The sequence below is a fragment of the Magallana gigas genome, chromosome 6 (assembly GCF_963853765.1).
Source record: "Magallana gigas chromosome 6, xbMagGiga1.1, whole genome shotgun sequence".
Taxonomy (NCBI): domain Eukaryota; kingdom Metazoa; phylum Mollusca; class Bivalvia; order Ostreida; family Ostreidae; genus Magallana; species Magallana gigas.
Window position 1 is genome coordinate 52420477 of NC_088858.1, and position 144179 is coordinate 52564655.

Genomic DNA, 144179 nt, shown 5'->3' on the forward strand with positions numbered 1-144179 from the left:
AATAAAAAGAGAAAGATTTTTATTATACACGTGTTTAGATTTTTCATAAATCATTTTGTCGTTAAATCCTAATTCTAAACGTGCACGTTCCGTCTTCTTTCGCCAGGCAATGTAATGATGTGCAATTTGAACGGCAGAACTCTAGCATATTTGAGGTGAAAATTTTGACATCTTCACATGTGAATTATTTAACATCCTTGACTGAGAAATATCAATAATGGTCATATTTACAATGTTTTGTATGTTCAACCGTTAAAACAAAAGACTGTTGATTATGCCGTTAAATTGTTTCAAAACAACTCTTTTCAAAATAAATGATCAATTTTTTGACAATGTTCCTTTGGTATATCTTTAACGTGGAATAGTAAAAAATAAACTCATAACTATTCTAATCCTTCTGCTCTCTTCTGATAAAGGCTATGAAACATAAAACTTTAGAGTTTGGAAGCAGGTCAATAAAATAATCTGCATCGATGATTTCTTTTCAATGTAGAAATTAAAAGTGCCATATTATATCAGAAATAATAAATTACTGTTCTATTTGGAAAAAGGATTAAAAAAAAGAATTTGATTATATATTGCTGAGGTGCATAGGTCATCATTGACTTAGTTAAAAAAGGAAAACAGCAGTCTTTTTTTTAATGAAAAACACCATACCTCATATTACGGGTGCTTCGTTGATTATTTTTATTTAACTATCAATTCATAGTTTTATTAACAAGACAGGATGACAGCTTAAAATATCCAAAAAATTCTTCAATATCAATACTTTATAAAAAAAAATAATTGCTAAATATTAAACGTTTTTTCCTAAACAAACGTGCTTGGGGTAGAATTGGACACCTACATGTTGTGACACATATTTATGAATATCAACAAAAATTATCAGGTATAATTTTATAGATAGTGTATCTCCCAAAATTGGAAATGAATAGTGCAATGGTTGAGAGGGTTCACTACGGATCTGTAAGCCATGAATTCAAACCCCGCTAAGATTTTAAAGATTTTACATTTCCTAAATTTTTTAAAAACATCTTTTTCGTTATATATTGCAAAAAAGGAAAATTCGAGACCGGTGAGAGTATCTTTATTGTATAATTCCTTAATCCACATTAATACTGACAGATGTTTCATCACCACCATAAACAAACTTAAAATAAAAGATTAATTAATCTAAGACCAACTAACAGAAAAAATTGCTTATTGTAAACTGTAACTCGGCGTTTCTAACAAGCATTTATTGTATTACGCCATGTTTTAAGTGTTTTAAAAATTGAATGTCTGCTTTTAACATTTGTCGTCAATGCTGTTGACTGATCGTTGTTTTCAAAAATTGAAATTCCCAATCCTGGGCAAATATTTTTGACAAGTCCTTTCTTGAGTTGTTATGAGTAATCAAACACTTTTGATCTTCATTTTGTCAACTAGAAAATGTTTGTGGTAAAAAATTGCAGTTCATTGCAGACATTAACGACCACTTTCAAAATTATACAGATTCTCTCTCTCTCTCTCTCTCTCTCTCTCTCTCTCTCTCTCTCTCTCTCTCTCTCTCTCTCTCTCTCTCTCTCTCTCTCTCCGCATTTAATTTGATTGCAGTAATGTTTTTACTCTGAACGAAATAAATTCATCAAGATTTGTAATTGATTAAAGAAAACCAAAATTGACGAAACTGAAAATGACTTTTGTTTAATGTTTATTTACATTTCATTATTATTTTATTAAAACAACATGAACGTGCTTCTAACAAGTAGTATTACAAACGAAATAAGGTTGTTTTCACAGTCCTTTACCCAACCAGTGTAACGATTCATTGTTCAATTAATCCCTTTTATCTAAAGCATTTGCTTAGAAGAAAACAACAGTGTTTCTTCAAACAAAAAGTCTGCAAACCTGAATATTGTAAAATTTCAAACCGATGAAAGTACTTTAGTTATAATGTACTTTAATCTACATTAATATGGACAGATGTCCCACACCACCTTAAGGTACCCAACTTTTGTTACAACTGATATTTCTTTATCTTGTTTTTTATGTTTAAAAAGATTTGGGTGGGGTATTCTGTGTTGAATAAAGTATCGTTCGCACACTACAATGCTTTATATCCTTACGTATTTAAATCTTTGTCCTATTTATCCCCATTATTTCGGATTAAGATACCTAGAATTTCAGCAGATAGTATGAATAGATATTAAGACATGGTATTCCCTTTTCTACATCCTTTCTCTGGATGAACATGTTAAGATAATATTTGTGTAAAGCATAAAATGTATTATCGTATCAAAAATGTTTACCTGATTTCCCCCCCCCCCCAAAAAAAAATTCTTAAGTTTCAAAAATGAATTTCCAGTTAACAGAATCGATTTCTTTTATCAAAATTGATTAGCATAATAAGACATAGATTTAGGTTTTAGAGTACTGTTGTTATTGATAAGAAAACCAAAATAAAGCATCGCAAAATCAATGTTATCAGAATGTCATTTACATTTACAGACACATAATTATCTTACCCTAACACCCACATCCACCACACCTCGTTACAAACTTGGTAACAAATAAGATCAATGGATTGCTCAAAAGGATTCTGGTATACATTTTGTCGAATTGTTTCTTTCCTTACGGTTAGCAATAAAAATTATCATTATCAATAATTTGTACCATTGCGTTTTGATCTCATTTCCCAATAATAGTAGACAAATCAAGCGAAGGTATCAAACTTTATAACTTTTTAGTGGTGCAAATTTTTATTGAAACTATTTAGCGTCTAGATGTGAATGAAAAAGATATTTCATAATACTTACAGTATTGTAAATGTAATGCCATTTTTTCTGAAATGCTGGTGAAATTTCGTAAAATAAAGAAGTATGTGACCGGTCAATGGAGGATGCTCACTCCTCCTAGACAACTGATTCTACCTCTATCTATTTGGAAATCCGTGTTGCTCTGCTTTGAATTTGTATTTCGTTTTATGGGTTTTTGAGATGGTTCACGGTTTGGTATTGTCATTTTTTCATATAGTCTTAAGTACCAGTCCATATAAAAACCAGACAAACTTTAAAAAATGTGATACATGGTATATCATGAAATCAACTTTTACAGTGTAATTTGGATTGGACTTTATTAAAAAATGATATGTTTAATATTTCAAGGAATTTGCTTAAGTGGTTTAGTAAAGAGAGCATTTTAAAGTATGCTGACTTTTTTCTGCAATGCCTATTATTTCTATAGTATACATAGTAGCTTTGGGTTTAATTTTTTACAAAGACCAGATACATGCTAACAAGATATGTGTGTAATATATTCATTTAAATGATAAACTATCTATTTCATATTAAAATTCATTGGGCTATATTACTAAAAGATTTTTACAACTGTCTAAACAATAGGAGTTTAATCCTTAAGATTATCTCCTTTTGTGGAACTCTTCTGAATTAGAAACAAGATTCCGTCCATTAAAAATGGCAGACGACTGTCATCCAAATTATGCATTTAAAAACAAATGCAGTTTTTCTGCATTTTCGAACATCACATGCGGATTATCAGCGTTTTTCCCATCTGAAAGGGAATTTGTTCAAATTTCTGACTGTTCAAAAGATGTAAGGGGGCATCTTAGGTCTTTAAAACTTGGACAGGACAGCATTCCATCTGAGGGACATTTACTTCTGCTCAGAATTGGATTATTTTCACCTGTTCTGAATAATTTTAATACCGAGCGCAGCGAGAGGCGGGCGAAGCCCGCCTCGCGAAGCGAGGATTAATGGTAACACGTATATATAAGAAAATCAGTGAAAAATGAAAGTTGAATCAGGGGTACTAAGGCCTAAAAAAAATTCTTCCAGCCATGGGCGCCGCCATATTGGCAGCCATTTTGTTTTTTAAAAGTTAGTTCGATCATTGATTGACCGGCACTTATCGATGTTTATTGTCCCTAAATTCGATTAAAATGTTCCAGTGTTTCAAAAGAAGGTAATTTGAATTACAAGAAATAAAAGAGGACGCCAGATAAGTTTCAATAGTGCTTCAGTCAAGAAACACGACTAGATCTATGTATGTCTTATCAAATTATCAGATGGAAAATAAAAACATTAACATCAAGGAACTGATCTTTTGGGTACTGAATAAAGTATTCGATTTTATTACCGGGGTATTTATCTGAATAAAAGTGATAAACAATGAAAGAAGAAATTAAAAAAAAATCGGAATTACATAACTCTCTTCGGCTATTTCCGAAGACAAAACGTGTACGTTTTACGTCTGAAACATGACGTCATAATTAGACTGAGCACGCGACGTTTCGTTTAATTTTAGCTAATGATTTGAGTAGGCAACCAGACGAATCCTACTATGTGCGTTTCAAATAAATTTTATTCTACAAAAATCAAACTGTTAAATCTGCGCTCGGTCCAACGGTCACACCGTTTACATATTATATGCCCTAATCATCGTGCAAAACTCGGTGTAAAATGGAAAAGACACAGTGTGAAGTGTTCATATCCAGACCATTCTCACAATGGAAAGATGGAACGGCCAGTGACACCACAAATGTCTAGATTCATCCTTGAGCACAAAGGAGAGTTAGTGCCTGTTGGATCAGGTTAGTTTCAGGATAATTCACTCTCAATTTTAAAAAAAAAAGTGATGTTCTTTTAATATTACCAGGATCAAATCCCCCAGGGGGTCTATTTTTTTAAACTCTCAATTTTAAAAATTGTTTTCACTAAATTAAATGAAGGGCTTTCAAGATTAATTTGTGCAGATTGTGTTAAGATTAATTATAGATGTATAGTGTTATGTAAATATTGTTGTTATTTCAGAAAATGCTGTAATATGCTCTCAATATATATTTACATTGACTTATATCTTTTTAAATTTTTTTTTAACCTTAAATTTAATAAGCAAATCTTGCGATTAAATTAACTTCAAAGTCTTCTTTTACTGTCCAGGCATTTGTCGGAGATGTAGATTTGAATTGTACAAGGAGATGGAAAATTCGAACAAAATTGAGAATGAAGTAAGATATGAAAAGTTGACACAGTAATATAAGAGGAATGGATATATATATATATATATATATATATATGCAATTATTTCATTTATAGTTTGAATGTGGTTAAATTAGATTAAATTGCTTTGGATACATTAAGTTTTACATGTAGTTGTTAATTATTATATTTTACAGTTACCATCAAAGTGTACACATCCAGATGTATTGACACCAATAAAGATTGAGGACACTAAGGAAAGTAATGTAGATATGGTACACATTGATATTTTTATTTTAAAATCATCAATGATGATTTATTTTATCCTATATCACTGTATGTGTAATTTGGTTAAATCACTGACAATAAATAATATGCATATAAAGATAATCAGCTTTCCTTATTTTTGAATAAGTATTTCATTATTTTAATTAGAACCTGATTGATAAAATAATTGTGCATTTTAATTGAAAGTTTTATTTTTATACAGGAAGAAAAAAGATGAAATTTGGAAAACTGATGATCACCTGGAGATATTTTCTGATGAAGATTCAGTGGGTGTAAGTATCTGTGATGACTATACTTGAACTGATTACAACTTTGGTTGTGGTGTACTTATAAAGCATTGCAAAATCAACTCATCATTTAATTAACTTTTACTATCAAAACACTGATAATTTATTATATGAATAAAATGTATGACATAAATTACTTGTTTAATTTTTATCGGGCAATATTCACTTGACATGTACTAACAACATATTTATGATAAACCCTACCAGGTAAATGGATGTTAGTTTAAATCAAGTTAATATATATATATGCAACTGTTTAAAATTTGTTAACAATGTTGACTAAATTACACTTATTCAGTAAATAAGTTGTAGTAAAAATATAGCTCTAGTTATAGATTTTTGGTTGGAAAACTGATTTTCTTAATTTTGACAGCTTCTTGGTTCTCAACCATCATCACAATCCTCATCTTGGAGTGAAGAAAATAACAACACTCTAGATATTTTCAATAAGGCTGTAACTTTGCTTGGACATGGGAAGATGACGCCCACTTAAATTCAAAGTACATCAGAGGCTGGACAGCTTTAAGCCCTCCACTACAAGATTGCTTAAAAGAAAAGCCACAGAAGCAGTCAATTTAGTTCTTGAGAGTATGTTTTATTTCTTTTTTGTAACACAGTTAATTATATCATGCTCTATGAAGACTCTCTCTCTCTCCCCCTCCCTCTCTCTATCTCTCTCTCGTAGACTCTCTAATAGGACTATCTCTCTCTCTCTCTGAAATAGTAGTAGTATCTCTCTATCTTATGGTGACTTTAGATCTGTCTTTCTTTGTCTCTTTTTCTTTCTCTCAAAATTTTTATTCATTTATATATAAAATCCATACTAGTAGTAGTACATGTATATCTCTATCTTACAATGACCCGATATTTGTCTCTCTGTTTCTCTTTGTCTCTCGTATATTATATTTGTGCTCCATATTTACAGTTTTTTATTTATTTTAGGTATAGCTCCAGGACAGGGAAATGAATTGTTAAAGCTCATTCACGAGCCAGAGCAGCAGCAAGAAACAAGCTCTAGCAAACTTGATCAACTTGTTGTTAAACTGTACTGTGAAAGCACAGACAAGGCTGTTAAGAAACGACTGTTGTCCATGATTGCTTGCTCTCATACAAAAAAACAGCTTCAGCAGATCATTCCCTCAGTCACCATGCATGCTATAAATGAGGCAAGGAAACATGCTGTTGAACATTCTGAAGGTATAGTAATTCACTGTCATCACTTTATGACTTGCACATGTATTGAATGTGTGTGTTATATTCATGGCAATGTGTGCTTTAAGAACATTATAAGTGTAATTCATTATTAGCTAGAATAATGATAAATATTTCTAGATTTTTTAATTCCTTAATTTGATTGCTTCATTTTGTGCCCAAATAACTTTTGAGTAAAAACATGTTGAGAATTAGCTTTGTTAATTACATTTAATCCATTTATTACAGGTGCTGAGGTTCCTAAACAGAAACCAGTATTTCATAAGAAAATTGATCTCATGAAATTGGACCATGCACTGGATTTTATCTTCAATCCAGCATTTCATCAGGTATCTATTAATTGTTTTGTATGTATCATGCAGTTCTTTGCAATTATGTACCTCAATGTAATGATAAATCTGTATCAGGTCATGCAAATTAAGGTTTCACTCATGATTTCACTTTGTGTATGGCAGCTCTCTGTGTCTGCAAAAATAACCATGATTCTCTCTAACCAAAACCATTGGCAAAATGATTAATTAATATATTCATTTCAATTGAACTCCTTAAGTGCTATTCAATAAAATATGAAAATATAATTATAACATGTATTTCATGTATTTCATGTATTTCATGTATTTCAATTAAAATAATTCAGATCATGAACGATGATCAAATAAATGTACTATAAACCAAGTATTATATCCTTGTGTGATAAATATTCCTGAGTTCCAATGATTGCATAAAGTGGTATGTTACCATTTAAACAAGTTTAAACTTTTATTAATATATACTTATTAGAATACAGTTACCGGCCAAACATGCCTGTGAAAAAAATGTGACTACTTGTTTGCGGGGATTAAAGAGGTCATTCCCCCCCCCCCTCAAAAAAAATTTATTGGAATAATAATTGGTTTACAGTAATTAAACAATAAAACATGTGCAGTTGTATTTTTGCAATTTCATTTATGCATGAACTCATAATACTTTAAATTGTGTAATTAAATATTGATATTACATGTGTAGCAGAGCAAAAAAGTGCAAGACCTAACTAGTATATATAACTTATATTAAACAGGTTTCCTCTGTTGGTACTAAAGAGATGAGACTAGAGGATGGCAGCATTGTGTCCATTCCAGAGGTGGTCAGAACAGTCTGGCACTCAACTCTGATCAAACTCTATCTGGCATATTGTGAGGAGACAGAGTTTATTCCTCTGTCTAGGTCTACATTGTTCCATATTCTTCGAGTTTGTCCCGCTTCAAGGCGCACAAATCTGAAGGGTCTGGACAATATAACAGCAGATGGAGAGAGCTCATATGATGTGCTTCTATCAGTAGTTGCAGGTTTGTAAAGTTTATTTTTCATGAAAGACAATATGTGTATATTGATTAAATTGCTAAATTCTCCTCAGCTCCCTGTAGAATTTATACCATAGTTCTTTGATATTGACTTTTTACACTTACGGTATGTGATGGAAATGTCACCAATCAAGGGAATGCTAAATGCACATGTATCTGTAACAAATTCTCATAACCAAAAGTGTGTTTCAAACAGTAAAGACATTCATATCCTCTACTCTTACGGTGATTATCGGTAATATAATTACATTACAACATGTATTATGACTTCATTATGTACTGTATTGTAGATGTGGAAAAGTACATAACAGATGGATTATTGCTAATGGAACTGAAGGAATGCAAAGAATCCTTGGCATCCAGTAGAATTTATATTAAAACAGATTTTAGAATGCATTTGAAACAGGTATTTAATTGCAATGTATTAAAATAAATGTTTTATTGCTGTCATATTCAATATGACTGTTACACTTTATCAATGTAAAATTAAGTGGCAAGTTTAATTGGACTTTTTTAAATAAAATATAATATCAGATTTGATCCATTTTTGTTATTCATAATGGACTTGCTTTACTGAGGTAATTTAATTTAAATCAATTATTTTTTCTCTTTCAATGCAGACTGACCACTGCAGTGATCATTGCATTAACCATGCTCTAAGTGATCCGCTTGACATTAAGTTCCAGCAAGCATGTACTGACCACCAACATGATGTTGGTTGCGACCGCTGCCAATTACTTCCAAAAGCAGTTTTAAATTTGAAGGAAATCCTGATCAATCTCGCAGGTAATTTGCTATTAATGAATAATTCTTATCAATTTGATAAGATTTGAAAGTGAAACATGGCACTGAGTGTATACTAAAAATATTGAATTTTTTTCGATTGAGTTTGATTTTAAAATAATGATTTATTTGACAGATCTTTCCCCCAACACCAGAGAAGAATTGTTTATGGATATTGATGCAGCGGTAACAAAGGTTCTTCAATGGAAAAGCCACATAATTAGAACTATCAATCAGGATACTGCTAGGACACACACACTGAAAGATCTCCAGCCTGGTGATATTCTTATTATTATGGACTGGGCCATGAAATTCTTACCAATTACATTTAGAGAAAAACAGAGCGACTGGTATGGCCAGAAGGGCATAAATTGGCACGTGTCTGTGTGCATTTACAAGGATGAAAACTCAAATATAAAGGTGAGATTAGTAAGAACAATTTAATGTGGTAATTCTATGGCTATAGGATCTCTCATAATTTGTGATGGATTAAATGATATTGTTTGACAACAAGTTGTATTTTTACTTTCCAAGCAGCCTTGCCAATGGGTTAATAAGCATGCACACACAATCAGTTCAATCTGAATAAAAGTCATGTACAATGTACATTTGCAAATCAATATAAAATGACTTACAATGTAGTGATGCATTATGAAATCATGCATGCAGCATAAAAATACACATTGTTATATAAAGAATTTTAGGTCTACTTAATCTTTTAATGCATTACAAACTCATGTTAAGTTTTTTTGTTTTTTAGCATAGAACATTCGATCACATGTTGGATGGAGTGCGTCAAGACTGGTTAGCGATTGCCTGTCTTTTGGAAGACACACTTCATCATGTGAAACTGCAACTTCCCAGTACAACAAGGGCATTTATTCGGAGTGATAATGCCGGGTGCTACCATTGCGGCAATCCATTGGCTTGCCATACCAGGCATCAGTAAGCGCACTGGTAAATAATTTTTATTTATCCTCCAAGTCATATATTAAAAATATATATGCATTTGTAACCTAATAACTGACACAGCAAATGGATTAAGTATAGTAAATGCTTTGTAGATGAATTAATTTTATGAGTAAGACAGGCAGAGAGAGAGAGAGAGAGAGAGAGAGAGAGAGAGAGAGAGAGAGAGAGAGAGAGAGAGAGAGAGAGAGAGAGAGAGAGAGACCTTTATTGAAGCAAGGCATCATGCAGTCAAAAGTTTACTTTCTTTACCATGAATACTATATATATATATATATTTATATTTATATATATAATTCATTTCAGGAGTGTTCATAGACCGCTACGATTACAGTGAGGCCCAAAGTGGGAAGTCCTACTGTTATGCTAAAATAGCCCACATGAGAGGGAAGTTTAGCAAAGTTGTTGCATCAGGATATAAGATCCTTACAGCAGCCAACATGAAGTCTGCCATAGACCTTTATGAAGGAACAACTGGATGTCAAGCAGCACATGTTAAGCTTCAGGGATTTCCTCCTTCTACAGCTAAGTGCCCAATAAAGGGCGTAACCAAGATTTCAAATGTCAAGTTTGAACCAAAGCATCTAACAACTTGGAGGGCCTTCAATATTGGCATAGGCAAGCAGTTGCCTATTGAACATGAAAACAATGTAAGTGTAACAATGTATGTGCAGCACTAAGCACACAGATTGTTTTATTACAGTACACTGAAATGTTTATAATGACATCAAGCTTTAGAAGTCAAACCAGTTCAACTACTCTTACAGTTTTAATTAATGCAATTCAAACATTAAGGAAATCTTTCAAATACATGACTAACCACTGCATGTTTTAATTATAGGACCTGGCAGAATTAGAAATTATATCTGATTTTGTTTTGAAATCTGGATCAGTTGGGCACATTCAAAACCCCAAAGAGAGCAATGATGTTGTTGATTCTTCAGATGATCATGCTTTTAATTGTCCTGAAGCAGGATGTACCCAGATCTTCACAAGATACAGTGAGATGCAAAACCATTGCTTAATCGGCAATCACACTTACCAGCTCCAAGCAAGGTCATCTTATGATGATATAAAAATGAGATGGATGGATGCATGTTGTACACTATCAGAAGATACTCTGAAATACTCTAAAACCGGAGAAGGGGTCACTGAGCAAGTGTGTGTGCAGTCTGATATGGGTTGGGCTTTGAAAAAAGAGAGGAAAAGTGCTAGATTCTCAGATTACTTGAAATCATATCTTAGTGATATATTCTTGCAAGGAGAGAGTTGTTGAGCAAAGGTACATCCATCAGTTGTCGCTAAAAACATGAGAGTTGCTAAAAATGAAAATGGAGAAAAAAGATTCAGTGCAAACCAATATTTGGCTGTTGGTCAAATCTCATCTTTTTTTACAAGACTTTCTGCATTGAAAAAAACATCCTCCACAGATATCAGTGATGATGATTTGGATGCAGTTCTTTTGAACATTGCTAAGGCCGAAACAGCTGCAGAATTTCAGTAGGATGAACATAATTGACTGAGATAGAAACATTACTCATTTTGTGACAAGGACTGAAATTGTTTGATACATACATGTATATAACTTATGCAAAGTGTTTTTATTGTGACATTATCTGTAGATTTTAAAAGAAAGCTGGGTGGTTAACACATTACTCATCAGCTCTTAGTAACCTTTAATTTCTAGATATGACGTGCTAAGCTAAAGAAGATCATTAAATTTCAGCTGGTGAACGTCAGTATTTTTTTTATATCTTTATAAAGAGCTCTGCCCTTTAAGAATACCAGTGAATACTATCTTACAATGACCTCAACCATCCAGCCCTGTTAATTCATTCTTGTTTTATGATAACATGGTATCATTGTAATTGAATTGATGTACAAGATTGTGTGTAATGGGATGAGGGGTGAGCAAAACTCCATTTTTAACGAATAATCTACATGAACAGTCTCTTCAGATATTATGTACGATAATAAGTACAATTATTGTCTGATAATGATTGCATCGGTTGACCAATACACCACTGGGTAGTAATTTAAATACAATGGACATGTAAAATTAATACATAATTGATACTTTGACCAAAAACCATGCTGATATGTTGAACCCCATGTATTTTCATATGAATATCATCCTCATAGTTCCTACTTGCTGAAATTCTCCTGAAGAACAATTAAATATGGAAGCTCAATTTAATATGTTTTTCATATTTTCTTTAATAGGATTAAATAGCTCAATCACAGGTATAATAATATAATTAGATTCATGTCAAACAAAAAATGTACATAGGTTATTAAAAAAAATACAGTGCCTAATGGATTAGATAAGGTTTTCTCCTTAATTGCAAATTATTTCAAGAAATATATAAAAATGAACTGAAAATCTTGTAAGACAATTGCTCTGCATGATTTAGTGATCGATGTGTTCAAAATTTTAATATTTGGCTCATGATTGAAAGCGCCCAAATGTAAGGTATTGAACAGATATCACATTCTTACCATCACCTGCATATCAATTACCTATTGGTCTATTCAGGTGTGCTAAGTTAAACAAATTGTTCAAATGTCAAAAAACAGACAGTAAATGGTCTGACAAACCACTGGTAGTTAAAGAAAATGAAAAAAAGGGCAATTTAGCAAAATTCACATTTTCGCGATTCTATTATATCATGATATTAGAGGTATTGTGACATAGTATTGATACATTTCCCTAAGAAAATATTATGCATAGTTTAAAACAAATGACCTTGAACTTGCCTAAATGACCCTGGGTCAAGATGATGACACACATTCAGATCTTTTGCAATCTTTGACAAATTGTATGAAGTGAAAACTCCCCCAGTTTCTATTCACTGGGCACTAATAATGCACGTTTTCTTCAAGTGACCTTGAACTTATCTAAATGACCTTGAGTCAAGGTCTTGTCACACCTCGGCCCATCAACAGTTTTTGTGTGATATAGAAATTCCTAATCATCATGTTACTCCAAAAGAAATATATGGATCAGACACTTTTTATTTAAGTGACCTTGAACTTGTCCACATGACCTTGGGTCAAGGACACAACACAACCTTGTTTCCTACAAATATTATAATTGGTGGAAAAAAAATCTTTTCATAACATTTATCTGATTTATGCAATAAAACTTCTAAAATTTGTGTTCTTAAAGGGATTTGTTTGTATTTTCAGTATAAAAACAACCATTTTTTGTTGCCTAGCAACGGGCATATAAAAGAAAGAGCCCATGGAAATAAAAGTAGATATAATTATTTCATCTCCTATATATTCATTTTGAATATACCTACCATGCATATTTATCTGACTTTTTTTGCTTTACTAAATTAAAATTGACTAAAAACTGCTTAAAACGCTGATTAAGCAAAATTTGAAAATGACCTATCTTTTGAGGATCGGTAGAAATAAATTCCTTTATCTATTTAATCTATTTTGGTGATGATTATAGTATATAATATAATGTCTTTAAGATATCAGATTTTGTTTAATCAAATTGATTCTTAAAGATTAAATTTTAACATCTGAAATGGTGATAGTATACCAAAACCATAGAGCAAATTCAGCTCCGTTGCTAAGGGAACTATCTTTAACTGATTTCCATAGTAACGTTTCATGAATTTAATTTTTATTTTACATACACTATATTTGGACCATAAAAAACCAGTATGTGAAATATCATCATAATCTGAGAACCTTCATGTATCACCTTTTGTCTGAATTTAATATGGACTGGTACTTAATTATTCGTTATTTACCAGTATATGATCTGCATTTTTATGACTGGACTCTTAGGAGAGAAGGCAAATCGTTAATAAAGTAGAGCTGTATTTCATTCTACAATTCGGGTGTATATTAGTCTTTGTCAATTAATATATCAGTTTTAGAGCAATATATTTAAGGTTAAATTATTATAGTACTTTCTGTGAAAATCAATTTAATCATTTCCTGGTACTATTATTATTTACAACATTGTAGATACATGTAAGAGCAAGCTATTTAAGAAACGAAATCATATTTGTAAAATATATTTATTGAATGTAGATTACCAATAAATATAACAAAAATGATGATAAATACACATTTTCACCGACATAAGAGAAACATGCATATCACAGACCGAAAAAAAATATATCTCCAAACTTTTCACGAACGAATGAAATGTTAATTCATATTAATATTTCTTTCCTGGTACAAATCTTGAACCAATGACACCGGTTGATCCTCCAATAATTCCACCATTAAATCCATTGGCAGAAGCTGAAGCGGCGGCGGCAGCAGCTGCATTGTTAGAGGCAGCGACAGCAGCAGCAGCGGCGGCAGATCCAGAGTTTTGTCCGACAACATTGGGGTAGTAGGGAGATGGTTGAACAAATTGACCACCAATCTGACCAGCAAACTGGGAACCTCTAATTCCTAAATGAGATCCGAAGTTAGCACCAGATGCAGAGGCAGCAGCAGCAGCGACAGCATTTTGTCCAGCTGCAGCGGCGGCAGCTGCGGCGGCGTTTCTACCAGCAGCGGCGGCAGCAGCAGCGGCAGCATTTTGACCAGCAGCGGCGGAAGCAGCAGCGGCTGCACTTTGCTGACCAGCAGCGGCGGCGGCAGCAGCAGCAGCAGCGGAACTTCCCAGACCTGGAAATTGTTGAACAGCTTGGAATTGTACGGGTTGAACCTGATGAACGAATGGTCCGTAGTTAGAGCCAATTAAATGCTGTTCTGAGTGCCCTTGGAGTCCATTGAATGATGTCCTTTGTGCAGATGATGCAGCAGCAGCGGCAGCAGCAGCAGCAGCTGAGTTTCCTCCAAACAATCCAAATTCAGCATCAAATCCATTGTTAAAACCTGTTGAAGCTGCATTGGAGGCTGCAGCGGCGGCGGCAGCGGAGTTCAAGCCGCTTGCGGCAGCAGCAGCAGCAGCAGCAGAATTTCCACCGTTAAGCCCCAAGATGCTGCTTTCAAATCCGTTGTTGTTGATGCCGATGAAACCGCCATTAATTTTACGTCCTCCATATCCTTGAGATTTAGGATAGTAGTCAGTGTTGACTGGCAGAGCGATAGCGCCAGCAACGAGGCAAAGGAGGACAACAGCAGGGATCATCTGGAGGAATGAAGAGGATATACTTCTTAAAGCCTTAAAGCAATTTTCATCATTTGTACATCAAATGTGTGATTACAGTGTAATTATTTTATTGAAGAGCTGCGAGACGAGATATTTATTACTAACCAATTTCAAATTTTTTTGACCAAACAGTTATCAACAATAAACCAAAGTTTTTTTATTTAGATAGATGGTTTTGAAATTTTTGGCATTATAAAATGAAGTGATTTATTTGAAATAAAGCTTATATTTATTTAAATCAAAAAGTATTTATATTAGAAAGAAAAGTTTAATTTTTCAAATTGGTGATTTTTTAACAAGCACAAGTTTGTAGTAAACTTTAAAATAATTGATTTGATCAATAATCGACGTGTTTTTTTGTTTTTTTTTTAAAAGTACTTTATTTTCAAAAAGAAAAATAATTTATGCTGTACCAAAATGTAAATTCTTAATATAAATCATGTACATGTACTATTTTTGTTTAGTAATGTGATTTTCATACTTTATCATTAGACGATTTTAAAGATATTATAAGTGTTTTTTGATTATACGATGAATTAAAATTATCACTGTTCTTACCTTGAAGTGTCTTTTGGTGAACGAACCTGGACGATTAGTGACAATTACTACACTTTGCAGCCTATATATACACACCAGATCGTTGACGTAATCAGGAAAGAATATGCATGAGGTTTTACTGATAAAAGCTAAACTGAATGTGATTGGCTACCTAAAATAAGAAGAAATTTGCAATTGACTTGGATGGTACAATTTTCACGGTAAAACGCTGATTACATAATTGTTAGTTTAGATCTTTACCATGGGAGATTTTTGATGATTCATGTTTTCTTTACATAGGCATGCTTTGTCTTTCAGTCAGGGTATTTCCTCATGCAAAAAGTTATGCTACTTGAATTCATTATAAAAAATATTTTGTTAGAGTATGGTCGGTTATTATCAATTAGTATGATGATGTTTAACTAAATAATACGTTTAAGGAATCCACTTTTGCGTATGTGATGTAGTTGGTTTAAAAACGCAAAAGTTCGTAACTTTTTAATTCTTAGAAATATTTCGTCGTGTTATATCTCTTTTGGTTAATTTACCACAGTCTTTTCCCCTAAAATTTTGTTTTATATTATTGAACAATTTCCTAACTCAACTTTACTGTTAACTTGAACTGGAATATGTTTTGCTTTCTTTATCTTTTTTCTCTCTTTCTCTCTCATTTTAATGTTGTCATTTATTGGTTTGCTTTAATAAATGTTCATTGACTAAATAAGCTAGAATATTACGCATGTATTATTGCGAAATATATACTATTGAAATTTCTTTAAACCGACAGGCTTCCGGGCCGGACAAAAGGGCCGGTTTATAGGGGGTGCTGGTTTACTGAGGTTAAGTTAGAATTAACCATTGTCAAGGAAATTATGTCTCTGTTTGAACCATTTATCTAAACTCAATACATGTATAAATATACAGGTATAATTCTTTTTGTAACTTATAGACAATAATAAAATTTGAATTTTCAAAAATATTTATTGTGAAAATAAACTATGCATATTGATATAATTACAATTACAGTTGAATTGTAAAAGCATTGCGCAAACATGATCACAAAGATAGAACACCATTTTTGTACATGTACGTGTGTACAATGTCATATGTTAAATTTCCTTTGAAAGGCCGCTTATATCAACTTGCGTTTACATTGAAACTCTGATAATATTTTACGTTTGGAAACATCTGAAATGAGATTAAAATATTTTTTGTGTGAATGTGGAATATAAAATCACAGTAGATAAAAGATTTTAAAAAATCTTATCAAGAATTTGTTATTTAAACAGTTTTGCAGCTTGTATCATTGACTCGATTGATCGCCGAGTTCTAATCTTTAGTCATAATATTTTTTCGTCATGTTGTCACCCTATATCTTTTCCAAGAACTATTTGATCCTTTATATGATTTAGGATTCATAATAGGTTGCTACTCACCAGAATCTTAATCCTTAGTGTTAAATGTTTTAGCTATCTTATTTAAGATATTCTACTTTTTCATCACTGATTTTACTTGATTTTGAATCGTTTTTACTGATATCAACACTATTATTAAACAAATTAAATTATCATTTGCTAATATTAATTCATATGTAATGCATTATTGAAACTAAAGGCTCATCATTCAGTATAATATGCGGTCATTTTAACTTTTCAAAGGTATTTTTAGTGATAAAGTTATTTTTGTTCTGCTTCATTTAAGAAATGAACTCAATGTCTACCCAAGTTATACTCGTATAACCTGGGTTGGGGCAATTTATGCTTTATAATCCGCTAAGCGGATTATAAAAAAGCGTAAATTGCTCCAACCCAGGTTATACGAGTGTAACTTATTGAGTTCATTCCTTATAATTTAATTTTCTGGAATTTGCTGTACAAATTGAGTCCGTTTTACTTTTAAAAATGATATAAATTTGTTCAAAATTCAAACGTAACGTCAAGTGAATTAGTACGTTGGTGCATTGTGACGTGTCTTGTGACGTGCAAACCAGGTTATACAAATTTAACTAAATTTTTCTATCCAATCAAATGCCGCGTTACAACCAGAATTAAATTATATGAAAATGATTTAATAAGGTAGCAGGTCTGCGTTTTCAAACAAAATTAGTATATAGGAAGATGAATCGCATAAAAAAACTTCAGATTATATGTTCACATTTCTCTAATAGTGTTAAAGCAAAAACCATATATCAATTTCATATTTTAAATAGTTTGTTGTAAGTTTAAGGGTTTAATTCAAATGGACATTATAAAGTAATTTATCACAGCTTTACGATCTATCTGCATGTAATTAAAAAAATGTTCTTGTAAAAATGAGTTTGGTTTGTAATATTAGTAAAACGTGTATCGTAAGATTCTTTGAATGTTTTACTTGACTTTAATGTAATATGAAGTACTTGTTCGAAATAATTTCTTCTTGAAATTATTGAAATTAAATGCGACTCGTAAGATTCTATAAACGTTTACAAAATGTTCCGTAATATGAAGTATTTGTTCGAATTATTTTTTTTCGAAGTCATTGAAAACGATACAGTTCATGTATTTTCTTTAGGAAAGCTACATATATGCTTTCATACTAAGTCTATGGGTTGTTTTTTTTAATGATAAAAGAAATTTGAAAACTTCAGAGAGATTTGAAAGGATAAAACGAGCACTTAATAATAAATGTCATTAATAAATTTGACTTGCTAAATTAGTTATTACTTTTGTATCATAGAGAATAAATATTCCAGTTCAAACAACAGTTTTTCATGGATAAATTTGAAAGCTTTTATTTAAACGCTGCAATAAAAAGCTAGAACATGGAAATGTATCGTTTTAATTTGTCGGTCCTGAAACGAAATTTTTGTGTAGCATTTTAAGAGCATTCAATTTCAAAACAGACACATAAAATGTATGTGTTTTCTTGTTTAATTCAGTTATGTTGCTAAGTATGCATAAACATTCTAAGACTTTTCTAAAGTTTATGCTTTTTTCTAAGGAATAATTTTATCTTAATTTTCATTGGATGAAAATTCTAAGCTATAAGCTTACTAATTCTAAGCTTAGCATATCGCTATTATTTAGGTAAACAAAGTCACTTCAGTTTTCACTATCATGTAAATATCGATTGATCATGGTTTTAAAAAGATCATGCTTTATTGAAACACAAACGTGATATGTGTCACAAATCAGTCTCTATTGTTACTTTTTTACGCACTAATATTCTATAAGGAACCTCTCAAATGTTCAAATGTAACTCGTTTTTTATACTCGTAGTGTACCTAGGACACGGTATCAGCTATAGTATTGGTCAGTTCTTTTTCTATTGTTAAATTACCTTAATTAAACTGCCACATTGCAGACCTGGTAGACACTGGAAAAGATTTTTTATGACAGGTATAAGCAGCTAATGTTTGAGTAACCCGTTCTCCTACTAGGGGTAAGTTGTACTATTTTATACTTTGTAATTTATTTATGGATTAGCCTTAATACATAACTTTGGAGTTTATATTTAATATTTTTAGTTACTTTTTGATATACTGGTTGGACGAGGTAAAACTGTTGAACAGAGATGTTTGCTCTCGCGTGTTCCTGTGTGGTCACGTGTCGAGTGTGTTCTCCATCTTAGGATATAAGTGCATGGAACACTTGTATCTTTTGTTGAGATGTACCGTGTATTTTGCCCATCGTTTAGACGTGTTTATTATAAGTTAAGTAGTTTGATACTCTAAACGTTATACATTGTTCATATTCGCTGTGAATTCGTGCTATTGTATGGTGTGTTGTTGTTGCTTTAAGGTTATATTGAATTCAGATTCACGCCATGCCACTCCTACATATCTCCAGTCCGTTTCCTCAGGATTGCCAATTCTACGTGCCCGTGGTGGAGACTTGTGACGAAGGAAAACTTTAATTTTTGCTGTTTTTGATATGTATATATTAAATGTATTTGTGTGTTTTTATCTTACATAAAACATGTAAATAGATATCAAATCTTGCTCTGTTTGACATAACACTAACGACGGCTGTCGTAACAATATGTATGTGAAAAAAAGTTAAAATTCCTCACACTTTAAAGGGACTTGAACACGATTTGTTTTAAAATTTTCAAATTTTATTTTCCCATTTTCAACATTTATACTCATAAATATAGAAACTTACAATGCTATGTCAAAATTTGAAAGTCAAATATCAATTTATAAGCAAGATACAGAGTTTATAATTCTTTGTTTTGTAAACAAAGCTCGAAAATGTCATTTTTTACAAATGTGTTGTATTGGTGTAAGTTTCATTCAAATGTATCTTTCTTTTGTTGGAAATAGTATTCATGAAGATATTGAATGAGTTTAAATTGTTTTTTGCATGTCATTTTGTCTACGAAATGGTAATTCTCTACATTACATTTTTGTAAACAACTATAAGACTCGAGCTTTGTTTACATAACAACCAATTCTCACCTATGTATCTCGCTTGTAACTTGACTTTAACATTCAATATTTTGGTCAATCATTTAAAATGCACAAGTTAACCATTTTATTCATAAAAAATAAAAATACATTTTTTGATCTCAAATCGTGTCCATGTCCCTTTAACATACTAGTATTTTGTTTATAATCAACATATAAATTATAAAAACTGGAGATTTATTATTCTATGTGAGTTCTTAATTCCGTCATTAATGAGAAATGACAAGAACAAACAGCCATCCATCTCAAAAATCCATACAACGAAATACAAATTCAAAGCAGAGAAACACGGACCTCTAGAAAGATAGAGGTAGGATCATGTGCAAAGGAGGAGTAAACATCCTCTGCTGACCGGTCACACCCACCGTGTGCTCTTTGTCATAATCGGGAAAAACGGAAAGGTCCGTAGACAATCTATTTCTTATCAAATCACGAGGGTATAAAATCGCTAAGTTTTTATCATAGTTTCATTTAACTTCCATTTGTTCCAAGAAAGGGATTATAGAAAAAAAAACCGCACGGACTGACAAAATGTACATGACATAAAATTATTTTATGACGTTAAGATTGTCGTTAGAAAACAATGCATTTGAGATTATTTCGAAATACACATTTCTAAACTGTCTGCAAAGATGCATACTGAAAGTTTAGGGGCATTAACTTTCCGATATTTTCACAATTTGTAAACAGTTTTCTTATTTCATACACTTAAGCAACATGCTTAAATACTTAAGACATGCAAGATTCATGCTTGGATTTTAGCATATGCTAAGTATATGCTTGAGAGTTGAAAACTTTCATGTAACATACTATGCCATATGTTAAGTCAAATTTCAATCTGCTAAGTAAAATTTCTGAATATGCTTAAGTACTTAAGAATTTTAATGCACATCACCCCAGATGTCTCATAACATGCGTTATAAGAAAATAATAAAAAGAGAAAGATTTTTATTATACACATGTTTAGATTTTTAATAAATCATTTTGTCGTTAAATCCTAATTCTAAACGTGCACGTTCCGTCTTCTTTCGTCAGGCAATGTAATGATGTGCAATTTGAACGGCAGAACTCTAGCATATTTGAGGTGAAAATTTTGACATCTTCACATGTGAATTATTTAACATCCTTGACTGAGAAATATCAATAATGGTCATATTTAATGTTTTGTATGTTCAACCGTTAAAACAAAAGACTGTTGATTATGCCGTTAAATTGTTTCAAAACAACTCTGTTCAAAATAAGTGATCAATTTTTTGACAGTGTTCCTTTGGTATATCTTTAACGTGGAATGGTAAAAAATAAACTCATAACTTTTCTAATCCTTCTGCTCTCTTCTGATAAAGGCTATGAAACATTAAACTTTAGAGTTTGGAAGCAGGTCAATAAAATAATCTGCATCGATGATTTCTTTTCAATGTAGAAATTAAAAGTGCCATATTATATCAGAAATAATAAATTACTGTTCTATTTGGAAATAGGATTAAAAAAGAATTTGATTATATATTGCTGAGGTGCATAGGTCATCATTGACTTAGTTAAAAAAAGAAAAAAAGCAGTCTTTTTTTAATGAAAAACACCATACCTTATATTACGGGTGCTTCGTTGATTATTTTTATTCAACTATCAATTCATAGTTTTATTTACAAGACAGGATGACAGCTTAAAATATCCAAAAAATTCTTCAATATCAATAATTTATCAAAAAAAATTGCTAAATATGTAACAGTTTTTCCTAAACAAACGTGCTTGGGGTAGAATTGGACACCTACATGTTGTGACACATATTTATTAATAACAACAAAAATTATCAGGTATAATTCTATAGATAGTGTCTCTCCCAAAATTGGAAATGAGTAGTGCAGTGGTTAAGAGGGTTCACTACGGATCTGTAAGCCATGAATTCAAACCCCGCTAAGATTTTAAAGATTTTACATTTCCTAAATTTTGTTTAAAACATCTTTTTCGTTATATATTGGAAAAAAGGAAAATTCGAGACCGGTGAGAGAATCTTTATTGTATAATTCCTTAATCCACATTAATACTAACAGATGTTCCATCACCACCATAAACAAACTTAAAATAAAAGATTAATTTATCTAAGACCAATTAACAGAAAAAAATTGCTTGTTGTAAACTGTAACTCGACGTTTTTAACAAGCATTTATTGTATTACGCAATGTTTTAAGTGTTTTAAAAATTGAATGTCTGCTTTTATCAATTGTCCTCAATGCTGTTGACTGATCGTTGTTTTCAAAAATTGAAAATCCCAATCCTGGGCAAAAAATTTCGACAAGTCCTTTCTTGAGTTGTTATGAGTAATCAAACACTTTTGATCTTCATTTTGTCAACTAGAAAATATTTGTGGTAAAAAATTGCAGTTCATTGCAGACATTAACGACCACTTTCAAAATTATACAGATTTTCTCTCTCTCTCTCTCTCTCTCTCTCTCTCTCTCTCTCTCTCTCTCTCTCTCTCTCTCTCTCTCTCTCTCTCTCCGCATTTAAATTGGATTGCAGTAATGTTTTTACTCTGAACGAAATAAATTCATCAAGATTTGTAATTGATTAAAAAAAAACAAAAATGACGAACTGAAAATGACTTTTGTTTAATGTTTATTTACATTTCATTATTATTTTATAAAAAACAACATGAACGTGCTCCTAACAAGTAGTATTACAAACGAAATAAGGTTGTTTTCACAGTCCTTTACTTGTCATTTCACCCAACCAGTGTAACGATTCATTGTTCAATTAATCCCTTTTATCTAAAGCATTTGCTTAGAAGAAAACAACAGTGTTTCTTCAAACAAAAAGTTTGCAAACCTGAATATTGTAAAATTTCAAACCAATGAAAGTACTTTAGTTATAATGTACTTTAATCTACATTAATATGGACAGATGTCCCACGCCACCTTAAGGTATCCAACTTTTGTTACAACTGATATTTCTTTATCTTGCTTTTTATGTTTAAAAAGATTTGGGTGGGGTATTCTGTGTTGAATAAAGTATCGTTTGCACACAACAATGCTTTATATCCTTACGTATTTAAATCTATGTCCTATTTATCCTCATTTTTTCGGATTAAGATACCGAGAATTTCAGCACAGAGTATGAATAGATATTGAGACATGGTATTCCCTTTTCTACATCCTTTCTCTGGATGAACATGTTAAGATAATATTTGTGTAAAGCATAAAATGTATTATCGTATTAAAAATGTTTACCTGATTTCCCAAAACAAAAAATTCTAAAGTTTCAAAAATGAATTTCCAGTTAACAGAATCGATTTCTTTTATCAAAATTGATTAGCATAATAAGACATAGATTTAGGTTTTAGAGTACTGTTGTTATTGATAAGAAAACCAAAATAAAGCATCGCAAAATCAATGTTATCAGAATTTACATTTAGAGACACATTATTATCTTCCCCTAACACCCACATCCACCACACCTCGTTACAAACTTGGTAACAAATAAGATCAATGGATTGCTCAAAAGGATTCTGGTATACATTTTGTCGAATTGTTTTTTTCCTTACGGTTAAAACACCCTAGCAATAAAAATTATTATTATCAATAATTTGTACCATTGCGTTTTGATCTCATTTCTCAATAATAGTAGACAAATCAATCGAAGGTATCAAACTTTATAACTTTTTAGTGGTGCAAATTTTTATTGAAACTATTTAGCGTCTAGATGTGAATGAAAAAGATGTTTCATAATACTTACAGTATTGTAAATGTAATGCCATTTTTTCTGAAATGCTTGTGAAACAAGTATAACTGTATTTCATTCTACAATTCGGATGTATATAAATCTTTGTCAATCAAAATATCAGTTTTAGAACAATATATTAAAGGTTAAATTATTATAATACTTTCTGTGAAAATCATTTTCATCATTTCCTGGTACTATTCCTATTTACAACATTGTAGATAAGAGCAAGCTATTTAAGAAATGAAATCATATTTGTAATATATTTATTGAATGTAGATTACCAATAAATATAACAAAAATGATAACAAATACACATTTTCACCAACATAAGAGAAACATGCATATCACAGACCGAATAAAAAAATATCTCCAAACTTTTCACGAACGAATGAAATGTTAATTCATATTAATATTTCTTTCCTGGTACAAATCTTGAACCAATGACACCGGTTGATCCTCCAATAATTCCACCATTAAATCCATTGGCAGAAGCTGAAGCGGCGGCGGCAGCAGCTGCATTGTTAGAGGCAGCGGCAGCAGCAGCAGCGGCGGCAGATCCAGAGTTTTGTCCGACAACATTGGGGTAGTAGGGAGATGGTTGAACAAATTGACCACCAATCTGACCAGCAAACTGGGAACCTCTAATTCCTGAATGAGATCCGAAGTTAGCACCAGATGCAGAGGCAGCAGCAGCAGCAGCGGCAGCATTTTGTCCAGCTGCAGCGGCGGCAGCTGCGGCGGCGTTTCTACCAGCAGCGGCGGCAGCAGCAGCGGCAGCATTTTGACCAGCAGCGGCGGCAGCAGCAGCGGCAGCACTTTGCTGACCAGCAGCGGCGGCGGCAGCAGCAGCAGCGGAACCTCCCAGACCTGCAAATTGTTGAACAACTGGGAATTGTACGGGTTGAACCTGATGAACGAATGGTCCGTAGTTAGAGCCAATTAAATGATGTTCTGAGTGCCCTTGGAGTCCATTGAATGATGTCCTTTGTGCAGATGATGCAGCAGCAGCGGCAGCAGCAGTGGCAGCTGAGTTTCCTCCAAACAATCCAAATTCAGCATCAAATCCATTGTTAAAACCTGTTGAAGCTGCATTGGCGGCTGCAGCGGCGGCGGCAGCGGAGTTCAAGCCGCTTGCGGCAGCAGCAGCAGCAGCAGCAGAGTTTCCACCGTTAAGCCCCAAGATGCTGCTTTCAAATCCGTTGTTGTTGATGCCGATGAAACCGCCATTAATTTTACGTCCTCCATATCCTTGAGATTTAGGATAGTAGTCAGTGTTGACTGGCAGAGCAATAGCGCCAGCAACGAGGCAAAGGAGGACAGCAGGGATCATCTGGAGGAATGAAGAGGATATACTTCTTAAAGCTTTAAAGCAATTTTCATCATTTGTACATCAAATGTGTGATTACAGTGTAATTATTTTATTGAAGAGCTACGAAACGAGATATTTATTACTATGTCCAATGTAAATACCCAAACATCTAACAGCATCGTTGGTTACATCAATGCCGATAATATTATTATATTTGTCTTTTAAACTACCAAGTAGTATACACTGCGTTTTGTTTATATTAACTTTTGATCCAGCTTGTTTACAGAATTCTTCTACAGTCCTTATTGCAACATTTAAAGAAGAAATATTTTTCAAGGCTAAAGTGACATCATCCGCATGTTGTATAATTTTTAAATCGTCTACCATGTTTGATATATTTATTCCTTGACTTTCTGAATTGTGTTTTAATTTATAAGCCAATATTTCCGCGACAAACAGATATAGAAGTGCTGAGATAGGACACCCTTGTCTTATGCCTCTTTTCATTTTGCAAGTTTTAGAAATCCATCCACTGTTCTTAACTCTAAAAATTGGATTTGTGTAAAGAATTTTGACCCATGAAATAAAATGTTCCCCAAAATTAAATTGTTTTAAAACTCGAAAAAGGAAATTCCACTCGACTGAATCGAATGCTTTTTCAAAATCTAAAAATAGCAATAAACCCTCATTATTGTTTTCCATGCAGTATTCATAGATTTCTAAGATTAATCTTGCATTTATGCCTATAAAGCGGCCTTTTATATATGCTGATTGTTCCTTGCTAATCAGTTTATCAATAACTGTTTGTAATTTTTTGGCAAGGACAAAAGCTAAAATTTTATAGTCGGTATTTGTTAAACTTAATGGTCTGTAATTTTTAAGGCTATTTTTGTCCCCTTTCTTAAATAAAAGAGTGATAAGAGCTAACCGCTGTGAAAAGGGTAGTTCCTGTTTATCGAAAATACTTAGTAAAACTTCATAAAAGAGTGGTCCAATTGTTTTCCAAAAACATTTATAAAATTCAGCCGGTATACCGTCTAAACCCGGGGATTTGTTATTTTTCAAATTATTGACTGCATCTGCGCATTCATCAATTGTAGGTAATGAGTCGCAAAATTCTTTTTCACTATTGCTAAGTTTTGGACATTCCACGTCATTTAAATAAGCATTCATATCATCATTTTTAATAGATTTACTTGTATATAAGTTTTCATAAAAGTGACACATTTCTTCTATAATTTCGCCATTACTTGCTACAGTTTTGTTATCGGTTTTTATTTCTAATATTGTATTGTTAGCTTGATGTTTCTTTTCCAAACCTAAAAAGAATTTTGTATTTCGTTCACCTTCGTTAATCCATTTTGTTTTAGATCTAATCTTCGCTCCTTTAGCTATTTCATTGTACATGTAATCTAATTCCTTTTCAAGTTTTCTTTTTTCATTCATATCAATATCTCCGCTAGGTAAATTTTCTATATCATCTATCCTTTTCTCAATCAATTTTATTCTATATTTTACATTGTTTCTGGACTGTCTTGCGTAATTAATGGAATAATCACGAACCTTTATTTTAAAAGATTCCCATTTTGATATTGGATCTAATGAGTCATCTATGTTTTTGAATAATTCTAAGATTCCGCGTTTGTAGTCTTCGTTTTCTAGATGCGAGATATTTAATTTCCAGTATCCTTTACCTCTCTCCAAATTACTAAAATTTAAATTACATTTTATTAACCTGTGGTCACTTAACCGCTTGTTTTTTTTATGAGTACCTGGTAATTTTCGAACAACAATATTTTTTACATAATCAATTGTATCATTGCACACAAAAATGTAATCTATTCTACTCTTCGGGGAATTTTCTGCATTGGTTATTACTAACCAATTTCAAATTTTTTTGACCAAACAGTTATCAACAATAAACCAAAGTATTTTTATTTAGATAGATGGTCTTGAAATTTTTGGCATTAGAAAATGAAGTGATTTATGTGAAATGTAGCTTATATTTATTTAAATCAAAAAGTATTTATATTAGAAAGAAAAGTTTAATTTTTCAAATTGGTGATTTTTTAACAAGCAAAAGTCTGTAGTAAACTTTAATATAATTGATTTGATCAATAATCGACGTGTTTTTTTGTTTTTTTAAAAGTACTTTATTTTCAAAAAGAAAAATAATTTATACTGTACCAAAATGTAAATTCTTAATATAAATCATGTTTATGTACTTTTTTTGTTTAGTAATGTGATTTTCATACTTTATCAATAGACGATTTTAAAGATATTATAAGTGTTTTTTGATTATACGATGAATCAAAATTATCACTGTTCTTACCTTGAAGTGTCTTTTGGTGAACGAACCTGGACGATTAGTGACAATTACTACACTTTGCAGCCTATATATACACACCAGATCGTTGACGTAATCAGGAAAGAATATGCATGAGGTTTTACTGATAAAAGCTAAACTGAATGTGATTGGCTACCTAAAATAAGAAGAATTTTGCAATTGACTTGGATGGTACAATTTTCACGGTAAAACGCTGATTACATAATTGTTAGTTTAGATCTTTACCATGGGAGATTTTTGATGATTCATGTTTTCTTTACATAGGCATGTTTTTGTTTTTTGGTCAGGGTATTTCCTCATGCAAAAGGTTATGCTACTTGAATTCATTATAAAATATATTTTGTTAGAGTATGGTCGGTTATTATCAATTAGTATGATGATGTTTAACTAAATAATACGTTTAAGGAATCCACTTTTGCGTATGCGATGTAGTTGGTTTAAAAACGCAAAAGTTCGTAACTTTTTAGTTCTTAGAAATATTTCGTCATGTTATATCTCTTTTGGTTCATTTACCACAGTCTTTTTCCCTATAATTTTGTTTTATATTATTGAACAATTTTCTTACGCATGTATTATTGCGAAATATATACTAGTGAAATTTCTTTAAACCGACAGGCTTCTGGGCCGGACAAAAGGGCCGGTTTATAGGGGGTGCTGGTTTACTGAGGTTAAGTTAAAACTAACCATTGTCAAGGAAATTATGTCTCTGTTTGAACCATTTATCTAAGCTCACTACATGTATAAATATACAGGTATAATTCTTTTTGTAACTTATAGACAATAATAAAATTTGAATTTTCAAAAATATTTATTGTGAAAATGAACTATGCATATTGATATAATTACAATTATAGTTGAATTGTTATTTAACATTGCGCAAACATGATCACAGAGATAGAACACCATTTTTGTACATGTACGTGTGTACAATGTCATATGTTAATCAACTTGCGTTTACATTGAAACTCTGATAATATTTTAGTTTTGGAAACATCAGAAATGAGATTAAATATTTTTTGTGTGAATGTGGAATATAAAATCACAGTAGATAAAAGATTTTAAAAAATCTTATTAAGAATTTGTTATTTTAACAGTTTTGCAGCTTGTATCATTGACTCGATTGATCGCCGAGTTCTAATCTTTAGTCATTATATTTTTTCGTCATGTTGTCACCCTATATCTGTTACCAAGAACTATTTGATCCTTTATATGATTTAGGATTCATAATAGGTTGCTACTCACCAGAATCTTAATCCTCAGTGTTAAATGTTTTAGCTATCTTATTTAAGATATTCTACTTTTTCATCACTGATTTTACTTGATTTTGAATCTTTTTTACTGATATCAACACTATTATTAAACAAATTAAATTTTCATTTGCTTATATTAAATCATATGTAATGCATTATTGAAACTAAAGGCTCATCATTCAGTATAATACGCGGTCATTTTAATTTTTCAAAGGTATTTTTAGTGATAAAGTTATTTTAGTTCTGCTTTATATGAAAATGATTTAATAAGGTAGCAGGTCTGCCTTTTCAAACAAAATTAGTATATAAGAAGATGAATCGCATAAAAAAACTTCAGATTATATGTTCACATTTCTCCAATAGTGTTTAAGCAAAAACCATATATCAATTTCATATTTTTAATAGTTTGTTGTATGTTTAAGGATTCAATTCAAATGGACATTATAAAGTAATTTATCACAGCTTTACAATATATCTGTATGTAATTAAAAAATGTTCTTGTAAAAATGAGTTTGGTTTGTAATATTAGTAAAACGTGTATCGTAAGATTCTTTGAATGTTTTACTTGACTTTAATGTAATATGAAGTACTTGTTCGAAATAATTTCTTCTTGAAATTATTGAAATTAAATGCGACTCGTAAGACTCTATAAACGTTTACAAAATGTTCCGTAATATGAAGTATTTATTCGAATTATTTTTTTTCGAAGTCATTGAGAACGATACAGTTCATGTATTTCCTTTAGGAAAGCTACATATATGCTTTCATGCTAAGTCTATGGGTTGTTTTTTTTTTAATGATAAAAGAAATTTGAAAACTTCAGAGAGATTTGAAAGGATAAAACGAGCACTTAATTATAAATGTCATTAATAAATTTGACTTGCTAAATTAGTTATTACTTTTGTATCATAGAGAATAAATATTCCAGTTCAAGCAACATTGTTTCATGGATAAATTTGAAAGCTTTTATTTAAACGCTTCAATAAAAAGCTATAGAAAGGATATGTATCGTTTTAATTTGTCGGTCCTGATTTTTGTATAGCATTTTAAGAGCATTCAATTTCAAAACAAACACATAAAATGTATGTGTTTTCTTGTTTAATTCATTTAAGTTAAGCATGATTGTAAAATGATTTGTTTTGTTAATAAGAATATTAAGCGTGATGTTTTCCTTGCATAATGAAAAGCAACTTAATGATTAACATTTATAGATAAAATACTTTTTAAATACAAGCACGTTCATAATCAAAACAGTTTTCCAAATAATTAAACTTTGACCCAATATACGTATAGGAAACTGAGGATCGTATGCATAAACATTTTAAGACTTTTCTTAAGTTTATGCTTTTTTCTAAGGAATAATTTTATCTTAATTTTCAATGCATGAAAATTTTAAGCTACATGCTTAGTAATTCTAAACTTAGCATATTGCAATTATTTAAGTTAATAAAGTCTCTTCAGTTTTCACTATCATGTAAATATTGATTGATTATGGTTTTAAAAAGATTATGCTTTCTTGAAACACAAACGTGATATGTGTCACAAATCAGTCTCTATTGTTACATTTTTTTACGCACTAATATTCTATAAGGAACCTCTCAAATGTTCAAATGTAACTCGTTTTTTATACTCGTAGTGTACCTAGGACACGGTATCAGCTATAGTATTGGTCAGTTCTTTTTCTATTGTTAAATTACCTTAATTAAACTGCCGCATTGCAGACATGGCAGACAGTGGACACGATTTCTTCATGACAGATATAAAGAGCTAATGTTTGAGTAACCCGTTCTCCTATTAGGGGTAAGTTTTACTATTTTATACTTTGTAATTTAATTACGGATTAGCCTGTATACATTGCTTTGGAGTTTATATTAAATATTTTTAGTTACTTTTTGATATACTGGTTTGACGAGGTAAAACTGTTAAACAGAGATTTATTTTTTGCTGTGATGTACCGTGTAATTTGCCAATCGTTTAGACGTGTTTATTATTTGTTAAGTAGTTTGATACTCTAAACGTTATGCATTGTTCGTATTCGCTGTGAATTCGTGCTATTGTATGGCGTGCTGTTGTTGCTCAAAGGTTATATTGAACTCAGTTTCACGCCATGCCACTCCTACTCATCTCCAGTTCGTTTACTCAGGATGGCCCATTCTACGTGCCCGTGGTGGAGACTTGTGACGAAGGAAAACTTGAATTTCTGTTGTTTTTGATATGTATATATTAAATGCATTTGTGTGTTTTTATCTTATATAAAACATGTAAATAGATATCAAATCCTGTTCTGTTTGACAGAACACTAACGACGGCTGTCGAAACAATATCTATGTGAAAAAAATTAAAATTTCTGACACTTTAACATACTAGTATTTTTTTTATAATCTACATATAAATGATTAAAACTGGAGATTTTTTATTCTATGTGAATTCTTGATTCCGTCATTGATGAGAAATGACAAGAACAAAGTGTCATCCATCTCAAAAATCCATAAAACGAAATACAAATTCAAAGCAGAGCAACACGGACCTCTAGAATGATATAGGTAGGATCAGGTGCAAAGGAGGAGTAAACATCCTCTGCCGACCGGTCACACCCGCCGTGTGCTCTTTGTCATAATCGGGAAAAACGGAAAGGTCCGTAGACAATCTATTTTTCATCAAATCACAAGGGTATAAAATCGCAAAGTTTTTATCATAGTTTCATTTAACTTCCATCTGTTCCAAGAAAGGGATTAGATTAAAAAAAAATCTTTCACGCACCGACTGACAAAATGTACATGACATAAAATTATTTTAAGACGTTAAGAATGTCGTTGGAAACATTGCAATTGAGATTATTTCGAAATACACATTTCTTAACTGTCTGCAAAGATGCATATTGACAGTTTAGCGGCATTAACTTTCCGATTTTTTTACAATTCGTAGACAGTTTTCTTATTATCATACACTTAAGCAACATGTTTAAATACTTAAGACATGCAAGATCCATGCTTTGATTTAAGCATATGCTAAGTATATGCTTGAGAGTTGAAAATTTTCATGTAACACACTATGCAATATGTTAAGTCAAATTTCAATCTGCTAAGTAAACGTTTTGATTATGCTTAAGCACTTAAGAATTTTAATGCTCATCACCCCAGATGTCTCATAACATGCGTTATGAGAAAATAATAAAAAGATAATTTTTTTTTATTATACACGTGTTTAGATTTTTCATAAATCATTTTGTTGTTTAAGCCTAATTCTAAACGTGCACGTTCCCTCTTCTTTGGACAGGCAATGTAATGATGTGCAATTTGAACGGCAGAAATCTAGCATATTTGAGGTGAAAAAATTGACATCTTCACAGGTGAATTATTTAACATCCTTAACTGAGAAATATCAATAATGTTCATATTTACAATGTTTTGTATGTTCATCCGTTAAAACAAAAGACCGTTGATAATGCCGTTGTTTCAACACAACTCTATTAAAAAAAAATCAATTTTTTGACAGTTTTCCTCTGGTATATCTTCAACAGTGGAATCGTGAAAAATAAACTCATAACTTTTCAAATCGGTCTGCTTTTTTTTATAAAGGCTATGAAACATAAAACCTAAAAGTTTAGATGCAGGTCAAAAAATAATCTGCAACGATGTTTTCTTTTCAATGTAGAAATTAAAAGTGCCATATTATATCAGAAATGAAAAATTACTGTTCTATTTGGAAATAAGATAAAAAGAAATAGAGAATCTGATTATAAATTGCTAAAATGCATAGGTCATCATTGACTAAGTTAAACAAAAAGAAAACAGCAGTCTTTTCAAACAGGAAACACCATACCTCATATATAAGGTGCTTCGTTGATTATTTTTATTTAACAATCAACTCATAGTATTTTCAATTAGAGAAGACAACGGCTTAAAAATCTAAAAATTCAACAATATCAACATTTTATATAAAAAAAATTGATAAATATTAAACCTTCTTCCTAAACAAACGTGCCTGAGGTAATATTGGACACCTCCATGTTGTGACAAATTTTTATGAATATCAAAAAAAAAAATCAGGTATAATTTTATAAATAGTGTATCTCCCAAAATTGAAAATGAGTAGTGCAGTGGTTAAGAGGGTTCACTACGGAACTGTTAGCCATGAATTCAAACCCCGCTAAGATTTTAAATTCGTAAATTTTTGAAAAACATATTATTCGTTATATATTGAAAAAAAAAAGAAAATTCAAGACCGTTGAAAATATCTTTATTATTTAATTCTTTATTCCACATTAATATTGACATATGCTCCATCACCACCTTAAACACACTTAAAATAAAAGATTAATTTGTCTAAGACCAATAAGTAGCAGAAAAAAAATTGCTTGTTGTAAACTGTAACTCGACGTTTCTAACAAGCATTTATTGTATTACGCCATGTTTTAAGTGTTAAATTGAATGCCTGCTTTTGACATTTGTCTTCAATGCTGTTGAATGGTTGTTGTTTTCGAAAATTGAAAATCCAAATCCTGGTCCTTACTTGAGTTGTTATGAGTAATCAAACACTGTTGATCTTCATTATGTCAACTAGAAAATGTTTGTGGTAAAAATTGTTGTTCATCGCAGACATTAACAACCACTTTCAAAATTGAACAGATTTCTCTGTATTTGCATAAAAGAAAACAACCGAGTTTCTTTAAACATTAAACAAGTCTGCAAAACCTGAAATGTATGAAGGTAAATATTAAATACATTGATTGTGTCCTACCCAAAAGAAAATGATATTTATTTGCGAAATATCCGTGTCGTAAATAAAAGCACCTTCGTTAGTTATTCCTATGAATTTTTTTGGGAAATGGTACATTGTCAAATAAGTTTTTTTTGTTTTTGTTTTGTTTTTGTTTGTTTTGTTTTTTACACTTTTAACAATGTTAAAATCCAACTCGAATGAAGCATCATTGAATTTGCATTGTTTGTTTGCAGATCAAAACTTAACATTTCGATCATATAAGGAATAACAGATAAAACGAATACGAACTTTCACATCAAGATTTTCTGCCTTTTTTCAACTCTAAGATCACCGAAAGGTAACAAACATAAAACTGAATGGCATAGTTCTAACATATGCATTAAATGAGTTTTTCAGATGACTAACATAATCCATAAAATTTATGTGCTAAATTTGTTCGTATATCTAGAAGAAAAAAGAAGAAAACCAAAACAACCAGTTTGATTACTTAACGAATTAAACATTCTATTCTTCTCTTAGAATGCCTATGAAAATGAAATTTTTGTTTGAATATTGTAAAATTTTAAATCGATGAAAGTACTTTAGTTATAATGTACTTTAATCTACATTAATATGGACAGATGTCCCACGCCACCTTAAGGTATCCAACTTTGGTTACAACTGATATTTTTTTATCTTGCTTTCTATGTTTGAACGGATTAAGATACCAAGAATTTCAGCAGATAGTATGAATAAATATTGAGACATGATATTCCCCTGTCTGCATCCTCTCTCTGTTTAGACATGTTAAGATAATATTTTGTGCAATGCATAAAATGTATTATCGTATTAAGAATTAATCTTTTTTACTTGATTTCCCAAAACAAAAAAGTCTTAAGTTTCAAAAATGAATTTCCAGTAACAGAATCAATTTAGATTTCGGTTTTAGAGTACTAAAGTTGGTAAGAAAACCAAAATAAAGCATCGCAAAATCAATATTATCAGAATGTCATTTACATTTACAGACACATTATTATCTTACTCTAACACCCACTACCACCCCACCTCCTTACAAACTTGGGAATAAATAAAATCAATGGATTGCTCAAAGGGATTCTAGTATACATTTTGTCTAATTGTTTTTTCCTTACAGTTGAAACACCCTAGCAAAAAAAAATTATTATTATCAATAATTTGCACCATTGCGTTTTGATCTCATTACCATTTAATAGTAGGCAATCAACCAGAGGTATTAAATTTCGTAACTTTTTTAGTGGTGCAGATTTATTGAAACTATTTAGCGTCTAGATGTGCACGAACAAGATGTTTCATAATACTTTCTGTATTGTAAATGTAATGCCTTTTTTGCTGAAAAGCTGGTGAAATTTCGTGAAATTTTGTGAAATAAAGAAATATGTGACCGGTCCGCGGAGGATGCTCACTCCTCCTAGACAACTAATTCTACCTCTATCTGTTTGGAGGTCCGCGTTGCTCTGCTTTGAATTTGTATTTCGTTTTATGGATTTTTGATATGGTTCACGGTTTGTTCTTGTCATTTTTTCATGTTGTCTTAAGTATTCGTTATACACCGGTATATGATCTGCATTTTTATGATTGAACTCTTACGAGAGAAGACAAATCGTCAATAAAGTAGTGCTATATTATATTCTACAATTCGGGTGTATATAAATCTTTGTCAATCAATATATCAGTTTAAGAAGAATATCTCAAAGGTAAAATTAAAACTTTCTGTGAAAATCACTTTCATCATTTCCTAGTACTATTATAATTTACAACATTGTAGAGCAATCTATTTAAGAAACGAAATCATATTTGTAAAATATATTTATTGAATGTAGATTATCAATAAATATAACAAAAATGATAATAAAAACACATTTTCACCGACATAAGAGAAACATGCATATCACAGCCCAAAAAAATATCTTCAAACTTTTCACCAACGAATGAAATGTTAATTCATATCAGTATTTTTTTCCTGATACAAATCTAGAACAAATGATACCGGTTGATCCTCCAATTATTCCACCATTAAATCCATTAGTGCTGGCAGCAGAAGCAGAAGCAGCGGCAGCAGCTGCTGCATTGTTAGAGGCAGCGGCAGCAGCAGCAGCGGCGGCAGATCCAGAGTTTTGTCCGACAACATTGGGGTAGTAGGCAGCTGGTTGTACAAATTGACCACCAATCTGACCGGCAAACTGGGAACCTCTTATTCCTATATGAGATCCGAAGTTAGCACCAGATGCAGAGGAAGCAGCAGCGGCGGCAGCATTTTGTCCAGCTGTAGCGGCGGCAGCTGCAGCGGCGTTTCTACCAGCAGCGGCGGCAGCAGCAGCAGCAGCTCAACCTTCCAGACCTGCAAATTGTTGAACAGCTGGCAACTGAACGGATTGTACCTGATGAACGAATGGTCCGTAGCTAGAGCCAGTTAAATGATGTTCTGATTGCCCTTGAAGTCCATTAAATGATGTCCTTTGTGCAGCAGCAGCGGTATTCATACCACTAGCAGCAGCGGCCTCAGCAGTGGCCGCTGAGTTACCTCCTAACAATCCAAATTCAGCATCAAATCCATTGTTAAAACCTCTTGAAGCTGCATTGGCTGCCGCGGCGGCCGCCGCAGCGGATTCAATCCACTGGTGGCAGAATCCAGCGTTTCCACCGTTAAGCCCCAAGATGCTGCTTTCAAATCCGTTGCTGTTGATTCCGATGAAACCGCCATTAATTCTACGTCCTCCATATTTTTGAGATTTAGGAAAGTAGTCAGTGTTGACTGGCAGAGCGATAGCGCCAGCAACGAGGCAAAGGAGGGCAACAGCAGGGATCATCTGGAGGAATGAAAAGGATATGCACTGTATATTTATTTGAAATGTAGATAATTTCTTTTTAAAGCGCAAAGTGTTTTATTAGAAATATTATGATATTTATTAGAACGGAAACTTTTATTATTCAAAGATTAAATCTTATTAAATTGATTTTTTAACAAGCAAAAGTTTGTAGTAAACTTTAATATAATTGATTTGATCAATAACGTACGTGACAATTAAAAGTGAAAAGTGTTTTATTTTCAGAAAGAAAAACAATTCATACTGAAATTAAATAAAAAAAAATTCATATAAATTATGTACTATTTATGTTTAGTGATGTGATTTTCATATTTCATCAATAGCTCGTTTAAAGATATTGTATTTGTGTTTTAATTGTATGATGAATCAAAATTATCACTGTTCTTACCTTGAAGTATGTTTTGAGGAACGAACCTGGACGATTAGGGACGATTACTACTTTTTCCCGCCTAAATATTCACACCAGATTGTTGACGTTATCAGAAAATAATCTGCATGAGGATTTGCTGACAAAAACCAAACAGAATGTGATTGGCTACCTAAAGGACTATATATGATAAGGGCCTAAAATGGCCCCCTAAAATGAACATCATCATTTTACTATCATTCTTTGTTTTCTTAGTACATATATGTATGTGATGTGTTTACATAATATTCATTTTGGTTCAAGTGCCCACAATTTAGAAATATGACATTGTAAAGACAACCTTTTCCCGTCATTTATGCATTTTTAGCGTAAAACAGATTGTTTTCAAGCAGTTTTTCCCTCCAAAAACATAGAGCGCATTCTTGAACAAATAAAATATTTTAATCAGAGATGTATCTAGCCAAGACTGATAAATGACAAAAAAATTTTCCTTGTTCAAGCATGCGCTCTATATTTCCCATTAGTGAATAAATAAGAAAAATGTCAGTTTTTGACTGATTTTGATTGAATTATAAAATCGGCGTCACTTCTGACGTCATATACTGCCAGTGAGTGCAAATAAATCAAATAAATAGATGAAAAATATATTTTATATCAACTTTTCTAAAAAATTAGTTAACATTTTATTGTACCCGAAACACTTAAAAAATGGCGAATTATGGGGGCCAAATTTAACTCTTATCATATATAGTTCTTTGTTTAAGTTTTTCAATTGATATTTTGGGGTACAATTTTCATGTTAAAACGCTAATAACAGAATTCAGTTTAGAATGTTACAATATGAGATTTTTGATGATTCATGTTTTCTTTACATAGGCATGTTTTTGTTTTTTAGGTAAAATATTTTCTCGTGCAAAAGGTTTCGCTTCTTGAACCCATTATCAAATTATTTTGTGTTACAATATGGTCGTGTGTTAAAAAGGGCAGTAGATGATGACTTTTCAATTCTTACAAATAATTTGTCTTGTTAGAATATCTTTTTTCAATAACAAGTGTGCGTCTATAGAGATTATATCAATTTCTGGTATATATTTTGTTTAGCACATTCTTTGTCTCCAAAATTTTTTTTATAAGCGAACAATTTTTTTACTGAATTTGGCAGTTAACCTTAATTGGAATGTTTTCCTTTCTCTCTCTCTCTCTCTGTCTCATTAATATTAGAATTTAATTGTCGTATTTTATTGGTTTGTTTTAATGAACGCTCATTGACTAAGTAAGCAAGAGTGTTATACATGTATTCCTGAGAAATATATACATTTATTAAGTGCCCGTTTTAGTCAAAGTCAAAGTATGAACAGAATGTTACCTTTAGTCTTGTGTAAGTTTTTTGATAACTGGGGATTACTTAAAACACACTTAGGATAAAAGTATGGATTGAAAGCTATAATAAAACACGCTTATTACGAAGTGACAGGGATGGGCAATTCTTGGGAGTTGATTTTTATCAACTCTCCTATGCAGTCACTCTGGCAAACCGAAAGTGAAACAGTGTTTAGACCAAATCACAAATCATCGCCGCTGACAGACTTAGTTCTTGAGAATTATTGATAAACTCGAAGTAATGTATGCTTAACCATTGTTTTTCAAGGAAACTTATTTATAAATACCTTGAAAATAGTCAGATTTTAAATGGAACGAACAATTTATAGATATTTTTTGCAGTTGTATGTATTCTTACGCCAGAGTTCAATATAGTCTCGTACTCTACGCTTGGTTGTCTCCGTAAATCTCCGACAAGCAGAGAGTCTCTCTTGCTGGTCGGAGATTAACGGCGACAGCCGAGCGTTTGGTTGAACGAGACGAGGGTTCAATTGCTTGGATCCATAAATTTTCCAGACATATTTCTATCACTGATACATAGTTTGATTGAATTTATTCTATCTTTAAATTCATATGGGGTTTTAACAACATTCTTGTTTCGAAAAAGTCCGAAAATTCGTATTATAAAAATGTGCGTAATTCAAATACAGATTAGAAACTACCTGTACTTGTCATGCAAAATAACTTATCATTGATTTTAAAATAAATAAACATCGATCAAAACAACTCCCGTCAGTTCTTCGGCACTTTGATTCTTCGTTATAACCGTACATCAATATATTTGTCAAGCTTACAACATGAAATAAAGTCATGGGGAATTAAAATCTGTTTGTCGTAAGCGTCAATTCATTATAACCGTGTTTCATTGTTATTAAATAATTTAACACTACGTGAAAGACAGTTTATCGTCATGCTGTTATCTTTTATCTGTTACCAAGAACCATTTTATCTTTAATATATTTTTTGGATTTCTCATATGTTACTTATCATCAGTATACCAAACTTTAGTGTTAGATGGTTTAGATATCTTATTTAAAATATGATTCTTTTCTTTACTGATATTATTTGTTATCGAATTGTTTTTACCGATACCAACACCATTACTCAACGAGTTAAATTTTTATTAGCTTATATTCAATCATATGTAATGCAGTATCGAAGCTACAAGCCCATCTTCATTATTTATTATAGAATGCGGTCATTTTAATTTTTTAAAGGTATTTTAGTGATAAAGTTGTGTTAGTTGTGTTCTATTTGAAAATGATTTAATAAAGTAGCATGTCTGCCTGTACAAAAAAAAGTATATAAGAAGATGGTTCGCATAAAAACTTCAAATTATGTGTGTCTCAGATAGTGTTTAAGCAAAAATCATAAATCAGTGGCATATTTTGGATAATTGTTTGTAAGCAAAAACAGCAGCAGCGAAGTATCCATCGATAAACCCCAAGTTGCTACTTTCAAATCCGTTGTCGACCATATTCGAGAAATTTAGGATAGTAGTCAGTGTGGACTGGCATGGCGATAGCATCAGCAACAAGGCAAATAAGTGATCATTTGAAGGAAATGAAATGAAATTTTCGTCATGCAATACGCGTAATTTGTACATTTAATGTTCGATTTTAAAAAAAAAATCTATGAGACTTGGTATTTATTATGAACATATTCCATATTTGGGACCAAAACATTATCAACTTTGAACAAAATTGTTTTTTTTTTCTAATCAAGACAATGATATTAGAATTTATTTGATCAGAAAATATGGTGACTGTTACATATTTTGTTGCCAAAAAACCCCAAAAATATAAAAATTGAAAAGTGTTTTTATTGAATAAAAACTTATTGTTTTCCAAAAAATTAAAATCAAAATCTCTGATCGATATAAAAAACGTATCTTGCGTTATTATGAGTTATCAAACAAGCTTGATCTTTAATTGGCAACTCTAAAGATTTTCGTGGTTAGAAAAAAAACGTAGACATTGTTACTAAAAACATTTAATGAAAAACTGCGGTTTTATTGCAAATTTTGTGTTTGACAAAGTGTTGAGCACAAGAATATTGTGGAGTTTTTATGGTTATGCTGACTATATTCGTTGCTCAATGAATTTAAACAAAAAATAATAAAATCAAAACATGATTTCATTCATTCTACTTATTAGTATTTATCTATAAAGTTGATGAAGGAGAAATGATGGTTGACAACAAAACATTGTTAATCGTGATAGGTACGTGTATATTTGCTTCATTTGCCATTTCTTTTGATATTTAAATTATAAGGTCTTTTATGATCATGATGTAAATTGAAAATTATCCAATTTTGATTTTCTCATTTAATGTTAAAAGTGATTGAATGTGTCTTTAATCGTCAACATTTAAAGGCGAGTTGTTTAGAGGCAGGGAAAAGCTTACTGATTTCTGAAACTAACTTGAATCAAAACACAGAGACAACATTGTACGTGATTATTGCTGATGAAACATTGCGTGGGCTTCCTGGTATCGCATTACACATATTTATAATCATTTCCCTGTCTATTATTTATCCAACTCCGATTTGAGATTGTTCATATGATGATCTAACGGTGCAGAAATTAAACTTTAAAGGACATGAAAGACATTTAAATTGAAAAACTTAAAATAAGCAACGACACAATTGGCGAAATGAAAAAATCAATATAGCAAAATGTGACGTGAAAACTTTTTTCAGATATTACAATGTACATTGTGACAATATATATGTGATTCAATTTATCGTAGTCAATATAACTTCTTTTATCATGTTTTTAGAACCAAATTAGAGATATTTATTTGATGATTGAAATCCAGTACGATGAACCTCTAACAACAACGTTGATTGATTTGTTGTTTTCTCTTTTATTATAATATGTACAGATCTTTAGATGAAACGGAAACAACTTGTGTATGCCTTTGCAGGTTATGACCTCATCATGGCATACAGCATCAAATATTCGAAGTGGTTGTCCAATTTTGATTTCGTGATATCTTATATCAACATGTGTTTAAGTACCGGTATATACACTGAACGAACTTTTCCCCTACGCATAAACGAATAATCTACCATTTGAATAAATGTTTTGTGCTTGCATGTTTTTTTTGTGAAATGCATATTATACTCAAATTATAAAATCAATATTTTGTTATCAATACGACATCACTCCTTCTTAACTTTTGACGGTTTACAACTTTTAGTAGGAAGAAACACTTGTCATGTAATTACTGAAATATCCACGTAAAAAACGAAGAATACGGATTTCATAATTTAAAAAAACCTTATAAATAAACTAAACTTACAACACACATAACATATATTTAAATCATTTGTATTTGTTAACTAACCTATCTTATATTCTTACATGTGCATGAAAAAAGGTATGAATAACTAAGAGTTTCCTTTTAGGGAAAGATATGTTGGATTCTTAATAAGAGAGAAATATAGTTCATATGGTCAAATACATGTATTCGCCCCCTTCCCATTATAATTTCAACTATCTTTCAACCTTTTTTTTAGCTCTTAATAGAACTTTGATTTGGGGGGCAAGAAATAAATAATTACCGAATATAGTCCTTTAAAGAATTTGGTCAAATGTTTTTAGTTAAATAAAAAAAATGATTAAAAAAATTTATATAGATAGATAGATAGATAGATAGATAGATAGATAGATAGATAGATAGATAGATAGATAGATAGATAGATAGATAGATAGATTGGTATAATGAATTTAACTATGAAAACTATGCATAACAATACAATTTTAATACGTTAAGAGAGAGCTGTTTTTTTATGAACGATATTAATGAAATTATGTGTGTTAGACAAAACGTTAGCGCAAAGAAGGAGAATATTTGACAGGTGTGATAGATGATTCAAAAAACGCTGAAAATTGAACGTGTCTGTCACCTTATGTCGAAACACAGTCTTAATTTCAGTAACACACTTTTATCTATGTTATCAGATTGAATAACCTTTGAGCACTTCAATTACATGATAACAATTCTATGGGGAATACCCCTAAACGTTTGAAAATATACCAGTTCGAAATAGGCAATATTAGCTTTGAAAATTAACTTTCAAATAAAGATCTTCAATATTTTAAATATATTATGTTCTAAATAAAAACATTCATATATCATTGATGCATGTTCTGATATGTAACGAAACAAAATATGAGACAAAAGACAAAATGTTTATTTAAATTTTTTATGAATTCATGTTGATTACCAAAAAAAAAAAGAACGCTGCTTTTCACATTTTCGTTCAAAGTTCTCTGGATAAACTTGATAAGCTTAAAAATATATCAATTTGAAACTAAAAGATGAAATAAAATAAAATCCACAGCTAAGTTACACTAATGTATAATTTTTATTTTCCACCTAACAGTTTCATTTATTAAGACATTGTAATCGTGGTTGAAATTTTGATAAAAGTTCCATTAAGAATGTTATATTGGTTATCATTGGATCAAGTATTTCCTTTATAATCAAACTTCTAAACTGATTAACTACGGACGTGACAAAATCTAATTGTTTTGTTTATCTAAATTACCGTTTTGATTACCTTTTAAAATATCAAGTAGTGTGTCTTTAATATCAAAAGGTGATGATAACGATTTCGGTTAATTTTGCTTTATTTCTAATGTTTACAGTGCTTTTGTGTGGTATTTTTAAAAAGTCAACTAAATTTCAGAGTTAAGAGATGAGTGATTAGCAAAATACAGAACTCATAATTCTTTGTTATGTAAGCAAAGCTCATGTCATGCTTTTGTTTACATTTTGAATGTTGTAAAGACATTTCAGGTTAAGATTTAAAATATATGCAACAAAAGGATCGAACCTTCCATTTATATTCAAAACAAAAAAGCATTTAGAAAAAACCAGCGTTGACGTTTTCACAGATATATTAAACCAATTTACAAAAACTAATCAAATTCAATAAAGTATTTTAAACTTTCTCAAATTACCAGGATACAAAAGAAATTATTTTTCTTTAAAGGTCTTGGTAATTAAAACTGCGGCATTGCAAATGAATAAACTAATTTTACAAAAGTATTATTGGTGGGTTTTGTGTTTCTCAAATTTATAATTATAGAAAATCCCAACATTAACATTAATACCCTGGTTGGTACGTTTTGATTTCAGGATGGATTTTGATTCACGTGCAAAAGATAAGATTTGTTTTATTATCGTATCATTTTGCTGCCATTCGGTGAAGCTAACACATTTAATATGTTTATGAATACAATGCACTTTGATTTTTTTGTACGTGTGTTCGTTGTTTATAGACAGTATTTAAGAAATGTTCCCTAAATGATGGGCGATTTGATGAAAATTAACTGATAATCATCAAAACAATGCATTGATTCATTTGAAGCGACATTCATATTTGGTTCCAGAATGATAAATTTATTATTATGTAATTGACACTTAGTTAAATTTATCAAAAGAAATAAGAAAAAGCTATGAGACAAAATTATTTTCTATGAACAAAAGTTCAATTTGATAAATCTTAAAATAATTCTAAAAGATTATGCAATCATGCATTTGTGGTGACATTCATAAATGAATGCTGCAATTCAAAATGCAAGCTACGTAATTTACTTTTTTTTAAAAGGAAGTTTAATATATGTATCATGGACGAGGAAAAGGAAATTGCTTGTTGTGCCTCCTGACAAATAGTTAATTGATTTGTTTTTGCATTAGTTATTTCAAAATCATAAGTGTTTTGTAAATGCAATCTATAAATTTCTTATTCCTGTCTTTGGAAATTTTTCCTTTGGGTTAATAATAGTTATTTGTATGCAAATTTATGGTTAAGTAGATGAAAAATATATTTAAGTATTTAAAGTACTGAAATTGAGTTCATTAAGGATTTGATAATACATCCTTATTGTTTTTTAATGTCATTTTCAAACAATTAGCATTGTAATTGGTAGAAATTTACGTCAGAATAAAAGCAGAGTAAATGCAAGAAATGTTGCATGCCAGGGTTCTTCATTTTGGGTGTGATCAAACTAATTGCAACGTTAAACAGCGTTTATGACAATGCAAGACAAATTATTGGTCATAACTAGAGACGAGCTCGTTGCAAGCAACGATTAGGTCTTCCGTCGTAGCTGCGTCATACTTGTGACGTAATACAAAAATTGATACCTGACCATGGTGCAATATTAGGTGTATAAACACTGTGTAAAAGAAACAAAGTACATGTATATAAGCAAATACAGATCTTTAAAAGTTGTCTGAAGTTTGATTCGTTTTTTTTGCATGTGCATTTTATTTTGAGAAACTTATCTAATCATCATAATTGACTCAATATACACAGAATATGGACAACGATTATAATCACACAGTGGGTATGCCCGGTATGAACGTAAAAAGACCAAACATTTTACTCGCATTTTTTATCGAAAGCAAGGGCCAATGAATCTCTTAGAATGTATGCGGAGATCCTGGAAATTTTACAGGGGGTTCTGAAGAATAATTTTGTTTTTTGAGGGGGTGGGGGGGAAGGGGGCATGCGCGGATAAGAAAAATTTTCCTGGGGTGGGGGTTGAGTGTCTGACGGTTATTTGAGTTTGCCTGGGGATGTCCGAAGCATATTTTTGAAATTTTATATTGTACATGTAATGGAAAGAAATTTTGCGGGGGTTGGGGTGGGGTCTGGAACCCTCACCCTACTTTTCTAGATTCGTGCATGGGGAAGACCGATGCCGGTAATTTAACGGTAATTTTAACCATTTTTATTTAATCAATCATTTTCAAAATTATCGGAATTCCAATATTACCTTTAAACGCAGTTAAAACTTAAAATACGAACCATTTAGTCTCGGTGAGTATTCGGCCAACATGTGTCCGCGTACGAAAGAAATGGCAACATTCAAGAAGTTTGGATGGAAGATCTGGGTCCTAGGTCGTCCATCCGACTCTTTTTCAGACTAAGAGCTACAGAACTGCACTTAGAGAATGTCAAACTGATTATGTCAATTTATTTTGTCTCAAAGAATCAGTTTTTTTTAATCAATAAAGTTTTACCTTAAAAAAAAAAGAAATCGGGCACAAATTTCAATGTTAGCATTTTACAATTTAAAGGTCTAATAAAATTTTGAATAAAGTTTCAAGATACTACTCTTCGTTGTTTTATACGAAATATTGCATGGAAAAAAGATTTACATCGCATATATATTATAGAACTAATTTCTTCTCTTTTTTATTTACATCAAAATAAATCCAAGAAAAAATCTAAAAAAAAAATTTCCTTTATATGTGTTAATGAAAACGTGGTCAGCAAGGGCCGGTTCTATGTCGTGCAAGCACCTACTTAATACATTGTTACACGGATCTACCACGATGACAAATATGGAAAAGGCAATATTGTGGGTGAAGGATGAATGTGTAGTTTGTTTTTTAGGTTTATTTTTGATAATTACATGTATATTCATCTGGATCAATTTGGTCTGTTGGTTTGTTTTGTTTATTGAAAAGGGAAATACAGAAAATGAGTAATATCCGATATGAAGTCAAGCATATATTTTCATATTATTATTGACTTAAAACATGTTGGAAAAAAGAAATATTGTATCAAGCAGTTAGTTATTATGCGCAGATCATGCATTCCTCTATGGTTTTCACAATTGCATGTATCAGTTACTATACGCAGGGCTCGACATTAACGCTTGTCCGCTTGTCCGGTACCAGTTAAAAAAATATACGGACAAGTGAATATTGCTGGCCACTTGTCCGACTGGACAAGTGCATTTTTGATTTTAAAAAGTCTGCAACATTTAAAAAAGAAAAGAAAGTTTGGTGATGATTAAGTTTATTCATAGTCTCGTTATAAGTTTATCGATTAGTTACTTTGAATTTTGATCCCGACATCAAATTGCAATGCAATTGAGTAACACTTGATCGGGATTGAAATTCACTAATTTCAAACAACTTTGATCAATATTGATCTCACAAAGTATCAAACACACATGTTAAGGTGTGGCTCACTACACCTTGAATATTTTCTCAAACCAGCAGAAAATTACTTGATTATGATATATATCATAATGGATATGAATTAGTATATAAGTCAAACAGGCAAAAAATGTGCAATTTTGGATGAAAAATTGCATTTTCAAAAATTTAATTCAGTAAACATGAACAAAAGCTCCAGGCGGATTCGAACTCATGATCTGTAGTTCAGAAGTCCATTACTTTAGCCACTGAGCTACGACGATATACAACCGAATCGAACGATAAAAACTGTTTAACAAAATACTTAGATTGCCATCTTGTGACATAGTGTCTTAAAGTAGTCCGAGTATCGCACTACGTCATAATACGGATTTTACAATATTGGTTCGACTTTTACAAAGCGTTTTTGATACCCGGTATTGATTTTGCTCTACATCGCTGTTGTAAACAATGGCAATAATAAGCAATTAGAACGGTAATATATGTATTCTTTAAGAGATAAAAATGATTTATGTTGAGAAACTCGATTCTGTTAAAGTAAAATGAAAAACGAAGTTTTTGATTTACCAGGATCTCAGGTATGCGTATATCTTCTTTGTTTTGACCCCCCCCCCAAATTTTTCTTTTTCTTTTACTAAAACCGGTTTAAATTTAGAGACAGAAGCTATTGTGTATTTAATCAATCGTCAATTAATTAATGTTTAAATGATATCTAACATTGTTGACAGATCTAGGCAGAAAACTGTAGCAAAATGTGATTTTTACGGATTTTTTCGTCAGGGTCTACTTGGTTTAGAGCTTATAGCGTGAAAAGTAATCCGTCAACATATAATTTATTTTACCAAATCTTTTTTCTAAGATGTCAATCTATAGAATAAACACCATGAATTTAAGTTTGAGTCCATAAAATAGTAAAAAAATTACCAAACGCGATACTAGCATTGCATTTTTTGTATTCTATTTTGATACATCAGGTCCATAAAGCGTACTTACTTACAAAAATTTGCGCAAAATTATTGATGAGATATGGCTTAAATAATTATTTATACTCTATTTTGTATGTTCAGTTCTAATTTTCCCAAAATTGATAATTATTTTAGGAAAAACGGACGTCTGACAAATTTCATTATTGTCAATAATTTTCGCAAGGGGGTACACCCGTCTGAGAGGTGATAAGAAACAAACTAGCATGTAAACATACATATTTTCTTTCGTATATGTATTGCTAAAATGTATATTTATCATTTAAAGCTAAGCTTTTAATGATTGAGCCCATTTAGTGCCGAGTATAGGACTACCTTAAAAAGTATAAGTCTGGGTGTAGTGAGGTACCTTAAGGAAGAAAATGTGGCAAAGACAAAGGATTATGGAAAGAAATGTAATTTATTCTAGGTTTCATTCATCATTAATAGACTATGATGACTTTCCATGTTTAGCTGAGAAATCAATATAACAGTTACATGTATTTTTAAACCTGATGATAAATTTAAATTTTCTTGTAATTTGCCATAACAAAGCTACAGCTGACAAATCATGTTTAATGTTACATTTAGGAATGACACTTTGGGTTTCCCTTTAAAAAGTCAGGTTATTAATTATAGCTAGGATAATCAATTGATGACTTTATTTTAGTAAAACAGAACTGTAGTTTTCAAGTTGACAATATTTCATCTTGAATATTGAAAAATTTCGGGCAGGTGAAATTGAAGTTCGGACAAGTAAATGTCTCGGTCACTTGTCCGAATGGACAAGTAGGAAAAAAAGTTAATGTAGAGCCCTGATACGTATTTGCTTACGGAGAAATTAATTTCCAAAGAGATGATATAGTTATCAGTTAAGTTCCAGGTTGTCTTCTGCACATGCAAGCACGTGTGTAATCCTGCTTTAAAAATAGGTATAATGGCCGGGGGGGGGGGGGGGTCATCGCAACAAAATTGTGTATTAGCGTTCTAGAGTGTACATTGTTAATTAATAATTGATGTTGAATTGTTATTAACAAACAAAATCATAAATTTATATTAACATACACTAAAATGCCAGGGAGTTCTGCTGGACGCGATTTCATTTGTCTTCAATTAATAGGGTGTAAGGATGCCCGCCTACTTAATACATATGCCCACGCGTCAACCGATTAAAAATGACTGTATTTTGGATTTATAAATCGTTCTAAAACATTCGATCTGATATATCGTTGTTAACAATTCAAAACTTTGAACGATTAAATTTGTTTTTATACCTACCCCGACCCTCACGGAAAAATCCATTCAGATCAATGGAAATTTCATTTACAAGACTCCGCGCCAGAATCAGAATGTCTCATTCATTAATTTTTTCGTAGTTATAGTGGACGAGTCCAAAATAGGAATAGAATTGGAATAGGAATACCATGTGAACATATGCCGTGAATGCAGTTTACTTTGCGTCTATTTTCTTATTTTGAGAGTCCTTTTTATCATGCTTATCATGGCTTGAAAATGACGGAAGGCCCTTGAATGTTGTTATCTTTATGCAGGCACGAAGCATCCTTGAAAGTGGGGGGGGGGGGGGGGCAGACTCATTCAAAAAATCTTGACAAGCAAAAAAAAAAAAAAAAAAAAAAAGACTTTCCCAAAATCTTCAATATCCTAATCCGGAAAAATTAGTTGCTGTGAGAAAAAGTGTGGGGGGGGGGGGGCACCCACAAGCTTGAATTAATAATTGCCTAACGATTCATCTTTATAATTTATGATCCGCAGCGAAAATTAAATTTCATTTCTTATAAGATAGCCTAATTGATACATGCATGCTTCCATTGAATAAATTTGGGTAGTCAGGCAAGCTTTTTGGAAAGCTATTGCTTGTATAATATTAAGGTCAGACGCGACCTTCATGTATCTTCCATTTTTTCCTATCTCCACAATGTGAATTAAGATTTCCACTTTGTTATTTCATAATTAAATTTTTATGTAATATGATTTTTTTGGTTTGAGTATAAAGTGTTCAAATTAAAATATATAGTATGACTTTACTTATAAGCATTCAAATGCATTTTGCGTGCTATTTTAAGGAAAGTTCGAAATATTCTAGCTCCAAAACGAGCCTGGTAATGTACTCTAAATTTTTTGGAATTAACAGGTTTAAATGTTAATAAATAAGGAATGAAATATCAAGGAAAATTATATAAAATTGAGGAACGTCTCATCTGTCCTTAATTAAAATAATATAAATAGACATCATAAATCCCATATCAAACGACATATAACCACTTGAATCTGCACGTCTTTTAATGAATTTATGAACAGCGGCAAATTCTAAGGTAATGTTAGCTGCAAGTCTGTATAGCCCTTGTATGAAAAATTTCGGATGGTACTCAATTTTTCCAGACAGAGAGCTACATATATGCAGCTAAGGTAACTAATTATGCTTCCGATGAAATACTTTGTTTAGTAATGCAAGGTTTTAAGAGAGCAATACTTATTTGTTTAAAAAATAACACCCTAATACTTCGCATTTCATTCGCTGTTTGTAGAACAAGCAGAACCAGTATCAGTTCGATCCCTACCGTATGTACATTGTTCGAATTTAATAGCCCTTGCATTGCATTGCTTTGCATGTACAAAATATCTTTTAAAAATTCAACACTGAAAGTGTTTATCTATATGGCTATTAATCTATATGTACATGTACACATAGCGTACACATGTGATTCAAAATACCCCAAACGGAAAAATTCACTTATTGAGTCTACATTTTATAGAATTTGCAAAAAATACATTGCGGGTCTGAATGTTTGTTAATGTGTCAGTCTATCAATATACAGTTTGTTAATTATTTTCGATTGCTAAGGCTACATCGTTTTTGATGAACATTGAACAACATTTTTTCCATGCCATTATTTCCACGGCAGATAGCGAGTACAATTATAAAGCACAATTTATCTAATTATCTCTTTAATATTGTGTACTAGTATGTAATAAATAATTTATAAATTGCTGCCGAAGGTTGTTTGGTATTTTCGTTTGTAGATGCATTGCAAGTAAAAAACGTGAAACGCGGGGCAAGTCATAATATATATCCCTAATAACCGTTACTTAAAAATAGCGGCTTTGGATTCAAATATTATCGTATACGAATATTAAGTTCACTTTTTAATATCATCTCCACGATGATAATATTATATCCATCGGAAATCAGTATTTCGTTTTGCTTTAAAAGAAATGTTCTATCGGGAGCAATCCCGCGTTCGTTTAAATTGCCGGCGTACATTTGTCATGTCAGTAATACACATTGTGCTTTATATGACGGCCGTGTATACGTACTGTAGAAAAGTTGAGTTTAATTACCATGCATTCGAACCATTTTATTAACACATCTCCCAGTACTGAAACAATTCAAAATGTCTCTGTTACAGTAACACAGTGGGGCGTTAAACATGTGTACGTCCAGCTCTACAAGCATATGCACTGTCGTCAAGGCGACGGCCTGAATACAGCTAGCGACTCTTCTATCGATCGGTTACCTGAGTCTCGTAATGCATCTAAATATAGAAAGGGGCACAGTTATGAAACAAACAACAAAAATAAGGTCAAAGACGTTCATCTTTATGAAATGAATATGTACATATGAATAAAAACATTTGGGAATTTTATGTAGAATTATTTTTGCGCGCTGCATGTATCAGTTAGTGCATTACAAAAAGCCCTTTCATAACCTCCTAAACGTGCGCACCCCCACAAAAATGGACCGAACTGACAACAATTGTTTCTGCAAATACTGGCTATGAGTTACGAAAACATTAAATTGAACTAGAGACGAGCTCGTTGCAAGCAACGATTAGGTCTTCCGTCGTAGCTGCGTCATACTTGTGACGTAATACAAAAATTGATACCTGACCATGGTGCAATATTAGATGTGTAAACACTGTGTAAAAGAAACAAATTACATGTATATAAGCAAATACAGATTTTTAAAAGTTGTCTGAAGTTTGATTGGCCGCATGTTGTTTTTTTGCATGTGCATTTTATTTTGAGAAACTTATCTAATCATCATAATTGACTCAATATACACAGAATATGGACGACGATTATAATCACACAGTGGGTATGCCCGGTATGAACGTAAAAAGACCAAACATTTTACTCGCATTTTTTATCGAAAGCAAGGGCCAATGAATCTTTTAGAATGTATGCGGAGATCCTCGAAATTTTACAGGGGGTTCTGAAGAATAATTTTGTTTTTGAGGGGTAGGGGGGGGAGGGGAGGGGGCATGCGCGGATAAGAAAAATTTTCCTGGGGTGGGGGTTGAGTGTCTGACGGTTATTTGAGTTTGCCTGGGGATGTCCGAGGCATATTTTTGTAATTTTATATTGTACATGTAATGGAAAGAAATTTTGCGGGGGTTGGGGTGGGGTCTGGAACCCTCACCCTACTCTTCTAGATTCGCGCATGGGGAAGACCGATGCCGGTAATTTAACGGTAATTTTAACCCTTTTTATTTAATTAATCATTTTCAAAATTATCGGAATTCCAATATTACCTTTAAACGCAGTTAAAACTTAAAATACGAACCATTTAGTCTCGGTGAGTATTCGGCCAACATGCGTCCGCGTACGAAAGAAATGGCAACATTCAAGAAATTTGGATGGACGATCTGGGTCCTAGGTCGTCCATCCGATTCTTTTTCAGACTAAGAGCTACAGAACTGCACTTAGAGAATGTCAAACTGATTATGTCAATTTATTTTGTCTCAAAGAATCAGTTTTTTTAATCAATAAAGATTTACCTTAAAAAAAAAGAAATCGGGCACAATTTTCAATGTTAGCATTTTACAATTTAAAGGTCTAATAAAATTTTGAATGAAGTTTCAAGATACTACTCTTCGTTGTTTTATACGAAATGTTGCATGGAAAAAAGATTTACATCGCATATATATTATAGAACTAATTTCTTCTCTTTTTTATTTACATCAAAATAAATCCAAGAAAAAATCTAAATATTTTTTTTCCTTTATATGTGTTAATGAAAACGTTGCATGGTCAGCAAGGGCCGGTTCTATGTCGTGCAAGCACCTACTTAATAGATTGTTACACGGATCTACCACGATGACAAATATCGAAAAGGCAATATTGTGGGTGAAGGATGAAAGTGTAGTTTGTTTTTTAGGTTTATTTTTGATAATTATATTTATCTGGATCAATTTCCGTTATGAAGTCAAGCATATATTTTCATATTATTATTGACTTAAAACATGTTGGAAAAAAGAAATATTGTATCAAGCAGTTAGTTATTATGCGCAGATCATGCATTCCTCTATGGTTTTCACAATTGCATGTATCAGTTACTACACGTTTTTGCTTACGGAGAAGTAAATTTCCAAAGAGATGATATAGTTATCAGTTAAGTTCCAGATTGTCTTCTGCACATGCAAGCACGTGTGTAATCCTGATTTAAAAATAAGTATAATGGCCGGGGGGGGGGGGGGGGTCATCGCAACAAAATTGTGTATTAGCGTACTAGAGTGTACATTGTTAATTAATGATTGATGTTGAATTGTTATTAACAAACAAAATCATAAATTTATAATAACATACACTAAAATGCCAGGGAGTTCTGCTGGACGCGATTTCATTTGTCTTCAATTAATAGGGTGTAAGGATGCCCGCCTACTTAATACATATGCTCACGCGTCAACCGATTAAAAATGACTGTATTTTGGATTTATAAATTAAATCGTTCTAAAACATTCGATCTGATATTTCGTTGTTAACAATTCAAAACTTTGAACGATTAAATTTGTTTTTATACCTACCCCGACCCTCACGGAAAAATCCATTCAGATCAATGGAAATTTCATTTACAAGACTCCACGCCAGAATCAGAATGTCTCATTCATTAATTTTTTCGTAGTTAAAGTGGACGAGTCCAAAATAGGAGGAATACCATGTGAACATATGCCGTGAATGCAGTTTACTTTGCGTCTATTTTTTTATTTTGAGAGTCCTTTTTATCATGTTTATCATGGCTTGAAAATGACGGAAGGCCCTTGAATGTTGTTATCTTTATGCAGGCACGTAGCATCCTTTTTGAAAGTGGGGGGGGGGGGGGGCAGACTCATCCAAAAAAATCTTGACAAGCAAAAAAAAAAAAAAAAAAAAAAAAAAAAAGACTTTCCCAAAATCTTCAAAATCCTAATCCGGAAAAATTAGTTGCTGTGAGAAAAAGTGTGGTGGGGGGGGGGGGGGGGGGCACCCACAAGCTTGAATTAATAATTGTCTGACGATGCATCTTTAATGTGTCAACATTTATATTCATAATTGATGAAAACGTTATATGGGATGTAATAAGCAACAATGAGCAAGAGTGTTCAATTAAAAGGGCTTTTCACATTGCACGTGTGTAATCCTGATTTAAAAATAGATTGCCATATTTGAAAGGTCAAAAAAAAGAGAGGGAGGTGTCATCGCAACAAGATGATACACATTGTCTAAGTAGTACAATGTAAGTAATAGTTGGTGTTGGATTATCATCATTAACAAAGAATCATCAGTTTGGATTAATTAAAACAAATAAAAATTCATATAATTGGAATATTTACTGGAGGGGCTACGTACAAGTAATTCGCCGAAGTGGGGTACGTGTGACCCGATTTTCGATCAATTGGGCGATTTCATTCATCTGGAAAAGGGTTTCACTCGCGTGTACAAATGTAAATGTACATCAAACAGTTGCTAGTCAATTAAGTGTGTATGTTAATTGGATAGATTTCTTCTAAAACATTCAATCCAAAGTATAATATATGTAGTTATTAGTTGACACCCTCCCAATGGATCTATGCCGATGGATCTATCTGAGATCTCAGCTGTTGCGTGAATGGTAAAGAAAGACTTCGCGCCATAATACGTCTCATTCATAATTTTGGCTCACCGATTAGTGGGCGAGTCCAAGTTAGGCAAGAGCACATGATGTGTAGATGGTCTTACCCACTCTATTTTCTTAACTGGTCATATAATAAATAGAGATATCATGGATCTTTCACTTTTGTCGGAGCATGTAATAAATGGAACCAAAAAATAAAGTAATTCTAATTGAATTAAATTGAAGTTAAAATGTAAATACCCCCTCCCACCTACGGATTAGGATTTTCAAAATTCCCCATTTTTTAAATTCCATATATGCAGCTAAGGTAACTAATAATGCTTCCGATGAAATACTTTGTTCAGTAATGCAAGGTTTTAAGAGAGCAATACTTATTTGTTTAAAAAATAACACCCTAATACTTCGCATTTCATTCACTGTTTGTAGAACAAGCAGAACCAGTATCAGTTCGATCCCTACCGTATGTACATTGTTCGAATTTAATAGCCCTTGCATTGCATTGCTTTGCATGTACAAAATATCTTTTAAAAATTCAACACTGAAAGTGTTTATCTATATGGCTATTAATCTATATGTACATGTACACATAGCGTACACATGTGATTCAAAATACCCCAAACGGAAAAATTCACTTACTGAGTCTACATTTTATAGAATTTGCAAAAAATACATTGCGGGTCTGAATGTTTGTTAATGTGTCAATCTATCAATATACAGTTTGTTAATTATTTTCGATTGCTAAGGCTACATCGTTTTTGATGAACATTGAACAACATTTTTTCCATGCCATTATTTCCACGGAAGATAGCGAGTACAATTATAAAGCACAATTTATTTAATTATCTCTTTAATATTGTGTACTAGTATGTAATAAATAATTTATAAATTGCTGCCGAAGGTTGTTTGGTATTTTCGTTTGTAGATGCATTGCAAGTAAAAAACGTGAAACGCGGGGCAAGTCATAATTAATATCCCTAATAACAGTTACTTAAAAATAGCGGCTTTGGATTCAAATATTATCGTATACGAATATTAAGTTCACTTTTTAAAATCATCTCCACGAGGATAATATTATATCCATTGGAAATCAGTATTTTGTTTTGCTTTAAAAGAAATGTTCTATCGGGAGCAATCCCGCGTTCGTTTAAATTGCCAGCGTACATTTGTCATGTCAGTAATACACATTGTGCTTTATATGACGGCCGTGTATACGTACTGTAGAAAAGTTGAGTTTAATTACCATGCATTCGAACCATTTTATTAACACATCTCCCAGTACTGAAACAATTCAAAATGTCTCTGTTACAGTAACACAGTGGGGCGTTAAACATGTGTACGTCCAGCTCTACAAGCATATGCACTGTCGTCAAGGCGACGGCCTGAATACAGCTAGCGACTCTTCTATCGATCGGTTACCTGAGTCTCGTAATGCATCTAAATATAGAAAGGGGCACAGTTATGAAACAAACAACAAAAATAAGGTCAAAGACGTTCATCTTTATGAAATGAATATGTACATATGAATAAAAACATTTGGGAATTTTATGTAGAATTATTTTTGCGCGCTGCATGTAGCAGTTAGTGCATTACAAAAAGCCCTTTCATAACCTCCTAAACGTGCGCACCCCCACAAAAATGGACCGAACTGACAACAATTGTTTCTGCAAATACTGGCTATAAATTACGAAAACATTAAATTGAATACCACGGAAGGATTTAAAATTAATTTCTTTACAACTTTGCTTCAATAATGCATTAAAATTTTTTATTCCTTTACAAGTTATTGACAAGAAACTTTTGACGCATCTAACTCCCTAATTATAGGGGCCAGCCCCTTTTTCTGTATACCGAATGAAAGGTCTTGGTAAGACCAAGATCTTTTAAATTACATGTTATAACAAATTTTTATCAGGTAGAAAACTAACATGGAAAATACGCGAATTTTTTTAAATTTTTTTCGTACCTTTGTTTCAACATCTATACCACCCCTTTTATTTGCATTTAAATAATAAATAAAATATATCTCGCACAAATTCAATGTATTAGCTTCCAAACCAGCCCATCTTTGAGACTCTGCCAGTCATCGTTATAGCTAAACCCCCCTGGACAAAAGAAGTCGTTAAATTTTACTAAAAGGGGAATAACTCAAAACTGGATGGGGATTTTCCTCAACTAAAATATGCAACGACAACATCACGCATGCTATCAGTTATCAGTCCTGAAAATTTCAAAACAAACGGTGAACAAACGAGCGAGATATTAAGGATCAAAGTTGGCGTCTAGAAGAAAAAAAAAATAATAAGAAATTTGAAAATTTTTCAGAATAATAGTAAGGTCTTCCGTTGGAAACGGAAGACCTTAATAACACGGAAGGATTTAAAATTAATTTCCTTACAACTTTGCTTCAATAATGCATTAGAAATTTTTATTCCTTTACAAGTTATTGACAAGAAACTTTTGACGCATCTAACTCCCTAATTATAGGGGCCAGCCCCTTTTTCTGTATACCGAATGAAAGGTCTTGGTAAGACCAAGATCTTTTAAAATACATGTTATAACAAATTTTTATCAGGTATAAAACTAACACGGAGAATACGCGAATTTTTTGGATTTTTTTTACCTTTGTTTCAACATCTATACCACCCCTTTTATTCGCATTTAAATAATAAATAAAATATATCTCGCACAAATTCAATGTATTAGCTTCCAAACCAGCCCATCTTTGAGACTCTGCCAGTCATCGTTATAGCTAAACCCCCCTGGACAAAAGAAGTCGTTAAATTTTACTAAAAGGGGAATAACTCAAAACCGGATGGGGATTTTCCTCAACTAAAATATGCAATGACAACATCACGCGGCATGTTATCAGTCCTGAAAATTTCAAAACAATCGGTGAACAAACGAGCGAGATATTAAGGATCAAAGTTGGCGTCTAGAAGAAAAAAAAAATAAGAAGAAATTTGAAAATTTTTCAGAATAATAGTAAGGTCTTCCTTGGAAACGGAAGACCTTAAAAATACGTAATCAAAAAAAGAGGGACACGTAAAACAGATGATCTAAACGACACCTCAAGTCCTTGTCTGCCATATATCAAATTGCAGCTTACATGCCTTTGTCACGTCTTTTTCTGTGTTAACAACCTTATTTATGTATGATCAAGCATTTCACGTCATCCTTGGAATTCTAATAATGATTCAATAGGGCACTAAGTAACTTCTTGAAATGAGTCAATTTAAAAAAAATCAATGTTTGATAAAATAACGAAACAATGTTTGAAAATTAAATGATATGATTTGACTTTGAATTTTTGACCAAAAATTAATATATTATGTACGTAAGACAAACAGTGTAATAATTAAGATAAATTAATGTTACCATTAACATTAACATTGACATTAATGTAACTAATGTATTATGAAAAATGCACTTACAAGTCTAGAAAATACGCCAATTGTTTTATTCTGATTATCTATATTCTTTTACAAGATTTAATACAAAATTTAAAAAAAACTGCTTCAGATATATATTTATCATTTGTCAAATCTTCAAAGCTATGTATTTGCATTTTTTCTGAATATTTCAACGCATGTTAGACCAATATGTATTTTAGGGAGTGCAGCTCTACCGGCAAGGCGTGGGCGAATAGAAACAATAATTCTATTGGGCTTTTTTTTGGCGTCAGCTAATCAGACCAACAGTTCCTTGTTTTAATCGGACCAGCAGTTCCCTGTAAACATGGCAATGACACCAGTTGACACTCTCGCGAAAAACAGAAAGACTCATAAAATTGATGACTATAGGCAGTTAACACGTGTATACTGCTGACACGATATGCGACCCGAGATCCGAGATGCAACAAACAAATAACTTAATCATCCTCATTAGTTACTAAAACCTCTTAATATTTCCTAGGAACTGCAGAGTAAAAATTATGAATAATGATTTAATGAAAAGTGAATTGTTTTTTATTTTGAATTCATTTTTTTTACCTTTTTGCATTCATTTTGATACCACGCTTATTTTTTGTGTTATTAATTCATCACAACAATACTTGTACCTATGTACAAAGGTGAATTTAATCATTTGCTGCGCCCGCCCCAAAGGTTGCACCGTAAAACATGTCACTTTGTTATCTACGATAGTTATCTTTGTGTCAAGGGTTATTTCAATTTGTATCACTTATAAAATCGAAGTTCGTAACTGTAGACATCAAAATAAAAGTAATCCAAGTATGAAGAATTTTTACAAAACCCCAATTGAATTTCGTAAACTTTTGGTTTAATTATACTTAAACGCTTTATACTTGGTAGACTGCAGGTCTCTGTGGCGCAGTCGGTTAGCGCGTTCGGCTGTTAACCGAAAGGTTGGTGGTTCGAGCCCACCCAGGGACGTTAATCCTTTTATTGGCCTTCTGAGTTCTTTACTTTCGAGGCGGAATGTAAATTTTCGAACGAGGTATTGTCAAAATGTATTCTATATTTTGCATTTTGTATAGCCTTTTTTTGGTAATGTAAAATCTTTTCTTCATATCACAATACCAATAAAAATAAACTTTGAAATCGATTGCTTTGAGAATTAAAAAGATAAAAACACACAGGCTAAAAAAAAAATTAAAATTGCCCGAAAAATGAAAATTTATTTTAAAAAAAAACTATGCATAAGGCATTTCAATATCCGACACAGTGCATTGAAATCATCTTGAACACCTCAAGTTTGATATAATGTATATTGCTTATAAGCAGAATTGAAAAACTGCTTAACCTTTCGTTAATCATTACCAAAAAGTCCTTAGTAATAGACTTATTACAACAAATTTGAGAGAAAAAGAAATCGACACTGCATAAAAAAATGACAATAACAAACAGTCAACCATCTCAAAAATCCATAAAACGAAATACAAATTTAAAGCAGAGCAACACAGACCTCCAAACAGATAGAGGTAGGATCATGCCTAGGAGGAGTGAGCATCCTCTACTGACCGGTCACTCCTGCATTGGTCTCTTTGTCGTAATCGGGAAAAAACTTGGAAAAGTCCGTAGACAATTAGGTGATTAGTAATGGTCTAACAATTAGTATGAAAAACGTCAGTCAGCATGCGACCAAGTGGAAGATTGTATTTGCTGTCAAGGTCGTTTTATCGACCATAGAACTTACAAAAATATGACTGCAAAGGAGATTGTTGATATAGTCCTGTTTTATCAATTTGTTTGTCAGTAGCTTGCCTCGCGTTAGAAACTGTTCATACGCAGACTATGCCCTTGCGTATCGAATCAAATGAGAGACAAAAACACCATATGCAGGTGATGAAGGTATATTGCCACATAATTAAGGAGAGTTGATTGTATTGAATATGTTTTTTAACAATAAGATTATATATAAATCATACAAGAACAAACAGTTCAATTAAAAGATAATATTATGAATCTTCAACATTTTTTAAAAACACAAGTCGATATCATTATATAGCTGTTTTTATCATGTGGTGATAACTTCCTACGGACGAATAATCTTTCCAGGTGTAACATTTAACTTAATATGTTATATCTTAGTATAAATATTATGGTGGCTTATTGTATACATCCATTTTTCTTTTACATTCATCAACTTCCTTCCTCAGAAATATGTTGGAGATTTTTTTCAAAATTTCTCATTCGATTATGAGAGCGTTTTCAGCTTTGATGTAATGTCGAGACAAAATAGAAAAAAACTTCCCTCAAAGACACATCAGCATATGTCCATTTGCACCAACAGCTGGACAGTTAAACATATATATTGGTAAATTATTACTGGAATTTGCAACAGGTAAGAATGGTCGGTAAACTTCGGCATGTAATGTAATCCAAGAAAGTAAATCAAAATAACAACATAGATTTTTTTCCTTCTAATTGTCAATAGACCAGTAATTTTACAACAAGATGATAAATCCATTTACTGTTTATACGTCATGCAAACTGAAGATTTTCTTCACGTTTAGTAAATCTGAAAAACAAATACATATTTTAGTGACGATATCAAATTACCATAAAATAGTTGGATTATCAAAGCGACTAAGTTAACTTACCTTTCTGCTAGGCATACTTTGAGTACCTATAATTTCAGATGGTCCTACATCAGTACTACTACCAGTGATCCAAAGTGGTCGAGAAGCATCAGTATCAGCAATAAATATCTGGTCTACAACAGGGTTATTTTGATTGTAACCATTTGTGAATAATCCTGCTAATGACCCACTGTTATGATTTGGAAAATGCACGAATCTTCCTGTTTCATCAATGTTAGCATTTAATTCACTGGTAGAAACACCCCCATGACTACTACCGCTAGATATCAAACCAACTATTCCGTTTTGATGTTGAATATTTGCTGATTGGATACTTGCTTCATTTGGAACAAATGGTTGAGAAACCTCTGCTGCAACACTTGGTTATCTTATATCCTGGGTAGCGCTAGTAATAGTTTTAGCATTAAAGCCAGTTGCAGTGGCAGGGTTAATAACAAAAGTAGGGTTTTCCAAACTAAATGTTAGTTTAGAGTCCAGTTCACTTTCCATACTCAAGCTTTGGCCACCTTTTTGAGTCCTAGAGCTCGCAGCAGCATCAAGAGCTGCAGTTAGCTTTTCTGGGTCAAATCCTACAAATCTACTTTCAATTCCATTACTAAGTAAGTCAAGTGCTTCAGTATTTGCATGTTGTCTTATAATAGAAGGTCCAGCCGATGCGGCACCAATGGCCGTTGATGCTTTAGATGCAGCATTGAAATGCCTTGCAGCAGCAGCAAAAGCAACAGCGTTTAAACCATTAAATGTACTATCTATTTTATTGCGATGAATACTGATATCGTTGCCGTGAACTCCCTGTTCTCTCTGACTTGGAATACATCCAAAATGTCCACACATCGTCTGGACTGGTAATGCAGTAGTACCAGATGCGATACATAGGAAGACAACAGTGAACATCATCTAAAAAGTAAGATTTTAAATCAATTTGATTTGTTAATATATTATTCTTAATTTACATGTGATGTAGTTTCACGTAAAAGGCTATTTGTGGTGTTTATAAGTCAAATGTAGCGAGAACCTCGAATAATAAATGCCCTTACTTTAAATTTTCTTTTAAAACACAATCATTTGTTTACTGACATTGAGATAACGTTCAATTTCTAATTATATAAATATACTAATCCTGAACAAATATTTTTTTTTTATTATTCAAGTTCTCTGTTTTAATTGATTTGAATCGATAGCAACAGTCTGTCACGGAAAATGACATTCTTTTCAACAATATAATTTTAAAATATTCTATTTTTGAACAATTTGACAATATTTGTTAATAGTTATCAAAGACATCAAAGCTTTAAGATTTGATACCAAAGTACTCTTCTTATCACTGTTAAACGTACTGTTTGTCAAGTAAAAGGTCAAATCTTATCATCTTTTTTTATGATTTGGATTAAGAAATAGATGTTTGTTAAATATACAAATATTATAAAATGCAAAGTTATTCCAAATGAAGCTTGTAAAGTAGTCATCATTACCTTGATCATCTTCAGTTTTCTTTTAAAAAGTAATTCACAAATCAAAAAAGAACTAAATTGAACTCGTGTGGATTGTAAACTAAATCAAATATAACTGGTTGCAAATAAAGTTGTCGTGTCAATATGCCTTTGTAATTAAGCGATTTGAACGAAGAAATCGATGGGTTTTTTTAAATTAAAGAATGTCAAGGCGTAGAAGTTTTAAACAACAAGAAATGAGATCACTGTTAGGTATTTGATGTGTCTCTTTTGTCAATCTTTAATGCAATCTGTGTTTAAAAAACATTAAGAAGATGCAACATCGTTTACGTGTAAGAATAATGTACAATATCAATATATCTTAATCTGACAAAAACTAAATGGCTCATCAAAGTTAATAAGCACATGTTATACCTTAAATAAATGTTATATATATATATATATATATATATATATATATATATATATATATATATATATATATATATATATATATGATTTTACTTCTGTTATTTTGAGCCAATATATTCATTAAAAAATTGTAATTAAGTTATGAGAAATTGCTTTAATTCATTAAGAATCATAAAAAAAAATCAATTTTTTCCTTATCGTGAAATTGCTTATTTTTTAAATTTATGTATAATACTGTCCGTTGCTAAAGAGAGCGAGAGAACAGTAACACGTCTAAGTTGTTGTTGTTTTACAAAATTTTATTACACATTATACATAGTGTTAAGTTAAAAATGTTAACTGCGAATAAAATGCATGTCCTTAACATAGTTAAATTTCATGTCATGTACATTATTTAATTATCTTTTCTTATTAAATCAGCTGTTTAGTATGTGTGCTTATATTAGTTTTGAAACTTTTGTTGTCTTCCTTGCGCTCCATTGATATGTGATACAGACGATCACAGCCATCATTACGTAAACGTGAGAACGTGACGTGACTACAACCCCGTTTCAGCTTATTTTAAGAAACATTCCTTAAGAGAACAAAAAGTAAGCAAAATATACCAGATGCTTACTCTGTCGGAATAATTTAAATTTTCTGTTGATTGTAGCTTCATTTATAAATCAATGATATTTTACATTTTGCTTGTGTGAATGGAGCTTTATTCGGAACAGTGCTGAAATCAGTTACTTAAAATACGACTTCAGAACGTTATTAAACGAGTGTTTTAGCATTCAAGGCGGCCTTACGATAATGCATTAAGTGGATAAGAGAATAAACCTGGATCTTAGCTAATATTGTTTTCAAGTTTATCTTGGTCAGGCTGAGCATAACTATAGTGCGCATTAGTTTCTCATGCAGTTTAAGTTGATGAAACTTAACGTTACATATTTCTTTTTTATTGTGTTTTTATATATAAAAAAACCAATGTGTTCTTATGACTTTTATCGACAAGATTGTTTTGCAGTAATATAAACTATACATGAAGTCACATAAACTCTGGCTCATCTTCGGGCCTTATTGGATTTGATCAGATACCAACGCGTATTTATGTCCCGATATACAACAACAAATAGTAACAACAATTGATATATTATTTCTTTTATTTACATTTGTTGCAAATTATAACAATTACATTGTTTTATAATCTCTTGTTTATGATGATTTAATAAGAAAGACGATTCGATTAACATGACGTTACGAATGTATGACAACAGCATTGCAAGTATTCGAATTACATCATAAAATAATGCAATACTACTTTTGACAAGACATACTGATAAAATTATAAAACGATTGGAGCTCTGCGAAATATAACTACTTCTGTTGAATCTAAAGTTACAGAGCGGTTCAAAAGTTGAAAACAAAAGGATGAAAACAGAGTTATAGGAATTTCCGAGGGAAATTGTAGCGCAGAAATAGATTCAAGAGTATATACTGATTTCCTCGAACACTTTAGAGAAACGTTTTTCAATTTGATTTTCGACAGAGAAGCAGAAGGAATTTAATATGACATTGTAAATAGTCTATACACGTAAGATTGCGCGGGGGTGTTAAGGAAGCATATGGGCAATTTAGCCTCTTATTTGACTGTTATATTGAAATTAAATGATTATTTTGAATAAGATCAAAAACTTAGTATTATCCTCTAAAATAGACGTCAGTGCAATGAAATCGGGTAGTACATTACTGCCACATTGGTGCATTATCACGCGACAACTATAAATAGCTTACGTATATTCCTTAACATAAAATGAGATAGAACAACACTACCCCGCGGTTTCCAAAATAAAATAAACACACCAAGTGAAAGCAAAACATCTCAGTTTAATCAAAACCGCTGCTAGAATCCTATGTTTTTCCTTAATAAAAAGTTATTCATCCTGTTCTTGTAAAACCTTCCCAACTTTTATATAGTTTGCACGGAAAACAGCAAATTGCACCAAAACAACACACAACATAAGATTCTAGCAGCACTTTTCAATTCAAGCATCGATCAAACTTACGATGCGTATAAAATTTCAATTTCAATATATAAGGGGTAGTGTTGTTCTAGTCGGATTTTTATATCGTAAACAACGACAGAGGAAAGCCTGGTCGAGAAATAAAAGCAAATTTACATACCTTTTAGCAAATGATTGATAAAACTATCATCTCTCCCATTATTCTTAATTATGTTCAATTCTCAATAAATCACACCACAATATTTTATTAGAGTTCTTAGATTAGTTATATTTTGAATATGTTTACAATGCTTTCCGATCAAATTCACACGACATTCAACTTTAGTCATGACGTCATCAATTTGTAAAACTATGTAATACAAACTAAATACAAACTTATTTCTGGAAAAAATTGTCTTCAGTATATTTTAATTGTTTTTGATCAACGTTTCGTTGCTTAGATATTTGAATATGTACATAATAACTAAGATTTGTGATTTCACGGAATTTCATGCAACACAGATTCCATATGCTCCCTTAACACCCCCGCGTGGTTATTTGTGTTTGCGGTTTTTTCGGGATTTATTGGAATAGTCAGACATTTAAAACTACATTAACCAAAACTGAGTTTTTAGCTACTTTCTAAAATTGCGAATGTAATATTCAGTGACGCTTTGTAACGATGTCGACCCATAAACATAATCTTACATAAATCTTAGTCATAATCATTTATCCTCGCAGGAAATTATATTTTTTGTATTACAAATAAATGAATATGTTGTAACAAAGCTTATTATTTATCCCTAAACCTATTTGTTTTTAATATACTAAGGTGCCTAAGGTGCTTTATCGTAAGGCGGCTAGTTAGTGTGGATAGAAACGTAGTGCCCAAGATTATCTATATGATAATAGAATCTTTTGGCCCAGGTTGTGATGTCATGCAGGAACAACAGTTAGTTGCTGAAATAATGTCATGGAAGGGAAATCATTTGCAAGTGTAAATATCAAGGAGAAAAATCAGTCAGAAAACTTTTTTAAGCTGTTTAATTTGTTTGATATGAATATTGTTTTTTCGACTTTTGTGAAAAAATTTTTTGCTTGCAAGAAATTAAGTCGAGGTAAGATTTTTTTGAATAATCTTAGTCTTAATCGAATTGATGTTAATGCGAACTAGTTTTTCACCGGTAAATCGCAAAATTAATCTGTTGGGGAAAATATGTTTTAAAGTATATACCACTATATGCAATATGCTAATTATAGAGAGATGGACATTGGAAAGAAAGCAACCTGAATCAATCAAAATGTCAAGATTTTTCAAAGTTCATCATTTGGTGACTTCATAATAAATAGTTAATATTATATAGAAAAAAATGTCAAGGGTAGATATGCATAATTTGTTAAATAGAGTAAAGGATCTGCACTACCCAACAAATTCCTATAGAGTTAAATAGTAAAAATTCATTACCTATGTTTGGACCCTTAAGAAATCAAGATTGTATTTTAAGTAATTTTTTAAAATACTGACATAATGAACAATTTATGAAATTATATAAGATATATGAAAAAACTTGGCCTCGATACCCGATGAGTATTTTCATTCTTTCAACATAAGACAATAATAATTTCAGAGAAATAGTTATTTTCTTACCAACGTGTACCTAATGAACTCAACGGATTCTTCTTTAATAGGTTTTGTTTACTCTTTTCCTGATTTCGTGACATTTATACATGCTTTGAAAAAGATATTTTAAATAAAATAAAAAACAAAATCAAAATAGAAAAAGAAAAAGAAATTCATTGTAAGTTGACCCCTTAAAAGATATTTTCCCCATAAAGTTAATTTAAAAAGAAAATGTAATTTTGAACTTCATCTGATGTTTATTTTTTTTTTTTTGTTAATTTTTATTTCGTTTTTTTCTGGCAATAATCATAATGAAATAAAATTCATATTGTTGAATAACAGTGTCTACAATGAAATCAAAATACATTAATTATCTTAAACTGAAGTTTGTGCAAGTACAGTATCAAACAAGTTTTTTTTAAAATAACGATTATATCGTAAACTAGTAAGTATTAGATTATTCCTTTTTGGTCTTTCTTCCATGAATGAGACAACATTGTTCATTTGATTATTTGATAAAAAGTTAGTAATAGTAAATGTTTAGACGCGTTATATCTATAGTACCCTTTAAAAAAGTTTGCATTAATCTTGAATGATTAATTATTACTTTGTCAAGTTTTCTGATATTCTTCACCTGATTGATTTATAATTTGAGTGAAGTACACTCTATAAAAAGCGTGGAAAGAGAGATAAATCGTATCATCAAACAACTAAATAATTCCTGTTATCGTTCAATCTATCCGTGCATGTAAGTTATTAAAAATTAATATTAATAAAAAGACTGATTTTGAAAAAAAACTTCTGAAATTAAAATGTTTTAAAATTGTCAACCTAGAACGGTCGTGTCATTTCGGGGGAATGAAAGAATGTTTTATCATTTGCAAGAGGTAAAACTATCAAACTACTAGACTAAGTGTGTAACACTATCAGTAGCTACATGTATAATGGATATACTTATTTGGTTGGACACACGCATGTTAAGAGAATAACATTATGCATTCGGAATATTGCACAGTTTTACCTACAAATTCGCCTGTGTTAGATTTCGCATTGGTCAATGATATATTATTTACTCATAATTAATCACCACAAATGATATATTAAGAAAATATTAATTAAACAATTTTCATAACATAGAAGTCCATTTGAAAAAAACCTTATATTTGCAAGATCATTTAATTAAAGTTTATCAACATGAAATAAATGGAGAGAAAATGTTCAACAATTTTCAGATTATAGAAGATTTAAAATTAAAGCCTTATATTTGCAATATGTTTATTCTACTTAAGAAAAAGATTAAAATGAATCAATAACCGAAATTCAAAGAATAAACTTGTTTTTCTTTTATTCCACCTTGCTGTGTATTCTTATCCAAATCCCTTTATTAAATATAGATAAAATCAACATAAAACATTTTAACAATTAATAGATCATTAAATCTATACGAACACATTTTCTAATGCTTCCATAATTTTTACACGAATTCAAGAAAAAAAATTATTACCTTTATAGAAGCACAAGTTATCAAAAATGAAAATCAATATAAGAATAACAAAATATGAACAATTTATATAACAGTGTATGTTGCATTGATATAATGTTTAAAAAGAATAGTTATTGAAGAAACCAATGAAATGATTCATATTTCTTAGACGGAAATACTATATAAGGACGAGCAAACTTACGGGGGTTTATCTGTACTTTAATTGGGGTTCCTTATTAATTAGGGAAAGCGGAATAAAGACACTGTGGTTTTAACAACTTGCCGGCGTAACCACCATTGTGTTCAAATCACCACATAGTGCGTGATCGAGATAACGTTCTACTCAATGAAAGCCGTCTGGATTAAACGATTGGCATGAATGATGACATGTCTACACTACAAAGCCATTAAACAGTCTATTAGACGTCAAGTCAATTACCTTTTATTTTAAATATGCAACGCCTCACCTTACTGTTCCACAACATAACGTTTGTTTGTAGAATTAAATTTGTGCAATAATCAACGTAATTAAAGCAATTATGAATGAAAAACTTTTGAAATTCCAATTCACATAATTTTTGGTAAATTACTGTGTTTAATGTTTTCTTATTGTATTTCTTGTATACATGCATGTAAGAATTTGCATTTTACTGGTCCATTAGCGAACAATTTTTTGGGTTGATTCAATATCAAAAATTTAAACGTACATTGCATTTCATTATAATTTCAGAAATAGTTACACTGATGGACCAGGTGTTTTATTTCTAAAAAAAAAAATAATTACTCATTTCTGCTCTTGTTGTCCTTGCAAAAGTACCCTGGAAACTTTTTCACTCCCCTGAATATAGCTATACTTGTAAAATAAATGGTTGTTAATGAAACATTTTTTTGATCACAATACTGATATTAAGTGTCAAACTGCATATCATAAGATAGAAATTTTGATGAATGCAGAATAGAAGAAATGATTATTATAATGCTTTAACACCATTTTGACTGTATGGAGTCAAGGAACCATTCAATCGTATCAGAGTTCAGAGTTAGAAATAAAGGAAAACCAAAAGTCCAATAGATGCGCCATCATCTAATGTACGACTATTGTACTGAATTTAATGTTTATGACACAAAACAGTTGTTATTGGAATTTGGTGAACTGGAAAGGACTTAGGATAACATGCGGTGATTTATTATATTGTGCATAATACAAATATATTTTTGATTGTGAATTGGACCGTTGGGAAGGGACTGGGCATAAAGGTGGTGTAAGGGGATGCGGTTCTGAACAAAGAGTGTTGGCATGTTGAAATGAATTGTGAATAATTATATGAGTAGTACTTGTATTCTAAGAATATTTGCTCATTTTTATTTCATTCTCTATATTAATGAAGTTATTGTCTTTTTGTAAAAAAGCTATAGCTCTATATTTTGTGAAAAATGTTTATTTTTGAACTTCCCATTTTATTATTAGTGCTAAATCATAACAGAAGACGAAAGGAAATCCATCTACATCATTAGTCCAGGTATTAAAATAATTGTTCACCACATCAGAATGCATTTATGTATACAATGAAATGCTCTCTTTGGTTATTCATGCGTTATTAAGGGTAGCGATATTGCAGTAAAAATACTGTAAACCAACTTTTATTCGCGTGCGAGAAATTTTCGCGAGGTTAGCGAGAGCCTTGTTGTCTCGAATATTTCTCGCCGCGCACCAATCCATTGTCTATAGTTTTGTTAACAATACAGGTCTGGATAAGGCTTAGTCGCGAACAATATTCGTGGCGAACCAGTTTATCGGCAGTTAATCGCAAAATAAAGTCGCCGCGAATAAAAATTGGTTTACAGTATATAATATGTACGCATTTTTCCTGCAGTCATCACTGTCTTAAAAACAACGGTGAATCATCAAAACGCTTTTATTGTTTATTATCATTTACGTCTTTATTTTTATAAATATTTGAATTGGTTGAAAAAGGTAAGTATATTACATTGTAGTAACGTAAAACTAATTTTAATCTATACGTTAAGAAATAACAAAATTGTCTAATGTTGGATAGTGGTTTGTAATATCATCATCATTAATTAGTGCAGTCGGTGATGTCTCATAAGTTGCTGAAGGTTTTGACCATTTGATAAACAGGTTAGAACTTCATCGTGTAGATTTCAGTCCTCTTATTTTCTATAGAGCCGCTAATTACACTTAATTTCGATAAAAAATGAAGTAAATCATATTCAGTTGATGTAAATGTATGTTCATATGGTCGGAATGTTATCAAACAAAGAAATATTAAATGATTTGATTATTAAACACTTGCACTTTATTCTATAAATGAAGCAATTTTTTTCTTGTTTACAATATTTTAATTTCTTATATTAGAAGGACAAACTGTAAGTACAGACTAAAAACTGTCAAATGTTATTGACACTATTTAGTAAGAGTGTTCAAAATGAACCTACCTGATTTGTCTCATGCCTATACTAATCAAGTTCCAGAAAAAGAAAATTCGCTTAAATTGCCTTACTCTATTTGCCAAATATTCCAGTTATCTTCTCCTCAAAAGAAATATTATAATTTTATTGTTATACACTATCAAGTAAAACTGATTTGTGCCGAACGTAAAAAAGCGTTACAGTTTGAAAACAAAATCAAATGTGTTAATATATTTGCTTTTATAGCTTGGCTGGAGTTTTTTTTCCCTTGAATTCAACTGAAATGAACAAACAATTTTGATATTGGTTTATTTTAACACATATCTTTTTAACTGATTTTAGATTTAACACTATATTGATACAATGATAATATGATAGCCCTTAAGAATAAATCGACATTATTTTGTAACTTTATCAATATACATATGATTAATATTTAAATGTTATACATTTTGGAATGAAATGTATTCAGATGTCTCCTACTTTAAATAAAAGTGAATTGCCATTTTGCAAAGATATTTTTTTTAACTTTATGCAAAATTTTACAGGCAGATATCCTTATTCATTTTAATAATTCTCACGTTTTTAAAATGTGGTCTACAAGTTTCAATGAATTTTTCAGTCAAGAGTCAATAAAAATTATGATTTAAAAACTATAACTTAAATTTTTTACAATGATTGATATACAATTTATAACAACTTATATGTATATCCCATGTTAGCACGGATGTAAGAGCGAGAGGGTCATTGATGTGGGAGGAAGCCGGATTACCAGCAGTAAATCAACGTGTTTTTGCTGGCGACTAATATACCCTCTCGCATACAATTACTGTCGATCAGAACGTACGGACTCGGGTCGCAGTGGTATGAAGTGAGTGCATTGTAAATTGCACTACTTGGACTCTCAAGAATAATAAAAAAAACCATCATACAACATACTGTAGTTGTTTATAAATAATAGACATTTTTGTTTATTTTCTTTTGAACCATTTCTAATACAGAAAAAAATCGTTTTCAACAGGCCTAAAATAATTCGACACGTATCCAATTTTTAAACATTTTTTAAATGGACCAATACAAACCATCTAGATAATAGAAATAAATACTTGCTGGTGACGGCGGCACCGATGTTAATCGACCCTTCTTTTAACATGCGAATCCTTGCTAAACTAACTGGTTAGATGTGAGATATATTGTTCACTAAATGTCTCTCTGTTTTGCTCAGTTAGACAGAGAAATCAGAATTTTTTTCCGACTGCGACAACTCAATTACATTAAAGCAAATATTATACCGTCAGTCCCTTAGCTTATAAAAGAACGAAAAAGATATACTTAAGTTTGCTTTCTTTTATTACAAACAATTATCACAAGAATAAAAACCATTTTCCAATTTGAAGTCGTAAGCCGCAGAAGGATTTTGTGTGAGTCGATTTGATATACGGACAGTTTAGTAGACCTGTAATTAAAAAAAGTAAATAATCTCAGAGTTCAAATTAAGTAATTTGATAATTCATAATAAATCAATTTCAAACAAAATACTGTACCTTTTTAGGATAGGTAGGTCCGTAACCTCCGGTCAAAAGTCCACCAAAGTTTCCTGCGGAGGCTCCAGCAGATGCAGCGGAAAGTCCAGCGGCGGCGGCAGCGCTAGCGGCAGCAGATCCACCGAATCCGAAAGGTTGGTAAGATCCGTAATAATATGAAGGGAAACCGTAGGACACTGATGGGTAATATGAAGGGAAAACGGATGGGAAATAGGAGTATTGGCTAGTGTATGGGAAAGAATTGTAGATCCATGGGCCGAATGAAGAAGAGGAAGCAGCAGCGGCGGCGGCAGCGGCATTTTGTCCAGCGGCTGCAGCAGCAGCAGCGGCAGCATTACGTCCAGCGGCAGCAGCAGCAGCGGCGGCAGCGGCACCACCAGCAGCAGCGGCGGAGGAGGCAGCTGAACCACCACCGATTCCGAATAAACCGGTGTTGAGCCCACCGAAAAGGCCTCCTCCTAAGCCGGTTCCGAAAGAAACACCACCCAATCCATTTCCGACAGAGATACCGCTTATGCCACCACCAATTCCACTTCCTACTGAGATACCACCAAAGCCTCCACCGATGCCACCTGCAAGACCGTAATTATAAACTCCCTTTGGATAGTAGTCACTTCCACCGTATGTGGAGTAGTCACTATCTGCAGCAACGCAGAGTGCAAGGCAGGCAATGGCGACAAATCTCAGCATCTTAAATTAAATAGATAAAATATCGAAAAAAATGATTTAAATATTATAAAAATCATCACGTGCAATTGGATAAAAAATGAATTTTTGAAAAGTAGTAATGAACGTAAATTGCAGAGGTAGAATAATACGTAGAGTTTTGTTCTTACCTTTGAGGTTGGTGCTTCTCAGTGTTGACGATAAGCAGTGGTGTTCTGACAGTAGAGAGGCCTTTATATAGCTATCTAACCAGTTACGTAAAAGGAAGGTCGAGAATATTTTTTATAGAACTGTCAAGATAATTTTCGAAGCAAATTTACAATGATACACGGAAATATTGTGAGGATTGACAGGTGAAATAAGTATATTTAAAAAATACATTATGAAATATAACTAAACCTTGCTTTTTGAAAAATTGTCTAGTTCATTCAGTTCATTTCATTTGTTTTAATTCATTTAGTTTGAAAATCTTTAAGCTATATTGCGTCTTGAATTCCCGAGTTAAACACAAAAAGTTTTCTTTGTTTTAAATTTTTGAAAATTTTCCAGAACTGGCTTAACAAAACTCAATACACATATATAATAACTGGCTAATTAATGAATATGTGTGTTTTAAAATTCTTTTACTTGTAAGAAAAGATCCTAAAAAATAATTGAGACCCTGAGCCAGAATCATGAAGGATCTTATACTTTAATCCACCACATATATTAATATTATATTTAATACTCACTAATCATAAATCAAAACTTGAATTTTGAAGATAAAAACAATATGTAAAATGAATTTGGCGTCTTATTTTTTTTTTTTTATCAATTTTGTAAAGTATTCCCAATCTTTGGTTCTTAAATTTTGTTATCTTTCAAGATCTAGTAAATGAAAGATGCCTACAGGTTTATGAAATTCAGGATATAAATTCTTTTAATGATGCTTCATAACAAAAGCTTTGTGTCATAGGGTGTACCGGGGCTTAGATTTTATGGTAAACACAATGAAAAATCAGATTTTAAACAACCATTTTCTATGAAATATGAAAGATAAAAGTAACAACTCTCGGAGTTTTGTCCATTTTTGACTAATGAAATATATCTAGAATGCCTACAGTCTCCCCCAAAACGACATTAAACAAGCTCTTGACCTCCTCTTTAAAATGATGTCAAATTGAATTAAGGTACCGTGATTACTTTTCTCGTGATTTAATATAGAATGTCAAAATACTGTTTTATTTTCTACATAATTCCTTGAAAGCCGTAAAATACGGGGAAAATTTATCAAATCAATTATGACGTCATAATGGTTCTAGCACCAAAAAGACAGCTAGGAATCATTCTAGATCTTGACCTTAAACTAAATTGTAACATATTTATTTTTATTTCTTTCTTTCTTCTTTTCATATTTTTAATGTATCAAATTTGTCCATACTTAAGCTCTTCAGAATTGAATTAGTCTTTTTCTTGTTAAAAAAGCATGGTTTTAATGGAAATGATATTAATGAGAGTTATAGATTAAAAAGGATTTTAATGTTTGCTCATATTAAAAAATAAGATCATCCATGAAGGCTTTTTATGAATGGTTTCAATTTTTTCCATAAATGGTTAAAACTTAGACGATGTAGTTTTGAAGCTGTTCTTTAATATAAACAAATGGTAAACAGGGCTTTCATAACTTTGCTCTCTATTCTAAAACATTTGTTTAATTGAATTGATTGAAGAGCTTGACAAGTGCATCAAATGAATCATGCATTTTAATGAATTGCATGTTCAGTTGCTTTACTTGTGGTCCGTGCTAAATGTACAGGCAAACAGATAAAACAATAAAAGATGAATGATTAATTAGTAAAATTATTAATATTCATGCCTCATGCTTTTCCGTTATTTATAATTATGCGAAACTTTTCTTAATACACTGATTAAAATTTCTCGTCGTTGTGACATTTACTTCTATCAATTTTTTTGATATTGGAAATAGAGTATTCGTTCTGCGTGTCATTGAAATGTCAGCATTTTATTTTTATTGGCCCTTTTGTACGGCATTAATTAAAATCAAGGTAATAATCATGCAACAAGGTAATGAACATTTAATATCTTTTGTAAAGAATTTTGCTATCTTGAAAAAATCACCGCTGTTATGTTTTTGAAATTTGGCAATGAATTACCATCTGTGTATAATAAAGATTCGTATGTTTTTTTAAACGTCCGGCATTAAACAATCTTGTTGTTGATATGATGAAAATATCCTGTAAATTTAATATTCTAGATTTTCGGCCTAAAAATGTTGATATTGATTTGCAAACAATGATTAATCTGCATTATTTTTTAGAAGGAAGTTTACTTGTTGATATTTTAGCATATAAAGTGTACTAACTGATAAATTTATTGCACCTCGCTTTGAACAGACAACAACTATTCTGGGCTGAAAATCTTTCTTTTCCTTCACTTTGTCAAAAATGTGTGTTGATCGACTGGACAGCGCTTACATCCCAAAAAGTTTGAATTGCTTCTTAGCCTTTGCCTCGTCTTGACGTGATGTGACAGACGTTTTTATCGGATTTTGGCGTCCGTATCGGTAACATATTATTTTACTTCGGCGTGACCATTGAGTCCCTCTCATTGATTGTCATTAGACCGACACGAATATATAACTCCTGATTATTTGATAATTAACAATAGTGCCACATTATAAATAATGTTTTACAGATGTTCTGCTCACGGTTACTAAGGAGGACTACGACAATTGGTTTAAGTTGAAAACGTTTTCAAAGAGATGAGAGTATAAGATTTTGTTTTCACAAATCGTTAACAGAGCCATATTTTTGAGTTAATTAATTTATTAATACTTCCATTTCGTCAGTAAATGACATTCCTTTTTATTAAATGTCAATAAATCTAAAAGCATATCATTTGTTGCTAAAGGACACAGATTGCCTTTAATTAATAGTGTATTTATCATGAAGCTTTTGTCAGGAACCATTTAATATACTGGTTCAAAATAATTACCCTCGGTGCAAACTTTTTTCTAAAAATGGAGCCTTACGACAAAGAGCACACGGCGGATGTGACCGGTCAACAGAGGATGCTCACTCCTCTTAGGCACCTGATCCTATAGCTACCTCCAATGTAATGGAGATCCGTGTTTGTTCAAGGTTTGTATTTTGACCATCACAAGCAAACCAAATCATCAACGTTTCGTTTTTTCCCTTTTATGACATTTTCCCGATTTTGACATTTACCTCGATAATTGCTCATTTGTGACAATGAGCACACGGCGGGTGCGACTGGTCAGCAGAGGATGCCCACTACTCCAAGGCACCTGATACTACCTCTATCTTTCTAGGGGTCCGTTTTGCTCTTCTTTGAATTTGTACTTCGTTTCATTTGTCTAATGCACTGTTTTCTAAATTTCATGAATAATAACACGTTCCTTTTTGAAGTTTTAAATAATTTTGTTGAAGTGATGTGCATAAATAAATGAAAGGAACAAAAGTTTTTGCATTTATCATTATCATGTCATATCACAATTACTTAGCTTATAAATATATTTCGAGAATATTCATCTCTATCTATTTTACACTTCATTATCTTTCAAAATATTACCTTTGTATTTTGTTTTGCAAATATTGAAAATTTTAAAGAGTTTTTAATGTTATGTAGATAATATAAATTTCGTCTTATTTATTTACGAAAAATGCTGCAACAGCCAATAGAATTATTAAATTTGCTTCATCAATAAAAAATGAATACTTTAAAACATGTTCTTTTGAAATGCATATCTAGTGGCGATAAATCAAGAAAACATTACTAACATTAAGCCAAGAATATCGATAAATATGTATGCTATAATATATTTTACAATAATTGTTGTATCATTTCAAATCAAGTCGTATATAAACGCTGAATTAACAAATTCTGAAAAGGAACAACATTTAAATGTTTTAGAAATAATACTTAATGATATATAGTTTAACTTTGTAAGAAATATCTTCTTGAGAATTCTGTATTGCAGCCAGTGTATTAAGGATTGAGGAAATTTAAACAGTAGTTTTAATAATGCCCAAAAAAATGAATGAAACAATATTACAGGTTTCTTTTTTGAATTTGACGTGGGCAAAAAATCTCAACTTTAAGTAAGAATAAAGTAAAAATGTGACAGTTAAGGTTTTTCAAAGATCCCATAGCATACTAGATCTCAAAAAATTACATAGAACATTGATTGCAGAATTGTATTGCTTTGTAAAATCATTTTACTACATACACAATCGAAGTTTAATAAAAGTTCCTCTCTTAATAATATATGTCACTTTTGTCCTAAAATCATAAAATACTCTATTCCTAATAAACCGAAAGTTGTACAAAGTCAATTAAGAATATGTCAAGACCTTTTCAATAAGCTTTTACTAACCAAATAAAGTAAAATTACGACTCACTTAATTAGACTTATTCTAGATAATACCCCGTGCAAGCGCGGAGATTTACACATTACATATATTATGATGTTATGCTTATGTTGAACCATAATTTTTTGTTTATTATTATATATACTTTGTCCGATTTTTTCCTTATTTGTTTCTTTAGAATTAAAATAAAAACATACAGAAGTGTTGGACATTTAGATGAGCGGGCAGGGATAAAAAAACTAAACTGAAATAAATAAGATATACATGTATGGGACTTTAATCCTGTTTGTTGTTGCTGATTGAAAAAATAAACCTTTTTTATTGTATTTATTACAAACCAGTGAATGGGTATTTAGTGTATCCATCTTTAAAGCTGCTCGGTCCGATTTTTTTGTTATTACAGTATCAAATGTTTTTCTATACAAACCATTTATCTTTGAAAGTTATGGACTTTCTCCTATTTACACCAGCAGAATCAGTCTCCTTTCAAAGTTAGAAATATTCAAAGTAAATAAAAATAATTTCTTTCTGGGAAAACGAAAAAACAAACCAAAATGCATCACTGGAATGTTTAGAAAAGGAAACCTTTTGGTTTGGTCCCCCGAATAATTGAGGTTATTCAACCCGCATGCTATGCATCGATTGTAAAGAAAGCAAACTTAATTTTTACCGAAGAAAACGTACACATGTTTATTTGCAATTTGTCTGATCATTTCGACCTTTATTTAAAGCGATGTCAAAGTCGTAATACATCCATACCCGTCTCGTCATCAGGGGTGAACTTTAACATGAGGCGAAATAACGCGGTACCCTTTTATGTCGTTTGTTTTGTTAGCAAATTTTGTACGCATTTTTCTTCATTTAAATTTGGCTTAATTGACTGGGAAAACTACTGCAATGTCTTCTATTATAGATATACTTACCATAACCATCGTTTAAAAGCGTGCATTAAATTCGATATAAAATCGGACCAAGCAGCTTTAAAGAGACAGTGCAGCTGAAAACACATGTGTGACTAACTTCAGATTTACCTATTGTATCGTTAGGGGATAAGAAATAACGTTGATTGTAATAGCTGAAATTCATAAAAATCCCTTTCATATACCTAATTAATGTAATAATGAGCTTCCGGAAATTCAAGGGTCGTACAAACCGGAATAACCTTATATCGTTTATTTGTACCACGTGAAGTTTGACAGTAATTGACACGTGCTGAAAACTACAAGATCTTCATCCGACAATGGTCATCATGATAAACGAGGTTAAAAGGACTCTCTAAACGAAACACATCATCACTTTCTCGATAATTTATTAATGATTTACCAATGTTGGTTCATTTTGAAATGAACAAACATACATATGTCAAAAAAACCCGCAAGAGGCCTCATTTACAAAAATGAACTTAGGTTGCAGCAACTCCAATGATAAACACGAAAAATACATGCTTTCAAAAATAATTGTGGTTATTTTTAAAAACTTTGAACAATTATTACCTGGGAGAAGTAGAAAAGAGATATTTTTAGCAACAAACATGTCCAGGAGAATCTTCGCGTGCCCTGCATGTGTTTTGTTTACAGTAAATACGCATGCGTTATACTATAGAAGGCTGAACCCCGTAACACGTTGCGATATAAATATGTGATAGGTTACTTTATTAAAAAAAATAGATTTATTTCATGGAAAACTTTGTAATTTTCTGAAAGTTTATACATTCATGAGTAGTACAAAAATACCGAACCCGATCGGAAAATTTTTCAAGTCGGTTTTTTGATAAAATGCACCGTCTTCTTAAATTTGGATTTTTAGGTCGATTTTCAATATAATTTCTATTACTGTCCCAAATAAGAATTCCAGATAAAAGACTGTTTTGAAAAGCAGTCAAGAAGGGGTGGGGCATCCCCGTTAATCCCGTTTTATGCATACATCATTTTTAAACCAAAGTATCTGCCCGCGATTCATGATGAACACATCCTAAACTTTTCGTTAATAAGTCAATCCGCGTTCTTAATTACCCAGTTCTGGAAAGTCCTATCCCTTTCTCTCACCAGAGGTCGTGCTCCGCAAGCGAATGTATATCAAAACTAAAATCGTCCACTAAAGAAACGAATTAACTCATTGTATTTATTCAACTTTTGTCAAATCTTAATTCAATGTATTCTCTAAATAGGCTTACAGTAAATTTATTTACTCTTTACGTAATAATTCATTATTATTTCATTGGAAGTATATATTTTAATCGAGACTATCCATGACCTGGATCCGCCAATGCGTGTCCACCACCTAAGTCTCTCATTTTTGCAATTTGTTTATCATGTGAATTATTATTTGACAGTGATTTAGAGATGAGTTTTTGCAGGTGCTATTATTATAAACATTCAGAGCTCATTTAACATTGACATTAACATTGACAAAAATCAAGCCATAGTCTGCTTAATTTGTCCATGATGAAAGTTTAAAAAACCAACAAAGAGCGATATCAGTAAGTAAATATTTCCTTACCAACTGACCTTATTTAATAACTCTTTGTTTATAACAATATGATTTATAAGCTAAAATGCTGAAATGAGTCGCTAATAGAGGATTTAATTATCTAAATATACAACACTATAATTGATAAGCTAAATCGCTATAATCATACGCTTTTATCGGACTTAATTACCAAAGCATATAAGAATAAAATTGATAAGCTAAAATATATGAGATATATAAGAAATATATGAATTAAGCTATATTTAGGCGGGTTAAGAAAACATGACAGAAGGGCTAGGCTTGCTGAGCCCTCTTCATGTTTTCGACCCGAGCCCAAATATAGCTTATACTTTGAGACATTTATGTTCCACAATATAATATCAATTTTACGCTTCAAACGAGCTATTTTCAAAAAATTAAGCTGAATATCTGCAGTTGAAACTATCAAGCCATGGCGTCAACCAAGCAAAAAGATGACGTCACAATACAAATGAAAGCATGCGTACCTGATCTGTACTCGGCCTCCGCAACACAACGTATAGATCGTTGTGTGTCTTGTTTCCTTTTCCTTTATCCATTATTGTTTTTCAGTGGTAAGAAGTGATTTGAGTACTCGCAGTAAAATGAAAATATTAAGTTGATTTAGAATATGAATACTATTTAGAAATAAACCACCACTATGAGTTGGAAATGATAAACTTCGCTATCCGTATTAATTACTTAAGAGGGGTAAGCATCCCTGCCGACTGCTCATACCCGCCGTGTGCTCATTATCAAGATCATAGAAAACGGAAGAGACTGCAGTCAGCCCGATATATGAACAATGGTCTGACATATATGAAAAACGTCAGTCAGCATGTTTTTTTGATGAAAGACTGTACTTGCTGACAAGGTCACTGTATCAACCATTGAATGAACAACATGGACCTCGAAAAAGATAGAGGTAGGATCAGCTGCCTTGCGTAAAGATGATTTTAATCGAGGTTCTTGATATTCTTGTTCCAACAACTTGTTTGTAAGTAGCATGTCCCGTTTAAGAAACTGTCTGTATGTAGAGCATGATCTTGCATAACAAATAAGCTGAGGTATATAAAACCCATTAGCAGGTGATGATGACATGTTGCTACATACATACGAAAAGTTTATTATAAAAACTATCACGTTTATCATGTAATTTTATTGTTAGTTTACCATTACCTTCTTTCTCTAAGGAAATATTTAAATATGAAACATATGTCTCAGAATATGTGGGTTTTTTTTTTTATTTCAAGCTCACTTGGATGAATTGAATTGATAAAGAGTGAAAGTAACTGTTGTTAATAAATAAATCGCCATCAATATATCTAAATGTCGAGTTGAAGGCAACAGCAAGTGCTTTATTCTTTCCTTGCAAAAGCTTTTGAATAAATTGTGCTTCACTTCATATGGATATAAAAAAGAGTAAGCCAATAGAGGAGCACAATTTTTGCCAATAGGAAATCGACTGAATGTTGGAAGAGCTGGTCACGAAAAACTACATAGATGTTATCTATCAGAAATTCAAGCATCTTTTAAAATCAACCTCATAGTACATGTATTTATGTGAGCAATCAAAAAAGTTTTTAACAAAATAATTTGATAAGGAATAACAATTTACGAGTTCAATTTTTATTCAAGAAACATCTGTCGATGATATAAAAAACCTAGATTTTATTTTGTCATTGGTAATGGATGTAAAAAGCGTTTAGAAATCGTACGTTTGGATGTCATTCATTTTGGTAAGATTTTGTGACCTTAAGGCTTTTAATAATTCTTTAGAGTTTTACAATATTCATATCTGATTCACAGAGCATTTTGATTATATTGTTGTACAGTACTCTTGAAGTTTCTTTTTCACTACTGAAAAAAAACCCAAAAATACATGTAGATAAGAGTTACGAAAAATGCTCGGTAGAATATTTACCGGAACCTGCTATATATCTCTGTAAGGATTTTTGTGAAGCTTTGGTATCCAGTATAAATACGTTACATCAAATTCTTGTTTTTTGTTTGGAGGGTGGGAGAATTAAAAATATCCAAAAACTAAAGTAGTTCGTGCTTTGGAATATTGTTGTGGGTGTTAGTAAGATTACCACATGTCGAATTGAAACCCAGTACTTAAAAAATACAACAATTATGTGCCTTACAAGCAAAGAGAACATGGTGTCTCGTCAGCAGGGACCAGTACATGCTGATCGTGCAATCTATTTAGTTCTTTTCTCACTTCTGCTTTATTGAAAAAAGAAGGATAATTGGTTTTCATTTGGCCTCAGCTCAGTCGTTTATTACGAGATTTTGATATGCATCTGATACTTTTTACTCATTCTGACAAAATGTGAAAGTCCTATTGTTCAAACTTGTCCCATTGCTTGGCGTAATCTTCAATAGAATTCATGATATAAAATTACAACGCCAGGTGAAGGATCTAGGATCCCTCAATTTTGGTCCTTTCATAATCAGTGATCTTATATCTTCGTTGTTTAGAATATTGACATCATAAGTTATGACGTGTCCGGCAGGACTATAGATTTATGGTTAAAAACTTTAACACGTTGGAGGATTATCTTTCAGGTCTTTGATTTTAAGGCCTTGTAGAGTTTGTTTGTAACGAAGGAATTTAAAAACAATGGTTTAAGTATAACTGTAGAAAACGCAATGTAGGTTGACTATGTTCTTAATATATGGAAAAATGCAGAACTGAACTTTTTGTGATTATTTTTTTTACTTATCTCAACTACATCGATTCCCTTTTGGGTATACTGCAGTTTGAAAAAATAACTGGGTGCATGAGCAGTATTTTCTGTTTGTGTAGCCTGTAGGTTTAAAAAGCCGACAATAAGTAATATCAGTAATCATGAATTAATTTATACAATTTAATTTTTGATATAAATAATTAAATCATCCAAAGTGGATGTCTATTAATGTAAGGCAATGGTTATTCATGAAGCATCAAGCTTCAAACCCGTACAAATACCTGCTGGTGGTAACATGAAAGCGGCATTATTGTTACTAGACCGTACTTTTGACCTGCGAAACATTGCCAAACTAAACTTTCTGATTATATGTAAAATAAGCTTCTCATAAAGAGTCCCACTATTTCCCTCGATTAGAAAAAGCTGGCAATAATTCTAATTGTTGCGGACGATTGACTTTTCTGCAAGGATTATATCGTCAATTATCTACCTTATATTAAAAAAATAAATATATACTTGAGTTTGCATTGTTTTATTTGAAAAAAGATAAACAAGAATTGAAACCATATTCCATCTTTAAGTCGTAAACCGCAGCAGGATTTTGTGAGTCAGTTGGATTCACAGATAGTTTAGTAGACCTGTAATTCAAAAAAGTATGTAATGATACATTTAAATCAAATAATAGGATGATTTATTACAAATCAAAATGATCTAATTGAATATACCTTTTTTGGAGAGCTAGGTCCGTAACCTCCGGTCAAAAGTCCACCAAAGCTTCCAGCGGAGGCCCCAGCAGAGGCAGCGGAAAGTCCAGCGGCGGCGGCAGCGCTAGCGGCAGCAGATCCACCAAATCCGAAAGGTTGGTAAGATCCGTAATAATATGAAGGGAAACCGTAGGACACTGATGGGTAATATGAAGGGAAAACGGATGGGAAATAGGAGTATTGGCTAGTGTATGGGAAAGAATTGTAGATCCATGGGCCGAATGAAGATGAGGACGCAGCAGCAGCGGCGGCGGCAGCGGCATTTTGTCCAGCGGCTGCAGCAGCAGCAGCGGCAGCATTACGTCCAGCGGCGGCAGCAGCAGCGGCGGCAGCATTACGTCCAGCGGCGGCAGCAGCAGCGGCGGCAGCATTACGTCCAGCGGCAGCAGCAGCAGCGGCAGCAGCGGCACCACCAGCAGCAGCGGCGGAGGAGGCAGCTGAACCACCGCCAATTCCTAGTAAACCAGAGTTGAGTCCACCGAAGATACCTCCTCCTAATCCGGTTCCGTAAGATATGCCACCCAATCCACTACCAACAGAGATTCCGCTAACACCTCCACCAATTCCATTTCCTACTGAGATTCCACCAATGCCTCCACCGATGCCACCCCCAAGACCGTATTTATACACTCCCTTTGGATAGTAGTCACTTCCACCGTATGTGGAGTAATCACTATCTGCAGCAACATAGAGTACAAGGCAGGCAATGGCGACAAATCTCAGCATCTTAAATTAGGAGAAATATTGATAAGGATTAGAATAGATGAATTAAAAATAAACGAAGTAGAGTTCAAACAGTAATTCTATATTTTCTTATGTTAAATAGGTAACAAAAATAAATGCAGAAAAACATTTATTACGGAATTGTACTTACCTTGGAAGTTGTTGCTCTCACTGTTGACGATAAGCAGTGTTGTTTTGACAGTCGCCAGCCCCTTATATAGTCAATTTACCAGTTACGTAGAAGGAAGGTCAAGAATATTTTTTTATTAAGATCGCAAGATAATTAGAAAAGAATCTATAATGATTCAAGGAAATAATATGATGATTGACAAGTGAAATGAGCATATTTTATGTAAGATCATTGTGGATTTTCAGTTAAGAAAACGCTTTTCAAAAACTCATTTGAACCCAATCATTTAGTTTTAAAGCTTAAAATAGGTAACCTTTCAAATTCCGATTTCTACACCTATAATAATTTTTGTGTTTTATTCTGATAATCTTTTAAGTTTGACATAATAAAACTAATTACTGTGTATTGGCATATAACCATGCTGGTTTTAACTTAACTGAAAATCTGTCAATACTCGAGCTTTACAGAATTGATTTCATTTTCTTCTTTTAAAGAGAAAAAAAAACAATTAAAAGTAATTGTTAAAAAAGACTGATTTTATTTCATATATGTTGCTTTTACTTAACAATGATATGATTGTTTCACTTTATACTTTCACTTGCTTTTAAAGCAGCGGTTATTTTGATTTTATTTATTACAAGTGAACGTTAATACAGATTTGCAGAAAAAATTGCATAACCTTGCTTTCTTTTCTAAAACATATTTTCATCTCTAAAATACGTCTAGGGCTAAACTCGTTCTTCGAATGAAACAACCATTGTTATGAAATGCATGTTCATTTTCTTTACTTGTGATTGATGCTAAATGAACAGAACATAATTAAACAATAAAGGTAAATGATTAATTACCTAAATCATTAAGATTCGTGCACCAGGCTTTTACATTATTCATAATTATAGGACACTATTTAATACCGAAGTGATTAAACTCTCCCTTTGGCGTGACATTCTAGTTCATCAAGGTTTTTTTTTATAAAACAAATAAAAAATTTGTTATCCATGTCATTGAAATGTCAGAATATTAAGTTCATTGACCCCTCTGTCCGTCATTAATTAAAGTCAAGATAATCATCATGTTACATGGCTACGGACATTTAATACTTTTTAATTTGAAAAGATTATTGCTAACTTCAAATAACCAATTAAGTTTTTAAAACTTTGTCAAAGATACTTCTAGTTTGTAAATAAGTGGGTTTTAAAAATATTTCTAATATTTCTGGTATAATACATTAATATATTCTTTTTTTTTTTTGAAATTATGAAAATACGCGGTGAATAGACATTGTAGGTTCCCCAATCTAAGAAATGATGACGATATGTAAAATTATCAAATAAATCCATTTTTGTATTGATTAAGGTTGATAACTGATGCATTTTATGTAAATTTTTGCAAAGGCATGATGTTGATTTTTGCATGATTATGCAGTTTATTTTAAGAAACTTATTTAATCATCATAATTGCAAAACAAAAATTAGAATCATAAGGACGACGATGATATTCACATTGTGGGTGTTAAAGGTCAAAAGACTTAACATTTTACGCGCATTTAACGAATGCGCAATCGCCAATGATTTTTTTAAAAATGCAGTTATACGCGGAGATCCTGAAAATCTTTACAGAGGTTTCTGAGAAATAATTTTTTTTCCAGGGAGGGGGAATATGCGCGGATCCAGACAAATCTGTAATTTTTATCGTCACTATTCAATAAATTATTTTTGAAATTATCGGAATACCTATGTTACCTTTCAATGCAGTTAAACATAAACTACGAACCAGTTAGTATCGGTGAGAATTTGGCCAACTTCGCGTACGCGTACGAAAGAAATGGTTTTATTCAAGAGAATGAATTAAGTATTGAATTGCACATTCACTTGCTTCACTGCTAGTTTTTGCTATATGAACAAGAGAGCAGTTTTAACTATGAAAAAATAAGGATTAAATACTTTTTTCTGCCTGATTGTTTCACTTATTAATAATAATGCAAAACTTTATATATATATATTTCAAAATGTTAAATGCTTGTTGCAGTGACATTAAGGTCGTTTCTAATTAGAAATGGAGGATTTGATCTTTCTGTCTTTAACAGTTTTTTAGCAGTTTAGATTCATTTACACTTCTGTACACCATTACCTTAAGCCGATGTAATTATCATGTCACACACTTATGAAATATTAATGGTTTTTTTGCAGATTGTTCTTGATAATTCTGGCATTATCGGTCCATATTTTCTTTTTGTTTTTATGACATACATTTCCTTTTTAGTTTTTTTTTAATTATAAAATTCTAGACCAGGACATGCTTTTTTTATTTAATATTTGTAATTAAACTATTGAATAGAACAGAAATGTATACTGTTACAGTCTTTATTAGCTTTTCCTATTGAGTTAATTAAATGTTTTCATTTGGTAATCAAATGCTGAAATGAAAACGATTAGTACTTTAACCAATTAAAGCTGAGTAAGGATCTACCATAATAAATCTATAATTATAATCTGCATAAATTGTTAGCTAAGGCAAAATAAATTATTTCTGCCACTCAGTCAGTAAATGACATTAATTTAGTAAAATTTCAATAAATCTTAGCGCAGTTATTTTGTCGTTAAACGATACAAATTAACTCTAATTATTAGTATAGTTCAATGAATTCTTTATTAAGAACCATTTAATATACTAGCAATTAATCTCGGAGCAAGGTGCAAACTAATACAAAACTGATACATAAGTAATCTCTTAACTGTCATTTACATTTTTGATTATGTGCTACAAACAAGATACATACTAATTTTATGATCAAAAAATTTGTTGTATGGATGTGTGCGCATTGATAAGTAAAGTATTGAAAAGTTTGTTTGTAACTATCATCATCACATTATAAAAGATCATGACCTGATCTATAAATATATCTTCTTAGAATTCTAATAGGTTCAATTCTTGTATCTTATACATGTAGTAGCTTTAAAGAAATTGCAGTTGTTAATTCCAATTCAACCCATTCAACAATTTATATTGCATATATGATTTTTAAACTTGCACAATGTTTCAAAAATCGTACTGTTTGATTGAATTGACTCTTTTTATCAATATTAAAAGCATATTTTGACGCATTTGCCAATAAAATCAACTGATCCATTATTTAGATTTAGTGGTGTTCATCCAAATAATTCAGTATTCAGATAAACCGATTATACTTTACAAATTTTAGAAAAAAGCATGCTACAATGATTTGATAACAAAATTATTTCCTAATAAGTCTCGAATAAGTACCAAATTGACATGTTCTTAAAAAGAACAACAGTAATTAGATACATTCATTATGGATGTGTAGCAGTTATCGATTTTAAATTTTCTTATAGTGCATTGTTGTACTTTTTTAATTTTTTCTTGACATTGTCACATTCAGCGTAAAAAATAATAAGTCATGTTCTGAATGTCGATGTCAGTGTTAAATGAGCTCTGAATGTTAATTATGATTGGCACCTGCAAGAACATATTTTCAAGTCACTCTGAAAAACTTACTTCCCGTGGCAAAATTAATACAGAAAATGCACTTCATAAAGGTTAATAGTGGTTCATAGAGGTTAAAACTACTAATATGAGACACATGATGAAGAGAGAGAGAGAGAGAGAGAGAGAGAGAGAGAGAGAGAGAGACAGAGAGAGAAAATTTAAAGGGATCTTCTTGGAGTCGATATCACAAATATTGGAAGTAGTTCAACTACATTGAAAAAATATTTACTATGAGACATTTAAATCATGTTTATGAGATTCCTATAGACTCTAACTTTAGTTTTGATTTACGATTTTCTTAATGGTTTATTTGTTTGAAATTAAAAATGAAAGTTGTACTAAGTCTTTTTGTTGCTGTTTTAAGATACATATTTTCAAAACTTTGCAAAAGGTTCTTCATCAGACCTTTGAATTTCGAATGCTTCTAAACGTAATTAGAATGCCATCAATAACTATATCTTTATGATAAGAAAAGTAAAATAGGGGAAAAAAATGATATTAGAAAATAGAGACAATATTGTCAGTTTATTTCGAAATTCTAAATAGATTGATTTATGGGGTTTATGTCTCTTTACTTATTCGTTATGCAAGAGCAAGCTCTATATACGAACAATACGAGCCAAGCTACTAATAAACAAGTTTTCGGAACAAGAATATCGAGAAAGGTAAAGGTAGGGATTTATGATATTGTTTGCAAAGTAAACTGTCTCGCACGACTTCTACATATTACCCCCTGGCGAGACCGATACAATTCATAGCATTCTCTACTCCCTGGATAGCATACAATTAGAGCAGACAAATTACGGCGCTAATACTTTTTATTCACAAAACCAGCTCGTCTCATGAGCCAGAGACCCAGTTTAACTCCTGGGTGGAGAAAGTGCACTAGTAAAGTATAGTTACATAGTTAACCAGGATACAATGCTACCACGATAGCGACAGACCAGACTCAAACCCGGAGCTACCGCGTCCAAATCGGTCAACGCTATCAAATGCACCAACACCTCAATCAAAATCAGCTCTACGCACGTTCTATGGTCAACAGAATGACCTTGTCAGCAAGTACAACGTTTTATTATTACAAATGTTGACTGACGTTTTTTATACTTCTTATAACATTATTTATACACCGGACTGACGACGGTTTCTTGCGTTTTTCATGATCTTGACAACAAGCACACTTCGGGTGCGACCAATCGGCAAGGGTTGCTTACTTTTTCTAGGCACCTGATCAAATCTCTATCTTTCGTTATAAATAACACTTTTTAAGTATAGAAACATATCTTTCTGCAAATATTCCCTTTTGACTTCCTTATTGTAGCACACAGGAAATCATGGATTATTTCTACTATGTTTCAGTAGAAATAATTGTTTTTTAAAATTATTCTATGGAAAATGATATAAATGACTCACAGGAAGTTTTTTTTCAATATTTTCCTAATCTTCTACGACAAAGATAATGTAGTTGCATTCCCTCGTATTTTTGTAACATTACATCATTGCATTCAAGAGAATATCTTGTGTTTGATTGTTTCTAGTATCTGCATATAAATATTAAATGTATATTCTTTATAACCTATTTCGAGTATTTAAACTCAAAACTTCTACAAGTAAATGAAAAGCCACACAGAGATACACCGATCTCTTCAAATGCTCTCTCTCTCTCTCTCTCTCTCTCTCTCTCTCTCTCTCTCTCTCTCTCTCTCATATTTGCCTTATATTGATAGCTTAACCTCTTTTGAAACTTAATTAAAGATATCTTTACACCTTCTAGTTTTGTATCAATTTTTTCGACGGCAAATGCGTTTTGACAGTGAATTGAAATTATGAAATGATTTTTATAACTTAGTCGTATTATTCTTCCACTATGAATGTGACTGTCGATTCTTTCAAATCATTCAAAAAGTATTGCAAAAACAGACTGCACTCTCTCTCTCTTTCTCTCTATATATCTATCTCTTCTTCTCTACCTTCTCTCTGTCTCCCCGATTTTTGTGCAATGACACAAAATTTAGTTTGATTATTACTGGTGTTGAAAGTTTAAACCATAATAGTATATGTAAGAACATATACTGTAAAAAATCAGCCATTTCTTAAAACAACTGTTATGAAATTGGATATAGAAGACACTTAATACTGTATTTGTGATTTAATGATATACAATTTAATTATGAATACTGATATAACCAATTATTTACATTGTGTATACTTTGTCTTCTTTCTTATTCAGTATACCTACAAATAATAAAATACAAATATATCAACCTGTTAAAGATATGTAAAAACATGAGATCAATAATTCTCTGTTGACTTTATATTTAATATAAAAACATAAATTAAAATATTATTGATCTTTTTTTAGTTCAACAACAAATAATGTTTTACTATTAATACCTTTTTCAGAAATTTAGGTCTGTAAGAAATTTAAAAAAGTATTTAATATCACAGCTTAATTATAATTGATGAGTTAATCAAATTGACCAATCGAACAAATTGAATATACCTTTTTAGGATAGGTAGGTCCGTAACCTCCGGTCAAAAGTCCACCAAAGCTTCCAGCGGAGGCTCCAGCTGAGGCAGCAGAAAGTCCAGCGGCGGCGGCAGCGCTAGCGGCAGCAGATCCACCGAATCCAAAAGGTTGGTAAGATCCGTAATAATATGAAGGGAAACCGTAGGACACTGATGGGTAATATGAAGGGAAAACGGAATAACTGGATGGGAAAAAAGAGTACTGGCTAGAGTATGGGAAAGAATTGTAAAACCATGGGTAACCAAATCCGGATGAAGCAGCAGCGGCCGCTGCAGCGGCATTTTGTCCAGCGGCAGCAGCAGCAGCAGCGGCAGCATTACGTCCAGCAGCGGCAGCAGCGGCGGCGGCGGCAGCGCCACCAGCGGCAGCTGCAGAGGAGGCAGCTGAACCACCACCAATTCCAAATAAACCTGTGTTGAGTCCACCCAAAACACCTCCTCCTAAGCCGGTTCCGAAAGAAACACCACCAAATCCACTTCCAACAGAAATACCGCTAGCTCCTCCACCAAATCCACTTCCTACTGAAATACCACCAATGCCTCCACCAATTCCACCGCCGACAGAGATGCCACTAAAGTCGGCTCCTTCCCCATCGAATTTCCAAACTCCACCATGCCAGTGAGGATAGTAATCGTTGTTACTGTAGTCACTATCTCCGTCAGCGGCAACGCTGATCACAAAACAGGCAAGAGCAACTAATCTCAGCATCTGTGATATATATTATTATCTATACGTTAAAGAATAGACACATGCATTCATTTAATTGAGAAGTATTTCATTTGTGAGTTTTGTTCGTAACAATTTCTTTGCGATTTTTTTCAAAATTTTAAGTTTGAAAAGAAAATAATCAGAAATTAACATTTTCTTTATATTGCCTAAGTCGAACCTACCTCTGGAGTTTCTGCTGCCTCTAAAGACTTTTCGAAGAAATTTTGTGAATATAGTAGTGGCGTTCTTCTTATATAGTTCTACATTTTGTCCTTAAGTAGACAGGTCAATGAATATTTTATAAAAAAATGTTTTTGAAATTTTGGATGAAATCATACTAAGATAAGGAAATCATGAGAAGATTGACAGATTGACACGCAGATACACGCGTCTCGTTACTTTGTCCATTGTCAATGAAAAAGATGAAATTTCTGAAAACGGTGTGTACTGATCATTTTAACATTCATTATTTTAGTAGGTATAATTGCGAAATTCTTAAGTAACAGAACCATTCAGGGTACCTGTTTTTGAATGACCTTACCAAATCTAAAGATAGATTATTTTATGTCTTTAACAAATGCATATTATTAATAAAAATGAACAATTAATGTGCTTAAACTGCCTGTCAAGTAAGACTAGTATATTTATGATTGTTTATGTCTAATAACGTTTTGACTTTAACACTCTATATCCGTTTTGGGAAAATGTATAAAAATAGATTAGTTCATATTTCAAAGGGGGATAGAAAAACATGTAGCCTAAAAATAAAACTGGCAAAGAAAAGAAAATCACTGACTTACATTATGCAAAAAAAGTTTTAGAAAAGTTTAGGTAAGAAATTGCCACAAATAATAATTTCTGTGTCTTGTGAAGAGACCATTTGTAGAGAACACCAAGCGACCCTGAAAAATGTTGCTTATTAAAAGTATCTATTGGCTAGATACATTCACTCAAATGAATCTTTTATTTTCAGCAATGGTGGTTTTAGTTAAACTTTAAGCGCTTATTCTAATGGGGTATTTCTAGAAAATATTAAATTCGGATTAAAATAAAAATATTTATCAATGTACCTGTAAAATTTATTGAATTATGGTGTAAAGTAATGTGACTGTCACAATATGACAATATTGAGTCCAAGTAGTGTCTTTGATTTTAAGAATAAGTAGTTCGAAGACGTTATAAAGATAAAACAAGACGACTATAAAAGTTGTTTATAAAACATCAGAGGAAAAACCCCATTTTCTTTAATGTTAAACAAAGTATCTTTTTGTTTTTATAGAAAGTATTTAAATAAATTTTATTTTAATTCAGAAACTTTTTTTGCAATGATTGTAAGCATGTAATGTGTATTTTATCTTCATATCACAGTTTGAAGAATTGTTTGTTACTTGTTGTACAAGACGTGATATCCACTGTTTTTCAAGACTTCTTTATTTTTAAACTATTTTTTGGTCTGCAAAATGTGTCAGATATGTCCACGAAAAGCGTACTGTATGTTTGACTAAGTGTTTTGATTTTATTGTGAATATGAATGAAATCAATATAGATACCATAAATTACACGCACTGGTTTGATGTATGTGTTCGTCTATTATGCATTTTCCAAAGTTGATAATACTGAATAAATCGTTTAGTTATAAGATTTAAACGGTTAGAACAACGTTAGCTTTACAAGTGTATTTTTAATATATTGAATCGCCTACCATTGACCCAACTCTTTAATTACATCTGAAACATTGTTGTCGCAGATATAAGCTAATTCTGAAACAACTATGAAGTATGGCTTTAGAAATAAGAATTACGATATACTTATATCTATATTGTAAATTCATAATACTTAGTTATAAGTTTGTTCTGACTTTCAGGAACAAGTAAAACAACTTTTTAATTAATTCTTGATTTTACTCAGCCTTTCATAGGCTCTCATAAAGTTTTTTAGAAGTTGTCTGATAGCCCATGACAGCCTAAATTCGCAAAATTTGCATGTTTTAAGTGCATTTTGTGATTAGACCAAATTTAACGGACATATAAAAAACACACAGATGATGATTACAATGTGTGATTAAGAGAGATAAATCTTAAACATATATTTAATATACCTTCAACTTACAATTGAAATACTGTCAAAATTAACATTCGTCATGTTTTCAGCTCATCAAACTAACCATGTTTCGGGTATTTACACGAAACATTCAGTTCCTTAAAGCAGCATTACAATCAATATAATGCTTTTATACACCTTCAACAGCGCCGTGTATGGCAACAATGGCGTTAATCTCTTGTTGCAGTAGTCTTTTTGACTAAGTCCACATCAAGCAACCATTCACAAATGGTTATATCAGTGTTGGCAATACTGATGCACAGAAAATCATATGTAATATACTGACGCAGACTCAGTGACACTATCCAATAATTTGACCCGCAATATATATTTGTAAAAACAGTAACAAAGCGTAAAATAATAAATAACTTGATGTGGCTGTCAACTCAAAATTCAGGTCCATCGATGACGTATTATCAAGTAATAATTGTTACTTCCATACTTACGTCAACCCGATAGATCCTATTAAGGAAGGAGTCTTCTTGTTATCAAACATACTTCTTTTAATAAGAAATTCATGAAATGACTATGTGCGGTATTATGCTTTTTTGCCCCCAAAATATAAGTTTTTTGAAGAACTTTAAAAATAAGGTGGTATATTGTTGAGAACATATTGAAAATAAGTGTGTGAAAGGTAATCATCACAGTGACTTCATAGCGTAGAAATGACGTCATGAAAATTGTCTTATTTTGATAAAATAAAGTTTTGTAGCAAAGTATGGGTGTTTTTCGGTGGTTTTTCGACTGGGAAACATCGAGTGCAGGCTTGCTCAAGTACCATCTTTTAGTATGATGTGTAATTGTAAGAAGAAAAACATACGTTAAAATCGTACTTGAGCAGACCTGCGCTCTATACTTTCGATTGCAAAATATAAAGAAAAAAGACATTATTTTTAACTTTTTGCAAAATTGCGGGAATTCTGTCATTTAAGTGAGGTCATAGATAAACAACGAATGAGTAATGATGACTAAAATCAAGATAAAAGTGTTTAAAAGAGAAAAGTTTAATCAAATTTGACCTTTTTGTTTTAGCATAAAGGCCAGGTCAAGGTCCTACCTTTTTCCTGAACGTATGCATTATAAACATAAGTGTAGCTCTGTGTAGTTTTGTAGACATTTGTTTAAGATTTGAAGATTCTATTCTTCATTGAAATGATACAATATCAGAATGTCTGTCGGCTTATACTACTAAATTAGAGTAAATATTTATTCTAAAATTGATATTGCTTAGCCTGCATTTCTTATATATATATTTTTTAATTTTAAAGACATTTTGATTATTTTTTATGCTTCCAATAATGAAATATCTCTGATTTTTATGTATCATGAAGGCTTTATGTAAAAATACAAATTGACAGAGAAGCTAATATATTGACCATTTAATAAGAAAGAAAAACTGATTTTAGGGTTTGTTTTGGTTTTTTTTTTTTACAAAAATCAATATATAGAATGAACGCTTTAAAAATTTATAAAAATGTAATTTGATAGGCAAATCATATTCTAAAAACATATTCCGAAACCCAAGTATCATATCATTAGTTCACATTGGTAAAAAAATATCCAACATTATCGAAGTCGAATACAAGAAAAGACTCCTTCCTTAACTTGAGATGAAAGATTCTACAGAGTCTGCGTCATGATATGTCTTAATAACGAACAGTTTTCAGAATTAAATGTCAGGTGAAATGAAGGTGTAAATTATGAAAAAACAAACAAACAGGAGCAGAGCAAACACGGACTTTTACAATAATTAGAATTAGGATCAGGTGTCTTGGAGGAGTGAGCATCCTCAGCTAATCGGTTACACCAGCAGTGTGCTCTTCGTCATAATCGGAAAAACGTCATCTGTTTCATATTTAGATATTTTACTGAAAAGTGACATTGATGGTAACCTAACAGCGAAACTTTATGATAAACGTGATTACTTCATTATTTCTGTAGTCAACTTTTCTTAATTATTTAGTGATATACCTTCATCAACTGCATAATGAGTCTTTGTCATTTTGACACTTTGTTTTTTTTGTATTAATTCGATACGCAATGGCATGCATTACGTTTGAACAGTTTCTTTTAAAGGAGGCAATATAGCTGTTTATTTCTCATACACATGCCAAATTTTTTTAAAAACGAAAAAGAAAGTTAGGACTATTTATATCTGTGTAAAGCAAGCTTGCTTTGGAAGTTATTAGAACTTGATGGAATATAATATGTAATGTAAAAAACTAAAGAAAGAAAGAGACCCGTTTTGATCATGCTAATTTATTTTCTATAAAAACCAAATTGCATTCGCAATATCCATCAAAGTATTCCTGTTTAATATACCTAAAAAAGAAATATATCATTAAATTAATCTTTAAGATGAGAACACCATTGACTTAATGAATTTAATTTTTCTTTTTAAATTGACTATATTTATAAAACCAAACCTTCTTGGAAGATCTGACAGGGAATCCAAGAAATATTCCTCCTCCTATTCCTCCAGCGGAGGCTCCAGCAGAAGCAGCGGAAGCTCCAGCGGCAGCAGCGCTAGCGGCAGCAGATCCACTGAATCCAAAAGGTTGGTAGGAGCCGTGGTAATAAAAGGGAAAACCATAGTTGAAATTTGGTAGCCCATAGTAATAAGATGGGTTGCTGTACAAGTATTGACTACTGTACGGGAAGGTGTTGTAGAACAATGGGAAACTCAATCCTGTAGAAGCAGCAGCAGCAGCGGCGGCGGCATTTTGTCCAGCGGTAGCAGCAGCAGCAGCGGCGGCGGCATTCTGGCCAATTGCGGCAGCAGCAGCAGCGGCGGCATCACGTCCGGCGGCTGCAGCAGCTGCCGCAGCGGCCGCGTTTCCAGCGGCGGACGCGGCAGCTGATCCTCCTCCAATTCCAAATAAACCGGAGTTGAATCCTCCGAAAAAATTTCCTCCTAAGCCGGTTCCGAAAGAAATGCCACCCAATCCACTTCCAACAGAGATGCCGTTAATGCCTCCACCCAATCCACCCCCTACTGAGATACCAGCTATGCCTCCGCCAATTCCACTACCTACTGTGATTCCATTTATTCCACCTCCAATACTTCCTACTGAGATTCCATTTATTCCCCCTCCAATATTACCAAAATCGTAGATTCGACCATACCATTTTGGAGGATAGTACCCCCCTTTACCATAAGTGGAGTAATCATAGTAACCGTCTGCTAACACAGAGACAGTAAAACAAACAAGAGCGATTATTCTCAGCATCTAAAAGAATGAGGAAATTAGCGTTATAAAATTTGTGTCTGAAATTCATTTGATATTTGGTATTTCCAATCATAAAATGAATGAGACTTCTTTAACAGATTTAAGCAAATAAAAAAGAGCAAATATAGACTTTTACAATAAAATCATCTACTTACGATGGAGCTGGTATCTTCACAGTCAGCTTTCACCTTGAAAATGTTTCAGGCAATGTTTTATTCAAGCTGTCGTGCATCCTTTATATACAAAATAGATGAGGAGTTACGTAAAAGAAAAGGTCAAGGATCTTGAACATGCGATTTGCGATGAATTTCTAATTATAAGGAAAATGTTATTAAAATTCAAAAATCGGACTTAAGTTTTTGTAATTAATTTGTTAACCCATTTATGAGACAATTTGCTAGTGTACAAGTATGATGGTTAAGTTAAACCAATCGTTAAAAATGTATGATTAGATTGTTATACGGATTAACTAAATTAATAAATGCATGTTAGAAAATATAATAATATAATAAAGAAAAATGTTAGGAAAGAATAACAAAAACTTCATGAATACCGTGATATAATTCTATTGATAAGTTTTAATGTATATGTTTGATTGATTTTTTTGTACTTCGTTACAAAAACGTACTTTGAGAAATAATTTTAACTTTGAAATCACGCGGTTTAACGATTTGAATTCATACGAAAACTCTAAATATCTTTTAAAAATGTGATTTATATTTTTTTCTTTTTCTTACACCCGTAAACCAAAATAATAGATAAAAGTTTAAAGTAAATTATAGGGAAATATATATGAATAATGCGCAAACGATTTCTAAATTGATTGTTTAGTAAAGATTTTCAGAAGAAAACACAGCCCACACATTTAGAAATGACGTAAATCAGAACAAACAATTACCAGACATCTTGACAACACATGAGTATTTCAACCATTTTATTGTGGATATACAACTTTGATTCAATGTTACATCTGGTAAACAGGTTGTTCGATCTTCTGCGAATACATTAAATCATTAGAGGTAAATTTAGCAGGAGGGAGAATGCCTTTTCCAATTTATCGTAGCCTATTTCAAAAGGTTTAAATAGGTATAATGTCAGAGTTGTGGTGATCACGTTTGCCTCAATTATCGATTTGTTCTGATGCTTAAGAAGGTAGTGGTATCTTATGTTTTTGTTGCACTATATGTGTTTTATTTGTAAGTTTGAACATATGGCCATTACCGATCAAATTCATGGAATGTTTATATCTGAACGATTCATACAGCACCGGGTCTCCTCCTCGACAACAGCAATACTTCTCACTATCACTAGTTTAAATGTGTTTTATCGTCAAAAATATAATCAGATTGTTTGACTGATTTCTATATTTGTGCTAAGGATAGATGTTCTTTTTTGTGTCTTTTTCTAAACTTTTTAACGTCTGGAGGATAGATTCACCCAGTTTAGCCGTGAAACAGTTGTATAGATTTCCACCAACAACATTTTATTAGTTATCGTCTTTCCTCAATTTATGTTACTTTATATTTCAAATTTTACATTAGGTTTTACAGAAGAACAAAATAAGACGTGTTGATAATATGAATACAAATCAAAAAAGCAGGTGACGTTAAGGACATATGAAGATTTGTTTCAGTTTGTCCCGGGTCATCAATAATTATCAGGGTCGTTTAATTTTTTGTGCTGTAATTTTTAGCATCATATGAAATATCTATGTAATTCTATTCTGTTATTTTGTATTGCGCATTTAAAATGTAGGATTTAAATGATACTAAGAATACATCATTTTTTTGGGGTAAAGCAGTTAATAAAGCTAAAAATATGTAATACACAATATTTAACGTTAAAGATCAAATAGGTCACAATTTAAAATCTGAAGTTTGATTTAATGTCATAATAAAATGAGAAAAAAAAATCTTGAAGAAATTTTCTGTAGAAGTTTTTGAATATAAGATATTCATAAGATGCAATACAGAGTAAAATATCTGATAGATAAATCTAATAAATTTGTTTAATCACATGAAAAAACTGTGCCATTCAGTCAACTGTTACTAAATGAAAGAACTATGCATTCAGTTACCTTTCAAAACCATTCAGTTACTATTCAGTTAATTACTAGTAAATGGTTGAGCTACATCACTGGATTCTTCTAACCCTTGCGGAAATAATACAATCTCCATGCAATGGTAATTTAGACTCCACCTACTCAATCTGTGAGGCACAACCTATAACTTCTAATGACCAATACAATTAGGAATCAAACACCATGCATAAAGCATTGTAAAGTATAAAAAAAATAAAAACTAAAATTTGACCAAAATCGTGACCTAACCTCTTTAGAAATGTTCAATGATCAAGAAATCAAAAGCCTCATTTATAAAATATTTCATTTTAAGATCTACGTACACTACTAAACCAATATTCTGAGCAACAATTCGGGATCTGTCTGCTTCCTTTGGTGCCGCAGTGCACTTACACTGATCTTTCTATACTGAAAGAGTTCAATCACTTTTTCCTCTATTATTTCATACTGTAATGAACCATGACATTACATGCAGACTTATTCTGTCTAAAATAGATAAAATTAAAAAAATCAAAGTAAAGAGTTGCCAATTATTTCCTCACTTTATTAATATTTCGACCTTTTTCTACAAATAAATCTTGCAGTTTTTGCAGAATTTTATATAAAATAAAATTATTCATAATTCTCAACCTTTTTATATAATTTTATAACCTTTCATCTTAAATTTTTCAGAACGAAGAATCTTTCATAAGGAAAAACAATCAAATGGATGGGTCAAATATGAAAAATATTAGAATTGGCTTTAAATTAGTTAAATGCAAAAAGTGGAGTTAATATTTCTAGGTTTGTTTGCAATCACTGTGAGTTACACCACTGGCAAATCATACATAAACCGAATAGTTAACTTTGAGTAGGATAAATATTTGAATAGATAAGTAGTCATAAAATTAGTATTCAACAAATTTTGAAAGATTTTGTGACGTAGGTTGTCCTTGAATGTTTTTGTTATTACAGCAGGTGTATACAATAATTAATTAATTAGGCTTACATTAATTACAAATAGGAGCTATGAATAAAATTCCATAAAAACATACATTGCAGGTGTCAAATAGATACCACTACACTCATACTCACTATCAGTGCGTCTGTGTATTATACAACGAGACAATTCAAAAATGGTTGAAAGATTCGCTCTTACAAGAACATAGAACATTTTGATACAATTTAATTTCGTTTTTTCTTTGAATTTAATGTAAAATGATTTTGACAGCAAAATGTCTGTAAAATATGAATTCAGCGCAAATTTTTTAGTCCTAATATCATTGAAAGTTTTTGATACTGATATAAAAAATTATGATACAGATTGATTTTCTGGACAATTCTAGTTCTATTTCATATGTAATATCAGCATTCTCATTTATGTGCATAAAATATTTATTTTTAAATTTAATTGTTCAAAAAGGGATTGAAAAGGGAAGGCAAGCAATTACAGTGTTAAGTTATTTCACAAACGCAAAAACAAACAGAAAGACAAAAAACCAAATTGTTTTCAAACGAGGTCCTGTTCATGATAATATAATTGATACAATTGTTCAGGGAAATCACATGTGTCTCTGTGTAGTAAAGAACACTTCTTTAGTTCCTGTAATTTTTTTCTTGTTTCGTGCAACAACCAATTAATTTATTATTACCTTCGAGATATGTTTTCCATTCTTGTTCTTGTAATAATTAATTAAAACTTAAACAGAGAAATGGAAAAATAGCTTCACAAACCCATTTTTATCATTTTTTTTTTACAAATCAAGCTACACCAAATGCAATTCTTTATTATTTTCTGATAAGTTGCATTTTATAGGTAATAAAGTACAGTCGATAACATGAACACTTATATACGGTGAAAAGCTGTAAATACATATTAGACAAGAATATAAAGCTGGATGTATCCGCCCACATAATGATTTAATAAAATCTTAATAAAGGTCTTACAATTGGTTCGCAAATGATCACCTGAAGTAGAATTCCTTGTAAAGATCTCTGGCACCATCTATGAACGTTATTCAATTTTTTATAAAGCACGTCGTACACAAATATTCATTCAAAAAGTACAGTATTTTACGTACCAACTCTTCGGATAATATGTTTTACGGCGTGATTATTTGGGCGAACAAAGCATATGATTAATTATATAAATAGTATCATTATGATAAATTAATTAAGAAATCGGTATGGTTTTACGAATAGATGCACTAAAGGTAAATGAATTTGCATACAAAATAAGATACAATTAGTATACCTTCCTTTCTTATTTGATTCTTCATAGTTCGAAGCTACATTATATAAGAAAAAGATTTTTTGTTGGTAAAGTTTAATCCTGGATAGAATGTCGTTGAAAAAAGACTTAAACACAATGTTCAATGCAGAGGTTTTACAGGGAACTGTTGGTCCGAATGAAAAACAAACAACTGGTTCGAGTAACTGACACTAAAACTTCTACAGAATAAATTCGCAGCTGGTCTGAATTTCTCAATTTGCACATGCCCTATCGCTAGAGCATAAACGACAAGACGTGAACACATTTTCGCATGAAAAAAATTTCTTTGAAGTTTAACAAACAAACATTCATTTTCGAACAAATTCTTATGAGTTCATGACAAATAAATGAAACAACATTAAATGTTACATAATTACATCTCAACATCCCTCAACTGAATTGATTATTTACTTTTTCATTTTACGTCAAATAACTACCTAAACCTGCGTAATGTTTAATTATGACGATGTCACGTGGCGTAAGAACACACAGTGGAATATCAAAAATTTATCCCATGAGTGATATCCACCGTATTTGGAGATAAACATGTGATAATTTTTTTTCAACCTATGGATAAAAGCTACAAAAAAAGTGTCAACTAAATTAAACAAATGATATTAAATCATAATTCAAGAAGAATAGTTCGAAAAAGTGAAATTATAAAAAAGTTAAAACAAATGGAAAATCTTAGTTTTTAACCGATCCAGATTGTAATTTAAATGATAACGAGCGAAATCATATCAAGCTTTAACGCATCATTAACAATTTTTTATTCGAAAAATTAAGGTTGTTTAGCTGTAAAATGGTTAGTTCATTTTCTGACTTTATAATTTATATCAATTACTCAGAACGAATTGTGGTTTTTTTGTAAGATAATTTTTTTTTTATTGCGATCAACTTTTTTTGCAATTGGAATCGATTGAAATCTAATAACTTGCAGCTTTTCCAATATTTTGCGTGTTCATTTTATTTCGTTTTTGAACATAATGTTTTGCAAAGTACTTTATATGATCACATGTTATTCTTTAAAATTTAATCATAGATTAAAATGATTTTCAATTTTTTCTTTAAATCAAAAATTTAAATACTTTACCAAATAATAATTGGTATCCCTTTAACCATTATTTGACACCAAGTTTTAAGTTCCAAAATATAGTGTTTGTCATCAAAGCAATATTTTTTCTACTTTCATTTAAAGGTACAAAAATGCATGTTTTTATTGCTTCCTGAAGTGATAGGTTAAAATGAAGAAAAAAGATTTTTAAACTAAATATTAGAATAAATGTTTAACGCATTTAAATGTTATTCATTTGTTTCCAAACTAAAAAAAATATATAGCATAAAAGCAATCACAATAAATGCACAAAATTGTCTTACGTTTATTAAAGCGATATCCTCTTACTTCAGTCTCTGTTTGCTTGGTTGTGAATAGACATCGGTAAAATGATGTCTTACACTCAAATTAAAAAAAAAAACAATAAAATTTTTGACATAATCTGCTACTTCTATTGGTCGAACTTTATTGTAATGAATGAAAACAAAAATTGATTTAAAAGGAAAAAAAATGGTTACCAAAAAAAACGGAATGCTTTTGGTAATAAAAGCAATTTAAATAGTAAAACATATAATTATTTCGAAGCAGTTTGGCACATATAAAAAAAAATCAAATTTTGGAACGAATTTGTTATTCTAATTTGAAACTATGGGCTTTGTAATAAAAATAAACTCTGATATCTGATTATGATTGCATGGACAAGATTGGGGTTGCCCTTAACATTAAAAAAGGTAAAAACAACATTCAGAGAAGATAAAAAAGAATACAGTATTTGGTTTACCATCTTGTTCGACTATGGAACGTGTTTTAATTTGAACAATATTTGAAAATGATTCTCAGTGTTAGAGTTACATTAAAGAAAAATCATACTGATGTGTAGATATAAAAAGAATCATTATATTTGAAAATATTTATTTCCAAAAGAAATGGTTTCACTAAAGAATTTAAAGAAGGGATCTAAGAATATGGTTTGATCAGTGCCGTTATTGATCCGATTCGTGTTATTGGTTATCGGTTAGTTCGATTCCCATTTTTCGTTTATGTTACTTGTAGCAAGGTAATTGAATTCAAATTGTAATTGAATGTAAAACGACTTATCCTTTTCCATTCCCTGTTACAAATATTAAGTTGTACTTATATTATTTTTTGTTCACAATGTTTTGTATCATACATATTAAGGCCTTTTAATTTAATTTCGGATTTTTAAAATTATTTACTATTGCTCAAAAAGAAACAACGTTTAACATTTTTAAGCTTTTGAAAAAAATGCATTAGAACCTATCACAAAGTATCAAATATAAACACGGATATCAAATATGATTAAAATAAATTATATCAAAAAGGTTACCAGATTGTATTGTTTTAAACAGGTTTAAAAAATCCTCCAAAACACGCAAATACTTCATATCAAGAAGATGCTAAAATAAGCCGATATTTCTCTCTTTCTGAATTGAGATACTTACAACAGTCGATATTTGGAGAAATACATAGATTTATTGGAGTCTTCTGGAAGAACTAATCTTTAAAATATATGGAATTTCAGAATATGAAACAATCAAATTTTTGTTGTTGTTCATGGATTGTCTTTTTAAATATTTAGTGATTCTTTTATAAGTGATTAGGCAAATTTTTAAACGATATTTGGTATGATTATATAATTTATGCAGTAACAATTTTACATAACTTTATTGTTGTTAAAATATATTAACGTTATCAATAAAGTGGTAATGATAATCGAGTATTTTCCAAAAGTACAAGATTTGATTTTGCCTTTTATTACGATAAATTACAAATTTATAAATTTTATAAATGATACAACATGTACCATTGGTGTCAACTAACATGAAAACATACCTAACATATTTATCATTTTGGTAATAGTTAAATGTTGAAAAAAGAAACGTAATCAATATCCCTCAATATTTGTAATTCATTTTATTGTCATATAGGAACAAAACCTAGGTAGCTTATAACATAATATGCTTACCTTCTGTGGACATTTTGCTGAAAATCATAGTTCACGAAACTCTTCGGATGATTAAAAATCTTTTTAAAAATTGCTTAGATATGAATTTAAAAGAACTCAGAGTCTCTGAGCTTCAATTATTGTCTTTTTGCTTATGTGTTTGACCACAAAAATCTAAGATTAACATTCTCCGAAGTCTTAAATGGACGACACACATAGGCATATGATATAATATTGCAAATGCACACAAAAATTTAATTTTAATGAATATATCACAAATTTAAAGTTATATGTAAACCAGATTTTACTGGGTGCATATTTTTTATCAGGCCATACTTTGAATATGCATCAGATGTTTTGAAAGAATGTTCTCTTGCGGACTTGATCAGGCACAAATTTACATGTTCAAGTACAGTGCTCTATGAAAAAGTCTTTGATTTTCTTGCGTTTTAAGCAAAAAAAGGTACAAACAGTGAGATGAAAATAGATTAGTTGATGCAGCAATTGTAACAAGATAGTGTCAGACTAAATGCTTCATGAGTTACAATGAGAAAATGATCGGAAAACCTATTGTATGAATTATGTTTACCAACATAAAATCATGAGATTTAAAGCACTTTAAAATCTACATACAGCAATAAATGTTCTCTTTAGAAACTTATCCGAAACATATCGTACGCGTTAAGGTTTCCCGCCGCGATGTGTAAGTAACTTTGACGCCACAATCTGCATTTCATTAGATAGTTCTCAGAGAATGTATTGTAACGTAAAAAGTGAATTATATTGATACAGTTAAAAACCGCTTATTTTCTGTACATAAATGATGCCGTTATTGCTATGCTATAGATCTCATTCATATCAATAATCATAATCAAATAATTGGCAGTTTTAAAGCTTCGCCTGAAGTGAAAGACTTTTAATTGATGAGTGGTTTGGAGATTATCCCTGCTACTTGTAATCAACTGAATTGTTATGCATGTATATAAAAATGGCTTGGCGCATGTGAACGATCAATACAATATAACAATAATATACGTATAATCGGTAAGGAATATATTTACTAATATGAATCATGCTTGGGAAATAAATGGATTTACTCCAATTTTATGTAAAACGTCTTTATATTAAAATACACTGTATGCTTTATTTTGATGAGTTGGCGAAATGTTTTAACAATATCTTTATTAAACGAAATATCTATTTATAGCCCAAGAAATTTTTTTAAAGTATATGACATAACAAAGGATTTTTCTTAAAAGTTATTTAAATTTTAATGTCATTAATCACCTGCGCCGATGCGATTTCATTTTTTAGTTACGCATGTCGCATGACAACGAAGTACATCTGACATCACAAAATGCAGCAAATGTACTCGTAAACATTGTTTCATTATATGTTATAAAGATTTAAAGAAATACTCCGAGTCAAAGTATTATTGTGTTTATTCATACAATATCGGTTTAAGTCGTATTTTAGCCCCGAGACACCTTAACATTGCTGCGTATTTTTTTTTTTCATCACAAGATCCAATACACATAAGGATATTAAGAACTGAACATAACAATCAGAACATTAATCAGTTTTATTTTTTATAAGTTCTATAAAAACCAAGCAAAAGACGACGTCACTTTTCTTTAATAGGTCTGAAATACAAAAAAACAACAATTTAACGTAAGCTTAAAGACATGAATGGGTACATTTTAAAGAATAATCGTCATTATAGATATGAAATTCATGTAAATGCTATTATACTATTCTTTTTTTGCTAGATAAGAAATAAGCACCATCTATTAATGGCATTTATTTCAATTCTATAGATGTTTATTATATTACTTTTATTAGAAAGTAAAATGCATTCATTACGCGGACAAATTAATACTGCAGTTCTCGAACGTTAACAAGAAAAAAAATTACCTTTTTATGTCTGATGCCACCAAAAATAGGTCCGTTGAATATACTTCCGGATGCAGCAGCAGCGGAGGCAGCAGCGGCGTTTTGTCCAGCGGCGGCGGCGGCGGCAGCGGCAGCATTTTGTCCAGCAGCGGCAGCGGCGGCTGCAGCAGCCGATCCACCTCCTAGATTGAATCCATAGTAAGGAAAGCTAACTTGGTTTCCATAATAATAGGGGAATGATGCAAATCTACTGGCAGATGCAGCAGCAGCAGCGGCAGCAGCAGAACCACCACTGGCAGCAGCGGCGGCAGCAGCAGCTGATCCTCCTCCCAGATTGAATCCATAGTAGGGGACACCATAGTATGGAAACGTTGGGAATGATCCAAGTCCGCTGGCAGATGCAGCGGCGGCGGCAGCGGCGGCAGCTGAGCCACTGCTTGCAGCAGCAGCGGCGGCAGCAGCTGATCCTCCTCCTAAATTGAATCCATAGTAGGGAGTACCATAGTATGGAAAGGTTGGGACTGATCCGAATCCACTTGCAGATGCAGCAGCAGCGGCGGCAGCAGCATTTTGTCCAGCGGCGGCAGCTGCAGCGGCGGCGGCAGCATTTTGTCCTACAGCAGCTGCAGCAGCGGCGGCAGCATTTCGACCAGCTGCAGCAGCAGCAGCTGCTGCTGCGCTATTTCCTGCAGCGGCGGCACTAGCAGCTGCAGATCCACCACCAAGACCGACGAGTCCTCCAATGACACCACCAGAGCCAACAATTCCTGAGCCTACTCCACCGACTCCACCTAATGGTCCATACGGTTTGTGATAATAGTCGTCATACTTGGAATAGTGACTATAAGTGTTATAATCACCTGCGAATGTACAGGCAAAAAGGCAAACGATGGAGACAAGCTTCAGCATTTTCTGTAAAAGAAGAAGTAATAATCATTAAATGGAATCATTGATAATAAAATCAACATATGATTTAAAAGATAAAATATACATTTTTTTGTTTAATTTTTTTTCTTTTTATGAGAGATGCTTTTTTATCATTCTACTTATTTCACGAATGTTTCTAAGAAGATAACAGAAATAAAGACTTATCTTAATCTAGAAAGAGATTTTTAGAAAAAAAATTCCTCACATTTTGTTTAAATTTATGATTCTCTCTTACCTCTTCGTTTGAATGGGTGTCACTGGACTTGGTCGGGTGATGAGTCGTACTAAAATTTTGCGGCCTTATATACATTGAAACAACTAAAAAAAGCTGATAGGCGGAGTCTAGAACTTGTTATAGAAAACGTTTTTATGATTTACAAGGAAATATATTGCCCAATGATAAATGTGTTAAATACCTCTGGATAATGAATGCATGTCTTCAAACGATTAATTATCATTTAATAAACTATCACATAATTCATTTTTTTAAAAATTATGTTTTCTAATTAGTTTTGCATTTTAAAATCATTTCTTGGAAAGTCGTTTGGTGAATCTGATCCAGAAAAAAAAATCAGATTTTAATTATAATAACAAGAATTTGGTCAATATTGAGAAGGGAAATTTTTCATAAACATTATACAAGGTAAAATTACAACAAATATTCAGAGATGAACATTTAGTTGAAACATACACATATGAAATTAATTATATATAAGTACATAACTTGATCGTAATTGAGCAACAGATAAACGGATTGTGTTATTTTCCTTTAATATTGTTTAAGTTCTCTCAATGGTAGATGACATAAATAAGATGGTAGATCAATGGCATTGAAAAAATAGCAAGATTTTACTGACATCTCTTACAATCAGACATGTAACATTGTAACTAAGCCATAATTGTTGGGTAATGGCGTTAGTTAACAATTTTGTATGGCTGGGTTGTATGTTTTGCTTTTTAAAAAATCACTAAAAATAATGAATGAAAACTGAGTTTGGGAAAATGCACCTTAGAAAGGACTATACCGATTAAAACTGTGAACATTTACATATGTACGAGGTATGAATGTATCTGACAGAATGAGTCCGTCCAAAGCTTTGCTTAAATGATCAAAATGAAGAATTGAATTATGGCGTCTGGGAATATCATTTGTACAGAAATTGATTTAAGTTATATTTTCAACACTTGTAAAATTGTTTCATCTAATTCGAGTGCAATTTGCTAAGATCCTTTCATTGCATCTAAAATCAAAGTATTGAAAGTTTATATTAAGTTTACTTGGAGCCCGTCATAAGCTTTAAAAAAAACAAAGTACTGAAAGTAATGAATAGCGGTAAGATAGCTTGTTTTCATGGAATACATGCATTAATATATTATCTAGGGACACCATATCATTTCAAAACAAGTTTTACCAATAAAGTTTAAAATTGAAATTCATATTGTAAAGTTTTGATTATCCTGGTACATGTGGAATGCACCTAATCTAACAGAACTGCTTTCATACCGTTTTTGTCAAACAATGTTACAGTGTAGCACATTATTCCAATATTCATTTATAACTAAAAAAAATGGAATTACTATTTTGATAATGCAACGACAAACATATTTGTTCTCGTTTTAATAGATATGCAGTGCAGAATATGCTATAAGATTTATTTTTGAATGTATGGATCAGTTTAAGACAATACTAAATTTTTGTTGGTGTTGTATGTTTTGTACTTTGAAATAAGATGATAGGACGATTTTGAAAAAAAAATTGTCTTGAAAATCCTCCTATTCATCTCTTTGAAAGTAGGACAGTTTTTCAGGAACTATAAAAAAAAAAAGCTCACACAAAGGTTTTACGAGGATGTTCACTTTTACGATTTAATACTCCGTTATTTACTATAAGTCTTAAGTGCATTTACTTTTAAACATGATGTTAATCTGTTAAGAATTCAAACGAAACATTAAGCTGATTACTACGTTTTGGCATTGTGACGTGCCTTGGGATGTGCAAACCAGGTTATATACATTCTAATCAATTAAATACCGCGTTACAACCAGAATCAAATTTCATATAACATCACTAATCGAATCCAGTTCGTGTATAATTATGTATGGTTATAAATCTTAAACTCTTAAATCTGTTTTCATAAGAAATATCTACACAAATAAAATATGAATCACTTAAGGAACTGGGTGAACTAAAGAATATACAGTTACGGTAATGTTCAATTGATGGTATCATGTAAAATCAATTATAATATAAACAATCCGTATCCAAAGTTGTTCGTGAAGGTGATAAAATGATATGAAATATGTGAATTAGGAAAACAAAATAAAACGGAATCTTGAATAAACAAAATGATGCATTTGCAAAATATTAACGTCTGATGCGTTTCTAATAAACAATTTCGGGTAAAAAAATAATCAATAATAATAAACAATTCTTAAAATATCATGCATATATTTATTCTATATTTTAGTTTTTAAGACATTGCCAATTAAAAACATCACGACTAGAATCGTCTATTATTGAGTTGAAACATAATTGAATCCGTCAGTGCCCTATCTAACCTTCAGAGTTATAAATCTTGTTTGCTACACGCTAACATTTGGTGTTAAAAAATACAGATGATGCCAATCATTTACAGTGTTAATAAATCGGCGACCCTATTTATTCAAAATGAACACGTGTGAGGTCTGATATGGAAACCTTGTATAAATAAATTCTCTATTAATTAAATGGAAGCATCTTTTTATATGGACTGTATGTCTATGTGTCAAAAACACTTGTTGTACAGGTGTTTCAACTACTATACGTCTTCTAAAAGAGACGTGTTGTCCATAGCAATTTTATAAATGATTTAGCTAAATAAAATTAACAGCTTTATAATTACATCACATTGCACAAATATGTGTACGTTTGTTTAGTTCGTCTTCCTTTACAATCACAATGCTGCATTTTGCCAAATAACTCTACATGATTTAATTTGTAAAAATAAAACAATTTTAATGGTTTTGACACTTTGGTCTGTATGCTTGAACACAAAATAAATTGTGACACAATGACACAATGCTGTTGAAAACTAGTTAAAAATAACATTGAATCAAATGATGGATAAGTATGAATAAGCTAACACACGAATATTATAATAAGCGCTAATAATTGCTTCATTACCTAAATAACCCCGACATTTGTAAATACATGTACAGTGACAAGAAGGTCATTAAGATAACAAGTACAAGAAAATATTATATATATATATATATATATATATATATATATATATATATATATATATATATATATATATATATATATATATATATATATATATATATATATTGGTTTCATGTTGAGTCTGAAAATGTCTGTAAATTTTCTTACATATTATATTCCAATGAATTTCTTTCCGAAAAGAATTGCATTAGGCATCATTGTATTCAGTGTGAACTCAACAGAAATCCCATTTTACATCAATAATGATTCATTCTTTTTCTTCTGTTATAATTTTTATTTTATCACGTTAGCAACAGGGTCTTTGCAATTTTATGTCTAAGTCTCTGCAAATATTATTAACGCGTGAGGTTATTCTTTAATTTAAAAAGCAGATGTCCAAATTTAAAAACACTTAAAAACGTCAGGAAATGCATTTAAATATGCAATATGAAAAAGAAATTATCATATAATTCATATGTTTGAAGAATGAAAATTGTAAGTTAAAAAACCCATTTGTTATCTAAATTTAATCATCAAGTCTATCATTAGGTAATTTATTTCCTTGTAAATCATAAAAAAAGCATTCGATCACTGGTCATAACTCCGCCCATCAGCCCAATTAGGTTGTTTCTATGTTGTATATAAAGCGGCAGAATTTCTGTACAATTCATCACCCGACCAAAGTCCAGTGACAACCCTACAATCGAAGAGGTAAGAGAGAATTTACGTAAACTCATTTTATAAATATTGTGATCCTTCTTCAAATGTCATATTGGGATGGTTTGAAGTGATGAAGAATAAGGAGGAATCCATTTCGATTTACGCTTATGAATTTTGTAAATCAATAAAAATTGTTTTATTCTTCTAAATTTTAAACAACATTTCATGAAACCTCTATATAAAGATTAATTGTTTTTCTTTTTGTTTTTCTTATTAAAAAAAACAAAAGTCAACAAATAAAGAAAAAAAATTCTTAACAACAGACAATGCTGTAGATTGGTGAGCTGTTATAAGAGCTTCGTTCACATATTTTTTCTGTTTGTACAGAAAATGCTGAAGCTTGTCTCCATCGTTTGCCTTTTTGCCTGCACATTCGCAGATAACTATGACACTTACAATCACTATTCCAAGTATGACGACTTTTATCCCAAACACTACGGACCATTAGGTGGAGTAGGTGGAGTAGGCTCAGGAATTGTTGGCTCTGGTGGTGTCATTGGAGGACTCGTCGGTCTGGGTGGTGGATCTGCGGCTGCTAGTGCCGCCGCTGCAGGAAATAGCGCAGCAGCAGCTGCTGCTGCTGCAGCTGGTCGAAATGCTGCAGCCGCTGCTGCAGCTGCTGTAGGACAAAATGCCGCCGCCGCTGCAGCTGCCGCTGCTGGTCAAAATGCTGCAGCAGCTGCCGCCGCTGCATCTGCTAATGGATTCGGATCAGTCCCAACCTTTCCATACTATGATACTCCCTACTATGGATTCAATTTAGGAGGAGGATCAGCTGCTGCCGCCGCTGCTGCTGCAAGCAGTGGCTCAGCTGCCGCCGCTGCCGCCGCCGCTGCATCTGCCAGCGGACTTGGATCATTCCCAACGTTTCCATACTATGGTGTCCCCTACTATGGATTCAATCTGGGAGGAGGATCAGCTGCTGCTGCCGCCGCTGCTGCCAGTGGTGGTTCTGCTGCTGCCGCTGCTGCTGCTGCTGCATCTGCCAGTAGATTTGCAACATTCCCCTATTATTATGGAAACCAAGTTAGCTTTCCTTACTATGGATTCAATCTAGGAGGTGGATCAGCTGCCGCAGCCGCCGCTGCCGCTGCTGGACAAAATGCTGCCGCTGCTGCTGCTGCCGCCGCCGCTAGTCAAAACAGTGGGCTTTTCGGTCTTGGAGGAAGTGGTTCAGCTGCTGCTGCCGCCGCCGCTGCCGCTGCTGGACAAAATGCTGCCGCTGCTGCTGCTGCCGCCGCCGCTAGTCAAAACAGTGGGCTTTTCGGTCTTGGAGGAAGTGGTTCAGCTGCTGCTGCCGCCGCCGCTGCCGCTGCTGGACAAAATGCCGCTGCTGCCTCCGCTGCTGCTGCATCCGGAAGTATATTCAACGGACCTATTTTTGGCGGCATTAGACCCAAAAAGGTAATCAATTCTTTAACAGTATTTCTATCTAAATTTTAAAAAAAGATAGATGTATTAAATTGCTTTTTTATTTGTATTCTTCTATTTCTGAACATAAGGATACTATTTCTGAACATAGGGATATTGAATCCATTAAATTCGCATTAAAAATCCTTTTGATATCAGAATTTGGATAACAATTATTTCAAAATTGTATATTTTAATACTTTTTGGTTTATTTCAGGTCTATTAAAGAGAGGAGAATTTGTGTTTTGTTTGGTAAAAAGCATAAAATAAAAAACATTAAAAAAAACCGCTTTCTTTTGTAATTATGCCCATGATATTCTCTTCGTATATTGTGAAATGCACTGCCCACTGGAAAGGCCCTTAACCCATTATTTAGAGGGGTGACAAATACGGCCTTTCAGCGACCATGTGCATGTAATATTTAATTTATTCAATGTATAACGAAGGGATATTGAACAGTTTTGAATCATTTTAAACTAGTTAAATATGTATTGCTGAATAACAATGAAAGTGAAATGAACCAGATTCACATGACTGACATGATGTAAGAAGCCGGTCATTTTGCATTTTAAATGTTTAAAAGTTATCTCTCCATAATAAAAAAAGAAAACTTTGATTTCGTCAAAATATTTTCCCTAAATGATTCATTTTATTTAATTTTTTGATAGAGAGAAATGTTATCCCTAAAAAGAACAGAGGAGAGTGTCAGGCTCGGCACGTTTATTTATTAGCAGGCACACATATTATTCAGAATAATAATATGTAAACATTACAAAACATTGGCTCAACATTAACTTGTCATGGGGTAAACAAAAGAAATTTTTGAAAACATACATAGTAAAGTTGACTAGAATGTTCACAGGTTATTAAATAAACTTGATGTTATAATGGTGTAATGATACTATGATTTTACCAATTACAAACTGCAACACGTTCTCAAAGTGACAATCTTTACATTATAACACAAACCGGAAATTCGAAGCGCACACTAAATCTAAAACCAACAGCGACCCACACCTTGGAATTCCGGATAATGAGTAAACAATATGAAAACTAATATTGCGAGTTGAAACAATAGAATTCTACTGACTAGATCGTTTCTTAATGTATACATTACAAGAAAATACTAATATCATAATATTATGTCGAATCAATGATCATTATCGATAGCTTAATACATTTCCACTATGGCGGGAAATACCAACATGTGACCCGGCTGCGCCTCGCATAAAAATATCAAATGACCGAGTTTAACCCTCTATGCATACAAAACAAAACCACAAACAAATGGCGCATGTCATCTTATACAAATTGTAATAGTTTGTACTATACAAAAATGTTACAATATGAGATCTTACCTAAAAAGAACAGAGGAGAGTGTCAGGCTCGGCACGTTTATTTATCAGCAGGCACACATATTATACAGAATGCTCTGGATTTCATAATTCCGTAAAGTTAGAGTTGCCTCCCATAAAACATTAAAAAATATAATGGAGTACCTGCAAACGGCCTTACTACAGAAAGTTCATGCAAGTATCAACCAAGAGAGTTTTACGTATTATTTTAAGTTACTTTTTACAATATCTTAATAAAATAATACGTTGCCCATGGACTTTAATTCAAAATTCAATGTGTAATCAATTGGTCCATAATCAAAATTTTGAAAAATCCTTTGGTGAAGTATTTTTATTTGATAACATCTTCAACATGACACCATGATTAATAATATAGGACTATTCATTTATTAGGTACGAATCGTGTTCGTTATACATTGAAAACTTTAGGGAAACTTGTGTCTTTCGGTTAACCAATTGTTTTTTTGTTTATGGTACTTAAGTGACTATCTCTGCAACATAAATATACTGGCGTATATATATATATATATATATATATATATATATATATATATATATATATATATATATATATATATATATATATATATATATATATATATATATATATATATATATATATATATACGCCAGTATATTTATGTTGCAGAGATAGTAATAAAGTACTGAATAGAACCAACAACACTAGGCATCTTTAAAGTGTCGGATCTAATATATAGATACCAAGACAGTAAACTGAATATATAAAGCACTAAAAATGGCTAACGACACGAACAATAGATATTGTGAAATTTTCGGGACAACCAGTCCCTTCTTCAGGACCAAAAAAAAAATTACATGAGTAAAAAACAAAATTTAAAGCTACTACTGAACTACTTCAAAAACAATAAAAAAAAAACAGTAACAAAACTGTTACTTTATAAACATTTTTCGTTCGTTAAGTAGTTTAGTAAAAATTATTTTTTTTCAGTTAGTCCTAAAGAAGGGACTGGTTGTTTGATAATATTGATAAATTTGACAATATCTATTGTTCGTGTCGTTAGACATTTTTAGTGCTTTATATATATATATATATATATATATATATATATATATATATATATATATATATATATATATATATATATATATATATATATATATATATATATGCCAGTCTATTTATGTTTCGAAGATAGTTAAAATGTTCCTCAGAAACTGAATGAAAAGACTTATTCGTATATGAGTAATGTTTGTAACCCACAGAATGTCATGCCAAGAGAGCCATAGGCCTGGACTGTCACTTAAGTAGCATAAACTAAAAACAGTCGGTTACCCGAAAGACACAAGTTTTTTTAAAGTATTCAATGGATAACGACCACAAATTACATAAAAATTGGATAATTGCTCGGACTGCGTTACAAATGTATAAAAAATGTTGAAAACAATTATAAACAACTGTAATATTGAAATTCTTCTACATGTCAGCAATAGTACACAGTCTAATTAATAATTAATTATCTAATTTATGAGAGGTGGTATGAATGATAATTATAGAGGAATCAGCCTTGTTAGCAACATGTGTAAACTTTTTACTTCTGTATTGAACAACAGACTTATAACATGGTCAGATGAAAATGATGTCATTACTTATGCACAATTTGGTTTTAAATCTAAATGTGGTACAAGTGATGCAATCTTTGCTCTACATACTTTAATTACTTCATCGTTGGCTAGTAATAATAAAAATCTTTACTGTGCCTTTATTGATTTCAAAAAAGCATTTGACTCTGTTGATAGGTCTAAACTTTGGATGAAATTGTCAAAAATTAGAAAACTTCTACGTGTTATAAAAGGGTTGTATAAAAATGTTAAAGCATGTGTGACTTCTGATGGACACTTGAGTGATTTCTTTAACAGCAATCTTGGTTTAATGCAAGGTGAAGTGCTTTCACCCATTTTATTTAATTTGTATGTAAATGATTTTGAAATCAATTTTTTAAATTCTGAATGTGTACCATTTGAAATTTCATCACTGAATCTTTTCCTTCTTATGTATGCTGATGACATGGTGATTTTTTCAGAAACAATTGCTGGGATGAATTAACATATTATTGTAGCACATGGAAATTACACATTAATGTTGATAGGTCAAAGATTGTTGTTTTTAGAAAAGGTGGAAGGGTAAAAGAAAACGAAAAATGGTATATTTATGGTAAACCACTTGACATTGTAGATCAGTTTGCTTATCTTGGCATTATTTTTTACTACAATAATACATTTTCTAAAGCTGAGAAACAACTTGCTGAGCAAGGCAGGAAGGCATTATTTGTATTGAAAAAAAATATTAGAAACATGTTTTTTAATCATAATACTTTGCTATCATTGTTTGATTGCTTTGTTGGCAGTGTCATTAACTATGCTTCTGAGGTATGGGGTTCACTCAAAGCACCTAATATTGAGAAACTACATCTTGATTTTTGTAAACATATCTTGGGAGTTAAAAGGTCAACTTGTAATGTAGCAGTTTATTCTGAATTAGGACGCTGTCCTCTGCTGTACCAAAGAATGTTCAACATAGTTAAGTTCTGGAAAAAAATACTGCACCATAATAATTGTATTATTCAACATTGCTATTAAACACTATATGACGGTGTCGAAAAACATAATGCAAAAAACTGGTTGTATCATGTTAAAGATTTTTTATGCAATCTGGGTATGTTTGAATTGTGGGAAAAACAAAAAATAACAGCTGCAGATCTCATTGTTGTTAAGCAACGTATTTTTGACCAAGCTACACAGTATATTTTTTCTCAACTAGATATTTCTAGTAAATGCTCTTTTTTCAAATACCTAATTGCAACCCATAATTTACAATTTTATTTAAGGAAACCTATTCCAAACAAATATCAAAAGTGTATTTCCAGATTCAGGTTGTCTTCACATCAATTGTCGATAGAAACAGGTCGATTTTATAATATTGAAAGACACAATAGAAACTGTTTTTTATGTTCAAATTCTATTGAAGATGAATTTCATTTTATTTTAATATGTCCCATATACGAAGGCTATCGCAAAAAATACATTAAGCCTTATTACTGGAAAAAAACCTTCAATGTGTAAACTTCTGCAACTTTTTAATGTTGAAAATGTAAAGGAACTATGTAATCTGGGTAAATTTATTCACTTTGGTTTGAAATTAAGAAAAGATTTACTTAATGCAAATTAGATGTTGATATCATAGTATGTACACTTCTGCCACATTCTCCTGTTAACCTACCTGTACATATATATTGTTTATATTTATTGTACTGATGAGCTGTATAGCTTAAAGTTAATAAAGAACTGAACTGAACTGATATCAAACCCGTTCGCCAATAATTAAGAATGTAATTAGTATCTCCGTGTGATACTAAAATTAAAATTATCAGATGCGGTAGTCGTTACTCTTTAATTATGAGGAGATATAATGTAGGTAATAATTATAATCGCTTATAATAGAAGATGCGATTGTCATTACTGTTTAATTATGAGGAGATGAATGTGAGGTGATAATTATCCAATCGCCTGTATTGTCCCACGTTTGATGTAACTATTAAATATGCATTTTATTTTTTATATTAAAGATGAGAGTCGCCATCTTTGGATCCTCATACGTGAAGGGAGCTTCTTCTTTTGTAGACATTGCCATGCCATTTGAAGTAGAGTGGTTCGGAGTTGGATCCTCATACGTGAAGCGAGCTTCTTATTTTGTAGACTTTGCCATGCCATTTGAAGAAGAGTGGTTTGGAGTTGGTGGTATGACAGCCTCCCAGCCCTGCCCAAACCTAATCTCCAAAACGGTGCGATATAGCCCGGACATCGTTGTCGTTTGTTTGGGGGTAACGACCTTTCCAGTGAAGCAGAGCCGTCTATTGTCATCGACTGTCTGACAAGCCTTTTCAACAGAATAAGAGATTTCATCCCCGACAACCCGATATTTTCTCCACGGAGATAGTCTCAAGGGGAAAATTCCGTTCTTTTCTACATCAAGAGGAATTTGACGCAAAGAGGAGAACCGTCAACAATAAGATGAGGAAAATCCTTGGCGAAACCTTCATCAGGTTTCCTAGACACTATCTACCAGACGAAATCCATTTCAACGATGCTGGGACTGTCATATTCCTGATTTTCATAAGCAAGACAGTAAAGAGTCGCTCATTGGAGTAGACAATAAACGGCCCTTTTAAGGGTCGTTCACATTTTTTGAAAAGCTACCACATTACAGCAATCAGAACATGTCTAACAACGGCCAAAAATGGCTCGCCCATCAAGTTACAAACATCAAAAATTCGTTATAAAATCAAAAAACATTTCAAAATATTTAAGACACCAATATCAGCACTCAGGTCCATGTACGACGTGATGCAGATTTTGTTGTATATTAATCCTTATAAATATTAATAGTAATTATTTAAACGTACATTCCTGTTGGCGGACATTTTATTACGTTTTTTTACAATAATATTGGGGCATAATACGATTTCTTTAAAATCTAAATGCGGCGAACAAAATTTAACGACTTTTAGAAACTAGGCAACCTTTTTTAAATGCGGACATTATGTATCGACATACAATCAAGTAGGCAGACATTATGCAACAATGTTCACAATGTTTTGCGTGGTTATAATACGATTTCTCAAAAATTTCAAAGTGGCGGACATAATGTTACGACTATTAAAAAACAACTTTTTTTTATGGCGGATATAGTGTTACGACTTACGATTGAAACATACATTCGTGTTAGCGGATGTTATGACATTTAATTATTCAATTTTAGCTTGGTCAATTTATAATCTCATTTAAAATGTAACGGCAGACTTAATATTATGAATTTTGGAAAATATGTGAGTATTTGAAATGGCTAATATAATGCTATGACATACATTACAGTCGGCGGACATTATGCCACAATTTTTAGCGTGGTCATAATTATTATGATTTCTCAAAAAGTCAGGCCGAAAAGTATTTAAAAATAGATAACACTTTTTAATGTCAGACAGCACGACTTACGATTTAAACATGCACTCATGATGGCGGACATAATACCACAATTTATAACGTTGGCATAAAACGATTTTTTTCTTCAAAATTTAAAGGCGACAAACAAAATGTTACCACTTTTAAAAGAAATGTGATAATATTTTTAATGGCAGACATAATGTTGCGACACATTTCCTGTTTGCAGACATTATGCCATAAGTTTTCACAGATTTTAGCGTGGACAGAATACGTTTTCTCCAAAAGTTAAGGTGGTTGACATTATGTAACGACATTTAGAAATTGGAGTACACTTAATAATGTCGGACAAAAGGTTACGACTAACGATTTAAACATGCATTCCTGTTTGCGGACATTTTGTCCCGATTTTTCACAATTTTTAGCGTGTGCATCGTGTGCGTTAAACGAACTAATAGTCTACATGTATATAAGGCGGCGGACATAATGTTCCGACTTACGATTTGAACGTGCATTCCTATGTGCAGACATTATGCAATACATTTCTGCGTCGGACATGATACGATCTTAACGAATTTTTGACAGACATACGTTTCAATACGTTTTGAGATAGTGTGTACATTAATGTATATTTTTTAATACGATCAGTGTAAATTGCTAAAGAAAGTGTATATAATTATGTATATAATTTTCATTCTGAAAATAATTTCAGATCAATAAATGGCAGACATAATATTACACAATGGGATAACAAATACGTTATTTAGAAATAAAAGAATAGATAATAGAATAATAGAATTGTGTGTTCAAAACTGGTGGCGGACATTAGACCATACATTTTCCAAAAAACTTGCTAACATTTTTAGCGACGTGCATGCATTAAATACAATTTCTCCGAAATTCTAAGGCAGCGGACATATGGTAATGACTTTTGGGGGAATATACGGAATTTTTGTAAAGGCAGACATAACGTGATGATTTTTTCAAAAAAGTGGCGAACATTTTGTGATGGCGGACATAATGTGACGGTTTTTTAAAAAAAAAAAGCAGCGGACATATCGTGACGGCGGACATAACGTGACTCAACACTCGTTGAAAAAGGTATTTAATCTCGGGACCAGAAACGGACAAGCGGAAGTTTAGAAAAAAGTAAAAGGTTATAATTCTTGTACAATTTTTTAATTATTTTTATTTATTAGACTGACTAAAACAGTAAAAAAAACAGTTAATCAACTCGTTTTGTTTGAAATCGTCCAGTGAGGATGGGAAGTGATACTAAACACATTTTATTTACTGTTTAGAAATTCATTAGCGTGTTTGATCTATTAGGGAAGGAACGTTTTAGGGACCGACCCTTTATCTCCTTATCGAGGCAACTTAACCAAATTTTAATGATTTAGAATTGAATGTTATTAAGGTCTTCCGTTTCCAACGGAAGACCTTATTGTTTTCGTACTGTTTCTTATTATTATTATTATTATTATTATTTTTTTCCACGAATTTTGTGCACGCGATTTCTCGAAAACTATTCGGCCGATTTCGACCATTTTTTCTCAGATGATAGCCAGTGGTCATAATTCTAGAAGTTTTTTGAAATTTTGAAATCGGCACTTCCGGTTCCGATTTACGGCCGATTTTGTCAGTTTTTACGACCCATTTTGTGCAGACATAAACTCAGAGACTATCAGAGATAGGAATATGAAATTTTCAGGATAGGTAGACCATAGGTTGAAGTTGTGCACAATGTAGTTTTTTGGCGCCAGTGGCGCCATTTCTATGAGCTCGCCTAGGCTCGAAAATTGGGTACGAATTTCGAATCAAATTTTTCATACGTTTTGATCTGTATCTTTTTATGAGTTGATATTTTGCAAAAACATATATAACAAAAAAGGTAGATAATCGAAAGTTCTTTTCAACAAAATCAAGAAATAGGGGCTGGCCCCTTAAATTAGGGGCCAAGACACTCATAAACTCTATTACAAATAACATAAAAACGATAAAGATTTTGTAATGCATTATAGAAGCAAAGTTGTTGATCGTACCAATATCTATTAGGAAAAAAACATTGCCACGCCCATTTATTACGTAATTAGGGATTTTTAGGGGCCAAAGTACTTAAACTTTGACGAAAAATAACTAGAGAAGTATACATATTTTGTTAGACATCATAGAAGAGAAAATGTTTGAATAAATGATTTAAATTGATTCCACTTATCAAAACACGCATTTCTGTCCCCATTAAGGATCTAGAGGGCTGGCTCCTAAAATGTTCAATCATTTATATCTCAAAAGTGATCAACAATTTTAGATGGATGTAAGAACAAAAAATGTTAGTATTCATGAGACCTTTTGTATAAAATCAAGAAAAAGGGGCTGGCCCCTTTTTTTAGGGGCCAAGGCACTCTTAAACTCTATTACAATTAACTTAAAAACGATAAAGATTTTGTAATGCATTATAGAAGCAAAGTTGTTGATCGTACCAATATCTATTAGGAAAAATCATTGCCACGCCCATTTATTACGTAATTAGGGATTTTTAGGGGCCAAAGTACTTAAACTTTGACGAAAAAAAACTAGAAAAGTAGAAATATTTTGTTAGACATCATAGAAGAGAAAATGTTTGAATTTATGATTTAAATCGATTCCACTTATCAAAACACGAATTTCCGTCCCCATTAAGGATCTAGAGGGCTGGCCCCTAAAATATTCAAACATTTGTATCTCAGAAATGATCAACAATATTACATGGGTGTAAGAACAAAAAATATTTGTATTCTGAAGAACTTTTCAAACAAATCAAGAAAAAGGGGCTGGCCCCTTAAATTAGGGGCCAAGGCACTCGTTAACCCTATTACAAATAACTTAAAAACGATAAAGATTTTGTAATGCATTATAGAAGCAAAGTTGTTGATCGTACCAATATCTATTAGAAAAAATTATTGCCACGCCCATTTATTACGTAATTAGGGATTTTTAGGGGCCAGAGTACTTAAACTTTGACTCAATATAACTAGAGAAGTAGAAATATTTTGTTAGACATCATAGAAGAGAAAATGTTTGAATTTATGATTTAAATCGATTCCACTTATCAAAGCACGAATTTCTGTCCCCATTAAGGATCTAGAGGGCTGGCCCCTAAAATATTCATACATTTGTATCTCAAAAATGATCAACAATTTTAGATGGGTGTAAGAACAAAAATTGTTAATATTCTTAAGACCTTTTCAAAGAAATCAAGAAAAAGGGGCTGGTCCCTTTTTTTTTGGGGGGGGGGGGCAAGAAACTCGTAAAGTCTATTCTATTACAAATTACATAAAAACGATTAAGATTTCGTAATGTATTATAAAAGCAAAGTTGTTAATTGTAGCAATATCTATCTGGAAAACTCATTGCCACACCCATTTATTACGTAATAATGGATTTGTATACATTATCTGAAAGTGGGAGGGGGGGGGGATAATTCTAGAATTGTATCGATTATTCATGGTATGATTTAAAACAGAAATCGCAAGGAAGACCTACTCGTTACTCGTAACGAGATCGTATCTAGTTGATAATATTATTGTCAGCATTTTCCCCTCTATAATACTTTCCAATATATTCGTCCTTTTAGAGATATAAGTGATCAATGTTTTAGTTTCCTTAAAACCCTTAATTACGTAACTCATGAGAATTTTTTTATAATGTATGGTAAAATAACTGTAAGACGACCCTACATGTGTTTGCTTCCATTATATGTTACAAATTATTTATCAGTGAAGTGTTATGAAAGAAAGACTTTTGAGCCATTTTTGTTTTAATGTGAGTTTAATCGCTGGGCATACCATGCAAGAGAACACGATTCTGGACGCAAATAGATAATATGTCAACAAATAATATTATGCATGTGCGACTTTTGTAAATTTGTGATAACTAAATAGCCATTGAGTTACTTAAATGGTATATCTGCCGCCTTGAATACGCCGAAAGAGTTGATGCACTACCCATAACTTTACTTTACGATACTTATTCTGATGACCGATAATGTATGTGTGCAATTTAAAACTTATCGTTATCAAATTTGCACAACATTATTACCGTGGAAGTGTATATACCTATATGTTCGTTATAATCATTCCTGGAATCGGAAATCTCAGGAACAGCCAGCTTCACCGTAAATGTTGAGCGCTGATTTCAAGCAGACGAAATTGTGAGAAGACGCTGTATTTTCTATTTATTGAAATAAATAATGTGTTTTGTTTATTTTAGAAGGTTAAACTTTTAATTTTTATATTTCTAAATTTGTATTTTGTTTGCTGACAGTTAAACAGACACAACCTTAAATTTTGTTGACAGTTTTTGTTTTGGAAATTCCTGTTCTATTGATAGTGTTAAATCAGAACAGATGAAAAAAGTATATCCAGCAAAACGTTTTATAAGGCTGGTATGAAAGAAATTTTTCGACCAATCAGAAGCACCAATATCTTATCAAACTTATAAGTATTAAATGATGTAATTGTAATTTTGAGATTATATAAGTGATCGATGATTTAGACATGTTGCCTCTAAAAAAGTCCTTAATTACATACTGCATCAAGAAATTGTTATAACGTATGGTGTAATAACTGTAAGATGAACATTTATGTTCTGTAATTGTCAAAAAAATCTCTAAGTTGAGTGCTATGAATGGAAGACTTTTTTTCCTGATGTCGAACGAATCCTTTTTATGTAATAGATAATATTTGCTTAATATATCTATATATAACCACAATGTTTTCGAAAACCAAAAGAAAAACAAAGACAATGTCAAAAATGATAAAGTGGTTTAATCTCAATTTTCGGATCCAGATTAGCTCTGACGTTTCTGTCCATAGCTATAATTTTGAACCTTTATGCATAATTTATGTCTTTCGTCTACTATCACTGCAATTTTCAAGGTCATATCTACTATACATGTAGTTTAAAAGGAGTACTGTCGTTAAAATACACCGTGCTCCAGAAATACGCTAAAAACCGACAATATCTCGAAAGCTGAAGTGATGTCATCATTTAGAAAACAATTGCAATAAGGTTCAGACCGTTATCAGATCTCAAATGTTCATGATAATCGGTTGTGTCGTTTTCGAGAACTTGCGTGCAAAAAAATTATAGGAAACATTAATAGTTATATAGTAAAATAGGGAAAAAGAAACAAAATAATTACAAAAGGCTCTTCCGTTGGAAACGGAAGACCTTTAACACACTACAAACACTTTAAAGTATTCCGTTGGAAGCGAATGACTTATATAATCCATAAAAGAAATTGCTCATGAAAATGATAACATAAATAAACATAAAAGGAAATCAATTTGAAACGGAATTTTGATTTGATACGAAATGATGCAAATACGATAAGTGAAATTTATTTTATCTTACAGAAGGTAACATGTTTTCGGCCAATGCATTTTTAATCCAAAAAAAAAAAAATAAGTACCAACATTCATTAGCAATTAAATTTTGACAAATTTTTATAAATATTGATTTTCTTAGAGTTTACATTACAAATTACGACTACAAATTTTAGTTGACATTACAAATTCAATATATCACGACTATGATCGCCTTGCATTATATGGAAACATGACTGATTCCAGCAATGCTCTATTTACATGTAACATTCAGAGCTATACATTTTTTCTCAGAATCGGTAAGATATGTTGAAAAAACCCAGAAGATGCTAATCATCGATTAAAAAATGTGCCCAGCTGAATAACATATTAAAAGCAAATGTTTATGGTCTGCTATGCAAACCTTGATATTATATTTTTTTTGTCTATAAAAAAATAAGCAGCCAGCTATGTGTCAAAACGATTGTTGCCCAGGTGCTCCAACTACTCTACGTCTTTCAAAAAGGACGTGATGTCCCTGACAATGTAATGATATAGTAAATATCCATTAGAAGCAACAATGAGTAATTATGATACTAAGCTGTAAAATTATATCCATTTACACAGCTTTTCGTCAGTTTGTTTGTTCTTCTTCTTTTGCGATCTGCTTTGTTTGGCTGAGTTACTCCAGCTGAAATACTGAATGTGTAATAAAACAATTTTTATTAGTTACTAAATAAAACAAAACAATATCAGATAATGTTAATTAGAATAGAAATGTCCATGATGCACCTTCGTAAAATAATTGAAATTTTACCTATTTTTGATTACTGCTCAAACTTTTAAAAATTTATATCAATATAGTAAAAACGTTGTGTTCAGGTATTTAGTAACATCATTTTCAAAGGTGTATATCTAATCAGATTTTGATAAAAATATAACCTTGAACAAAGTGTCTTTTTGATGCTATAAATAATCTTTTCAAAAAAGTTTTAACCGATTTTTTCAAAATTTGGCCCAAAATTATAAGAAAAATGTAACTCTTGTTTTTCTAAACGTGTGGCTCCTGATGTTGACAACGTTTTTTTTTTTTGTTTGCGGTAATAATTATGTTATATCATCTACTTTCAGCATTTCACGTATTTCCTCGTATTCTGTTTCATTCGATAACTTTATAAAATACAGACTGATTGAAGAGGTTGATTGTTATTGTGTCCAAACGTGAATCGGAAAACATTTGTCATTCTTAAATTATCACCAACAAGTGTCTTTTGTTTCTTATCTGAACATGCTTAACTAATTTGATAATTAATCAATGACATTGAATTACATAACTCCCCATTTTAAACGCAGACCGAGTCTTCTAAACCAGTTCATAACCATTCAATAAACACAATCATGAAAATAAAACAATATTGTGCATTTGAAAAATAAGTTGAATCTGAAATGAGGTTGTATTTAATGTTTCAAAGCTACATGTTGAACCAATATTATGTGCTTTTTAATCCATAGACATTTTCATTAAAGAGAGTTCAACGCATCTTCTTGCTGAGATTCGTTGTAACTGACGTTTTTAATATTTACATTTTCAAAAAAAGTTTCTCTATTACATGTAGTTTATATTTAGATAAAGCATTTTGAATGAATCATTTTTGATGTATATACATGTATTTATTGATATATAGTTTACAATCTTCATGTATAATATTTGATTTTCAACATATTCTTTCTGGTTTAATTAAAAACCTTCAGAAGAATACAAATTTTTCTCGTATTATAATAAATATCATTATGATAATAATTGCTGAATTAACGGATGCAATTGCATTAATTAGCGTTGTCTAAATTAGTTCAAAAATAGGTTTCATTATAAAAAACACTCATTCTACAAATGATATTTTTTGAAGACATTAAAAGAGGTCCCGGGTGTTTCGATTGCTTATGCTGGTTAACGTTAGTTAGATTATGTCATATAAGCTATCTTCAGCATTTCACGTATTTTCTCGTATACTATTTCATTCGATTACTTTATAAAATGCAAACAATAAAAAATGTATTATTTTGATAAAACCAGATTTAAATTAAATCCAAATTATCAAAATATGACATACACAAAGACTTTTAAGAGAGAAATGATGAATTTTGCATCACTTGATCATCTTTTCAATACATTATTAGATACAAATAATCAGTAATGAAAAATCTTCTGAAATAGAATATGTTTCAAACACAGAACTGGGTGTATTATACGGTTACAGTAAAATTTAATTGATGTAACCAATTGTAAACTATTAAGACACCTAACTTGTGTAGAATGAGTGAGAAAATGTTGGCAAATCACAGTTTATATAACAAAATGATAAACGGAATATACGAATTAGGAAACAGGAATGAAACGGAATCTTGGTTAGATACAGCATGATACAAATGCAGTGTTAAATTTATTTCATCGTACAGAAGGTAACATGTTTTCGTGTCATGCATTCTTGGTAAACAATGCGATGAAAATAAAATACCAACTTGTATTCACAAATAAAAATTGGACATGTTTAAAAAAACTTTGATATCTTTTAAAAACATCATTATAGCTATATTCATTCATTCATAAATTGACAATGTAAACTAAACATATCACGACTATGGTCTCCTTGCATTGTGGTGAAACATGATCGATTCTATCAAAGCTTTAAGTCTTCAAAACTATAAATCACGTCTCTTAACCAAAAGACGACAATTTTTATCAGTTAAAATGAATTGTCCGCCCTATTTACACATTTAGATCACACCATTGAATATTAATGTGCAGACCTTGATATAGCTATTTTGTCTATGAACAAATATCAAGAAGATATGTGTCAAACATTTTTTTTACAGATGTTCTGACTTCTACATGTATACAGATGCCAATTTTATAGAATATTAAACATTTATTTGATCCAAAAAAAAGTAAATCACTCGCCGTGGCCTTCAACGTATTATCAATTAGCAATTGTTATTTCCATACTTACGTCGACTCGATATATCCCAGTAAACTTGAAGTAAAAGATAGTTTATTTTGTCTGAAATCAATGCATATTGCATTTTGTCTGATTGAATACACCCAAACATTTGAGGGACCAAACCAAAACTTTCCCTTTCCCATAATGCAGTTTGGTTTTTTTCTTGTGTAGACCGATTGACGAAATTTTTGCAATTCGACGATCAAGTATTTCTAATCTTAACGAACAAACTTTCAAATTATTTTTTTCGCCTAGTTAGTTCATACATCATGAATAGGTACATGTATCAATAATATACGCAGAAATAAGATACAACAGTAATAATTTGGAGTCGAATTTGTTTAAGAATGTGATAAAATGAGAACAAATTATATACATATAAGGAAATGAAAATGAATCGTAATTAGATACAAAATAATGCAAATGTAATAAGTTTAGTTTATTTCATCTTACAAAGGTAACATAATTTCTTCCCATGCTCTTTTGATAAACAAACTGATATAAATAAAATACCGACATTGATTATTAGTTAATGATAAATTATTAATATTGACATTGTTATAACAGTTTTATACCTTTTTTAAATACTATAGTTAAATTGGTTTTAAGTAGGCATTGCCAATCTAATATATCACGACTAAAATCGCCTAGTGTGAAAACATGATCGATTCCAAAATTGTCAACTTTAACCTATAGAGCTGCAAATCTTGTCTTTTAACCGCTAATATATGGTGTGAAATAAAACCAGAAGATGACAATCATTATCGGTTTAAATCATTTCTCCACCTTATTTACACATAAAGAACACATGTGTGGGGTCTAATTCGAAGACCTTGATACACTTATATTGTCTAAAAGTCAATAAAGGTAAAAACTAAAAGGTAGAATCCCCGTCATAGGAACAGTTGTTCCGACTACTATACGTCTTCATTGAAGGACATGATGTCTATGACTATTTTATAGAGTAGTACACATTCATTAGAACCAACCAACAGTAAGTAATTATAACTAACAGCTGTATATCACATTGCACAGCTGAGTGTCAGTTGCTTTGGTTTGTCTTCTTTTACTATCATCATACTGATATTTTGTTGATTTTCTTTACATGTAATATTGAATGTGTATAGTATCACTCTTAATTAGATACACAAATCCTTATAACAAAAAGAAAAAGTAAACAATCACTTTATTTATCCTGGCATTTGTTATCAATAATTACGCTTTACAAATCCAGATGTTTCTAATGTACTCCCAGAAAAAGATTTGCAGTGTAGAGTAAGTTGTTGTTAAAATTGCTGGATTATCAACACTATCTTATTATCGAAATCAGTAACACTTTGTTTAGAAACTTGACTCTGTCAGCTTGAACAGGTAATAAATTGTGAAACAATCTTGTTAAGCACTACTTGTAAATGAATCAGTTTATATTGATATATCTATAAAGGTAGATGGTTTAAATTCTTGCTCGCAAAGTACATTGCCTCGCATAACTGTAACGTGCAAGGGGGTCACAGCCTGTGATCCCCGCAGGCCCGTACCCGAGATAGAATCGGATAGCCCTGATTGCTGCCAATCCTGCACATATATAGGGACTCAACGTTACGCAGGCAGGGATGACCGCACACCTACGCAACTGAACAGGTACCAACGTTAACGCAAGCAGGTATGACCGCACACTTGCGCCAACAACGCAACCTAACGCAAGCAGGGAGTGCCGCACACTTGCGCTAGAAAGGCCAGAACACCAGCAGGGATGACCACACACTAGTGCTCCGCCGCAACCACCACCAATACAAGCAGGGATGACCGCACACTTGTATTAATGCGATACAAAGCAGGGATGACCGCACACTCTGTATCGTAGGTTAAAACACACGAAGATTAGAAAGAGCAGGGATGTCCGCACACTCAATCTAGCCGTACCTGTCTAAGTTTAACCCCAAACAGTCGTTCTCGTAACCTAATAGACACTGTCCCTATATATGTGCCGGCCTAAAATAATTCGTGGTATCTTAAACAGGAAATCAAAAATAAACAAACTAATCCGGCCTAATCTAAAACTACTTATAGCAAACAACTTATTTACATTGAATATTTATTATTGTATAAAAAATAATCATCACACTAATTGGTTATTATTGGAAACATTAATCAAATTATCAAAAATCAATAAATCAAAGGGAAATAACTTTAACCAAAAATATATTAATAGGCTGCCCGTTACTACCCCCACCTCAGAATATTGCGTCCTCGCAAAACTAAAAACTAACCCCTACTTCACAAAAAGGTGAAGTGATATCCAAATTGAAAAAATACTCCCCCAAAAAATAAACAATAAGAAAAAAATATCTGGCCCTTTCTTTCCTGGACCACGTGCACACAGCACAACCGCAGCCGACAGACACAAATTACATTGTATCACCTCTAGCTAAACATTGCAGATGCATACTTCAACTTTCCGTCTTGCCCTAGACGTCTTCCACCTCTTGTGAAACATCTGACTCTCTCTCAAGTCAGGAATTCCCTGCATTATGGCTTCACCAGGCATATTAACCGATGCCTGCACTCTGCTGCCATCTGCCACGACACCGTGGGGTCTAAACTGTTCGGACGAACTTTTCTTGCCTCTTCCAAAGCGAATGCCAGGAGATCCTCTGTTCATGCCTTTGCGCCTGCGACCATTCTTGCATCTTCTGGCCAACTTCCACTCGGGGTTCTTTTCTTTGCCTTCAGCTGACTTTAGGGCTCTGCCAACCGTAACACTGGAGCTGTTTGCAATAATCTTCTCACAACGCACTTGGTCCTTAACCATTTTTCTGTCGTTGGAGTTTGGCACAGACTTTACCGCACCTACTCGGTAGCATCCATTGGAACAGTCTTCAGCAAGTCGATGCTGTTCTACATCTCCGTTCTGGGGTTCATTTTGTTGACCAGCATTCTTTCCACTGTAACTGGAATCACTCTTACAAGTCTGGTTTTCTGCTCTTCTTCTACGCCGCCTTCTTATCTGCTTGGACGTTCCATGCTTCTTCACAACGCAATCTCTCCGCAAGTGGCAGGGTTTTCTACAGAAATAGCATAACCTACGTTTAGATGATGAGGCAGTATCCCGTGCATTATCCTTGCTGCGTTGAAGTCGTAAATCCCTCAAATCCGTCTGAAGAGACTCGATCTTAGCAGACAGTGCTTTTACCAGTTCCACTAGCTTATCAGATGAGGGCTCAACATTGAGATGGCGTGCATAGCATTTCCTCTCTGCTCTTCGGTGCGCCTCCAATTCAACAGCTAGCTTCACTGCATCGTTCAAGCTTCTCGGTCGGGATTGCTTTATACGAATGTGCACCTCAGAATTGTCCAGCGCGTCCACAAAGTGATCTCTGGCTAATGTATCTCTGAATTCAAAAGTGGCAGTTGGGTATGTCATGTTTGGAAGTCTCTGGATGGCCTGTCCCAGCTCTGAAAAAGTTTAACCGACTCTCTGACGACGCTCTCGCATTTGCACTCTGTAGAGCTCTGCTTGGCTTGGTGGAGCAAATCTATCTTCCAAAGCTAACACAAGTATTTCATAGTCTGGTTTTTCACCCTTTGGGATATTACCAAGACATCCTTGTGCACTGCCTCGGAGAGAAGCTGCCAGGTAGAGACCTTTGGTAGCATAACTCCAACCATTTATTTCAGAACAGGCTTCAAAGTGCGCATGGTAATCGATCCAGTGACCACTGCCATCATAAGTAGCTGGTGTAATGGAATTTTGCGCTTCGTGGGCACCTTCTAATGTACTGCTTATCTCGGCGCTTGTGAACCTTTCCCCAGACTTCCAAAATGCATCAGCTCTGTTCAAAGACAAAGTGTTGTATTCTTCTGGCAAATGACTCTTCTTCCTAATTGGCTCATTGTACATCTCGTTGCTGCGCGGGTTTTCATACGTTTCATTAGCAGAGTGATGACTGCACAGGTATTCCTCGTCTTTCCGCATGGTGTTCCCTTCAAAACCTCTGATCAGAGCGCGTCTTTCATGCACTGGGGTCTTCATGTCACTGCGCTCCCGCATCTCCGCAATCTTCTCCCGTAGAAAGGTTATCTCTTTGTCAATGTCGTCCATTTTCCCTCTCTGCAGCAATTCCAGGGTATCCCACCGCTGCCACCAAATTTTATGTAACGTGCAAGGGGGTCACTGCCTGTGATCCCCGCGGGCTCGTACCCGAGATAGAATCGGATAGCCCTGATTGCTGCCAATCCTGCACATATATAGGGACTCAACGTTACGCAGGCAGGGATGACCGCACACCTACGCAACTGAACAGGTACCAACGTTAACGCAAGCAGGGATGACCGCACACTTGCGCCAACAACGCAACCTAACGCAAGCAGGGAGTGCCGCACACTTGCGCTAGAAAGGCCAGAACACCAGCAGGGATGACCACACACTAGTGCTCCGCCGCAACCACCACCAATACAAGCAGGGATGACCGCACACTTGTATTAATTCGATACAAAGCAGGGATGACCGCACACTCTGTATCGTAGGTTAAAACACACGAAGATTAGAAAGAGCAGGGATGTCCGCACACTCAATCTAGCCGTACCTGTCTAAGTTTAACCCCAAACAGTCGTTCTCGTAACCTAATAGACACTGTCCCTATATATGTGCCGGCCTAAAATAATTCGTGGTATCTTAAAACAGGAAATCAAAAATAAACAAACTATTCCGGCCTAATCTAAAACTACTTATGGCAAACAACTTATTTACATTGAATATTTATTATTGTATAAAAAATAATCATCACACTAATTGGTTATTATTGGAAACATTAATCAAATTATCAAAAATCAATAAATCAAAGGGAAATAACTTTAACCAAAAATATATTAATAGGCTGCCCGCTTCATTACTTCTACATATTACATATACCCCCTGGTGAGACCGTACAATCCATGGCATCCTCAGCTCCATTGGGAGCATACAAGCAGAGCTGCCAAATTGCGGCGCTTATTCTTTTTATTCACATGACCAGCTCGTCTCATGTGCCAGGTACCAATTTTAACCCTGGGTGGAAAGAGTGCACTAGTAGAGTAAAGTAACTTGCCCAAGGTTACAATGTTACTGCAATAGCGACAGACCAGACTCGAGGCTACCGTGTCCATATTAGTCTACACTATCAAATGCACCACCTCCTCTATACAACCATATCTACAATCAATGATTGTCATATGATTATGATACATGTATACCAAAATCACGAATATCATAATATACACTATACTGTAAACGTATTGTATCTGGCATGTACGATATTTGGCGAATATTAGTTTTCGAACAAGTTGGCGTGGATTTGAATTAGCTTATTCCTGAATGTAACTATTCTTATACATAGATGTATGGTATTTACCGATGTACTTGATTTAGCGAAGTGCCGGATTCCGCCAAAAGCGCTAAATAGAATACACCGCCAAATGTAGTACGTTTACAGTAATTGCTTCCTTACTTAAAAACCTTAAAAAATTAATACAATGTTGCAGCCACTGAACAAGTAAAACAGATTTTAAAAAAACGGCTTCTTTCTTCTTTGTATAAAAATGTCCTGTACATTTTCTTAGATAAAATATATTAATTAATTCCTCTGCAAGTTGAATTGCAATAGGTATCATTGTATGAAAAGAGAACAAAACAAACAGCACAACTTTACATTTGTATGGATCCATATTATTTTCTGTTCTTCCCAAGTCCATAAAGTTATAATCAACATGTGAGCTTTGTTCTCAAGCAAAAAAGGCAAAGGGTATTAGCATCTTAAACCACAAACAAAATCTAGAAAATGATTTAATTATCTAATTATGCAAAACTAATTAGAAATCTTAATTTTTTTTTAGATTTAGAAATTAAAAATCGAAAGTTTAAAATAACATTTACTATCTGAAAGTGTCCACCAAGTTTATCATTGGGCACGTTATTTCCTTGTAAATCATAAAAAGTCTTCGATCGTTAAGTCTAAGCTCCACTCATTAGCATAATTAGAGTGTTTTCATTTTGTATAAAAAGTGGCAGAATTTCAGTACAAATCATCACCCGACCGAAGTCCAGTGACCAATCATACAAACAAAGAGGTAAGAGAGAGTTTACGTAAACCCATACAATAAATAGTGTGATCCTTCTTTAAATATCAAATTTAAATATTTTGAAATGATGAAGAATATAGCGGAATCCATTACAATTTACTCTTATCAATTTTGTAAGTCAATCAAAATTGTTTTTTTTAAATAAATTTTAAACAACATTCCTTTATATTAAACCTCTCTAGTATAGATAAATTAATCTTTTTTTCTCATTAAAGGGTAAAACATTAATGAATGAATAAAGAACTTTCTTAACAATAGACAGTACTGTAGACTGTTGAGCTGTTGTAAAAACTTCCTTAAAATTTTTTGTTTCTGTTTGTATAGAATATGCTGAAGTTTGTCTCCATCGTTTGCCTTTTTGCCTGCACATTCGCAGATAACTATGACACTTACAGTCACTATTCCAAGTATGACGACTATTATCCCAAACCGTACGGACCATTAGGTGGAGTCGGTGGAGTAGGCTCAGGACTTGTTGGCTCTGGTGGTATCATTGGAGGACTCCTCAGTCTGGGTGGTGGATCTGCAGCTGCCGGTGCTGCCGCTGCAGGAAATAGCGCAGCAGCAGCTGTTGCTGCTGCAGCTGGTCGAAATGCTGCCGCCGCTGCAGCTGCCGCCGCTGGTCAAAATGCTGCAGCTGCTGCCGCCGCTGCATCTGCTAATGGATTCGGATCAGTCCCAACCCTTCCATACTATGGTATTCCCAACTATGGATTCAATTTAGGAGGAGGATCAGCTGCTGCCGCCGCTGCTGCTGCAAGCAGTGGCTCAGCTTCCGCCGCTGCCGCCGCCGCTGCATCTGCCAGCAGACTCGGATCATTCACATCGTTTCCATACTTTGGTGCCCCCTACTATGGATTCAATCTGGGAGGAGAATCAGCTGCTGCTGCTGCAGCCGCTGCCAGTGGTGGTTCTGCTGCTGCCGCAGCTGCCGCAGCTGCATCTGCCAGTAGATTTGCATCATTCCCCTATATTTATGGGAACCAAGTTAGCTTTCCCTACTATGGAATCAATCTAGGAGGTGGATCGGCTGCCTCCGCCGCTGCTGCTGCTGCTGCTGCTGCTGGACAAAACGCTGCCGCTGCTGCCGCCGCCGCTAGTCAAAACATTGGACTTTTTGGTCTTGGAGGAAGTGGTTCAGCTGCTGCAGCCGCTGCCGCAGCCGCACAAAATGCCGCTGCTGCCTCCGCTGCTGCTGCATCCGGAAGTGTTTTCAACGGACCTATTTTTGGCGGCATCAGACCTAAAAAGGTAATCAATTCTTTAACAGTATTTGTATCTAAAATTAGAAAAAAGCTGTATCTTTTTGCGGGTGTGGCTTACGCTATTTGTTTTTAAGATAAGTGTATTGGATTACTTTTTAAATTTCAATTTCTCAATATAAGGATAGGAAATCCATTGATTTATCATTAAAATGCCTTTGATAAGCTTCTGTTTCAATAAGTAACGAACAAAAAGCAAGAAAATGCTTTTTAAGTGTCATATCAGAATTTGGATAACAATTATTTTAAAAGCGTGTATTTTAACACTTTTGTGGTTCATTTCAGGTCTATTAAAGAAAGGAGATATTGTGTCTTGTTTGGTAAAAAGGATAAAATAAAAGATATAAAAAACCCAGAACATTTTTTGTTATTATGTAGTTATTGTATAAGAATATAGATAAAGTTAAGTATTTCAAATTTCAGGGAATTATCATTTCTCGTGAGTTTGTTTAACAAAAACAAAAAAGCATTTTAGTGTTCCCGTTCATCAGAATGTTTGAGGTCACTTGAAAAAAAAAAGGCAGATTCAAAAGTTGACTGTCAGCTAGATCTTTAAAATAAATTGCATAGCAAGCATTTTATAATATGAATGATATATAGTGAATATTTGAATACGTTAGAAATAATAGACGATTCACATTATGAACTAATCGATATTCTATCCATGTTTGTTTAATGCTTGAACATTCCACGATTGATATGAATATAGTTATAAAGCGGTGTACGTAGATGTTCAGTTAAAACATTTTGTATGAATGTTGAATCTAGTATTAATAATAGGATAGTGAAGATTTTACCACCAAAAAAGTGGTGGGTCTTTTTTTCCACTAAAACCATTTTTATAAGAAACTGTTTTAAGCAGATACTCTGATTAATTGATTTTCAACTAGCTGATACAGTTTTTACCAAATGACTTATTATATGTGCTTGAAAGAGCTTCATAACGGTCCAAGTTGCGCTGGAGTAGAACGAAAACGTAGAGAAATTTGTTGGTCAATGCTCATTTTTGGTTTTCAGTAATCATACTTTGCGCAATACAATAAGAATGATAATAATTTGAATAATGAATAATAAAATGCTTTTGAATTTATTGTTTATTTGATTAATTTACTGAATTTATATTAACAAATCTCTATGATAAATTATTGATTTTAATTTTTCAATAGTCAACGTTTCTTACTTACGTAGCAATATCCGCTCAACGCTTGCCTATTAAGGTAGCAAGGGACAGTTTCGAATAAAGTACCCGTCAATATTTTTGTAAAATTGAGATTTGCTGTACTTGAAGGCTTATGAGTGTTGCTAAAATTCATGAAATGATTTTAAATGATTATCATTAGTTAGAGGGGTGTCTCTTGTTGAAATTGATATGCAATATGTAGGCCCCTTATGTTAGGTACATGAGAATCAGAAGTAAAATGCGAAACCTGCGGCTATGACTGTTGTGCTGACTTTACACAGTGAAATTGCAAGTTACAGACGGGAGGTAAAATAACACGAAAAGTAGGTGGATGGGACATTGAAAACTATACACCGGTAAGTTTGTGACATGTTATAGTGCAACATGCACGCGGTACGGAAGGTCAACCCTCTGCAGGGAATTAGCTGGGGTAGGTCTAAAAAGCTGAAAAATCATGAAAAATTAGCAAAATATGAAAGGGTCAAAATCTCATTAAAACCAGTATGTAGAGAATTTTACAGGTTTTGATTAGTAATTTTCTTCAGAAATTGGTGATTGGCCTTATAAAGAGTGAATTAAAGGTATTTGTGCTGAATGGGAATTGAGGAAATTCTAGTTACAGAGTTCCGAAGACATGCATCCCTTGGCTACAATGAATTGTATAAAAAAAACTGTCCCCTGCCACCTTCAAGACTGCATGGTAATTTCATTTTTCTCCTTTGAGTGTAATTTTGAGTGGATTTTGTACCATAAGTAATACATTTTGTGAAAATGGATGATTTTTTGGCTATAGATGTCATGACATGATTTATTAGCTAAAATATTCAAGGGGAGTAACTCCCTCTTAAATGTGTAGAATGACCACCACTAGAGTAAATTGGCTTAGAGAGTAGGCATTTCCTATCCTGATGACAATTAAAGGAAGTGAACATGAAAAAATTATCAAGGGCTCAAATTTGTCTGTTTGATGTGTATAATGATATCTGAAAACCGTTTAGACAGAACTTTCCTCAGTAAGAAGATATGCCACTTAGAATAACTAATTCTTGCAATCCATGAGCGCTGCCATATTGTTTGATTCATTACCTCCCTGCTGGGTTATCTCTAAGCATCTAAGAGAGGGCAGCACTGATGCTGACGCCAGTGAGACACATTGCATTTTTACACACGTTTAGTTACAGAGATAAAATGCCATCATCAAAATGTGAATTGAAACTTGCAATGGATGTAAAGAGTTGTGATTTTTAAACAGTGTTTATGGAGGAAGATTTTGGATCTCAGAATGATGCATTCCCACCAGCAGTTAATGTGACATGTAACTAGAATGGAATGTCCAGGGATCAGTGTTATTGTGACCTATTTTTTCTTGCACTCGGGAATTTCTTGTTTATGAGTTTAAACATTATGTGTGCTACATAAATGAGCACACAAGGTGCATTGCACAGCATCCTGACTTTTAAAAAGTGTCTTAGTCCTGTTATTCTTCTGACAGCATAAACAGAACCGGCGTGCATATATCATCAAGAATTAAGATAAAAACAAATCAGAAAATTTTCCAGGGCATTTAAATAAAAAGTAACGGTAAGAAACCCCACAAAGAAAATGAAATTACATGTTTATATTAATTTAAATTGAAATCTAAAAACAGCATTTTATTTATGTAAACACTGACTGCCACATCTCCGTACAAACATCTGGAATGCGATGGTCTCATATTTCACAAATTAATTTATCTTTATTCATTTTTTGCACAAATCATATATAGTTATCTGAGGTTCATTTATAGAAATGTACTAAATCCTTGTCTTCTCATGACAGTACACAACATTTTTCTTCACATCAAGGCATATTTTCTCTTGTAACTTTTATCAACTCTGAACATAAACACTGGCCTAGTTCCAACATTGACCCAGTCACCAGCAGCAATGTGGCTTATCTACGTCAGAGAACAGATGCATGCTGGGGAATAATGGAATACCTCCATAAACCTTTCACTGAGAGTGTTAAATTGATAAAATCTCTTGATAGAAATAAACAAAAAGGTTACAGACCTCATTTTTAAGTTTCAAAAGGCTTTTAAAATAAATTAAGCAACAATTAATTTTTTCATGTTCACTTCCTTTAATAGGCTTAAGTTAATTACTGAGATAAGAATAAATACTTTAAAACAGTTTTTATCAATTAAATCATTAAATTTATGAATTTGCAGCCATTTTGCTGTCTGATTTTATGAAATAACATTAATCCACCTGACTTATATCACCCAATTATTTTAAAACAGCATATTTTTATTTCAAATGAACTTTACATGTAGACAAATGCAGTTATCAAAGTATACAATATGTCAAAAAACTCAAGTTTTTGCTCCTTCCTATCAAAAAATGGTATTTTAGATGTATTTACAGAATTGAAAAAGCCACCCCTTCTTTCCAATGGACTCCATTACCATTACATTTAGGATATGTAAATGTACATTTGACCTTGAAATAACATCTGCTATGATAATTACTGTTGAAATGAACAAAAAACAACATATTTTTACCCTTTTATTGAATATATGCATCAAAAATGTACAAAAACATGTAAAATTTGAACATTTTTCATGGAATTCTCAGCCGTCCCCAGGTACCCGGGTGTGTTTGAATTTCATTTTAATTAAACGCACACATCACACTTGTAGGTCTTACTAATTTAGCAAAGTTAAAAGGAGACTAGAAACCAGACTATATAAGATATCCACTAAATATGATTATAGGCTTAGTTTTTCATGAAAACAAGAAATCACATGTAGGGCGGCATGACTTTTTGTGAATAAAAATGCAACAAATTATCCATTTACCAAAAAAGATCAATTTCAAATACCAGTGATGGTTGTTTTCAATTATGTGTAAGAAATGTCTCAAGGAAACTGCCACAAGTTTCATAATATTAGGTTAAAGTGTTCAAACTAATGCTTCATGTGAAAATCAAAAGATAGGGGGAGGGTATACATGTAAAGGGATTTCTAAGTGATGTGATGCTTTTATCATGATAATATCAAGCAGATGTATGTAGTATTGAATAAGGTTTCTTATTTAAGGAGGTTGAACAACAGTTGACCTCTAAAAGATTAGGTAAAGATGCTTTATTTATGGAGAGCCCTGTGAATGTGTGTTAAATAGAGGAAACTGGAAATGGTGGGTTCATTTAAATGGCCATATTTTTCTTAAACCTCAATGGAATTGGCAAAATGTGGTGTACTTTTTTTCAGAATAGCATAAGCTTTTTAAAATTAAGACAAGATGACTTTTCAGAGAATGTAAGTGTATGTTAAAGGTAGCAAGGGACAGTTTCGAATAAAGTACCCGTCAATATTTTTGTAAAATGGAGAGTTGCTGTACTTGAAGGCTTATGAGTGTTGCTAAAATTCATGAAATGATTTTTAATGATTATCATTAGTTAGAGGGGTGTCTCTTGTTGAAATTGATATGCAATATGTAGGCCCCTTATGTTAGGTACATGAGAATCAGAAGTAAAATGCGAAACCTGCGGCTATGACTGTTGTGCTGACTTTACACAGTGAAATTGCAAGTTACAGACGGGAGGTAAAATAACACGAAAAGTAGGTGGATGGGACATTGAAAACTATACACCGGTAAGTTTGTGACATGTTATAGTGCAACATGCACGCGGTACGGAAGGTCAACCCTCTGCAGGGAATTAGCTGGGGGAGGTCTAAAAAGCTGAAAAATCATGAAAAATTAGCAAAATATGAAAGGGTCAAAATCTCATTAAAACCAGTATGTAGAGAATTTTACAGGTTTTGATTAGTAATTTTTTTCAGAAATTGGTGATTGGCCTTATAAAGAGAGAATTAAAGGTATTTGTGCTGAATGGGAATTGAGGAAATTCTAGTTACAGAGTTCCGAAGACATGCATCCCTTGGCTACAATGAATTGTATAAAAAAAACTGTCCCCTGCCACCTAAAAAATAAATGCAATTTCTGAGATAATAGAAATCCCAATCAATGAAATGTTCAATTGATTTTTAAAAAAAACAACTCTTCAAATAAATCCAACCGGACGCATTTTGGAATACGATATAAAAAAAGACAGAAAACAAAATATATATGCTAGAATATAAAATCGCGAACACCGATTTTTCATTATATTTCCTGATGGTTTACATCCGTCAAAAAATAATAGTTAGATTTTAAAATCAGCGAGATGTGCTTCTCGCGATTTTACGCGGTTGTTTATTCCCTGCGTTTTATTTGGAATTTATAGTAATTCATCACTTACGGTCACACTTTGGAAATGACAAATTATGCGTTTTAACGAACAGGTTAAAAGAAAATGAAGATAAAAAACCGATTTTAAATTCATTTTAAGCTGTGGTAATGAAAAAATGACAATAACAAACGGTTAACCATCTCAAAAATCTCTTTAAATCTCTTTAGTTGTTAAATTTTTGTGTAAATCTCTTAAGTTATCATAAATGTCGTTTACCTGTTCAAGTATATTTTTAGGTATATTTCTGGTGATGAAAAATCGACAAATATTCATACCCCATCATTTTGTGTCTACAAAGCTACATACAACATTACTTAGTACAACAAACCGAGAAATAAAACAACAGAATATAATAACACACTTATTTTATGGCAGCCCAAGTATCCAAAGAGGTACAACTCGTGCACGCATTTTGTTTGTCACGGTTGGATTATATATTATTTAAGAACTACATCACTTGAACAAAGTTTGTTTTTAACAGGTCTAGGAATTCTCTCGTTTTGCTGACATAAAATGACATGGAATTTCAAAAATGAAATTATCTTGATCGTCAAAATAGTAAACAGTAAGTAAACAAAACTAGAGTTTGCGAATTTCCAATTGCACACAATACACTACATTGATTACATTATCTTACACATATTGTTTTAGCTAGGGTCAATAAGGCTTTTCTTTCATTATATGTTGGTATAATGACAATTTGTTCGTTTATTCTATAAGATTTTTTAATCAAACAATATAAAATATGCTTTAAAATAAAAAGCAGAATTTTATACTCTGATAAGATATAAAGTAAATATGGAAATGTAATTATAACAAGTACTATTTTTTAAACATTTTATAGTTCAATGAAATAAAGTTTGACCAAAACACAGTCAATAAAGTATTGCATTGTTTTTGTTTTGTTTTGTTTCTAATAATAAGTTTTCATCATATATATGTACGTACGCTTCGGCATTATTACATTGCCAAAAAATATTCTTGTATTATATCTGAACTAGAAAATGTTTTAACTTTAAAATATATATCGTTTACAATCTTTTTATAAGATCATGTGGTGATATAAATATGTGTTTTATTGTGTTATTTCCTGTAACAATTTTATAATTTAAGAAAATCAACCACTAAAGTTATTCCTTTGAGGAGTTCATGAACAAATCTTGACTTGCTGTTTTTAATTTATTTTGAAAAAAAAAAACAATCCTTATCAAATTTATTATGTTTTCTTGCAGAGAAAATATATAAAAAAAACTTGTTATATGCATTTAATTTGTTAAATTTCGGCCACACCAGGTTATGATTAATATATTGTCATTTGCAGAAATAACTCTATGATTCAGTAGTTTAGTTAAATAAAAGCAAGATTTTAAGATTTATTCGAAACACTAGTGGCCAGACTGTGGTTTAGATTATGCAACTGTTGCATTTGTTATGATATTTATTGCCAAACGTTTTAACAGCAAATTAATTTTTTATTGCTGTGGTATTTATTTAATGGTGAAAGTAATGGCTTTTTTGGCGTTTTTATCTAATAATTATTGTTCGTTAGTAAATGATTTTTTAATGTATACAATAAAAATAGCATGGTACTTGGTGGTTGTGGCATTCATGAACATGAAACGACGTAATGTCTAGAGTTATGTGCTAGGTCCCTTGATCTTTTTTTATTTATGAGTAACCGCAACATGTTATTTCCTTAGGTGCGTTTTAATGAAAAAGAAATGAATGGTTCATTGTTAATGGTTTGAGCACAAACTAAGTAAACTTTATTTGAAAAATTATTTTTTTTTTTCAATTCTTTTTCATTTTGTATCTTCATAAGATTTTTTGTAACGTAGCTAATAATAACAAAATTAGCATTTGCAGTATATCTTCATGATTGTTATTTTTTAATTATAATTTTATTTCAATTTAAATTAATTTTTCCTTGAAAATTTTACATGATATATTACAATTGTTGATAAATCCTTCTTTTCTTAGTTGTGTCTTTCAAACATCAATTTCAAAATATTACCCCAAAAGAAAATAAAGCAAATATTCTTAATATGTAAAATAACTAAACTACTACTAAAAAAAGAATTAAAAATCTTCACGCGCGATAAGTATCAGACAACAAGAATGAAAAGAGGCTAAACATTTAAAATGTTTGATACCATCCAAAACAACAACACATTATTTCGATAGCTCCTCTGTATTAACTACATAGTTCTTCAGACTAAATACTATATGAAAAAAGATACAGTGCAATTTCAAGAGGTGAATCAAATGTTTACGAAACTCATTTTTTGTCACTATAACTTCAGACTTTTTACCACTAAAGTCAGTTGCAAAATCGCCATTACCGTGAAAAAAAACCCAGAATTTATATTTAATAATGTGTTGCACGGTGCGAATTACAAATGCGAACGTAGGCGTAAAATGACGGTAGTACTTTATAAGATATAATACTTTTGATCATGATAAAATATTATTGCATCGGAAAAAAGTCTTTAGGGAAGGAGTTAATTCAAATTGCATACATTTACATTCAGTGTATATTTTCCCTAACGTTTGCATTCGACATCTGAGATGTTTAATTTCCTATTGACACACTCTGCATTGCCACGATGCATGAGCGCAAGTATTAAAGTCATCAGTCGTTTTGAATATAGTTATCATTGTAAGATTAAAGAAAGGTTCAATCCTACATAAGTAATTTGATACATATTTGTGAAAATAATTGTTAAATCAATTCTTTCTGTTAATAAAAACGATTTTGTCAACGTTTCTATCACTAATTTTAGACGCAAAAGCGAACTAAGTGACATAATGTTAATATGGCTGCTCCATCTATTCTCAAATCCCTGAACAAGAACGCATGAAAAGGATTTAAGCGAAGATAAACAAATATATCAAAAGAATAAGCATGAATATAAAAACGGTCGTTTCCACCGTGTGCTCATTGTCAGGGTCATGAAAAACGGGAGATATCGTAGTCACTCCAGCATAAAAGTATTGGTCTAACAAGTATGAAAAACGTCAGTTAGTATGTCTTTTAATGAAACATTGTTCTTGCTGAAAAGGTCCTTGTATCGACATAGACAAAAAATAAGCATTCAATGCTTAAGCAATTTTGTAAGCAATTTGTTCGAGAGATATATATATATATATATATATATATATATATATATATATATATATATATATATATATATATATATATATATATATATATATATATAAACACAAAAATAAGTCCAATGCTCAAACAACAAAAAAGTTGTTTGAGCATTGCAGTATTTTTTGTGTTTATTCATCCCCGGTACCAAGAAAAAGGATTTATTGAATATATATATATAGATCCAGAATAAAAGTGGCAGTGATCGGATGAAATATAGAAAACTTAAATGAATAAAAACAAAGAGTGCGAGTAAAACATAAGCGCTTTCATTTTCATCTTCAGATGTTTTACAATAAGATGTTTTATATTTTATAAAATGACAGATCCTATTTTTCTAATTTCCAATTTATTGTATAAAAAAAACCCAAGGAAAAAAAAAAAAAAAAAAAAAAAAAACACTAGTGAATAGTACCGTAAGGGACAAAATATAGAATATAAAATATCTGAAGATGAAAATGGAAATGAAATGTTTTACTCGAACTTTGTGTTTTTATTCCTTTAAGATATAGATAGATAGATAGATAGATAGATAGATAGATAGATAGATATATATATATATATATATATATATATATATATATATATATATATATATATATATATATATATGGCCAAGGCTGAAAGAGGCCAAAATGCTTATTGCAGATGAATTCAATGGCAATAGTCTTCTTAAAATAACATTTGATTAGTTAATTTAATAAATTTGACACAGACTGATATACTTGTTTATATTACCCACACTTTTCAGGGCATTTTCATTTGGATCAGGATAAAGAATTTTTTATAAATATTTTTTTTTTCGATCATTTTTTCAAACAACCAGAAACGTAATTATTCAAGGTTTTTTTTAATCTTTAAAACTTAATTGTATCAACCTAGTGTCCCTCTGAAACGGTACTATTCACTAGTTGTTTGTAATGTTTTGTTTTTTTCTTTGTTTTTGTTTTTTTTTACAATAAATTGTGAATAAGAAAAATATCATCAGTCCAAAAAGGTTGCTAAAAGTCTGAAAACTTTACTGAAACTGTTTATCGGATTATCAAAATATACAATGGATCATTAATCATGGTTTATAAACATCACTGCTTTAAAACTACTAGTACATGCATTAAAATAAGCACATTTGTAATTTCTATAAGTTAAGAACCCTTTAAAAAGGCATCGACTGTGATTTAAACCCCATTTTTATAAAATTTAGATATTACTAGTAGTATTTAATATAGATATAGGATGCACATTCCAATATTCAACCATTATCATTCATCGGATTTTACACATAACACAAAATGTGAATGAAAAAACTAAAAAATAATAGTCAACAAACATTTATTGCACAACCAAAAGCATAAAAAAAACAATATTCATCAGGAGATAGGACGGCTTCGCTTAGTACACCTAAAATAATAATAAAAAATAAATTTTATAGAGACTTTAATTAGTTAAAACTTTGAACTCATACTTAGGTACGACAAAAATAATTCCTAAAACTGGGGTGGGTGTATTAGGAAAGCTTCAGATAAATATCATTAAACAAAATATTAAGCTTTTCATCATATATTTATTTGAATTTGTTTTGAGAAAAAAATTATACCTATATGTTTTTATAATGTTCTATTAAATATGTTGGTAAGTTGAAAAAAAATGTTTTCAAGAATATATTTAAAGAAGAGTTAAGAAACTTTATAAATTAAATAAAACAGAAACATACCTTATTACGTCTTCCAATTCTTCTTAATCCACCACCAACAATGTTGTTCAATCCTCCGAAACCTCTATTGAAATTGTTGAATCCACTAGCGGCAGCAGAGGAAGCAGCGGCTGCATTACCAGCGGCAGCAGCTGAAGCGGCGGCAGATCCTCCTCCAACACCGAAATATGGATTGCTGTAGTAGGGGAAAGACTGGTAATATTGGTTGTAGTAGTTGGGATAGTACTGGGAGCTGTGGATGTTGTTGTAGATTTGTCCTGGGTAGTAGTTGTATCCAGGCTGGTAGTAGTTGTATGGAGCAATCACACCTCCAGATCCAGAGGCGGCAGCAGCAGAGGCGGCAGCAGAGTTACCAGCAGCGGCAGCTGAGGCGGCGGCGGCATTTTGACCAGCGGCAGCTGCGGCAGCGGCGGCAGCGGCGTTTCCGGCGGCAGCAGCAGAAGCGGCAGCAGATCCTCCTCCGATTCCAAGCAATCCAGTGTTGAGTCCTCCAGTTCCAATAAATCCAGAGTTGACTCCTCCCAAGCTACCGGAGCTGATGATTCCTCCATAGGTGCCGTAGGGGCCTACTGAGTTGACGCCATAAGTACATCCATATGGCCCGCAACCTCCAAAGTGGTTACTGTTAGGGTAATAATCACCAGCTTTAGGGTAATAGCTATCAGCTGCAACGCAGACAATGATGCAGGCGAGGGAGAGCGTTTTCAACATGTTCTAAAAAAAATAGAAAACAAATCTTAGTATTAATTTTTGTTATCAATGTGCCTTAGTTTATATTATACTTTATATTAGGCGCTTTTCGCGTGTAACTAAATTTGAATTTTTTTTAAAATGTGTACTTTTTTGTATTAGAGTCGGACATTTTTTGCGATTTTAAACTTTCAATACGCAAGCAATACCGATGATGTTTTATGCATACTGAATATTTTATAATGCAATGGTTATCGCGGAAAAAACGAAAAATATATTATCGCAAAAACCTGCATGAAAGGTAATTCTTATATTACTAATAGTTTTTAAATGTGTAAAGAGTGAACATTAAAATGTCTTAACATATGTGTATTACATTGACTTACTGCTTTTGCTCGGTCAACTGGAGAGTTATCCTGTGTTCTTCTGTACAGAGCTCTGATTTCGATCGTTTATATAGTGTTCGCCCGACGACCGTCACACGGAAGGGCGGTGTTTGTGGTTGATATCTTGTCAGTGCGGTTTCATAATTATAATGTTTAAGGAAATTGAAAATATTACTGGGTTTAAGAAGAAATATTTCTTTATTTCGTCATTATAAAAATGATAAAATATGGTTGTTTTCTAATTTGGACATGTGCAGACGTCGTTTTATAAATTCTGAATACATAATTCAATTAGTTATTAAAGCTTATTTATATTAACAAGTTGGAACAATGACTTTACAGATTTGCTTTCAAAATCCCCGTGTGAATAAAACAGATACGTACGATTTGAATATATTTTACTATTCATGTTGGAATTAGCATATTGATGTTATGTAACGATCAAGAAGAAACATTTTTTCTTTGCTTTAGTGATCACAAGTATGTCATATTTTGTATTAAGTTAAACTATTTCTGTTAAATGAAAAGAAATATAGATATCTTTTAATTTCAACCGATATAATTACCAAAT

General features: G+C 32.1%; 9 protein-coding genes, 1 long non-coding RNA gene, 1 other non-coding gene and 1 pseudogene across 13 annotated transcripts; 3 read left to right on the forward strand and 9 right to left on the reverse strand.

Moving 5' to 3' along the window:
* Window positions 1-13885: 13885 nt before the first annotated feature.
* Window positions 13886-15696, reverse strand: LOC117688785 (antifreeze protein Maxi-like). The gene is made up of 2 exons (XM_066088433.1): window positions 15551-15696; window positions 13886-14971 (listed from the first exon to the last, which is right to left on the reverse strand). Exon 2 carries the CDS (start codon window positions 14969-14971, stop codon window positions 14045-14047), a length of 927 nt encoding a protein of 308 aa, XP_065944505.1. The 5' UTR covers window positions 15551-15696; the 3' UTR covers window positions 13886-14044.
* Window positions 15697-24001: 8305 nt separating this feature from the next.
* LOC117688783 (spidroin-1-like) lies at window positions 24002-27490 on the reverse strand. 2 transcript variants are annotated; one of them, XM_066088435.1, is made up of 3 exons: window positions 27335-27490; window positions 24891-25023; window positions 24002-24842 (listed from the first exon to the last, which is right to left on the reverse strand). In XM_066088435.1, the coding sequence occupies exons 2-3, from the start codon at window positions 25021-25023 to the stop codon at window positions 24100-24102; spliced, it is 876 nt and encodes a 291-aa protein (XP_065944507.1). In that variant the 5' UTR covers window positions 27335-27490; the 3' UTR covers window positions 24002-24099. The 2 variants fall into 2 exon arrangements, with proteins under 2 accessions (XP_065944507.1, XP_065944506.1); XM_066088434.1 differs by having other exon boundaries at window positions 24003-25023.
* A 7795-nt stretch (window positions 27491-35285) lies between these two features.
* LOC105322805 (glycine-rich protein 1-like) lies at window positions 35286-46140 on the reverse strand (annotated as a pseudogene).
* An 11913-nt stretch (window positions 46141-58053) lies between these two features.
* Window positions 58054-58127, forward strand: Trnan-guu (transfer RNA asparagine (anticodon GUU)). Its single transcript has one exon. It is a non-coding gene; the product is annotated as a tRNA-Asn (tRNA).
* A 666-nt stretch (window positions 58128-58793) lies between these two features.
* LOC105322804 (uncharacterized) lies at window positions 58794-61641 on the reverse strand. The gene is made up of 3 exons (XR_010714931.1): window positions 61270-61641; window positions 59798-60694; window positions 58794-59715 (listed from the first exon to the last, which is right to left on the reverse strand). It is a non-coding gene; the product is annotated as an uncharacterized lncRNA (long non-coding RNA).
* Window positions 61642-70510: 8869 nt separating this feature from the next.
* LOC105341946 (shematrin-like protein 2) lies at window positions 70511-71669 on the reverse strand. The gene is made up of 3 exons (XM_011448710.4): window positions 71559-71669; window positions 70723-71412; window positions 70511-70634 (listed from the first exon to the last, which is right to left on the reverse strand). Exons 2-3 carry the CDS (start codon window positions 71410-71412, stop codon window positions 70626-70628), a joined length of 699 nt encoding a protein of 232 aa, XP_011447012.3. The 5' UTR covers window positions 71559-71669; the 3' UTR covers window positions 70511-70625.
* Window positions 71670-81475: 9806 nt separating this feature from the next.
* Window positions 81476-89564, reverse strand: LOC117688781 (uncharacterized). The gene is made up of 3 exons (XM_066088305.1): window positions 89504-89564; window positions 88587-89321; window positions 81476-82449 (listed from the first exon to the last, which is right to left on the reverse strand). The coding sequence occupies exons 2-3, from the start codon at window positions 89319-89321 to the stop codon at window positions 81661-81663; spliced, it is 1524 nt and encodes a 507-aa protein (XP_065944377.1). The 5' UTR covers window positions 89504-89564; the 3' UTR covers window positions 81476-81660.
* Window positions 89565-93660: 4096 nt separating this feature from the next.
* Window positions 93661-100427, reverse strand: LOC117689108 (shematrin-like protein 2). Its single transcript, XM_034468938.2, has 4 exons — window positions 100360-100427; window positions 94807-94884; window positions 93848-94651; window positions 93661-93743 (listed from the first exon to the last, which is right to left on the reverse strand). Exons 3-4 carry the CDS (start codon window positions 94649-94651, stop codon window positions 93735-93737), a joined length of 813 nt encoding a protein of 270 aa, XP_034324829.2. The 5' UTR covers window positions 94807-94884; window positions 100360-100427; the 3' UTR covers window positions 93661-93734.
* Window positions 100428-103570: 3143 nt separating this feature from the next.
* On the reverse strand, window positions 103571-105143 carry LOC117688780 (glycine-rich protein 1). Of its 2 annotated transcripts, XM_066088985.1 has the most exons (4): window positions 105058-105143; window positions 104020-104807; window positions 103917-103986; window positions 103571-103645 (listed from the first exon to the last, which is right to left on the reverse strand). In XM_066088985.1, the coding sequence occupies exons 1-4, from the start codon at window positions 105130-105132 to the stop codon at window positions 103637-103639; spliced, it is 942 nt and encodes a 313-aa protein (XP_065945057.1). In that variant the 5' UTR covers window positions 105133-105143; the 3' UTR covers window positions 103571-103636. The 2 variants fall into 2 exon arrangements, with proteins under 2 accessions (XP_065945057.1, XP_034323075.2); XM_034467184.2 differs by having other exon boundaries at window positions 103917-104807.
* Window positions 105144-108609: 3466 nt separating this feature from the next.
* On the forward strand, window positions 108610-110532 carry LOC117688779 (spidroin-1-like). Its single transcript, XM_034467182.2, has 3 exons — window positions 108610-108738; window positions 109075-110151; window positions 110375-110532. The coding sequence occupies exons 2-3, from the start codon at window positions 109078-109080 to the stop codon at window positions 110381-110383; spliced, it is 1083 nt and encodes a 360-aa protein (XP_034323073.2). The 5' UTR covers window positions 108610-108738; window positions 109075-109077; the 3' UTR covers window positions 110384-110532.
* Window positions 110533-130790: 20258 nt separating this feature from the next.
* On the forward strand, window positions 130791-132566 carry LOC105341948 (spidroin-1). Its single transcript, XM_034467181.2, has 3 exons — window positions 130791-130938; window positions 131275-132201; window positions 132498-132566. Exons 2-3 carry the CDS (start codon window positions 131278-131280, stop codon window positions 132504-132506), a joined length of 933 nt encoding a protein of 310 aa, XP_034323072.2. The 5' UTR covers window positions 130791-130938; window positions 131275-131277; the 3' UTR covers window positions 132507-132566.
* A 9567-nt stretch (window positions 132567-142133) lies between these two features.
* Window positions 142134-143646, reverse strand: LOC105330465 (glycine-rich protein 1). The gene is made up of 3 exons (XM_011432152.3): window positions 143609-143646; window positions 142533-143246; window positions 142134-142219 (listed from the first exon to the last, which is right to left on the reverse strand). Exons 2-3 carry the CDS (start codon window positions 143241-143243, stop codon window positions 142211-142213), a joined length of 720 nt encoding a protein of 239 aa, XP_011430454.3. The 5' UTR covers window positions 143244-143246; window positions 143609-143646; the 3' UTR covers window positions 142134-142210.
* Between the last annotated feature and the right edge of the window lie 533 nt (window positions 143647-144179).

What these genes read in the sequence shown, in the direction of transcription:
- LOC117688785 (XM_066088433.1), bottom strand. Translation starts at nt 14,971, where the DNA reads ATGATCCCTGCTGTTGTCCTCCTTTGCCTCGTTGCTGGCGCTATCGCT.
- LOC117688783 (XM_066088434.1), bottom strand. Translation starts at nt 25,023, where the DNA reads ATGATCCCTGCTGTCCTCCTTTGCCTCGTTGCTGGCGCTATTGCTCTG.
- LOC105341946 (XM_011448710.4), bottom strand. Translation starts at nt 71,412, where the DNA reads ATGCTGAGATTTGTCGCCATTGCCTGCCTTGCACTCTGCGTTGCTGCA.
- LOC117688781 (XM_066088305.1), bottom strand. Translation starts at nt 89,321, where the DNA reads ATGCTGAGATTAGTTGCTCTTGCCTGTTTTGTGATCAGCGTTGCCGCT. An exon ending in GACCTACCTATCCTAAAAAG is followed by an intron (nt 82,450 to 88,586) that starts GTATATTCAATT and finishes TCCTAATTTAAG; the next exon opens with ATGCTGAGATTTGTCGCCAT.
- LOC117689108 (XM_034468938.2), bottom strand. Translation starts at nt 94,651, where the DNA reads ATGCTGAGAATAATCGCTCTTGTTTGTTTTACTGTCTCTGTGTTAGCA.
- LOC117688780 (XM_034467184.2), bottom strand. Translation starts at nt 105,132, where the DNA reads ATGTATATAAGGCCGCAAAATTTTAGTACGACTCATCACCCGACCAAG. An exon ending in ACACCCATTCAAACGAAGAG is followed by an intron (nt 104,808 to 105,057) that starts GTAAGAGAGAAT and finishes CTTCTTTTACAG; the next exon opens with AAAATGCTGAAGCTTGTCTC.
- LOC117688779 (XM_034467182.2), top strand. Translation starts at nt 109,078, where the DNA reads ATGCTGAAGCTTGTCTCCATCGTTTGCCTTTTTGCCTGCACATTCGCA.
- LOC105341948 (XM_034467181.2), top strand. Translation starts at nt 131,278, where the DNA reads ATGCTGAAGTTTGTCTCCATCGTTTGCCTTTTTGCCTGCACATTCGCA.
- LOC105330465 (XM_011432152.3), bottom strand. Translation starts at nt 143,243, where the DNA reads ATGTTGAAAACGCTCTCCCTCGCCTGCATCATTGTCTGCGTTGCAGCT.